The sequence below is a fragment of the Oncorhynchus mykiss genome, unplaced genomic scaffold (assembly GCF_013265735.2).
Source record: "Oncorhynchus mykiss isolate Arlee unplaced genomic scaffold, USDA_OmykA_1.1 un_scaffold_274, whole genome shotgun sequence".
In the NCBI taxonomy this organism is placed as follows: domain Eukaryota; kingdom Metazoa; phylum Chordata; class Actinopteri; order Salmoniformes; family Salmonidae; genus Oncorhynchus; species Oncorhynchus mykiss.
The window spans coordinates 68,756-212,934 of NW_023493728.1; the positions used below are offsets into that span (position 1 = coordinate 68,756).

The following is a 144,179-nucleotide window of genomic DNA, read 5'->3' on the forward strand; positions in this document are numbered from 1 at the left end:
TATGACCTAGCTGATGATAATCTACTGGATGGTAACCTAGCTGATGATAACCTAGCTGATTATAACCTAGCTGATGATAACCTAGCTGCCTCCTCTAACTCTACTAACCCAGTTGTTAGATGATAACCTAGCTGATGATAACCTAGCTGATGATAACCTAGCTGCCTCCTCTAATTCTACTAACCCAGTTGTTAGATGATAACCTAGCTGATGATAACCTAGCTGCCTCCTCTAATTCTACTAATCCAGTTGTTAGATGATAACCTAGCTGTCTCCTCTAACTCTACTGAACCAGTTGTTAGATGATAACCTAGCTGATGATATCCTAGCTGCCTCTAACTCTACTAACCCAGTTGTTAGATGATAAAATAGCTGATGACAACCTAGCTGATGATAACCTAGCTGCCTTTAACTCTACTAACCCAGTTGTCAGATGATAACCTAGCTGGTGATAACCTAGCTGCCTCTAAATCTACTAACCCAGTTGTCAGATGATAACCTAGCTGGTGATAACCTAGCTTCCTCCTCTAACTCTACTATCCCAGTTGTTAGATGATATCCTAGCTGCCTCTAAGTCTACTAACCCAGTTGTTAGATGATAACCTAGCTGATGATAACCTATCTGCCTCCTCTTACTCTACTAACCCAGTTGTTAGATGATAACCTAGCTGCCTCTAACTTCACCAACCCAGTAGTTAGATGATAACCTAGCTGATGATATCCTAGCTGCCTTTAACTATACTAACCCAGTTGTCAGATGATAACCTAGCTGGTGATAACCTAGCTGCCTCTAAGTCTACTAACCCAGTTGTTAGATGATAACCTAGCTGATGATAACCTAGCTGCCTCCCCTAACTCTACTATCCCAGTTGTTAGATGATATCCTAGCTGCCTCTTACTCTACTAACCCAGTTGTTAGATGATAACCTAGCTGTCTCCTCTAACTCTACTAACCCAGTTGTTAGATGATAACCTAGCTGATGATAACCTAGCTGCCTCTAACTCTACTAACCCAGTTGTCAGATGATAACCTAGCTTATGATAACCTAGCTGCCTCCTCTAACTCAACTAACCCAGTTGTTAGATGATAATCTAGCTGCCTCTAACTCCACTAACCCAGTTGTTAGATGATAACCTAGCTGATGATAACCTAGCTGCCTCCTCTAACTCTACTAACCCAGTTGTTAGATGATAACCTAGCTAATAATAACCTAGCTACCTCCTCTAACTCTACTAACCCAGTTGTTAGATGATAACCTAGCTAATAATAACCTAGCTACCTCCTATAACTCTACTAATCCAGTTGTTAGATGATAACCTAGCTGATGATAACCTAGCTGCCTCCTCTAACTCTACTAACCCAGTTGTTAGATGATAACCTAGCTGATGATAACCTAGCTGCCTCCTCTAACTCTACTAACCCAGTTATTAGATGATAACCTAGCTGATGATAACCTAGCTGCCTCCTCTAACTCTACTAACCCAGTTGTTAGATGATAACCTAGCTGATGATAACCTAGCTGCCTCTAACTCTACTAACCCAGTTGTTAGATGATAACTGAGTTGCCTCCCTAACTCTACTAACCCAGTTGTTAGATGATAACCTAGCTGATGATAACCTAGCTGCCTCTAACTCTACTAACCCAGTTGTCAGATGATAACCTAGCTTATGATAACCTAGCTGCCTCCTCTAACTCAACTAACCCAGTTGTTAGATGATAACCTAGCTGATGATAACCTAGCTGCCTCTAACTCTACTAACCCAGTTGTCAGATGATAACCTAGCTTATGATAACCTAGCTGCCTCCTCTAACTCAACTAACCCAGTTGTTAGATGATAATCTAGCTGCCTCTAACTCCACTAACCCAGTTGTTAGATGATAACCTAGCTGATGATAACCTAGCTGCCCCTGACTCTACTAACCCAGTTGTTAGATGATAACCTAGCTAATAATAACCTAGCTACCTCCTCTAACTCTACAAACCCAGTTTTCAGATGATAACCTAGCTGATGATAACCTAGCTGTCTCCTCTAACTCTACTAACCCAGTTGTTAGATTATAACCTAGGTGATGATAACCTAGCTACCTCCTCTAACTCTACTAACCCAGTTGTTAGATGATAACCTAGCTGATGATAACCTAGATAACCTAACCTCTAACTCTACTATCCCAGTTGTTAGATGATATCCTAGCTGCCTCTAACTCTACTATCCCAGTTGTTAGATGATAACCTAGCTACCTCCTCTAACTCTACTAACCCAGTTGTTAGATGATAACCTAGGTGATGATAACCTAGCTACCTCCTCTAACTCTACTAACCCAGTTGTTAGATGATAACCTAGCTGATGATAACCTAGCTACCTCCTCTAACTCTACTAATCCAGTTGTTAGATGATAACCTAGCTGATGATAACCTAGCTGTCTCCTCTAACTCTACTAACCCAGTTGTTAGATGATAACCTAGCTGATGATAACCTAGCTGCCTCCTCTAACTCTACTAACCCAGTTGTTAGATGATAACCTAGCTGATGATAACCTAGCTGCCTCCTCTAACTCTACTAACCCAGTTGTTAGATGATAACCTAGCTGATGATAACCTAGCTGCCTCTAACTCTACTAACCCAGTTGTTAGATGATAACTGAGTTGCCTCCCTAACTCTACTAACCCAGTTGTTAGATGATAACCTAGCTGATGATATCCTAGCTGCCTCTAACTCTACTAACCCAGTTGTTAGATGATAACCTAGCTGATGATAACCTAGCTGCCTCCTCTAACTCTACTATCCCAGTTGTTAGATGATATCCTAGCTGCCTCTAACTCTACTATCCCAGTTGTTAGATGATAACCTAGCTGATGATAACCTATCTGCCTCCTCTTACTCTACTAACCCAGTTGTTAGATGATAACCTAGCTGTCTCCTCTAACTCTACTAACCCAGTTGTTAGATGATAACCTAGCTGATGATAACCTAGCTGCCTCTAACTCTACTAACCCAGTTGTCAGATGATAACCTAGCTTATGATAACCTAGCTGCCTCCTCTAACTCAACTAACCCAGTTGTTAGATGATAATCTAGCTGCCTCTAACTCCACTAACCCAGTTGTTAGATGATAACCTAGCTGATGATAACCTAGCTGCCCCTGACTCTACTAACCCAGTTGTTAGATGATAACCTAGCTAATAATAACCTAGCTACCTCCTCTAACTCTACAAACCCAGTTTTCAGATGATAACCTAGCTGATGATAACCTAGCTGTCTCCTCTAACTCTACTAACCCAGTTGTTAGATGATAACCTAGCTGATGATAACCTAGCTGCCTCCTCTAACTCTACTAACCCAGTTGTTAGATGATAACCTAGGTGATGATAACCTAGCTACCTCCTCTAACTCTACTAACCCAGTTGTTAGATGATAACCTAGCTGATGATAACCTAGCTACCTCCTCTAACTCTACTAATCCAGTTGTTAGATGATAACCTAGCTGATGATAACCTAGCTGTCTCCTCTAACTCTACTAACCCAGTTGTTAGATGATAACCTAGCTGATGATAACCTAGCTGCCTCCTCTAACTCTACTAACCCAGTTGTTAGATGATAACCTAGCTGATGATAACCTAGCTGCCTCCTCTAACTCTACTAACCCAGTTGTTAGATGATAACCTAGCTGATGATATCCTAGCTGCCTCTAACTCTACTAACCCAGTTGTTAGATGATAACCTAGCTGATGATAACCTAGCTGCCTCCTCTAACTCTACTATCCCAGTTGTTAGATGATATCCTAGCTGCCTCTAACTCTACTATCCCAGTTGTTAGATGATAACCTAGCTGATGATAACCTATCTGCCTCCTCTTACTCTACTAACCCAGTTGTTAGATGATAACCTAGCTACCTCCTCTAACTCTACTAACCCAGTTGTTAGATGATAACCTAGCTGATGATAACCTAGCTGCCTCTAACTCTACTAACCCAGTTGTCAGATGATAACCTAGCTGATGATAACCTAGCTGCCTCCTCTAACTCTACTAACCCAGTTGTTAGATGATAACCTAGGTGATGATAACCTAGCTACCTCCTCTAACTCTACTAACCCAGTTGTTAGATGATAACCTAGCTGATGATAACCTAGCTACCTCCTCTAACTCTACTAATCCAGTTGTTAGATGATAACCTAGCTGATGATAACCTAGCTGTCTCCTCTAACTCTACTAACCCAGTTGTTAGATGATAACCTAGCTGATGATAACCTAGCTGCCTCCTCTAACTCTACTAACCCAGTTGTTAGATGATAACCTAGCTGATGATATCCTAGCTGCCTCTAACTCTACTAACCCAGTTGTTAGATGATAACCTAGCTGATGATAACCTAGCTGCCTCCTCTAACTCTACTAACCCAGTTGTTAGATGATAACCTAGTTGCCTCCCCTAACACACACACTTTACATATATGTTTCTATTGTGTTATTGACTGAATGTTTGTTTATTCCATGTAACTCTGTGTTTTTCTTTTTGTCCCACTGCTTTACTTTATCTTGGCCAGGTCGCAGTTGTAAATGAGAACTTGTTCTCAACTGGCCTACCTGGTTAAATAAAGGCGAAATTAAAATAAATAAATACATTCCATTTGTACTGACTGGATGAGCTAGCCTGGGAATCAGTCTCCTTAGCTAATCCACTCCCTGTACTCCCTGGGTGTTTCTCAATAGGACCCACTGGAGCCCATTCCATTTGTACTGACTGGATGAGCTAGCCTGGGAATCAGTATCCTTAGCTAATCCACTCCCTGTACTCCCTGGGTGTTTCTCAATAGGACCCACTGGAGCCCATTCCATTTGTACTGACTGGATGAGCTAGCCTGGGAATCAGTCTCCTTAGCTAATCCACTCCCTGTACTCCCTGGGTGTTTCTCAATGTGCATACTACCTGCTCCACACTCTCATCCTCCCTACTGTATTACCTCACGCTCCATCGCCCCATTCACTGAACCTTATTCCAGCCAGGACAATGGGAACAAGAGAGATGAAACAAGATATACATAAAGCAAACGTTTTACTTCAGAATTATCAGCTACATCTGTGAATCGTAATCTATCTAGGCAGCTAGATATGTGAATCGTAATCTATCTAGGCAGCTAGATATGTGAATCGTAATCTATCTAGGCAGCTAGATGTGTGAATCGTAATCTATCTAGGCAGCTAGATGTGTGAATCGTAATCTATCTAGGCAGCTAGATGTGTGAATCGTAATCTATCTAGGCAGCTAGATATGTGAATCGTAATCTATCTAGGCAGCTAGATATGTGAATCGTAATCTATCTAGGCAGCTAGATGTGTGAATCGTAATCTATCTAGGCAGCTAGATGTGTGAATCGTAATCTATCTAGGCAGCTAGATGTGTGAATCGTAATCTATCTAGGCAGCTAGATATGTGAATCGTAATCTATCTAGGCAGCTAGATGTGTGAATCGTAATCTATCTAGGCAGCTAGATGTGTGAATCGTAATCTATCTAGGCAGCTAGATGTGTGAATCGTAATCTATCTAGGCAGCTAGATATGTGAATCGTAATCTATCTAGGCAGCTAGATATGTGAATCGTAATCTATCTAGGCAGCTAGATGTGTGAATCGTAATCTATCTAGGCAGCTAGATGTGTGAATCGTAATCTATCTAGGCAGCTAGATATGTGAATCGTAATCTATCTAGGCAGCTAGATATGTGAATCGTAATCTATCTAAGCAGCTAGATATGTGAATCGTAATCTATCTAGGCAGCTAGATATGTGAATCGTAATCTATCTAGGCAGCTAGATATGTGAATCGTAATCTATCTAGGCAGCTAGCTAGTGTTTTTACTTTTATTTTACCGTTATTTTACCAGTTGACTGAGAACACATTCTCATTTACAGCAACGACCTGGGGAATAGTTACAGGGGAGAGGAGGGGGATGAATGAGCCAAATGTAAACTGGGGATGATTAGGTTAAACAGCTAGTTACAAATTACCTAAAACTAATGTTTTGCAAGGTAGAAGTCAATTATTCGTGGCTAGCTAGCTAGCCAGTTAACCCTACTGACTTACTATGGACTTACTGTACCCATTCACTCAACCTTCCTTCCCCTAGCCAGGACAATGGCCATAGAGATGAAACAAGATGTACACAAAGCAAATATTTTACTACATAACTATCAGTTAGCAATATGTAAATCATAATAATGTAGCTAACCAGATAGTATAACAGGCAAAAATGATCTATAACCAATGTTATCCAAGGTAGATGTCAATTATATGTGGGTAGTTAGCCACAAAGAATTGTTAGCTATCTGGCTAGCTAACAGTAGTAGCTAGCCAGTTAGCTCTATTGACTTACTATGGGCTTATGACCTACGTACACTACAGTGGGTATTGTAGGCAGGTAACCGTGCCAAAATTAACACATCATGTATTAATTAACGTAGCAAGATAAAATATTGTAGTTAGGCAACATTTGATTCTGAAGTCGGAGTGTATTTTCGCTCGCTTCAGCTCAAATAATGGCCGCAGTTGATTTCAAGAGAATGTGCATAATATTTACATTACGTCATATTTCTTTGCATACTTTCCGTTGAAGCTTGCATGCATGCTTCAAAATACACTCCACAAATTTCTTGTTAACAAACTATAGTTTTGGCAAGTTGGTAAGGACATCTACTTTGTGCAGGACACAAGTCATTTCTCCAAAAATTGTTGACAGACGGATAATTTCACTTATAATTCACTGTATCACAATTCCAGTGGGTCAGCAGTTTACATACATTAAGATGACTATACCTTTAAACAGCTTGGAAAATTCCAGAAAATTATGTCATGGCTTTAGAAGCTTCTGATAGGCTAATTGACATAATTTGAGTCAATTGGAGGTGTACCTGTGGATGTATTTCAAGGTCTACCTTCAAACAGTGCCTCTTTGCTTGACATTATGGGAAAATCAAAATAAATCTGCCAAGACCTCAGAAAAAAAGTCTGGTTCATCCTTGGGAGCAATATCCAAATGCCTGAAGGTACCATGTTCATCTATACAAACAATAGTACGCAAGTATAAACACCATGGGACCACGCAGCCGTCATACCGCTCAGGAAGGAGACGCATTCTGTCTCCTAGAGATGAACGTACTTTGGTGCGAAAAGTGCAAATCAATCCCAGAACAACAGCTAAGGACCTTGTGAAAATGCTGTTCGAAACAGGTACAAAAGTATCTATATCCACAGTAAAACGAGTCCTATATCGACATAACCTGGAAGGCCACTCAGCAAGGAAGAAGCCACTGCTCCAAAACCTCCATAAAAAAGCCAGACTACGGTTTGCAACTGCACATGGGGACAAAGATCGTACTTTTCAGATAAATGTTCTCTGGTCTGATGAAACAAAAATATGACTGTTATACCTTAAGTCATGCCTTATTGGAATGGATTTATTGATCATATCTGTGGGGAAAAGTTTGGATGTTGCCACACACATACCTACTTGTTAACAAAATTAAGGAAGTTTCCTTTAAAATTATTCATATATATTATTATTATTAACAATATGTGAAGAATTTTAAGGATTTTAAGGATAACAACTCCTTTTGTAATTACAGTGTTGCATCTTTTTGGGCATTGTATTCATGTAAGAAAACTGTGGCAAGACATCAGTAGGATTTCTAATTGAACACATTTATGAAGATTTTACACTATTGTGGAGAGATGTATTGTTTGGATTCTTTACGTAAGATAAGATGAATAAGATGAATAAGATGAAACATTTTTATGTAATTAATTTCATTCTTATTCTTCTGGCCAAAATTCATATACACAAATGTAAATTTACAAACAAAAAAACACATTTTGTTACCCTACAAAAAGAAATTGAACTGTATTTTAAGACAGTTAAATACTCTACTAACAAAAAAGCTGTTAGAACTGTAAGTGTATGTATGTCCCTTAAGGTCCTTGCGTAATTGTAATGTGATATTGTACCCCCTAGCCCCAACCCCAGTCCGCCCCAACCCCGCCCCTAGATCGATTGTCCATTGTATATAATCTATATGTACTTTTGATCCCTCATGTACTTTCTGTATTGATTTGTTGTTAATAAAAAAAAGAATAATAAGAATTTAAAAAACAACAACTCCACCGGACTTCCTGGAACCGCGCAAGGCTTTGTGGGGCTTGTAGACCAACTCCGTCCGGGTCAACTCGGGAGCTGCTAAACCCGGTATGAGATGTGATGCTTTGGAGGAAAATAAACGCGTTTTTGTGAGAGAAAAAAACAACAACAACATGGAAATTCACTTCCTGCCAAGTTTGCTGGTGTTGTCTTTCATAGCCACCGCTTTCGGCGACGGTAAGTCATTAGAAACGACAACATTTCCCCGAGCATTGCTCTGGTAGCTGACGTTAGCTTAGCCAGCTGTGTTGTTGGGACGTCGGAGTGGATCAAATCAAAGTTTATTTGTCATGTGAGCCAAATACAACCGGTGTAGTAGACCTCACAGTGAAATGATGAATACAACAGGTGTAGTAGACCTGACAGTTAAATGCTGAATACAACAGGTGTAGTAGACCTTACAGTGAAATGCTGAATACAACAGGTGTAGTAGACCTCACAGTGAAATGCTGAATACAACAGGTGTAGTAGACCTCAGTGAAATGCTGAATACAACAGGTGTAGTAGACCTCAGTGAAATGATGAATACAACAGGTGTAGTAGACCTCACAGTGAAATGCTGAATACAACAGGTGTAGTAGACCTCACAGTGAAATGATGAATACAACAGGTGTAGTAGACCTCACAGTGAAATGCTGAATACAACAGGTGTAGTAGACCTCACAGTGAAATGCTGAATACAACAGGTGTAGTAGACCTCACAGTGAACTGCTGACTTACAGGCTCTAACCAACAGTGTAATGTTTAAGTACAAATAGGCATTATGTGAACAATAGGTAAGTAAGAAAATAAAGAACAACAGTGAATAATAACAGGAGAGGCTGTATACAGTAGAGAGGCTATATACAGTAGAGAGGCTATATACAGTAGAGAGGCTATATACAGTAGAGAGGCTATATACAGTAGAGAGGCTATATACAGTAGAGGGGCTATATACAGTAGAGGGGCTATATACAGTAGAGGGGCTATATACAGTAGAGGGGCTATATACAGTAGAGGGGCTGTATACAGTAGAGGGGCTGTATACAGTAGAGGGGCTGTATACAGTAGAGAGGTTCTATACAGTAGAGAGGCTGTATACAGTAGAGGCTGTATACAGTAGAGGTTGTATACAGTAGAGAGGTTCTATACAGTAGAGAGGCTCTATACAGTAGAGGCTATATACAGTAGAGAGGCTATATACAGTAGAGAGGCTGTATACAGTAGAGAGGCTATAGACAGTAGAGAGGCTATAGACAGTAGAGGCTATAGAGAGTAGAGAGGCTACATACAGTAGAGAGGCTATATACAGTAGAGAGGCTATAACAGTAGGGAGGATATATACAGGCTATATACAGTAGAGAGGCTCTATACAGTAGAGGCTATATACAGTAGAGAGGCTATATACAGTAGAGAGGCTCTATACAGTAGAGAGGCTACATACAGTAGAGAGGCTATAGAGAGGCTCTATACAGTAGAGAGGCTATAACAGTAGAGAGGCTCTATACAGTAGAGAGGCTACATACAGTAGAGAGGCTACATACAGGCACCGGTTAGGCGGGCTAATGAGGTAGTATGTACATGAATGTATAGTTAAAGTGACTATGCATGTATGATAAACCGAGAGTAGCTGCAGTGTAAAGAGTGTGGGGGGGGAACACAATGCAAATAGTCTGGGTAGCCATTTGGTTACATGTTCAGGAGGCTTATGGCTTGGGGGTAAAAGCTGTTGAGAAGCCTCTTGGACCTCGACTTGGCGCTCCGGTACCTCTTGCCATGCGGTAGTAGAGAGAACAGTCAATGACTGGGGTGGCTGGGGTCTTTGACAATTTTTTTTGTGTGTGTGTGTGTGTACGACCCTCCTATGGACGGTGGTCTCAGAGCCGTGTAACTATCACGCCGGACTGTCTCCTCTCGGTGTCTGTGGACTTAAGCTTTAATATGTGTGTCCCTCTAGGTGGTGAGCTGACGTTAGTTCAGGAGTTGTCCTCCAAGCCGGCCCAGAAGCTGTCAAGATACGGTTGGTATGGCAACATCAGGCTGACCATGTTCCATATCCCGGACGACACTGTCGTCGCCCGCTGGCTGTTCACTGTAACCAGGGGCAGCGGTTTCAACTGTGGAACACACAACGTCACCATGTAAGTCTATGACAGTACTGGTTCAACTGTGGAACACACAATGTCACCATGTCAGTCTATGACTGCTTCCTTTCTATTGTTTCTAATGTTGACTGTCAGGGACTCTAAAGCTCAGCGCTGCTCATTGCTCAACATGGGAACTCTGTGAACTTGGTCTCTAGATGTGTCTCTCTCTCTCTCTCTCTCTCTCTCTCTGGGGGCAACACATGACAGCCCTCTCTCTCTGGGGGCAACACATGACAGCCTGTCTCTACCGGCAATAACATGTTTCTACTAGGTGTTCTCTATCTAACCCTACACTTCTCCCTCCATCTCTCCCTCCCCTCTCGCTCCACCCCTCCCTCCCTCCCTCCTCCCTCCCTCACCCTCCCTCCTCCTCTCTCCACCCCTCCCTCCTCCTCCCTCCCTCACCCTCCCTCCTCCTCTCTCCACCCCTCCCTCCTCCTCCCTCCCCCCCCCCTCCTCTTCCTCAGGTACATGCGTTGGGGAGCTCCTCCAGTCATTGACCCAGTAGGACGGCTGTTTCCTAACAACACTGTGACATCACCAGTCCTCTCGCTCAACCTGCCCATGACATCATCACAAAGCAACACAACCTTTAACCTCTCTAACCCCGCCCCCGGAGACTGGTACCTGGCAGCTCACCTGCCCCGAGACGATGGACGCATCGAACACAAGGTGAGGAGTTTTTATAGTGTGTTCTGTGTGTGTGTGTATTGTGTGTGTGTATTGTGTGTGTTTATAATGTGTGTGTTCTGTGTGTATTGTGTGTGTGTATTGTGTGTGTGTTTATAATGTGTGTGTTCTGTGTGTATTGTGTGTGTGTATTGTGTGTGTGTTTATAATGTGTGTTTGTGTGTGTAATCTGTGTATTGTGTGTGTGTGTATTGTGCGTGTTTGTGTATTGTGTGTGTGTAGGGATTCCCGTCCTGCTCTTACCTCTTCCAGCCCCAGCTGTCAGTCAGGAGAGCAGTGGACACACCCATCCTCCAGGCCACGCCCCTAACCCAGAGCGCCTCCCCTGACAGACCTGCACGACTCAGGTAAGGACCGTTACGCTAACCCTAACCTCTGACCTTAACCCCTGACCCTGTCACAACTGAAAGCCCGTTGGGCTAATGTCTCTTCTGCCAACCTTGATCCCAGTTCCCGCAGGACTGACAGCTGTGTTGACATGACAACTGGGTCAGAATTCAGAACCTGTTCATTGGATCATGCGACAAAAGTATTCGTTTCGATGCAACCGAGATGCAGATGAGTTGCAGGGGGATGTTTCTCAAGAAGCAACTCGGCTGCTTGGACCTGAAGTTGTGTGAAAGTTGCTTGATGTAACTCCAGCTTTAGAGAGCAATGAGGAAGAGATTTGAGATTTGATTTGAACAGTCAGCATCATGATAAAAACCAGTCACACCTGAAAGTCTGTCTACTATAACAATACCCTATGTCTCTCTCTCTCTGACTGTCTACTTCGGTCTAACAACCCAACTAGCACATTCGCTCCCTTGGAAGTTGTGGGAACGTGTGTTTTTGGTTCGCATTGGTTGTGGGAACAAAGCCATACGTTTCCTGACTGGTAAAACTGTTTTTTAAACGTTCTGAGAACAGAAGTTAACCTACCTGAACCTGTACCTGAACGTACATTTTTAGGTTGCACAGAGGTTCTTTGAACATTTGACTCTGTTTCCCTGAAAGTTTTCCTGGGAATATTTTAGAAATATTTGAATATTATTACACTAAATAACTCAATAATAAGCATAACATTCACAACATTTTGAATGTTTTCTTAACGTTAAGAATGAAATGTAAAAAGGTTATTTGGAGGTTTTTGAATAATTTCCTTAACTTTCAAGTGAATGCTTCACTGAGACATTTAGTAACACTGCTTATTTTGGGTTAACTGTTTTGAGCTCCAAGCACAGAAAAAGTCCTACATTGATTTGCTTTGGCATTAATCAACAAAACAGTTTGGTTTATTTTTTAATTGTGACACGGAGTCAGCGAGATTCAAACCTATGAGCTTGTGTTCTCTATCCCTGGAATTAGTCCACTGGGCCACCAGGATGTTTATGCATACAAAGCTGTTCATTTTAGTCTATTCAAACAGACAACATTTCAAAGGAAACGAGCACTATGAACATCAGGTGTGGCCAGTTAGTGGGCTTGGCAACACACCTGAACACACTTAACTAGAGGATAGAGAGAGTTTTGTCAAGGCTGAGAACAGAATGTAGATGTCTTGAAATAACTTTCTTAGAACATGACTAAATAGAACTATGAGAAAACCTGCAGAAAACATGCTGAAGGACTGAAATTCCCACAGTAGGACGTTGTTTTTTAGTGTTCTCTGAACTATTCCCCATGTCAAATCAGTTGGAGAACATTCCTAATACACATTAGATGCTATCTGGGCTCTCCCGAGAATAATAATGACGGGTCCTGTGGACCAATAGTTTTCTTGTGTTTTTTATGGAAAGTTTCCTTCACGTTCTGAGAATTGAATGTAGAGCTAACTGATGTTAACAGCCCAAAAACATAGCTGATAAGTCTGACTTGCTTAAACAAATGTGGTTTCTACTGATAATTGAGATGTACAAACTATGGCATAAGGGAAGGACGAGCGGATAAGAGGCCATCCATCATAAAGATGAAGACATTACTGAGCGAGGTAAGACGGACTGAGAATCGTAGGATAAATAAAGGGGGCAGACAATGTATATATGTATTATTATTATTATATATATATATAGACGTATATAAAATGTATTATTATTATAATATATAGACGTATATAATATGTATTATTATTATTATAATATGTATTATTATTATAATATATATAGACGTATATAATATGTATTATTATTATAATATATATATATATAGACGTATATAATATGTATTATTATTATTATAATATGAACATTATTATAATATATATAGACGTATATAATATGTATTATTATTATTATAATATGTACATTATTATAATATATATAGACGTATATAATATGTATTATAATATATATAGACGTATATAATATGTATTATAATATATATAGACGTATATAAAATGTATTATTATTATAATATATAGACGTATATAATATGTATTATTATTATAATATGTATTATTATTATAATATATATAGACGTATATAATATGTATTATTATTATAATATATATATATATAGACGTATATAATATGTATTATTATTATACTATATATAGACGTATATAATATGTATTATTATTATTATAATATGTATTATTATTATAATATATATAGACGTATATAATATGTATTATTATTATAATATGTATAGACGTATATAATATGTATTATTATAATAATGTGTATTATTATAATATGTATTATTATTATAATATATATAGACGTATATAATATGTATTATTATTATAATATGTATAGACGTATATAATATGTATTATTATTATTATAATATGTATTATTATTATAATATGTATAGACGTATATAATATGTATTATTATAATAATGTGTATTATTATAATATGTATTATTATTATAATATATATAGACGTATATAATATGTATTATTATTATAATATATATAGACGTATATAATATGTATTATTATTATTATAATATGTACATTATTATAATATATATATAGACGTATATAATATGTATTATAATATATATAGACGTATATATGTATTATTATTATTATATATATATATAGACGTATATAAAATGTATTATTATTATAATATATAGACGTATATAATATGTATTATTATTATAATATGTATTATTATTATAATATATATAGACGTATATAATATGTATTATTATTATAATATATATATATAGACGTATATAATATGTATTATTATTATACTATATATAGACGTATATAATATGTATTATTATTATTATAATATGTATTATTATTATAATATATATAGACGTATATAATATGTATTATTATTATAATATGTATAGACGTATATAATATGTATTATTATAATAATGTGTATTATTATAATATGTATTATTATTATAATATATATAGACGTATATAATATGTATTATTATTATAATATGTATAGACGTATATAATATGTATTATTATTATAATATGTATTATTATTATAATATATAGACGTATATAATATGTATTATAATATATATAGACGTATATAATATGTATTATTATTATAATATGTATAGACGTATATAATATGTATTATTATAATATGTATTATATATATATATATATATTTATATATATATATATATATATATATATATATATATATAGACGTATATAATATGTATTATTATTATAATTATATATATATATAGATGTATATAATATGTGTTATTATTATAATATATATAGACGTATATAATATGTATTATTATAATATGTATTATTATTAGAATATGTATAGACGTATATAATATGTATTATTATAATATGTATTATTATTATATATATATATATATATATAGAGACGTATATAATATGTATTATTATTATAATTATATATATATATATAGATGTATATAATATGTATTATTATTATAATATATATAGACGTATATAATATGTATTATTATAATATGTATTATTATTATAATATGTATAGACGTATATAATATGTATTATTATAATATGTATTATTATTATAATATGTATAGACGTATATAATATGTATTATTACAGTAAGTTATGAGGGGGACAGGGACCAGATGATTAGTGTGAGGTACATGGGCTACGACACAACATACACGTAGTGTTGCTTTATTAGGGCTGTAGCGCCCCCCATTTTTGTCATCCGGTGATAACAAATAACTGTTTGCTTGACAATCACGGTAATTAACCGTTAACCGTTAAATGACCGTTAATTAACATAAACATAAATGTTTTACTATTTTCTACATTGTAAATAATAGTGACGACATCAAAACTATGAAATGACACATATACGTGTCAAAAAAAATATCTCTGCCAGAATAACATTTCTGTACAATAATAGAAAGTGTCAACTCAAACACGGTATAGAAATAAAAACAAAATTCAAACATATGTACATCATGTAGTAACCAAAAAAGTGTTAAACAAATCAAAATATATTTTAGATTCTTCAAAGTAGCCACCCTTTGCCTTAATGACAGCTTTGCACAACCTTGGCATTCTCTCAACCAGCTTCATAAGGAATAATTTTCCAACAGTCTTGAAGGAGTTCCCACATATGCTGAGCACTTGTTGGCTGCTTTTCCTTCACTCTGCGATCCAACTCATCCCAAACCATCTCAATTGGGATGAGGTTGGGTGATTTTGGATGCCAGCTCATCTGATGCAGCACTCCATCCACTCTCCTTCATGGTCAAATAGCCCCAACACAACCTGGAGGTGTGTTGGGTCATTGTCCTGTTGAAAAACAAATGATAGCCCCACTAATAGTCCCTCAAACCAGATGAGATGGCGTATCGCTGCAGAATGCTCTAGTAGCCATGCTGGTTAAGTGTGCCTTGAAATGTAAATATATCACTGACCGTGTCACCAGCAAAGCACCATCACACCTCCTCCTACTCAGTGCTTCACGGTGGGAACCACACATGTGGAGATCATCCGTTCACCTACTCTGCGTCTCACAAAGACACAGCGGTTGGGACCAAAAATCAAAAAATTGGACTCGGAGCAATGTCAAACCTCCTGGCGTTGACAACTTAGAAGGCTACTGAGGATGGTGGCTGAGTCCTGTCTGTCATCTTTATATACATTCAATGCTTTAGGACCATGTAAATATAATACATTGGAAGGTTGTGTGGGACTATGGTAGAAGAAGGCATCCATTTATCTTTTCAGACTGTTAGAGTAGTTGGTTAGTTAATAGATATCTCTCTCTCTCTGTCAGGGTGTTTGTTCCAGAGTTCGTGTCGTCTCTCTCGGTGTCTGTGAGTGGCTGTACCTGGGGGGAGGGACTTATGAACGGAGACTGTTCATTGTCTCTCACGCTGGGCTCCTCCTCCCCCCAGGGGGGGCTTGTGAGGGTGAACTGTTCTCTGATTGGCTGCTCGGCCGTTCTCCTCGCTCCCCCATGGAATACCTGGATACGAGTCACCGTGGATAGTTACCATAGCAACCGAACCACAGCCTTCAGCATCTCAGTCAACTACACAGGTACGCACTACACACACACACACACACACACACACACCATATGTGAGGTGATGCGGTAACAGTGGTTGTACCATGTGTGTGTGTCAGTGGGTTGTAAGCCTCAGAGCGTGGGTATGTCTGGAGACGATTACATTAACAGGCTCCATGGCAACAGCAGCACGACAACATCACCAGGCAACGGTTCTGTGGTTGCCGAAGCAGGTCGTCATAACAACGTGTCGTCGGAGTGTGTGTGGAGTGTCCCGGTGCTCCGTGAGGAACTAGACGTTCTGTCTGTCCGGTTCTCTCCCATTAATGGACCTAATGTAACGGTCACACACACACACCCCACGCTCCTCACCTACCCACTTAACACACAGTCTACTGGAGGGACCTTGAACCTGGAGATTACACTCAACACTGTGAGTAACACACACACACGACGAAATACAATTTTTTTCTGTAAACTGATGTAACGGGTGTGTGTGTGTGTGTGTGTATTGTAGACTAATGCAACGTTAGGAAACAGCAGTGTGATGGCCTGTCTCTCTTCCTGGGCTCCTGTCCTCGCACTCAACTACTCCCATCCCTGTCACACAGGTAGGACACACACATACCAGACATAGGCACGCCCAATTTTTCAGTTTTTGATTTGTTAAAAAAGTTTGAAATATCCAATAAATGTCGTTCCACTTCATGATTGTGTCCCACTTGTTGTTGATTCTTCACAAAAAAATACAGTTTTATATCTTTATGTTTGAAGCCTGAAATGTGGCAAAAGGTCGCAAAGTTCAAGGGGGCCGAATACTTTCGCAAGGCACTGTATATATATGTTTTGTGTGTAGGGTTGTTCTCAGCCGTTGGGTTAGATAGTTTCCCTGGTACTATATATATGTTTTGTGTGTAGGGTTGTTCTCAGCCGTTGGGTTAGATAGTTTCCCTGGTACTATATATATGTTTTGTGTGTAGGGTTGTTCTCAGCCGTTGGGTTAGATAGTTTGCCTGGTACTATATATATGTTTTGTGTGTAGGGTTGTTCTCAGCCGTTGGGTTAGATAGTTTGCCTGGTACTATATATATGTTTTGTGTGTAGGGTTGTTCTCAGCCGTTGGGTTAGATAGTTTCCCTGGTACTATATATATGTTTTGTGTGTAGGGTTGTTCTCAGCCGTTGGGTTAGATAGTTTGACTGGTACTACATATATGTTTTGTGTGTAGGGTTGTTCTCAGCCGTTGGGTTAGATAGTTTGACTGGTACTATATATATGTTTTGTGTGTAGGGTTCTCAGCCGTTGGGTTAGATAGTTTGACTGGTACTATATATATGTTTTGTGTGTAGGGTTGTTCTCAGCCGTTGGGTTAGATAGTTTGCCTGGTACTATATATATGTTTTGTGTGTAGGGTTGTTCTCAGCCGTTGGGTTAGATAGTTTGACTGGTACTATATATATGTTTTGTGTGTAGGGTTGTTCTCAGCCGTTGGGTTAGATAGTTTGACTGGTACTATATATATGTTTTGTGTGTAGGGTTGTTCTCAGCCGTTGGGTTAGATAGTTTGCCTGGTACTATATATATGTTTTGTGTGTAGGGTTGTTCTCAGCCGTTGGGTTGAGTGTGAACGTCAGTGTTCCTGGGACCGTCATCAGACTTCCCTTCCCTCAGGCTGCTACCTGGTACCTCACCTTACAACTCTTCTGCAACAGGTACCGTCCTCACCACAGCTGTCTGGATGTAATGTCTCTACAGTAGTGACTGGTAATATAACACCACAGCTGTCTGGATCTAATGTCTCTACAGTAGTGACTGGTAATATAACACCACAGCTGTCTGGCTCTTATGTCTCTACAGTAGTGACTGGTAATATAACACCACAGCTGTCTGGATCTTATGTCTCTACAGTAGTGACTGGTAATATAACACCACAGATGTCTCTATCTAATGTCTCTACAGTAGTGACTGTGGTAACGTGACAGTAACACCACAGCTCCATGTATCAGCCTGTATCGAGGACTGTGGGACCTATGGAGAGTGTCGACTGTTGAGGTCCTTCAGCTATCTCTACGCTGCCTGTGTCTGCAAAGCCGGTAGGTCTCTCTCTCTCTCTCTCTGTCTGTCTCTGTCAATTCAATTCAATTCAAGGGCTTTATTGGCATGGGAAACGTGTTAACATTGCCAAAGCAAGTGAGGTAGACAACATACAAAGTGAATATATAACGTCTCTGTCTCTCTCTGTCTGTCTCTGTCTCTCTCTCTGTCTCTCTCTCTCTCTCTGTCTCTCTCTCTCTCTGTCTCTCTCTCTCTGTCTCTCTCTCACACACACACACACTTCTCATAGTGTATATCTATCATTCAAAAGTGTGGACACCTAATTATTTCAGGGTTTTTATTTTTTTTACTATTTTCTAGATTGTAAAGTAATATTGAAGACATCAAAACTATGAAATGACACATATGGAATCATGTAGTAACCAAAAAAGTGTTAAACAAATCAAAATATATTTTATATTTGAGATTCATCAAAGTAGCCACCCTTTGCCTTGATGACAGCTTTGCACACTCTTGGCATTCTCTCAACCAGCTTCATGAGGTAGTCACCTGGAATGCATTTAAATTAACAGTTGTGCCTTGTTAAACGTTCATTTGTGGAATTTCTTTCCCTCTTAATTATTTAACTTCTTGCTCCTACTTGAGACGCAGACGTCTCAAGTAGGCACCTGGAAATACAAATGCGCTACGCTAAATGCTAAATGTACTCGTTAAAACTCAAACGTTCATTAAAATACACATGCAGGGTATTGAATTAAAGCTACACTCGTTGTGAATCTAGCCAACAAGTCAGATTTTTAAAATGCTTTTCGGCGAAAGCATGAGAAGCTATTATCTGATAGCATGCAACACCCCAAAATGCCTGAAGGCGACGTAAACAAAAGAATTAGCGTAGCCGGCGCTACACAAAAACGCAGAAATAAAATATAAAACATTCATTACCTTTGATGATATTCTTTGTTGGCACTCCTATATGTCCCATAAACATCACAAATTGGTATTTTTCCCGATTAAATCCGTCCATGAATGCCCAAAATATCCATTTGTATAGATAGCCTGTCTGCATCACGAAAAAAGCTCTCTTTTTTCAGATTTCAGTGACCAGTTTTTCTTGCGCTTTTCAATGAAACACACGCTCTGTTATAGTCACAGCCGTGATTTAACCAGTTTTAGAAACTTCAGAGTGTTTTCTATCCACACATACTAATTATATGCATATACTATATTCCTGGCATGAGTAGCAGGACGCTGAAATGTTGCGCGATTTTTAACAGAATGTTCGAAAAAGGAGGGGGTAGGATAAAGAGGTTAAGGTAGGGGTGGTACACAGAAGATAGCCCTATTTGGTAAAATACCAAGTCCATATTATGGCAAGAACAGCTCAAATAAGCAAAGAGAAATGACAGTCCATCATTACTTTAAGACTTTAAGACATGAAGGTCAGTCAATCCGGAACATTTCAAGAACTTTGAAAGATCCTTGCTTGGTCCAAGAAACACGAGCAATGGACATTAGACCAGTGGAAATCTGTCCTTTGGTCTGATGAGTCCAAATTTGAGATTTTTGGTTCTAACCGCCATGTCTTTGTGAAACACAAAGTAGGTGAACGGATGATCGCCACATGTGTGGTTCCCACCGTGAAGCATGGAAGAGGTGGTGTGATGGTGCTTTGCTGGTGACACTATCAGTGATTTATTTAGAATTCAAGGGACACTTAACCAGCATGGCTACTAGAGCATTCTGCAGCGATACGCCATCTCATCTGGTTTGAGGGACTATTAGTGGGGCTATCATTTGTTTTTCAACAGGACAATGACCCAACACACCTCCAGGTTGTGTTGGGGCTATTTGACCAAGAAGGAGAGTGGATGGAGTGCTGCATCAGATGACCTGACCTCCACAATCACCCGACCTCAACCCAATTGAGATGGTTTGGGATGAGTTGGATCGCAGAGTGAAGGAAAAGCAGACAACAAGTGCTCAGCATATGTGGGAACTCCTTCAAGACTGTTGGAAAAACATTCAAGGTGAAGCTGGTTGAGAGAATGCCAAGAGTGTGCAATGCTGTCATTAAGGCAATTTGTTTAACACTTTTTTGGTTACTACATTATTCCATATGTGTTATTTCATAGTTTTGATGTCTTCACTATTATTCTACATTGTAGAAAATAGTAAAAATAAAGAAAAACCCTTGAATGAGTAGGTGTGTCCAATTTTTTGACTGGTGCTGTATGTGTATATACACTCAGTGACCAGTTTATTAGGCACACCCATATAGTACAGTGTCGGACCCCCCTTTGCCTCCAGAACAGTCTGACTTTGTTGTGGCATGGAAATGTTGTTAGCGGCCCTCCTGTAGTGCGGTGGTGTACCTAATAAACTGGCCTCTGACTGTATATACAGTGGGGCAAAAAAGTATTTAGTCAGCCACCAATTGTGCAAGTTCTCCCACTTAAAAAGGTGAGAGAGGCCTGTAATTTTCATCATAGGTACACTTCAACTATGACAGACAAAATGAGAGAAAAAAATCCAGAAAATCACATTGTAGGATTTTTTATGAATTTATTTGCAAATTATGGTGGAAAATAAGTATTTGGTCACCTACAAACAAACAAGATTTCTGGCTCTCACAGACCTGTAACTTCTTCTTTAAGAGGCTCCTCTGTCCTCCACTCGTTACCTGTATTATTGCCACCTGTTTGAACTTGTTATCAGTATAAAAGACACCTGTCCACAACTTCAAACAGTCACACTCCAAACTCCACTATGGCCAAGACCAAAGAGCTGTCAAAGGACACCAGAAACAAAATTGTAGACCTGCACCAGGCTGGGAAGACTGAATCTGCAATAGGTAAGCAGCTTGGTTTGAAGAAATCAACTGTGGGAGCAATTATTAGGAAATGGAAGACATACAAGACCACTGATAATCTCCCTCGATCTGGGGCTCCACGCAAGGTCTCACCCCGTGAGGTCAAAATGATCAGTGAGCAAAAATCCCAGAACCACACAGGGGGACCTAGTGAATGACCTACAGAGAGCTGGGACCAAGGTAACAAAGCCTACCATCAGTAACACACTACACCGCCAGGGACTCAAATCCTGCAGTGCCAGACGTGTCCCCCTGCTTAAGCCAGTACATGTCCAGGCCCGTCTGAAGTTTGCTAGAGAGCATTTGGATGATCCAGAAGAAGATTGGGAGAATGTCATATGGTCAGATGAAACCAAAATATAACGTTTTGGTAAAAACTCAACTCGTCGTGTTTGGAGGACACAGAATGCTGAGTTGCATCCAAAGAACACCATACCTACTGTGAAGCATGGGGGTGGAAACATCATGCTTTGGGGCTGTTTTTCTGCAAAGGGGCCAGGACGACTGATCCGTGTAAAGGAAAGAATGAATGAGGCCATGTATCGTGAGATTTTGAGTGAAAACCTCCTTCCATCAGCAAGGGCATTGAAGATGAAACGTGGCTGGGTCTTTCAGAATGACAATGATCCCAAACACACTGCCCAGGCAACGAAGGAGTGGCTTCGTAAGAAGCATTTCAAGGTCCTGGAGTGGCCTAGCCATTCTCCAGATCTCAACCCCATGGACTTTCAACTCCCTCCAAAGATTTTCTGTGTTGCCCAGCAACAGCCCCAAAACATCACTGCTCTACAGAAGATCTGCATGGAGGAATGGAGGAAGACTTACAGAAAACGTTTGACATCTGTCATTGCCAACAATGTTTGTTGGAAATATTGTCCTATTGTCTCTTCTACATATTGTTATTTATGTTATTTATTTATTTATTTATATATATATATATATATATATATATATATATATATACTAACCCCAACCTATTGTCCTGTTCTTCTCTACTGTGAGTATTGAGATAAACTTTTGTTATTGACCAAATACTTATTTTCCACCATCATTTGCAAATAAATTCATTAAAAATCCTACAATGTGATTTTCTGGATTTTTTTTCTCTCATTTTGTCTGTCATAGTTGAAGTGTACCTATGATGAAAATTACAGGTCTCTCTCGTCTTTTTAAGTGGGAGAACTTGCACAATTGGTGGCTGACTAAATACTTTTTTGCCCCACTGTGTGCGTATATGAGAGAGACCTGTAGTTTCCATCATAGGTACACATCAACTATGACACACAAAAAAAAAATCCAGAAAATCACATTGTAGGATTTTTAATGAATTTATTTGCAAATGATGGTGGAAAATAAGTATTTGGTCAATAACAAAAGTTTATCTCAATACTCACAGTAGAGAAGAACAGGACAATAGGTTGGGGTTAGTGTATATAGTATATATAGTGTATATATAGTACATGTAGTGTGGTGGTGTACCTAATAAACTGGCCTCCGACTGTATGTATATATATAGTATATGTAGTGTGGTGGTGTACCTAATTAACTGGCCCATGACTGTATATATTGTGTGTGTTCAGGTTGGAGTGGGTGGGGCTGTACTGATGACATCACAGCCCAGTCGTACGGTCGTCAGCTGACAGCAGTTCTACTGCTCACGCTCAGTAACCTCCTCTTCATCCCGCCCATCGTCATCGCTGTCCGACGCTGTTACATCACTGAGGCCTCTGTCTACCTCTTTACCATGTTCTTCTCTACTGTGAGTTATATATACACACTAACCCCAACCTATTGTCCTGTTCTTCTCTACTGTGAGTTATATATACACACTAACCCCAACCTATTGTCCTGTTCTTCTCTACTGTGAGTTATATATACACACTAACCCCAACCTATTGTCCTGTTCTTCTCTACTGTGAGTTTTATATATATATATACACACTAACCCCAACCTATTGTCCACTGTCCTCCTTTTATATTGTCTTTATGCTCTCTCACATTTCAGTATCAATTTAAAGGGCTTTATTGTCACGGGAAACACACTGATGATATTTTTGCAGAATTCTGCATGCAGAGTCTCAATTTGGTGTTTGTCCCATTTTGTGAATTCTTGGTTGGTGAGCGGACCCCAGACCTCACAACCATAAAGGGCAAAGGTTCAACTGATTCAAGTATTTTTAGCCAAATCCTAATCTCCATCTCTTTGTATCTCGCTCCCTCTCTCTCATCCACTGTCTCCTCTCCTCTCCTCTCCTCTCCTCTCCTCTCCTCTCCTCTCCTCTCCTCTCCTCTCTCTAGTTCTACCATGCATGTGACCAGCCTGGTTTAACAGTGATGTGTATCATGGATTACGACACTCTCCAGTACTGTGACTTCCTGGGTTCAGTCTGTTCTATCTGGGTCACTGTTCTCTGCATGGCCCGAGTCAGAGACACATTCAAACACGTACGTTAACACACACACTCACAGACCGACTACACACACACACACACACACACACACACACGCACACACACACACTCACAGACCAACTACAAACACACACTCACAGACCTACTACAAACACACACTCACAGACCTACTACAAACACACACACTCACAGACCTACTACAAACACACACACTCACAGACCTACTACAAACACACACACTCACAGACCTACTACAAACACACACACTCACAGACCTACTACAAACACACACACTCACAGACCTACTACAAACACACACACTCACAGACCTACTACACACACACACACTCACAGACCTACTACACACACACACACTCACAGACCTACTACAAACACACACACTCATAGACCTACTACACACAGTGTCACAGACCTACTATACACACACACACTCACAGACCGACTACACACACACACACTCACAGACCGACTACACACACACACACTCATAGACCTACTACACACACACACACTCACAGACCTACTACAAACACACACACTCACAGACCTACTACACACACACACTCACAGACCTACTACAAACACACACACAGACCTACTACAAACACACACACTCACAGACCTACTACAAACACACACACTCACAGACCTACTACATAAACACACACACTCACAGACCTACTACAAACACACTCAGACTTGATATGTGATGCTAACGCTTGTTGTGTGTGTAGATGTTGTTCATGCTCGGTACTCTGCTGATAGCGATGTCCATGCAGCTGGACCGGAGAGGACTGTGGAACATGCTGGGACCCATCCTCTGTGCTGTACTGGCCATGGTGACCTCCTGGGTAACTATATATCCATGTATCCATGTTGACCTCCTGGATAACTATATATCCATGTATCCATGGTGACCTCCTGGGTAACTATATATCCATGTATCCATGGTGACCTCCTGGGTAACTATATATCCATGGTGACCTCCTGGGTGTCTATATATCCATGGTGACCTACTGGGTAACTATATATCCATGTATCCATGGTGACCTCCTGGGTAACAACACATCCATGGTGACCTCCTGGGTAAACTATACATCCATGTATCCATGGTGACCTCCTGGGTAACAACACATCCATACATTCAGTACCAGTCAAAAGTTTGGACACACCTACTCATTCCAGGGTTTTTCTTTATGTGTACTATTTTCTACCATGTAGAAATATGGATTCATGGAGTAACCAAAAAAGTGTTAAACAAATTAAAATATATTTGAGATTCTTCAAAGTAGCCAACCTTTGCCTTGATGACAGCTTTGCATACTCTTGCCATTCTGTCAACCAGCTTCATGAGGTAGTCACCTGGAATGCATTTCAATTAACAGGTGTCTTGTTAGTTTGTGGAATTTCTTTCCTTAATGCGTTTCATCCAATCAGTTGTGTTGTTAGGGGTGCAGAAGATAGCCGTATTTGGTAAAAGACCAAGTCCATATTTTGGCTCAAACAACAACAAAGAGAAACGACATCAATACTTTAGGACATGAAGTTCAGTCAATCCGGAAAATGTCTTGAACTTTGAAAGTTTCTTCAAGTTCAGTGGCCAAAACCATCAAGCACTATGATGAAACTGTCTCTCATGAGGACCGCCACAGGAAAGGAAGACCCAGAGTTACCTCTGCTGCAGAGGATGAGTTCATTAGAGTTACCAGCCTCAGAAATTGCAGCACAAATAAATGCTTCACAGAGTTCAAGTAACAGACACATCTCAACATCAACTGTTCAGATGAGACTGCGTGAATCAGGCCTTCATGGTCGAATTGCTGCAAAGAAACCACTACTAAAGGACACCAATAAGAAGAAGAGACTTGCTTGGGCCAAGAAACACGAGCAATAGACATTAGACCGGTGGTAATTGACCGGTGAAAAACCGTGAAGCATGGAGGAGGAGGTGTGATGGTGCTTTGCTAGTGACACTGTCAGTTATTTATTTAGAATTCAAGTCACACTTAACCAGCATGTGGCTACCCCAGCATTCTGCAGCAATACGCCATCCCATCTGGTTTGAGCTTAGCGGGACCATCATTTGTTTTTCAACAGGACAATGACCCAAAACACACCTCCAGGCTGTGAAAGGGCTATTTGACCAAGAAGGAGAGTGATGGAGTGCTGCATCAGATGACCTGGCTTCCACAATCACCCAACCCAAATGAGTTGATTTGGGATGAGTTGGACCACAGAGTGAAGGAAAAGCAGCCAACAAGTGCTCAGCATATGTGGGACCTCCTTCAAGACTGTTTGAAAAGCATTCCTGAAGCTGTTTGAAAGAATGCCAAGAGTGTGCAAAGCTGTCATCAATGCAAAGGGTGGCTACTTTGAAGAATCTCAAATATAGTATATATTTTGATTTGTTTAACACTTTTTTGGTTACTACATGATTCCATATGTGTTATTTCATAGTTTTGATGTCTTCACTATTATTCTACAATGAAGAAGATAGTAAAAATAAAGAAAAACCCTGGAATGAGTAGGTGTGTCCAAACTGTTGACTGTTACTGTATCTCGAGAGCTGAAGAGGAGACAGTGTTTAGCCTCCTGCCAGGGTTAAGGTTGTGTGTAACTGTATAATGTGTGTGTTTCCAGGTGTATCGAGGGCTGAAGAGGAGACAGTGTTTTAGCCTCCTGCCAGGGTTAAGGTTGTGTGTAACTGTATAATGTGTGTGTTTCCAGGTGTATCGAGGGCTGAAGAGGAAACAGTGCTACCCCCCTTCTTGGCGGCGTTGGGTACTGTTTCTCCTCCCAGGCCTGGCCTCAGCGCTGGTCGGTGTGTGTGTGTACGTGTTTGCTGAGACGGAGGACAACTACCTGTACACACACTCTCTATGGCACGTCCTGGTTGCCTCTAGTGTGGTGTTCCTTCTGCCTCCCAGAGAGACAGACTCCATGAACACCTGGAGCCCTGGAGTCTGTGGTTACACACTCTGTCACAGCACCAAGGAGGAACTATATACTGTCACCTGACCTCTGACCCTGGACCTGTGGAGACCAACACTGTCACATAGGTTTAAGGCTGTGACCATACCAGTATTGACAGATTTTTTTTCCATGACAAAAATGAATATCTGAAACAGACAACTCTTTTGTCCTTTAATAACCTGCTGGATGTAAAATCTAGTGTTTTATAGCCTGGAAAAACATGAATGAAAACATACTGATGTTTAACCTGCTGGATGTAAAATCTAGTGTTTTATAGCCTGGAAAAACATGAATGAAAACATACTGATGTTTAACCTGCTGGATGTAAAATCTAGTGTTTTATAGCCTGGAAAAACATGAATGAAAACATACTGATGTTTAACCTGCTGGATGTAAAATCTAGTGTTTTATAGCCTGGAAAAACATGAATGAAAACATACTGATGTTTAACCTGCTGGATGTAAAATCTAGTGTTTTATAGCCTGGAAAAACATGAATGAAAACATACTGATGTTTCCAATATTAGGGCTGTTTTCCTAAAGAAGTTACATCCTCTTGGTGTTTCCTTGATACTATGAAGTAATACTGGTGTGGTCCCAGCTCTGCTAGCTGTATGTTGGTGTGTGTGTATATAATCCTGGTGTGGTCCCAGTATGTATATATATATATGACATATATTTCTGGTCAAGGATATGAATGTTTTCATAATAATATATTTATATGACATCACTGCCTGCTAATCCATCATGTCTTGCCCCTCCCTCTTCCTCCTTTCCTCCTCGTCCTCCTCTAGTTTAGATTCACTACTAGATAGAGGAAGACTGCTAGTAAAAGCAGGGGTGAGTGTAATTAACTTACAGAAACAGAAGTGTTTCGGGCCTCCAGAACCAGAACTGAACAGCCCTGAGTAAAGAATAGTGCCAGATTCTAGCAATTAAGATGTTTTTTTCTCATTGATACAATTTATTTCTCTGTGTGTAGTTTGGAGGAAGTTAAAAGTCGTTTCAATGCTAACTAGCATTAGCAGAATGAGTGGAAGTCTACCAGCACAGCTAGCACCTGTAGACTCACGTTATCTGTCTCGATTCAAACACTATAATGGTATATTTACTCATAGGAACCCTTTCCCTTGAGCAAGGCAGTTTACCCCCAACAACAACTGCTCCCCGGGTGCCGATGTTGTGGACGTTGATTAAGGCAGCCACCCCCCCGCACCTCTGATTCAAATGGGTTAAATGCATTCAGCCCCCCCCCCCCCGCACCTCTGATTCAAATGGGTTAAATGCATTCAGCCCCCCCCGCACCTCTGATTCAAATGGGTTAAATGCATTCAGCCTCCCCCCCGCACCTCTGATTCAAATGGGTTAAATGCATTCAGCCCCCCCCCCCCGCACCTCTGATTCAAATGGGTTAAATGCATTCACCCCCCCCCCCGCACCTCTGATTCAAATGGGTTAAATGCATTCAGCCCCCCCCCCCCCTCGCACCTCTGATTCAAATGGGTTAAATGCATTCAGCCTCCCCCCCGCACCTCTGATTCAAATGGGTTAAATGCATTCAGCCCCCCCCCCCCGCACCTCTGATTCAAATGGGTTAAATGCATTCAGCCCCCCCCCCCGCACCTCTGATTCAAATGGGTTAAATGCATTCAGCCCCCCCCCCCCCCCGCACCTCTGATTCAAATGGGTTAAATGCATTCAGCCTCCCCCCCGCACCTCTGATTCAAATGGGTTAAATGCATTCAGCCCCCCCCCCCCCGCACCTCTGATTCAAATGGGTTAAATGCATTCAGCCCCCCCCCTCGCACCTCTGATTCAAATGGGTTAAATGCATTCAGCGCCCCCCCCCTCGCACCTCTGATTCAAATGGGTTAAATGCATTCAGCTGATCAACTGACTAGGGTTCCCTTTCCCACACCTCAATGGGCCCTGTTCCAATTCTATATCCTCCCTCCGTTCCTTACTCCCTTCATTCTCCTTAAAGCACTTTAATGACTAAGTGTAATAATGTAATTTTAATGACAAATGTAATTTGTGTAGAGGTCTTTCTCTGAATGTGTATTTTGAAACAAATCAGATTGTGTATCCAGTGCCTCTCCACTCTCTGTGTGTTCTGCAAGACCAGTTCCACCATTCCTCTTATTCTCTGGTCATACTGCTTTTATTTCACAATGATATTAAGTTAGAATGAAGCATTTTAATGTTCTGGTGTTGGGTTAATAATAATGTTTTTATGTTCTGAAAGAGTTTTTGATCCCTCATGATCACCTGTTATGTTAATGAGATGTTAATGTAATGTTTCTGATATGGTAAATATATGGTAATTTTCATGGGATGCTGATGGACTTTTCCTCTGATACTTTACATGTTTTATGTGCGGCTTGACATTCTAGACATTCTACCATCCATCTAGACATTCTACCGTGCATCTAGACATTCTACCGTGCGTCTAGACATTCTACCGTGCATCAAGACATTCTACCGTGCATCTAGACATTCTAGCGTGCATCTAGACATTCTAGCGTGCATCTAGACATTCTAGCGTGCATCTAGACATTCTACCGTGCGTCTAGACATTCTAGCGTGCATCTAGACATTCTACCGTGCGTCTAGACATTCTACCGTGCGTCTAGACATTCTACTGTGCGGCTAGATATTCTACCGTGCGGCTAGACATTCTACCTTGCAGCTAGACATTCTAGACATTCTACCGTTCATCTAGACATTCTAGACATTCTACCATCCATCTAGACATTCTACTGTGCAGCTAGACATTCTACCGTTCATCTAGACATTCTACCGTTCATCTAGACATTCTACCGTGCAGCTAGACATTCTAGACATTCTACCGTGCATCTAGACATTCTAGACATTGTACCGTGCGGCTAGACATTCTAGACATTCTACCGTGCATCTAGACATTCTACCGTGTGGCTAGACATTCTACCGTGCGGCTAGACATTCTACCATCCATCTAGACATTCTACCATCCATCTAGACATTCTACCGTGCATCTAGACATTCTACCGTGCATCTAGATATTCTACCGTGCGGCTAGATATTCTACCGTGCGGCTAGACATTCTACCGTGCAGCTAGACATTCTAGACATTCTACCATCCATCTAGACATTCTACCGTTCATCTAGACATTCTAGACATTCTACCATCCATCTAGACATTCTACTGTTCATCTAGACATTCTACCATCCATCTAGACATTCTACCGTGCGGCTAGACATTCTACCGTGCGTCTAGACATTCTACCGTGCATCTAGACATTCTAGACATTCTACCGTGCGGCTAGACGTTCTACCATCCATCTAGACATTCTACCGTGCATCTAGACATTCTACCGTGCGGCTAGACATTCTACCGTGCGTCTAGACATTCTACCGTGCATCTAGACATTCTAGACATTCTACCGTGCGGCTAGACATTCTAGACATTCTACCGTGCATCTAGACATTCTACCGTGCATCTAGATATTCTACCGTGCGGCTAGATATTCTACCGTGCATCTAGACATTCTAGCGTGCATCTAGACATTCTAGCGTGCATCTAGACATTCTACCGTGCATCTAGACATTCTACCATCCATCTAGACATTCTACCATTCATCTAGACATTCTAGACATTCTACCATCCATCTAGACATTCTACCGTTCATCTAGACATTCTAGACATTCTACCATCCATCTAGACATTCTACCGTGCATCTAGACATTCTAGACATTCTACCGTGCATCTAGACATTCTACCGTGCAGCTAGACATTCTACCGTTCATCTAGACATTCTAGACATTCTACCATCCATCTAGACATTCTACCGTGCGTCTAGACATTCTAGACATTCTACCGTGCATCTAGACATTCTACCGTGCAGCTAGACATTCTACCGTGCGTCTAGACATTCTAGACATTCTACCGTGCATCTAGACATTCTACCATCCATCTAGACATTCTACCATGCATCTAGACATTTTAGACATTCTACCGTGCATCTAGACATTCTACCGTGCAGCTAGACATTCTACCGTTCATCTAGACATTCTACCATCCATCTAGACATTCTACCGTGCATCTAGACATTCTACCGTGCGTCTAGACATTCTACCGTGCGTCTAGACATTCTACTGTGCGGCTAGATATTCTACCGTGCGGCTAGACATTCTACCTTGCAGCTAGACATTCTAGACATTCTACCGTTCATCTAGACATTCTAGACATTCTACCATCCATCTAGACATTCTACCGTGCAGCTAGACATTCTACCGTTCATCTAGACATTCTACCGTGTGGCTAGACATTCTACCGTGCAGCTAGACATTCTACCATCCATCTAGACATTCTACCATCCATCTAGACATTCTACCGTGCATCTAGACATTCTACCGTGCATCTAGATATTCTACCGTGCGGCTAGATATTCTACCGTGCGGCTAGACGTTCTACCATCCATCTAGACATTCTACCGTGCATCTAGACATTCTACCGTGCATCTAGACATTCTGCCGTGCGGCTAGACATTCTACGGTGCGGCTAGACATTCTAGACATTCTACCGTGCATCTAGACATTCTACCGTGTGGCAAGACATTCTACCGTGCGGCTAGACGTTCTACCATCCATCTAGACATTCTACCGTGCATCTAGACATTCTACCGTGCATCTAGACATTCTACCGTACATCTAGACATTCATAGCGCCCTTCCATCCTAGTCTCCATGGCAACATGATCTAGTACAGTAGGACTGTTTCCATAGCGCCCTTCCATCCTAGTCTCCATGGCAACATGCCTTGGTATGGTAGGACTGTTTACATAGTGTTTCTATGGGATGTCTCGGTTGTGTGAAGCTGTTCAGCATTGATTGGTGTATGTTTGTGTGTGATTCACCAGAGGAAGTAAGATTGGAGGATTACCCATAATCCCTGCTACAGTGTGCTCATCTAGACAGTGTGTGTGCTTGGTATCCAGCTGTGTGTGTTAATCTGTTTACAACCATTAGGGAATCTGATGGATTCTCTGGACCTGCAGGGCTGTTAAATAATGAATAGAACCTCTTCCTCACATTAACACAGTAACATGAATAGAACCTCGTGTTAACACACACAGTAACATGAATAGAACCTCTTCCTCACGTTAACACACAGTAACATGAATAGAACCTTGTGTTAACACACAGTAACATGAATAGAACCTCATGTTAACACACAGTAACATGAATAGAACCTCTTCCTCATGTTAACACACAGTAACATGAATATAACCTCATGTTAACACACAGTAACATGAATAGAACCTCTTCCTCACGTTAACACACAGTAACATGAATAGAACCTCATGTTAACACACAGTAACATGAATAGAACCTCTTCCTCATGTTAACACACAGTAACATGAATAGAACCTCACGTTAACACACAGTAACATAAATAGAACCTCTTCCTCATGTTTTCACACAGTACCATGAATAGAACCTCATGTTAACACACAGTAACACAAATAGAACCTCTTCCTCATGTTAACACACAGTAACATGAATAGAACCTCTTCCTCATGTTAACACACACAGTAACATGAATAGAACCTCATGTTAACACACATTAACATGAATAGAACCTCTTCCTCACGTTAACACACAGTAACATGAATAGAACCTCACGTTAACACACAGTAACATGAATAGAACCTTGTGTTAGCACACAGTAACATGAATAGAACCTCATGTCAACACACAGTAACATGAATAGAACCTCATGTTAATACACAGTAACATGAATAGAACCTCATGTTAACACACAGTAACATGAATAGAACCTCATGTTAACACACAGTAACATGAATAGAACCTCTTCCTCATGTTAACACACAGTAACATGAATAGAACCTTGTGTTAACACACAGTAACATGAATAGAACCTCTTCCTCACGTTAACACACAGTAACACGAATATAACCTCATGTTAACACACAGTAACATGAATAGAACCTTGTGTTAACACACAGTATCATGAATAGAACCTCTTCCTCACGTTAACACACAGTATCATGAATAGAACCTCTTCCTCATGTTTTCACACAGTAACATGAATAGAACCTCATGTTAACACACAGTAACACGAATAGAACCTCTTCCTCATGTTAACACACAGTAACACGAATAGAACCTCTTCCTCATGTTAACACACAGTAACATGAATAGAACCTCATGTTAACACACAGTAAAATTAATAGAACCTCTTCCTCATGTTAACACACACAGTAACATGAATATAACCTCATGTTAACACACAGTAACATGAATAGAACCTCATGTTAACACACAGTGACATGAATAGAACCTCTTCCTCATGTTAACACACAGTAACATGAATCGAACCTCTTCCTCATGTTAACACACAGTAACATGAATCGAACCTCTTCCTCATGTTTTCACACAGTAAAATGAATAGAACCTCATGTTAACACACAGTAACATGAATAGAACCTCATGTTAACACACACAGTAACATGAATAGAACCTCATGTTAACACACAGTAACATGAATAGAACCTGTTCCTCATGTTAACACACACAGTAACATGAATAGAATCTCATGTTAACACACACAGTAACATGAATAGAACCTCAAGTTAACACACAGTAACATGAATAGAACCTCATGTTAACACACAATAACATGAATAGAACCTCTTCCTCACGTTAACACACAGTAACATGAATAGAACCTCATGTTAATACAGACAGTAACATGATTACAACCTCTTCCTCACGTTAACACACAGTAACATGAATACAAACTCTTCCTCACGTTAACACACAGTAACATGAATAGAACCTCATGTTAACACACAGTAACATGAATAGAACCTCTTCCTCACGTTAACACACAGTAACATGAATAGAACCTCATGTTAACACACAGTAACATGAATAGAACCTCATGTTAACACACAGTCCCATGAATATAATCTCATGTTAACACACAGTAACATGAATAGAACCTCTTCCTCATGTTAACACACACAGTTACACGAATAGAACCTCTTCCTCATGTTAACACACAGTAACATGAATAGAGCCTCTTCTTCACGTTAACACACAGTAACATGAATATAACCTCATGTTAACACAGTAACATGAATAGAATCTCATGTTAACACACAGTAACATGAATAGAACCTCTTCCTCATGTTAACACACAGTAACATGAATAGAATCTCATGTTAACACACAGTAACATGAATAGAACCTCTTCCTCATGTTAACACACAGTAACATGAATAGAACCTCATGTCAACACACAGTAACATGAATAGAACCTCATGTTAACACACAATAACATGACTAGAATCTCATGTTAACACACAGTAACATGAATAGAACCTCTTCCTCACGTTAACACACAGTAACACGAATAGAATCTCATGTTAACACACAGTAACATGAATAGAACCTCTTCCTCATGTTAACCTACAGACAGTAACATGATTTAGGCCGAGAATACGATGTGTGCCCACAGACATGGCACCCTTTATTGATTCGCGAGGCCGACCAATCAGCCTGGTACAAGTGCTTATCAAACTTTTGGGGAAAAAAAATAAAGTTTGTTCAAATACAAAGTTATTTTACAGAAAACAAATTAACAACAGACTTCCAGCATGTTTATAGGGAAGGGCACTCAACATATTGACACAAATGACTGATGATTGGCTGGATGAAATTGATAGTAAGACGATTGTGGGATCTGTTCTGTTAGACTTCAGTGCAGCTTTTGATGTCATTGATCATAACCTGTTGCTGAGAAAACAGGTGATATCATCCTCTGCCTTATTATGGATGAAGAGTTATCTATCTAATACAACACAGTTATCTATCTAATACAACACAGAGTTACCTATCTAGTACAACACAATTTAGACAAATTGTAAACCCTGTTCATTATCCGTCATTTTAGACTTAAGCAGAATCATCCAGCGATCATCCAGAGGGCAGCGCTACCGACGTAAAGGCTCATCTAACATCTACAGAAAAGACAGAAATGCCAACGGGGGCGATGTTACGGTCTATTTTCAGAACCACGTTCCTGTTAAGCTTAGAGAGGATCTCATGTTAAATAGTGTTGAAGTAATATGGCTACAGGTTCATCTGCCTAACCTAAAGCACATTCTGGTGGGAAGCTGCTATAGACCAACAAGTGCTAACAGTCAGTATATGGACAATGTGTGAAATGCTTGATAACATACAGAGCCTCCGGAAAGTACAGCCTTATTCTGAAATTGATTAAATAAATTAAAACGCAGCAATCTATACACAATACCCCATAATGACATCACAATACCCCATAATGACATCACAATACTCCATAATGACATCACAATACCCCATAATAACCCCACAATACCCCATAATATGGTCTGATGAAACCATGATTGAACTATTTGGCCTGAGTGCCAAGTGTCACGTCTGGATGAAACCTGGCACCATCCCTACGGTGAAGCATGGTGGTGGAAGCATTATGCTGTGGGGATGTTTTTCAGCATCAGGGACTGGGAGACTAGTCATGATCGAGGCAAAGATGAACGGAGTAAAGTACAGAGAGATCCTTGATGAAAACCTGCTCCAGAGCGCTCAGGACCTCAGACTGGGGCGAAGGTTCACCTTCCGACAGGACAACGACCCTAAGCACACTGCCAAGACAACGCAGGAGTGGCTTCGGGACAAGTCTGAATGTCCTTGAGTGGCCCAGCCAGAGCCTGATCGAACATCTCTGGAGAAACTTAAAAATAGCTGTGCAGCGATGCTCCCCATCCAATCTGACAGAGCTTGAGAGGATCTGCAGAGAAGAACAGAGAAACTCCCCAAATGCAGGTGTGCCAAGCTTGTAGCCTCATACTGTTTCCATGATGGCGTAGCAATGCAGACATGGTTTGTTGTCCTCTCGTTTACTTTTTGTATTTTTCATATTTTTTTGTATATATTCCAATTTATTTTTCAATCACTTTTCCATTTTTAAATGAAATATACCTTCCGGTAAACTGCTTCACTCAATGTGACACAGATCCGCAATTTTTTTTTAGACCTTATAGCCAGAACCTCCATCAGAAGCTAGGCATCAGAAACTAACCAGCTAATTAGCTACTAGCTATTTAGTCATTGTTAGCCACTGCTAGCGGCCTTTACCTTCTGCAGAGGCACCAGTTGTTTTTTTAGCCTGGATAATACCAACCAGCCTCGGACTGTTTTTCTCCACTACAACACCGGATTCCTGCCGCAAATCCTGGACCATTACTCCTGATCATCACAGCTAGCTAGCTGCCACCGAGTGGCCCAGCCCCGAAGCTATCTCTGAGCCAGGCCCACCTCACCCGGCTACTCAGATCAAATAAAATCAAGTCAAAGTTTATTTGTCACATGCACTGAATACAACAGATCTTACATTGAAATGCTTACTTACATTTTTTGCACTATTGGTTAGAGCCTGTATTAGGTGAACAATAGGTAGGTAAAGAAATTAAACAATAGTAAGAAGACAGGCTGTCACGATTCTTCAAAGTCGAACCCAGAAGCAGACCAGGACAAGGAGAGTAGGAAAAAGGTGAATATTTATTTACAAGTGAATGGGTAGATATATCCAGGTGGTGTAGCGGGTAGCGGTGATGAGTTGATGGGAGTAAATAGGTGGATCCAATGGGGAAGCGGAATCTTCTGACGACCAGGCGGGAATGGGGTAAATGATCCGGGTGAGTAACTGAAGACAGAACAAACAGAGGTAAGTTCAAGGCAAGCAATACGTAACAAACAACAAAACAACTTCTATCCAACTTGAGGCTGATACTCTGGCACAACATACTGTTCATGGCTAACGATCCGGCAGGGAATGGATGTCAGGTCCGGGCTTATGAAGAGGAGAGATGATGATCAGGACCAGGTGTGCAGATAGCTGATGGGATACAGGTGCGGATAATCAGAAACCCCAACTGGCTACATTGCCCGGCAACCAGACAGGGTGCGTTCCAGGACGCCGGAAAAACTCTCCAGGACAGAACATAGGCAAAAAACAGACTCAGGAAACGGGATTCGTGACAGTACCCCCCCTCCGACGAACGCCACCGGGCGGACTACCCGGAGCGCCAGGGTGGAGGCGGTAAAAGTCACGAAGCAGGTCATCGTCAAGGATCTGACGCCGAGGAATCCAACTCCTCTCCTCAGGACCATATCCTTCCCAATCCACTAAATACTGGAACCCTCGACCCCGCCGTCTGGAGTCCATGATGCGGCGCACCGTGTAGACAGGACCACCTCCGATCATCCGAGGAGGAGGAGGACGAGGAGGAGGGGGCAACAGAGGACTGAGGTGAACCGGCTTGAGGCAGGAGACATGAAAGGTGGGGTGTACTCGAAGCGTTGCCGGCAATTTTAGTCGGACCACAGCAGGGTTAATGATTCTCTCCACCACGAACGGACCAATGAACTTTGGTGACAGTTTCCTCGATTCAGTCCGTAGAGGAAGATCCCGTGTAGCCAACCACACCTTATCTCCGATGGTATAAGCGGGAGCAGGAATACGGCGACGATTCGCCTGGATCTGATACCGGTCAGAAACTCTAAGGAGAACCTTCCTGGCCCGATGCCAGGTCCGGTGGCAACGACGAATGTGGGCCTGGACAGAAGGGACCGAAAGATCCCTCTCCTGAGAAGGAAACAAGGGAGGTTGGTATCCGTACAGGCATTGGAAGGGGGACATCCCAGTGGCAGATGAAGGAAGGGTATTATGGGCGTACTCGACCCAGGGTAATTGAGATGACCAAGAGGTGGGATCAGAGGAGACAAGACAACGCAGCGTGGACTCCATCTTCTGGTTGGCTCTCTCCGCCTGACCATTAGATTGGGGGTGAAATCCAGATGTGAGACTGACTGTAGCTCCAATGGCCAAACAGAAGGATTTCCAGACAGCAGAGGTAAACTGAGGACCACGGTCAGAAACAATGTCACAGGGCAACCCGTGGACCCTGAACACCTCCCTAACCAGTATCTTGGACGTCTCAGTGGCAGAAGGCAGCTTGGAGAGGGGAACAAAGTGGGCAAACTTGCTGAATCTATCCACAATGGTCAGAATAACCGTGTTACCAACAGAAGAGGGCAACCCCGTGACAAAATCCAGGGCCAGATGCGACCAAGGTCGCCGGGGAATAGGTAGGGGGTGAAGAAGCCCAGAGCTGGCCCGATTGGTACTCTTATTCTGCGCACAAACAGGACAAGCGGCAACAAACCTCCGGGTATCTTCTCCCATGGCAGGCCACCAAAATCGTCTGCGCAGTAGCGCCATAGTCCGAGCAACACCAGGGTGACAAGCTATCTTGCTGGCGTGGGACCACTGAAGGACAGCAGAACGAACCGACTCAGGCACGAACAACCGACCGGGTGGACCGTTACCGGGCCCGGGCTGTGTCCGAAGAGCCGCCATCACCTCCTCCTCCATCCTCCATGTAACGGCTCCCACGACAACGTTCTGGGGAAGAATCGTCTCAGTCTTGGCCTCACTCTCCTCCGTCTTGGAGAACATCCGGGACAGGGCATCCGCCTTCCCGTTCTTCGACCCAGGTCGGAACGTCAGGGAAAAATTGAAGCGTCCAAAAAACAAAGCCCACCGGGCCTGACGAGAGTTGAGACGTTTAGCCAATTGCACGTAAGCCAGATTCTTGTGGTCAGTCCAGACCACAAACGGTTGCTCCGCTCCCTCCAACCAGTGACGTCACTCCTCCAAGGCAAGCTTCACAGCGAGAAGCTCCCGGTTACCCACATCGTAGTTTCTTTCAGCTGGAGAAAGACGACAAGAGTAGAAGGCGCAGGGATGGAGTTTACCGTCAGTGGAGCTACGCTGGGACAGGATGGCGCCCACCCCCACATCAGACGCATCCACCTCCACAACGAACTGACGGGAAGTGTCAGGTTGAGAGAGAAATCGGCTCTTCAAATCTAGAAATGCTCGGTCTGCCTCAGGAGACCAACAGAATTTTCTGGTGCAAGACGTCAGTACAGTTAAAGGGGCGGTCACCCGGCTGTAATCACGGATAAACCTCCGATAAAAATTTGCAAACCCCAGGAATCTCTGGAGCTGCAATCTCGAACCGGGCTGGACCCAATCCCGAACCGCCCGAACCTTCTCTTGGTCCATCTTGAGCTCTCCCCTGGAGATGATGTAACCGAGGAAGGACGTCGTGTGGGCGTGAAAATCACACTTCTCAGCCTTCACGAACAGACGGTTCTCCAATAACCGCTGCAGGACCTGCTTGACATGCTGAACGTGGCTAGAAAGCTCCTTCGAGAAGATGAGGATATCATCCAGGTAAACAAACACAAAAATACCAATCATATCTCTCAGAACGTCATTCACCATACTTTGGAACACAGCAGGAGCGTTGGTCAGTCCAAACGGCATCACCTGGTACTCGAAATGTCCCATCGGAGTATTGAACCCAGTCAACCACTCGTCTCCCTCCTTGATCCGAACCAAATGATAAGCATTACGTAAATCAAGCTTCGTAAAAACCGTAGCACCCTGTAAAGAATCGAAAGCCGAGCTCATCAAGGGCAGGGGATACTTGTTCTTGACCGTAATATCATTCAAACCCCGATAATCAATACACGGTCGAAGAGAGCCATCCTTCTTGCTCACAAAAAAAAATCCTGCTCCCAGAGGTGATGACGAGGGCCGAATGAGACCTGCAGCTAGAGACTCCTTGATGTAGGTCTCCAAGGCCTCACGTTCAGGTCGAGAGATACTGTATAACCGTCCCTTGGGTAAGGATGCTCCAGGAAACAGATTAATCGCACAGTCATAAGGTCGGTGGGGAGGAAGGGACTGAGCCTTCTGTTTACTGAATACTTCACCCAACTCGTGATATGTTTCTGGAACCAGGGACAAATCAGGAGGAACAGAGTCACTGACCTGACTGGAAATGGCAGGAGAACAGGCAGTCCTAAGACAGTTAGCATGACAATCAATGCTCCAACTAGTTACCTTACCCGTCACCCAATCAAACGAGGGATTGTGTTCCTTCAGCCAGGGGTAACCAATAACCAGAGGAACATGGGGTGAGGACAGAATGAAGAAGGAGATAAACTCTGAATGATTCCCCGACAACAACATCTTAACCGGTTCAGTCCTCATAGTGATCCGTGCCAGACTACTGCCGTTCAGAGTGGTTGCTTCAATGGCTTCCGGCAATTGCGCCTTAGAAAGCCCCAGCTGTTCCACCAAGTCGGCATCAATAAAGCTGCCATCGGCACCTGAATCGATAAAAGCGTTAATCTCTAAGCTCTGATCCTTATTCATAAGGGTTGCAGGAAAACGGGGTCTGACAGGATTCTGGAGAGGTTGAATCTGGCTCGCTAAAATTCCTCCCAAAACTAGCGAGCCGGGCAGTTTAACGAGCGCTGTGGACAAGTGGAGATGTAATGTCCTGAGCTACCACAGTAGAAACAGCTGTTGGTCTCACGTCTACGTTGGCGCTCCTCCTTAGTTAGCCCGTGTCGCCCCACTTGCATTGGTTCAGGATCTGGTGGCAAGACCCCTCCACTAATCCCGTGTGGGGAATAACGATCAATACGTTCTGGTTTACTTCCTGAACCGAATGGTAACCGAGTTGCTGATTGATTGGATGGGCCCCACTGCTTCTCCCTCCTTCTCTCTCGGACTCTATTATCTACCCGAATAGATAAAGTGACCAAGCTGTCTAGATCACTAGGCTCTGGATAGGATATCAGCTCGTCCTTGAGTTGCTCCGACAACCCCTGGTAAAAAGCCGCTTGTAGTGACTCCTCATTCCAACCACTCTCTACAGACAATGTCCTGAACTCGATCATAAAGTCTGCCACACTGCGAGCTCCTTGGCGAAGAGTGAACAAACGTTTAGCTGCGTCCTTACCTCGGACTGGATGATCAAAAAGCCTTCTCAGCTCTCCCGTGAATTCCTGGTATGAAGACATGCAGGTCCCCTGTCGTTCCCAAACAGCTGAAGCCCATTCCAGAGCTCTTCCACGCAGCAGTTCAATAACAAAGGCTATCCTAGCCTTGTCAGTGGCGTAAGAATAGGGCTGCAGATCAAACACTAACCCACACTGCATAAGAAACGAACGGCATCTTCCCAAATCCCCTTCATATTTATCAGGCCTTGGGTTCACGGAAGGAAAACGCATCAGGCACGGCAGGTAAGATGGGTGAAATAGGTGGTGAATGAATCGCCAGCAAACTGAGCTGATCCTGGATCTGTGTCAAGCTAGCAGATAATTTCTGGATTGCAACCGCTATCTCCTGTAGCTTCGTCTTGTGTTGTCCCAATGTCCTCCCCTGCTGGGTAATGGCATGGCAAACGGAATCCAGGTCCGCTGGGTTCATTCTTGGCCGGATCGTTCTGTCACGATTCTTCAAAGTCGAACCCAGAAGCAGACCAGGACAAGGAGAGTAGGAAAAAGGTGAGTATTTATTTACAAGTGAATGGGTAGATATATCCAGGTGGTGTAGCGGGTAGCGGTGATGAGTTGATGGGAGTAAATAGGTGGATCCAATGGGGAAGCGGAATCTTCTGACGACCAGGCGGGAATGGGGTAAATGATCCGGGTGAGTAACTGAAGACAGAACAAACAGAGGTAAGTTCAAGGCAAGCAATACGTAACAAACAACAAAACAACTTCTATCCAACTTGAGGCTGATACTCTGGCACAACATACTGTTCATGGCTAACGATCCGGCAGGGAATGGATGTCAGGTCCGGGCTTATGAAGAGGAGAGATGATGATCAGGACCAGGTGTGCAGATAGCTGATGGGATACAGGTGCGGATAATCAGAAACCCCAACTGGCTACATTGCCCGGCAACCAGACAGGGTGCGTTCCAGGACGCCGGAAAAACTCTCCAGGACAGAACATAGGCAAAAAAAAAACAGACTCAGGAAACGGGATTCGTGACACAGGCTTTATACAGTAGCGAGGCAAAAGAAGTAGCGAGGCTACATACAGACACCAGTTAGTCAGGCTGATTGAGGTAGTATGTACATGTAGGTATGGTTAAAGTGACTATGCATATATGATGAACAGAGAGTAGCAGTAGCGTAAAAGAGGGGTTAACGGGTGGTGGGTGGGACACAATGCAGATAGCCCGGTTAGCCAATGTGCGGAAACACTGGTTGGTTGGCCCAATTGAGGTAGTATGTACATGAATGTATAGTTAAAGTGACTATGCATATATGATAAACAGAGAGTAGCAGCAGCATAAAAAGAGGTGTTGGGGGGGCACACAATGCAAATAGTCAGGGTAGCCATTTGATTACCTGTTCAGCCGATGCCTCCCGGACTCTACACCCAACACGGCTAGAATCCACTACTCCACCGGATCCTTGCCATAATCTCTGGACCTTTGCATCAGATCATCGCTGCTACCGAGTGGCTATAGTGGCTAACGCCCCTGTCCTGAAGCTAGTACCAGTTAGCTGCGAGCCAGGCGCATCTCCTGGTTAGCATACGGAATTACTACAACTACAATACCTCTTTCGCCAACTGGCCTGGTCCCTTTTGTCGACACGATGCCCCGCCGTACCACCACGACTGGTCCGCCAACGTAACTCCATCCGCCCTCAACCGGTCTTTGCCGGATGTCCGACGCTTCTACTTGCCTGCTAACTTTAAAACTGTGTCTCCTGTGTGCTAGCGTAGTAACGACTACCAAGCTGCTTCCCTGTTCCATATATTGTTGGACCCTATAACCACTTGGATACATAGCTGATGCCTGCTGGACTGTTCATTAATCACGGAACTTCACTTTGTTTACCTTGGTTCATCTGTCGGCCCTAGCCGCGTACTCAGGCCCTGTGTGTAGTTAATCGATCATCTCTGCCCATTCAACGCCATTTTACCTGTTGTTGTTGTCTTTAAGACTCGGTTAAAATGTCAATATGCCTTGTAAACTGTTGTTTGGGATAGTTATCATTGTTTTAGTTCACTTCGGAGCCCCAAGTCCGACTCAACATGCCTCATATACCTCTTTTGTCCCACCTCCCACACATGCGGTGACCTCACCCAGCATAACTAGCGTGTCCAAAGATGCAACCTCTCTTATCATCACTCAATGCCTAGGTTTACCTCCACTGTACCCGCAGCCCACCATACCCCTGTCTGCACATTATGCCCTGAATCTATTGTACCAGGCCCAGAAATCTGCTCCTTTTATTCTCTGTCCCCAACGCACTAGACGACCAGTTTTGATAGCCTTTAGCCGTACCCTCATCCTACTCCTCCTCTGTTCCTCAGGTGATGTGGAGGTTAACCAAGGCCCTGCATGTCCCCAGTCACTCTCATTTGTTGACTTCTGTAATTGAAAACGCCTTGGTTTCATGCATGTTAACATCAGAAGCCTCCTCCCTAAGTTTGTTTTACTCGCTGCTTTAGCACACTCCGCCATAGCTTGCAAAGTTCTGTCATACTTTCCAGGTCTATGCCCAAACAGTTCGAGCTTCTAATTTTAAAAATGAATCTCTCCAGAAATAAGTCTCTCACTGTTGCTACCTGTTATAGACCCCCCTCAGCTCCCAGCTGTGCTCTGGACACCATATGTGAATTGAGTGCCCCCATCTATCTTCAGAGTTATTTCTGTTAGGTGACCTAAACTGGGATATGCTTAACACCCTGGCAGTTCTACAATCTAAACTAGATGCCCTCAATCTCACTCAAATCATCAAGGAACCTACCAGTTACAACCCTAAATGCGTAGCCATGGACACCCTCTGAGAAATCATCCTGACCAACCTGTCTTCTAAATACACCTCTGCTGTCTTCAACAAGGATCTCAGCGATCACTGCCTCATTGCCTGAGTCCGTAATGGGTCCACAGTCAAACGACCACAAACGACCTCATCACAGTCAAACGCTCCCTTAAACACTTCAGCGAGCAGGCCTTTCTAATCGACCTGGCCCAGGTATCCTGGAAGGATATTGACCTCCTCCCGTCAGTCGAGGATGCCTGGTACTTCTTTAAAAGTAATTTCCTCACCATCTTAAATAAGCATGCCCCTTTCAAAAAATGTAGAACTAAGAACAGATATCCAGATATCACTCCAGACCTGACTTCCCTCGACCAGCACAAAAACATCCTGTGGCAGACTTCAATAGCATCGAATAGTCCCAGCGATATGCAACTGTTCAGGGAAGTCAGGAACCAATACACGCAGTCAGTCAGGAAAGCAAAGGCTAGCTTTTTCAAACAGAAATTTGCATCCTGTAGCACTAACTCCCAAAGGTTTTGGGACACTGTAAAGTCCATGGAGAATAAGAGCACCTCCTCCCAGCTGCCCACTGCACTGATTCTAGGTAACACGGTCAACATCGATCAATCCATAATAATCGAAAATTTCAACATACATTTCTTTACGGCTGGCCATGCTTTCCTCCTGGCTACCCCAATACCGGCAAACAGCTCTGCACCTCCCACAGCTACTTGCCCGAGCCTCCCCAGCTTCTCCTTCACCCAAATCCAGATAGCAGATGTTCTGAAAGAGCTGCAAAACCCGGACCCGTACAAATCAGCTGGGCTAGACAATCTGGACCCTCTTTCTAAAATGATCCGCCGCCATTGTTGCAACCCCAGTTACCAGTCTGTTCAACCTCTCTTTCGTATCGTCCGAGATCCCTAAGATTGGAAAGCTGCCGTGGTCATCCCCCACTTCAAGGGGGTGACACTCTAGGCCCAAACTATTTTAGACCTATATCCATCCTGCCCTGCCTTTCTAAAGTCTTCGAAAGCCAAGTTAATACACAGATCACTGGCCATTTCGAATCCCACCGTACCTTCTCCGCTGTGCAATCCGGTTTCCGAGCTAGTCACGGGTGCACCTCAGCCATGCTCAAGGTACTAAATGATATCATAACCCCCATCGATAAAGACAGTACTGTGCAGCCGTCTTCATCGACCTGCCCAAGACTTTCTACTCTGTCAATTACCGTATCCTTTTCGGCAGACTCAATAGCCTTGGTTTCTCAATTGACTGCCTCGCCTGGTTCACCAACTACTTCGCAGACACAGTTCAGTGTGTAAAATCAGAGGGCCTGTTGTCCGGACCTCTGGCAGTCTATGGGGGTACCACAGGGTTCAATTATTGGGCTGACTCTTTTCTCTGTATATATCAATGATGTTGCTCTTGCTGCAGGTGATTCCCTCATCCACCTCTACGCAGACGACACTGTTCTGTATACATCTGGAAATTCTTTGGACACTATGGTAACTAACTTCAAAACAAGCTTCAATGCCGTACAATACCCCTTGCGTGGCCTCCAACTGCTCTTACACGCTAATAAAACCAAATGCATGCTATTCAACCGTTCGCTGCCTGCACCTGCCCGCCCGACTAGCATCACTACTCTGGACGGTTCTGACCTAGAATATGTGGACAATTATAAGTACCTAGGTGTCTGGCAAGACTTTAAACTCTCCTTCCAGACTCATATTAAACATCTCCAATCCAAAATAAAATCAAGAATCGGCTTTCTATTTTGCAACAAAGCCTCCTTCACCCCTGCCGCCAATCTTACCCTAGTAAAACTGACTATCCTACTGTCGTGTCTTTGGCATCATTAAACTGAAGACTTATTAGTAGTTTATCAAATCAATTCTCTGTAATTATTATTACGTCATTAACTAATCAGGTAGATGTAACTAACAAGGAAGTCGGGGAACCAAGGAAAATATTCAGATTACTAAGTTATAATTTTCCTAATATAACTTTCAGATATTTTAATATCTAATCAATTAGCCTTCTCATTAATGAATTATTCTTTACCTCACGTTAGTTAATAATTAAAGTTGATCACAAATAGTTTCATCTTTACTCATTCATCCCATACAACAATAAGATGCAAGCCGCACAACCGAGACTGTTGTATAAACAGGGTTATGGTAATGTGGCTGTACTGTCTCTCATGAGTTTCACAAAATTGTACCAAATAGACCAGTTTGTAGCTGGCTACTTTACCAACCTTTTATACATTCTCCGGAACATGAATATTGTTCAGTTCTCAAGTTCTGTGAGGTGGAAGAAATTCCTTTGTTCTCTCTATGAAAACTTACTCTCTCTCTATACTCTCTGGCCATGAGGAAGAATCTTCTCCAAAAATGTATGACCTCTGACCACAGCAGCCTGAGTGTAGGAGAGAGAGAGGGTGATGGTGCAGAGGTAGGGGGATGGTGCAGAGGTAGGGGGATGGTGCTCGCTGTACCCAAAGAAGGCAACGTCATGACTACCGATCCTCGACTTCGGCAATGTCATCTACAAAATAGCTACCAATACTCTACTCATTAAACTGGATGCAGTCTATCACAGTGCCCTCCGTTATGTTACCAAAGCCCCTTATACAGTTATTATGATGAGGTATGACAGTTATTATGATGAGGTATGACAGTTATTATGATGAGGTATGGCAGTTATTATGATGAGGTATGGCAGTTATTATGATGAGATATGACAGTTATTATGATGAGGTATGACAGTTATTATGATGAGGTATGACAGTTATTATGATGAGGTATGACAGTTATTATGATGAGGTATGGCAGTTATTATGATGAGGTATGGCAGTTATTATGACGAGGCATGACAGTTATTATGATGAGGTATGGAAGTTATTATAATGAGGTATGACAGTTATTGTGATGAGGTATGACAGTTATTATGATAAGGTATGACAGTTATTTTGATGAGGTATGACAGTTATTATGATGAGGTATGCCAGTTATTATGATGAGGTATGGCAGTTATTATGATGAGGTATGACAGTTATTATGAGGTATGCCAGTTATTATGATGAGGTATGACAGTTATTATGATGAGGCATGACAGTTATTATGATGAGGTATGGCAGTTATTATGATGAGGTATGACAGTTATTGTGATGAGGTATGACAGTTATTATGATGAGGTATGACAGTTATTTTGATGAGGTATGACAGTTATTATGATGGGGTATGACAGTTATTTTGATGAGGTATGTCAGTTATTATGATGAGGTATGCCAGTTATTATGATGAGGTATGCCAGTTATTATGATAGATATGACAGTTGACTGATCACCTGTAACTGTTATTGGTGTTCATCAGTCATGTTGTTCTAAATTAAGGGGTAGTCTAAAGGCTGGTTTACACTCTGTCTGTGGACATATCGACAGTTGTCATCTGACTTCAAACTTCGTTTTCATTATGAAAAAGTATAAGCACAAAACGACAGCCTTTGCATGACATCTGCATCCCGGTGCTCCAAATAGTAGACTTTCTCTAGCACCAATAAACCCGTTTAAAAATGAATTCAGTTAAATGTGAACCTAGCAAGCCAGGCAACTAAAAGCTATTTTCAAAACAATGTTTTGGTTAGTTGCTAGCTAGTTAGCCAGTTCAAATAATGACCAGAGTATAGCTGACAACGTCTTACTACTTTTTATTCATTATTACAGAAACACAAACCCACAACATCGTTATTTAAAAGATAATTGTGAGCCGACAGAAAATAGCTGACTGCCACAGAGTGACGGAATAAAACTAGGTCATTCTATTTGAGAATTATAGAACTACAGCATCATCGTGTCACAGTCCGGTAACCACGACAACGGACGTTGCGACAGTCGCAGAGACGGGAACTTTTTTCATGTCTCTGCAACAAGGAAACTAACAGTCGCAACGACAGTCTACAGACATTCCACAGGAGTATAAATTAAAAGTTGTTTTGACCAGCGACTCTTGTCACATTATAATTGTCCATAGACATGTTATTAGACCAAGTATAAACTGGCCTTAAATCTACATTAAATTAATAGTGTAAATCTTTCAGATTGTCTTTGTAAACTATACCTATAGTTCTATATTCATAAATATAACTACTAGACCATATTATAACTTCTAGAAGTAGATGCAGGGTCTTGAATGGTTGCTATAGTGATACAATGGTGACCAGATCTGGGTGTCATGAACATGGTGGTTGTGGTATTCCCATGGCGATCAGATCTGAGAGTTGGTTGTGGAGCTTGTTCCTGTTGGTCCCGCCCCTTTAGCCTTTCCATCATCTTCTGTCGCTTGGGTAACCATGGCAGGAGAGGGGCTAGAGTGACGCTGTCGCCTCATGAAGGGAAATACACTGAAAGGAGGAAGGGAGAGAGGATGGAGAGAGGGAGGGAGAGAAAGGAAGGAAGGAGAGAGGAAATGATATAGGGAAGGAGATGGGAGAGGCAGGGAGAAAGGGAAAGAAGCAGAGAGGAAGGAGGGAGAGGGAGAGAGGATGGAGAGAAAGGAAGGCAGGGAGAGAAGAAAGGAGATAGGGAGAAGCAGGGAGAGGGAGAGAGAGCGTAAAGAGAGCGGGAAGTACGAGCAAGAGCATCGTTGGATATAGTAAATACAGTATATACAGTATATCACAAAAGTGAGTACACCCCTCACATTTTTGTAAATATTTGAGTATATATTTTCATGTGACAACACTGAAGAAATGACACTTTGCTACAATGTAAAGTAGTGAGTGTACAGCTTGTATAACAGTATAAATTTGCTGTCCCCTCAAAATAACTCAACACACAGCCATTAATGTCTAAACCGCTGGCATCAAAAGTGAGTACACCCCTAAGTGAAAATGTTCAAATTGGGCCCAATTAGCCATTTTCCCTCCCCGGTGTCATGTGACTCCCTCATACTGACTGGTCACTGGAAGTCTGAAAAAAATGATTGTTGCTCTACATAAAGATGGCCTGGACTATAAGAAGATTGCAAAGACCCTGAAACTGAGCTGCAGCACGGTGGCCAAGACCATACTGCGGTTTAACTGGACAGGTTCCACTCAGAACAGGCCTTGCCATGGTCGACCAAAGAAGTTGAGTGCATGTGCTCAGCGTCATATCCAGAGGTTGTCTTTGGGAAATAGACGTATGAGTGCTGCCAGCATTGCTGCAGAGGCTGAAGGGGTGGGGGGTCAGCCTGTCAGTGCTCAGACCATACGCCGTACACTGCATCAAATTGGTCTGCATGGCTGTCGTCTCAGAAGGAAGCCTCTTCTAAAGATGATGCACAAGAAAGCCCGCAAACAGTTTTCAGAAGACAAGCAGACTAAGGACATGTCCTAACCATGTCCTGTGGTCTGATGAGACCAAGATAAACTTATTTGGTTCAGATGGTGTCAAGCGTGTGTGGTGGCAACCAGGTGAGGAGTACAAAGCCAAGTGTGTCTTGCCTACAGTCAAGCATGGTGGTGGGAGTGTCATGGTATGGGGCTGCATGCGTGCTGCCGGCACTGGGGAGCTACAGTTCATTGAGGGAACCATGAATGCCAACATGTACTGTGACATACTGAAGCAGAGCATGATCCCCTCCCTTCGGAGACTGGGCCGCAGGGCAGTATTCCAACATGATAACGACCCCAAACACACCTCCAAGACGACTACTGCCTTGCTAAAGAAGCTGAGGGTAAAGGTGATGGACTGGCCAAGCATGTCTCCTAAACCCTATTGAGCATCTGTGGGGCATCCTCAAACGGAAGGTGGAGGAGTGCAAGGTCTCTAACATCCACCAGCTCCGTGATGTCGTCATGGAGGAGTGGAAGAGGACTCCAGTGGCAACCTGTGAAGCTCTGGTGAACTCCATGCCCAAGAGGGTTAAGGCAGTGCTGGAAAATTATGGTGGCCACACAAAATATTAACACTTTGGGCCCAATTTGGACATTTTCACTTAGGGGTGTACTCACTTTTGTTGCCAGCGGTTTAGACATTAATGGCTGTGTGTTGAGTTATTTTGAGGGGACAGCAAATGTACACTGTTATACAAGCTGTACACTCAATACTTTACATTATAGCAAAGTGTCATTTATTCAGTGTTGTCACATGAAAAGATATACTCAAATGTTTACAAAAATGTGAGGGGAGTACTCACTTTTGTGATATACTGTAAATGAATATAGTGAGTATATTGTAGTATATAAGGGGTATATACAGTAGTGAGTATATATTGTTAACATAATGAGAATATTATAGTATATGAGGAGTATATATTCTAAATATAGTGAGTATGTTGTATAAAAATAGTATATATTTTTAATATAGTGAGTATGTTGTTGTGTATAAGGAGTATATATTGAAGAGTATATATATTGTTAATATAGTGAGTATATTGTAGTATTTAAGGAGTATATATTGAGGAGTATATATTGTTAATATGGTGAGTATATTGTAGTATTTAAGGAGTATATATTGAGGAGTATATATTGTTAATATAGTGAGTATATTGTAGTATTTAAGGAGTATATATTGAGGAGTATATATTGTTAATATGGTGAGTATATTGTAGTATTTAAGGAGTATATATTGAGGAGTATATATTGTTAATATGGTGAGTATATTGTAGTATTTAAGGAGTATATATTGAGGAGTATATATTGTTAATATAGTGAGTATATTGTAGTATTTAAGGAGTATATATTGAGGAGTATATATTGTTAATATAGTGAGTATATTGTAGTATTTAAGGAGTATATATTGATGAGTATATATTGTTAATATAGTGAGTATATTGTAGTATTTAAGGAGTATACATTGAGGAGTATATATTGTTAATATATTGAGTATATTGTAGTATTTAAGGAGTATATATTGAAGAGTATATATTGTTAATATAGTGAGTACATTATAGTATTTAAGGAGTATATATTGAGGAGTATATATTGTTAATATAGTGAGTATATTGTAGTATTTAAGGAGTATATATTGAGGAGTATATATTGTAATGTAGTATATTTTGAGGAGTATATAGTGAGGGGCTGAAATAATTGAGACCCTTGATAAAGATGAGCAAAAATTATTGTATAAAATAATTCAAGGTTGTCAATCACTTCGGACCCCACAGTATCCGGCCAACTTGACACAACTGTGGGAAGCATTGGAGTCAACATGGACCAGCATCCCTGTGGAATACTTTAGATACCTTATAGAGTCCATTTCTTGATGAATTGAGACGTTTCTGAGGGCAAAAGGGAGTACAACTCAAAATATATCATGTTTTGTCCACTCAGTGTATGTTGAGTATGTATTGTAGAATATATTGAGGACAGTCGAGGCTCCTCAGAGGAGGAAGTGAATTTCATAAAAATAAAAATAGTGAAACATAAAAAAAAGTTATCCTTTTTAGATAAAACTTTACTAAATATATTCACGTCACCAAATAATTTATTTAAACACACTGTTTTGCTATGAAGGTCGACAGTAGCCTCAACAGCACTCTGTAGGGTAGCACCATGGTGTAGCCGGAGGACATTTAGTGCCCATCCTCCTCTGGGGGACTTCAATACAAAACCTAGGAGGCTCATGGTTCTCACCCCCTTCCATAGACTTACACAGTAATGATGACAACTTCCGGAGGACGTCCTCCAACCTATCAAAGCTCTTGCAGAAAGAACTGACATGTTGTCCACCCAATCAAAGGATCAGAGAATGAATCTAGTATACGCTACAGCTAGCTAGCACTGCAGTGCATAAAATGTGGACAGTTTTGGACAAATATGTTTCTGTCACTTTCATTTACTTAACTATAAAATGTAACTATAAAATGTAGCTAGCTAGTTTATCCTACTCAAACACCCGGCTCAAACAGAGAGGGATGCTATGTTAGCTAGCTGGCTATGGCTATCAAACAGAGAGGGATGCTATGTTAGCTAGATGGCTATGGCTATCCAACAGAGAGGGATGCTATGTTACCTAGCTGGCTATGGCTATCCAACAGAGAGGGATGCTATGTTAGCTAGCTGGCTATGGCTATCTAACAGAGAGAGATGCTATGTTAGCTAGCTGGCTATGGCTATCAAACAGAGAGGGATGCTATGTTAGCTAGCTGGCTATGGCTATCCAACAGAGAGGGATGCTATGTTACCTAGCTGGCTATGGCTATCCAACAGAGAGGGATGCTATGTTAGCTAGCTGTCTATGGCTATCCAACAGAGAGAGATGCTATGTTAGCTAGCTGGCTATGGCTATCCAACACTGGAACTCTTCCAAGTCAAGGTAAGCTTTGTATTAATTTATAGCCACCAGAGCTTGCCGGTGGCACTGCTAAACTGCTTGCTAACTATGCACTGTACTGTTTGATTGTAGCAGGTTCACTAAAGCGTTAGTTCTTGTAGCTGTGTTTTTGACTTGACGTTAGCTAATATGGTGACAACAACACAGGCTGTGTGCAGCGGTTAGCGGTTATGATATAAGGGTTTGGCTCGGAAAGGTTTTTCACCTGGTCACAGACAGCTGATCTGTTGTCCACTGAAGTCCACAAGCCAAGTGAAAAGGTGAGAGGAGGAGAACACGTAGACGCAAGAAGGAATTATACAACGATCTGGCTGCTACAAAAGTGAACTGCTTTTGTGTGTGATCAGGGGTGTATTCATTCAAATTTTCTTAAACGGAAGTAAACGGAACGAAACAAGGATAAACATACCTGAATAGAAAAACTTGTTTACAACTGTTGGACTAATGATTACACCCTAGATCAGCTGGATGCAGGCAAGATTGTGCAAGACGGTACTGAATGTGTCAATGTCTGTCACCTTGATTACTCAAATTTCTCTTGACCAGTACACCTACGCTGTAAACTTTCATTCATAGGCTAGGTTGTAGCAAACTCATGATCCAGCATGACTTTTGCAGAGTTCAAAACAAACAAGCTCCGACTGGGAAAATACGTTTTGAACGGTCATCCAGCTCGGAATTCCAAGTGAGCGCCGCGCCACCTTCCTGTTTAAGTGAGCACAGCACAACGAGGTGAGTCCAAACATGTCTTGTATGCTGCTACATAAATTATGTAATATGCCAGGGAGATATTTATACTGTAGCTGAGAAAGTAATACTAAGTGTATGTTGTGTAGCAAGCTGTTAGTAGCCCATGTACCTCACCCTAATAATTTGGTCCCTTTCGCCCTCATAACTTAGCCTACTGTTCTGACTTGATGGTGCGCATGCAGCCTATAGCCTGTTTTAGAGAAATGTAATCATCATTGTAAGAGCTTTCCTTGTCTGCTTATATACCCCCTCTATTTATCATATGGTTCTGACTTGGTGTACAGGGAGAATACTGTAAGAACAGCCAATGTTCTGATTCTGTCGCTGTACATTTCAAAAGTGCTGAACAAATCGTTATATTGACTAGTCCATCGCTAGGATGCTCATTAATGTCTTAAGCAAAATGATGGATTGCCACTCGTCATCCCCTTATGCCATAGTTTGTGCATCTCCATTGTCAGTAGAAACCACATTTGTTTAAGCAAGTAAGCCATATCAGCTAAGTTTTATTTAAAGGCATTACATTATGCTTAATGAACTGTTTTGCTGCCAGACAAGGTTCTGCTGATAGCCAGGTGTAGTGGTGGTAAGGATTCACTCCACAGTGCTGAAAAGAAAGCTCTGCTGTTGGGGCAGCTTTATGTCGGCCCTACCAGCTTTATGTCGGACCTACCAGCTTCATGTAGGCCCTGACAGCTTTATGTAGGCCCTAATAGCTTTATGTAGGCCTTAACAGCTTTATGTCGGCCCTAACAGCTTTATGTAGGCTCTAACAGCTTCATGTAGGCCCTACCAGCTTTACGTAGGCCCTGACAGCTTTACGTAGGCCCTAGCAGCTTTATGTAGGCCCTGACAGCTTTATGTAGGCCCTAGCAGCTTTATGTAGACCCTAACAGCTTTATGTAGGCCCTGACAGCTTTATGTAGGCCCTGACAGCTTTATGTAGGCTCTAACAGCTTTATGTAGGACCTGACAGCTTTATGTAGTCCCTATCAGCTTTATGTAGGCTCTAACAGCTTTATGTAGTCCCTAACAGATTTATGTAGGCCCTGACAGCTTTATGTAGGACCCCTGACAGCTTTATGTAGGACCTAACAGCTTTATGTAGGCCCTGACAGCTTTATGTAGGCCCTGACAGCTTTATGTAGGCCCTGACAGCTTTATATAGGCCCTGACAGGTTTATGTAGGCCCTAACACCTTTGTGTAAGCCCTGACAGCTTTATGTAGGCCCTAACAGCCTTATGTAGGCCCTGACAGCTTTATGTAGGCCCTGACAGCTTTATGTAGGACCTGACAGCTTTATGTAGGCCCTGACAGCTTTATGTAGGCCCTAACAGCCTTATGTAGGCCCTAGCAGCTTTATGTAGACCCTAACAGCTTTATGTAGGCCCTGACAGCTTTATGTAGGCCCTGACAGCTTTATGTAGGCTCTAACAGCTTTATGTAGTCCCTAACATCTTTATGTAGGCCCTAACAGCTTTATGTAGGCCCTGACAGCTTTATGTAGGCCCTGACAGCTTTATGTAGGCCCTGACAGCTTTATGTAGGCCCTGACAGCTTTATGTAGGCCCTGACAGCTTTATGTAGGCCCTAACAGCTTTATGTAGGCCCTGACAGCTTTATGTAGGCCCTGGCAGCTTTATGTAGGCCCTAACAGCTTTATGTAGGCCCTGACAGCTTTATGTAGGCCCTGACAGCTTTATATAGGCCCTGACAGGTTTATGTAGTCCCTAACATCTTTATGTAGGCCCTGACAGCTTTATGTAGGCCCTGACAGCTTTATGTAGACCCTGACAGCTTTATGTAGGCCCTAAAAAGCTTTATGTAGGCCCTGACAGCTTTATGTAGGCCCTGACAGCTTTATATAGGCCCTGACAGGTTTATGTAGTCCCTAACATCTTTATGTAGGCCCTGACAGCTTTATGTAGGCCCTGACAGCTTTATGTAGTCCCTGACAGCTTTATGTAGGCCCTAACAGCTTTATGTAGTCCCTATCAGCTTTATGTAGGCCCTAAAAAGCTTTATGTAGGCCCTGACAGCTTTATGTAGGACCCCTGGCAGCTTTATGTAGGCCCTAACAGCTTTATGTAGGCCCTGACAGCTTTATGTAGGCCCTGACAGCTTTATGTAGGCCCTGACAGCTTTATATAGGCCCTGACAGGTTTATGTAGGCCCTAACAGCTTTGTGTAAGCCCTGACAGCTTTATGTAGGCCCTAACAGCCTTATGTAGGCCCTGACAGCTTTATGTAGGCCCTGACAGCTTTATGTAGGACCTGACAGCTTTATGTAGGCCCTGACAGCTTTATGTAGGCCCTAACAGCCTTATGTAGGCCCTGACAGCTTTATGTAGGCCCTGACAGCTTTATGTAGGACCTGACAGCTTTATGTAGGCCCTGACAGCTTTATGTAGGCCCTAACAGCCTTATGTAGGCCCTAACAGCTTTATGTAGGCCCTGACAGCTTTATGTAGGCCCTGACAGCTTTATGTAGGCCCTAATAGCCTTATGTATGCCCTAACAGCTTTATGTAGGCCCTGACAGCTTTATGTAGGCCCTATCAGCTTTATGTAGGCCCTGACAGCTTTATGTAGGCCCTGACAGCTTTATGTAGGCCCTGACAGCTTTATGTAGGCCCTAACAGCTTTATGTAGGCCCTGACAGCTTTATGTAGGCCCTGACAGCTTTATGTAGGCCCTGACAGCTTTATGTAGGCCCTGACAGCTGTATGTAGGCCCTGACAGCCTTATGTAGGCCCTGACAGCTTTATGTAGTCCCTGACAGCTTTATGTAGGCCCTACCAGCTTTATGTAGGCCCTGACAGCTTTATGTAGGCCCTGACAGCTTTATGTAGGCCCTGACAGCTTTATGTAGGCCCTGACAGCTGTATGTAGGCCCTGACAGCCTTATGTAGGCCCTGACAGCTTTATGTAGTCCCTGACAGCTTTATGTAGGCCCTACCAGCTTTATGTAGGCCCTGACAGCTTTATGTAGGCCCTGACAGCTTTATGTAGGCCCTAGCAGCTTTATGTAGGCTCTTACAGCTTTATGTAGGCCCTGACAACTTTATGTAGGCCCTAGCAGCTTTATGTAGGCTCTTACAGCTTTATGTAGGCCCTGAACAGGTGATTCCTGCTTTCACCTGGATTCACCTGGTCATTCTGTTTCAGCTTTCACCTGGATTCACCTGCTCAGTCTGTGTCAGGGAAAACACAGGTGTTCCTAATGTTTTGAACACACACTGTATATTGTAATTCTATATATATATATATATTTACGAGTGTATATATTGTAATGCAGCATATCTTGAGGAGTATATATTGTATTGTAGTATATTGCAGAGTTTATATTGAGGAGTATATATTTGAAGAGTATATACTTAATATTTATTGAGTATATTTTGAGTTGTATATATTGTAATTGAGTATATATTGAATATATATTCAGGAGTATATATTTGATGAGTATATATTGTGATTGAGTGTATATTAACTATATATCTGTCACGTTCTGACCTTTATTTCCTTTGTTTTGTCATTATTTAGTATGGTCAGGGCGTGAGTTGGGGTGGGCAGTCTATGTTTGTTTTTCTATGATTTTGGGGATTTCTATGTTTCGGCCTAGTATGGTTCTCAATCAGAGGCAGGTGTCATTAGTTCTGGGTTTCACTGTTTGTTCGTGGGTGATTGTCTATGTTAGTTGCTTGTGTCAGCACAGTTCTCATTATAGCTACACGGTCGTTATTTCATTTATTGTTTTGTGTAATTTGTATTCAGTGTTCAGTGCTTTCTTTTATTAAAAAATCATCATGAACACATACCACGCTGCATTTTGGTCCGCTTCATACGACGATCGTGACAATATCCAGGAGTATATATTGTAATTGAGTATATATTGAATATATATTCAGGAGTATATATTGTAATTGAGTATATATTGAATATATATTCAAGAGTATATATTGACTATATATTCTTGAGTATATATTGTAATTGAGTATATATTGAATATATATTCAGGAGTATATATTGCAGTGTAGTATATATTGAATATATATTCAGGAGTTTATGTTGCAGTGTAGTATATATTGACTATATATCCAGGAGTATATATTGTAATTGAGTATATATTGACTATATATCCAGGAGTATATATTGTAATTGAGTATATATTGAATATATATTCAGGAGTATATATTGCAGTGTAGTATATATTGACTATATATTCTTGAGTATATATTGTAATTGAGTATATATTGAATATAAATTCAGGAGTATATTACAGTGTAGTATGTTGAATATATATTCAGGAGTATATATTGCAGTGTAGTATATATTGAATATATATTCAGGAGTATATTGCAGTGTAGTATATATTGAGTATATATCAGGAGTATATATTGCAGTGTAGTGTATATATCAGGAGTATATATTGCAGTGTAGTATATATTGAGTATATATCCAGGAGTATATATTGAGTATATATTGCAGTGTAGTATATATTGAGTATATATTCAGGAGTATATATTGAGTATATATTCAGGAGTATATATTGGGTATATATATATTGCAGTGTAGTATATATTGAGTATATATTCAGGAGTATATATTGCAGTGTAGTATATATTGACTATATATCCAGGAGTATATATTGCAGTGTAGTATATATTGAGTATATATTCAGGAGTATATATTGCAGTGTAGTATATATTGAGTATATATTCAGGAGTATATATTGCAGTGTAGTATATATCGAGTATATATTCAGGAGTATATATATCAGTGTAGTATATATTGAATATATATTCAGGAGTATATATTGAGTATATGAGTATATGTCCAGGAGTATATATTGAGTATATATTGCAGTGTGGTATATATCGAGTATATATTCAGGAGTATATATTGAGTATATATTCAGGAGTATATATTGAGTATATATTGCAGTGTAGTATATATTGAGTATATATTCAGGAGTATATATTGCAGTGTAGTATATATTGAGTATATATTCAGGAGTATATATTGCAGTGTAGTATATATTGAGTACATTCGGAAAGTATTCGGACCCATTGACTTTTTCCACACTTTGTTACATTACAGATTAAATTTAAAAACAATCCTCAGCAACACAATGTTACATTACAGTCTCATTCCAAAATGGATTAATTTTAAAACAATCCTCAGCAACCTACACACAGTACCCACAAAGTGAAAACAGGATTTTAGAATATTTGGTTGTTGTTGAAAAAACAGAAATACCTTATTTACATAAGTATTCATCATAACAACTGTCATATCTCATCATAATAACTGTCATACCTCATCATAATAACTGTCATATCTCATCATAATAACTGTCATACCTCATCATAATAACTGTCATACCTCATCATAATAACTGTCATACCTCATCATAATAACTGGCATACCTCGTCATAATAACTGGCATACCTCGTCATAATAACTGGCATACTTCATCATAATAACTGGCATACCTCGTCATAATAACTGGCATACCTCATCATAATAACTGTCATACCTCGTCATAATAACTGGCATATCTCATCATAATAACTGGCATACCTCATCACAATAACTGTCATACCTCATCATAATAACTGTTATACCTCATCATAATAACTGTCATACCTCATCATAATAACTGTTATACCTCATCATAATAACTGTCATACCTCATTATAATAACTGTCATATTTACATAAGCATTCAGATCCTTTGCTGTGAGACTCTCAGGTGCATCCTGTTTCCATTGATCATTCTTGAGATGTTTCTACAACTTGATTACAGTCCACCTGTGGTAAAGTCAATTTACCTGTCTATATACAGTGGGGCAAAAAAGTATTTAGTCAGCCACCAATTGTGCAACACTTCCCACTTAAAAAGATGAGAGGCCTGTAATTTTCATCATAGGTACACTTCAACTATGACAGACAAAATGAGGAAAAAAAATCCAGAAAATCACATTGTAGGATTTTTTATGAACTTATTTGCAAATTATGGTAGAAAATAAGTATAGCCTGCGTCTGTAATGGGTCTGCAGTCAAACGACCACCCCTCATCACTGTCAAGCGCTCCCTAAAACACTTCAGCGAGCAGGGCCTTCTAATCGGCCAGGGTATCCTGGAAGGATAATGACCTCATTCCAACAGTAGCATTGAATAGGCCCCGCGATATGCAACTGTTCAGGGAAGTTAGCAACCAATATACCCAGGCAAAGGGTAGGCAAAGGCTAGCTTTTTCAAACAGAAATTTGCATCCTGTAGCACAAACTCGAAAAAGTTCTGGGACACTGTAAAGTCCATGGAGAATAAGAGGACCTCCTCCCAGCTGCCCACTGCACTGAGGATAGGAAACACTGTCACCACCGATAAATCCATGATAATTTAGAATATCAATAAGCATTTTTTCTAAGGCTGGCCATGCTTTTCACCGCTACCATGGTCAACAGTTCCTCCCCCCACAGCATCTTGCCCAAGCCTCCCCATTTCTCCTTCACCCAAATCCAGATTGCTGATGTTCTGAAAGAGCTGCAAAATCTGGACCCCTACAAATCAGCTGGGCTACACAATCTGGACCCTCTCTTTCGAAAATTATCCGCCACAATTGTTGCAACCCCTATTACTAGCCTGTTCAACCTCTCTTTTATATAGTCTGAGATCCCCAATGATTGGAAAGCTGCCGCAGTCATCCCCCTCTTCAAAGGGGGAGACACTCTAGACCCAAACTGTTACAGATCCATATCCATCCTACCCTGCCTTTCTAAGGTCTCCGAAAGCAAAGTTAACATACAGATCACAGACCATTTCGAATCCCACCATACCTTCTCCGCTATGCAATCTGGTTTCAGAGCTGGTCATGGGTGCACCTCATTCACACTCAAGGTCCTAAACGATATCATAACCGCCATTGATAAAATACAATACTGTGCAGCCGTCTTCATCAACCTGGCCAAGGCTTTCGACTCTGTCAATCACCGCATTCTTATCGGCAGACTCAACAGCCTTGGTTTCTCAAATGACTGCCTCACCTGGTTCACTAACTACTTCTCAGATAGAGTTCAGTATGTCAAATCGGAGGGCCTGTTGTCCAGACCTCTGTCAGTCTCTAGGGGTGCCACAGGGTTCAATTCTCGGACAGACTATTCTCTGTATACATCAATGATGTTGCTCTTGCTGCTGGTGATTCTCTGATCCACTGCAAATACCTAGGTGTCTGGTTAGGCTGTAAACTCTCTTTCCAGACTCATATTAAGCATCTCCAATCCAAAATTAAATCTAGAATCGGCTTCCTATTTCGCAACAAAGCATCCTTCACTCATGCTGTTAACATACCCTCGTAAAATTGACTATCCTGCCGATCCTTGACTTCGGTGATGTCATTTACAAAACAGTCTCTAACACTCTACTCAGCAAATTGGATGCAGTCTATCACAGTGCTATCCGTTTTGTCATCAATGCCCCATATACTACCCACCATTGCGACCTGCATGCTCTCATTGGCTGGCCCTCGCTTCATTTTCGTCGCCAATCCCACTGACTCCAGGTCATCTATACGTTTTTGCTAGGTAAAGCCCCGCCTTATCTCAGCTCACTGGTCACCATAGCAACACCCACCCATTGCACGCGCTCCAGCAGGAATATTTCACTGGTCACCCCCAAAGCCAATTCCTCATTTGGCCGCCTTTCCTTCCAGTTCTCTGCTGCCAATGACTGGAATGAATTGCAAAAATCTTTAAAAAACAAAAATCTCCACTAAAGCTGGAGACCCATATCTCCCTCACTAACTTTAAGCATCAGCTGCCAGAGCAGCTTATAGATCATTGAACCTGTACATAGCCCATCTGTAAATAGCCCACCCAACTACCTCATCCCCATATTGTTATTTTCTTTTTTGCTCCTTTGTACCCCAGTATCTCTACTTGCACAATCATCTTCTGCACATCTATCACTCCAGTGTTTAATTGCTAAATTGTAATTATTTTGCCACTTTGGCCTATTTATTGCCTTACCTCCCTAATCTTACCTAATTTGCACACACTGTATTTACACTTTTCTATTGTGTTATTGACTGTACTTTTGTTTATTCCATGTGTAACTCTGTGTTGTTGTTTGTGTCGCACTGCTTTGCTTTATCTTGGCCAGGTCGCAGTTGTAAATGAGAACTTGTTCTCAACTGGCCTACCTGGTTAAATAAAGGTGAAATAAATTAAATAAAAGATTGAACTCTTTGGCCTGAATGTCAAGCGTCACGTCTGGAGAAAGCCTGGAACCATCTCTACGGGGAAGCATGGTGGTGGCAGCATCATGCTGTGGGGATATTTTTCAGTGGCAGGGACTAGTCAGAATCCCGGGGAAAGATGAACGGAGCAAAGTACAGGGAGCTCCTTGATGAAAATCTGCTCCAGAGCGCTCAGGACCTTCGCCCCCAGTCTAATGTTTACCTTCCAACAGGACAACGACCCTAAGCATACAAGCCAAGACAACGCAGGAGTGGCTTTGGGACAAGTCTCTGAATGTCCTTGATGGCCCAGCCAGAGCCTGGACCCGATTGAACATCTCTGGAGAGACCTGAAATTATCTTTGCAGCGACGCTCCCCATCCAAATTGACAGAGCTTGAGAAGAATGTGAGAAACTCCCCAAATACAGGTGTCCCAAGCTTGTAGCGTCATACCCAAGAAGACTCAAGGCTGTAATTGCTGCCAAAGGTGCTTCAACAAAGTACTGAGTAAAGGCTCTGAATACTAAAATAAATGTGATATTTCCTATTTTTTTCTTATAAATTAGCAAAAATGCTTAAAAACTTGTTTCTGCCTTTTTATTATGGCGTACTGTTTGTAGATTGATGAGGAAAAAAACAGTTGAATCAATTTTAGAATAAGGCTCTAACCTAACAAAATGTGGAAAAAGGCAAGGGGTCTGACTACTTTCCAAAGGCACTGTACATTGTAATGTAGTATATTGGGGAGTATATATTTAAGCAATAAGGCCCAAGGAGGTGTGGTATATGGCCAACATACCACAGCTAAGGGATGTTCTCATGAGAAACACGGAGTGCCTGGACACAGCCCTTAGCCGTGTTATATTGGCCATATTTGACATGTATAATGAGGTGTATATATTGTAATATAGTTTATTCGGGAGGTTGTATTGGAGAGTATATATTGTAATGTAGTATATTGAGGAGTATATATTGTAATGTAGTATATTGAGAAGTATATACTGTAATGTAGTATTTTGAGGAGTCTATATTGTAATGTAGTATATTGAGAAGTACATATTTTAATGTAGTATATTGAGGAGTATAGATTGTAGTATATTGAGTATATATTTTAATAAAGTATATTGAGGAGTATATATTGTAATGTAGTATATTGAGAAGTATATATTTTAATGTATTATATTGAGAAGTATATATATTGTAATGTAGTATATTGAGGAGTATGTATTGTAATGTAGTATATTAAGAAGTATATATTTTAATGTAGTATATATTTTAAAGTAGTATATTGAGAAATATATATTGTAATGTAGTATATTGAAGGGTATATATAGTAATGTAGTATATTGAGGAGTATATATTGTAATGTAATATATTGAGGAATATCTATTGTAATGTAGTATATTGAGAAGTATATATTGTAATGTAGTATTTTGAGGAGTATATATTGTGTTGTAGTATATTGAGGATTATACATTGTAATGTAGTATATATTGTAATGTAAAATTTCCTGAGTACCTCTTCTTGGTCTCCTGGGGAACGATGGCTTTGGCCAGCATGTTCTTATACAGCTCAGACTTCAGATACCTGGGGTAGGAGTCCTAGAAATCAGAGGTTTGAGGTTAGATACCTAGGGTAGGAGTCCTAGAGGTTAGAGGTTAGATTCCTGGGGTAGGAGTACTAGAGGTTAGAGGTTAGATACATGGGGTAGGAGTCCTAGAGGTTAGAGGTTAGATTCCTGGGGTAGGAGTACTAGAGGTTAGAGGTCAGATACCTGGGGTAGGAGTACTAGAGAGGTTACGGTTTACAGTTCAGGGGTTAGAAGTCAGGGTTCAGGTGTTTGAGGTCATGGGTTACCTTCTTCATGAGGAAGTAGATGTGCATCTGGGCGTCGTCCATAATGAAGCGATGAGGTCGTTTGATTCCCTCCAGTGTTCTCTCCATGGTCTTACTATCAATGTTCACCCAGCGAGCTGCCCCAGGGGCCAGAAAGTTCCTACACACACACACACACAGATCATAATACCAAATACTCAGATCACAGTACCACATCACTCAGTCATAATACCACATCACTCAGTCATAATACCACATCACTAAGTACCACATCACTCAGTCATAATACCACATCACTCAGTCATAATACCACATCACTCAGTACCACATCACTCAGTACCACATCACCCAGTCATAATACCACATCACTCAGTCATAATACCACATCACTCAGTACCACATCACTCAGTCATAATACCACATCACTCAGTACCACATCACTCAGTACCACATCACTCAGTACCACATCACTCAGTCATGGTACCACATCACTCAGTCATAATACCACATCACTCAGCACCGTATCACTCAGTACCACATCACTCAGTCATAGTACCACATCACTCAGTACCACATCACTTAGTAATAATACCACATCACTCAGTACCACCTCACTCAGTACCACATCACTCAGTCATAATACCACATCACTCAGTCATAATACCACATCACTCAGTACCACATCACTCAGTCATAGTACCACATCACTCAGTACCACATCACCCAGTCATAGTACCACATCACTCAGTACCACATCACTCAGTCATAGTACCACATCACTCAGTACCACATCACCCAGGCATAGTACCACATCACTCAGTACCACATCACTCAGTCATAGTACCACATCACTCAGTACCACATCACCCAGTCATAGTACCACATCACTCAGTACCACATCACTCAGTCATAATACCACATCACTCAGTCATAATACCACATCACTCAGTCATAATAACACATCACTCAGTACCACATCACTCAGTACCACATCACTCAGTACCATATCACTCAGTACCACATCACTCAGTCATAGTATCACATCACTCAGTACCACATCACTCAGTAATAATACCACATCACCCAGTACCACATCACTCAGTCATAGTTCCACATCACTCAGTACCACATCACTCAGTACCACATCACTCAGTAATAATACCACATCACCCAGTACCACATCACTCAGTCATAGTACCACATCACTCAGTACCACATCACTCAGTACCACATCACTCAGTAATAATACCACATCACTCAGTACCACATCTCTCAGTATCACATCACTCAGTAATAATACCACATCACCCAGTACCACATCACTCAGTCATAGTACCACATCACTCAGTACCACATCACTCAGTACCACATCACTCAGTAATAATACCACATAACACAGTATCACATCACTCAGTACCACATCACTCAGTACGTCGATCTTTCCTCAATAAAGCAGCTATCAGTCAAATCACTGCAAGTTAGAAAATGGTGTTGGTTTTACTCCATGGGTAGACCTGTTTGTGCTTGTCTGTGTGTCTGTGTGTGTGTGTGCGTGTGTGTGTGCGTGTGTGTGTGTGTGTGTGCGTGTGTGTGTGTGCGTGTGTGTGTGTGTGTGTGTGCGTGTGTGCGTGTTTGTGCGTCTGTGTGTGTGTGTGTGTGTGTGTAAACCTACTTGTAAACCTCCTCTACTTTCAGGATGATCTTGGAGCTCTCTCCATGTCTCAGGTCCTCACAGGCCACCCAAAAACACAGGTTCTCCGCTGAAACACACACACACACACACACACACACACACACACACACACACACACACGCACACACACGTGACTAGAGAACTAACCTAGAGATCACTTTGGATGAAGATATCTTCCTGACATCAGAACAGAGATCACTAACCTCCGTTTGGATGAAGATATCTTCCTGACATCAGAACAGAGATCACTAACCTCCGTTTGGATGAAGATATCTTCCTGACATCAGAACAAAGATCACTAACCTCCGTTTGGATGAAGATATCTTCCTGACATCAGAACAGAGATCACTAACCTCCGTTTGGATGAAGATATCTTCCTGACATCAGAACAGAGATGACTAACCTCCGTTTGGATGAAGATATCTTCCTGACATCAGAACAGAGTTCACTAACCTCCGTTTGGATGAAGAGATGAAGAACTGGAATATCAATATTGACTGGAATCTGGCTGAACAGAGATAATATACATCCGGCTGGTTTCTATCAGCAGGACAGAACGGCAGAGCTCAATGGGGGAGGTGTGTGTGTGTGTTTGTGGTGTGTGTGTGTGTGTTGTGTGTGTGTGTGTGTGGTGTTTCACCACTGAATTCTTTCTCCAGGTAGATCATAAACTCTCGTCTTCCCATCGAGTCGTTCAGAAGTTCCATGAAGCTGAAACTCCAGCGCTCCACTCTCAACCTGGTTGGAGTGCCCACCCTGCGCACACACACACACACACACACACACACACACACACACACACACACACACACACACACACACACACACACACACACACACACACACACACACACACACACACAGACCACACACACACACACAGACCACACACACAGACCACACACACACACACACACACACAGACCACACACACACACACACACACACACACACACAGATCACACACACACACACACACACAGACCACACACACAGACCACACACACACACACACACACACACAGACCACACACACACACACACACACACACACACACACACAGACCACACACACACACACACACAGACCACACACACACACACACACACACACACACACACACACACACAGACCACACACACACACACACACAGACCACACACACATACCACACACACACACACACACCACACACACACACAACACATGCACGAATAAACACACATGTTTTAAGTGTTAGTTGTGTCTGTTTATGTGTCTGTGTTGGTGTGTGTGTGTGTGTCTGTTGGTGTGTGTGTGTGTTTGCTGGCGTGTGTGTGTCTGTGTTGGCGTGTGTGTTGTGTGTCTGTGTTGGCGTGTGTGTGTCTGTGTTGGCGTGTGTGTGTGTTTGTGTCTGTGTTGGCGTTTGTGGTGTGTGTGTGTGTTGGCATGTGTGTGTCTGTGTTGGCGTGTGTGTGTGTGTGTCTGTGTTGGCGTGTGTGGTGTGTGTGTGTGTTGGCATGTGTGTGTCTGTGTTGGCGTGTGCGGTGTGTGTGTGTGTGTGTTGGCGTGTGTGTGTGTGTTTGTGTGTTGGTGAGTGTGTGTGTGTGTGTGTGTGTGTGTGTGTGTGTGTGTGTGTGTGTGTGTGTGTGTGTGTGTGTGTGTGTGTGTGTGTGTGTGTGTGTGTGTTGGCGTGTGTTTGTGTGTTGGTGAGTGTGTGTGTGTGTGTGTTGGTGGGTGTGTGTGTGTGTGTTGGCGTGTGTGTGTGTGGTGTGGTGTATGTGTGTGTGTTTACATGTCAGTGTTGATGGTCCAGTGTGCGGTGTCGTCAGAGATCCAGGGGTTGCTAGGGAGACAGCCTGACATGATGGGGTCATGGTGGAGGTACTGCTCACTGTACTTCATGAAGCTACACACACACACACACACAGACAGACACACACACAGACAGACACGCACACACACACACACACACAGACACACACACACACAGACACACACACACACACACCCTGTTAGCATCAATCTGCCTGAGGAGACATCCATTAGAGGCTCATAGAGACATAGAGAGAGAGTGTGTGTGTGTGAGAGAGAGAGAGAGAGAGAGAGAGAGAGTGTGTGTGTGTGTGTCTGTGTGTGTATTTGTGAGTGTATATGTGTGTGTGAGAATGTGTGTATGAGTGTGTGTTTACATGTGTGTGTGAGAAGGTGTGTCTGTGTGTATATGTGTGTGTGAGAATGTGTGTATGAGTGTGTGTTTATATGTGTGTTTGAGTATGTGTGTATGAGTGTGTATTTGTGAGTGTGAGAATGTGTGTCTGTGTGTGTGTTTATATGTGTGTGTGACTGTGTATATGTGTGTGCGAGTGTGTGTGTATGAGTGTGTGTTTATATGTGTGTGTATGAGTGTGTGTTTATATGTGTGTGTGTGTATGAGTGTGTTTATATGTGTGTGTGGGTGTGTTTATATTATTGTGTTTATGTGTGTGTGAGTGCTACCAGCATTAGACAGTCTAATTTTCTCAAACATCAAATTTCAACGTGTTTAGTGTTAAGTTCAGGCATGAAATCTGAATGGTTACGGTTAGGTATTAACTGAATGGTTAAGGTTAGTTATTAACTGAATGGTTAAGGTTAGGTATTAACTGAATGGTAAAGTTAGGTATTAAGGTTAGGTATTAGCGGAATGGTTAAGGTTAGATATCAAGGTTAGGTATTAACTGACTGGTTAAGGTTAGGTATTAACTGTATGGTTAAGGTTAGGTATTAAAGTTAGGTATTAACTGAATGGTTAAGGTTAGGCATTAACTGAATGGTTGAGGTTAGGTATTAAGGTTAGGAATTAACTGAATGGTTAAGGTTAGGTATTAAGTTTAGGCATTAACTGAATGGTTAAGGTTAGGTATTAAGGATAGGTGTTAACTGAATGGTTAAGGTTAGATATTAAGGATAGGTATTAACTGAATGGTTAAGGTTAGGTATTAAGTTTAGGTATTAACTGAATAGTTAAGGTTAGGTATTAAGATTAGGTATGAACTGAATGGTTAAGGCTAGTTATTAACTGAATGGTTAAAGTTAGGTATTAACTGAATGGTTAAGGTTAGGTATTAAGTTTAGTTATTAACTGAATGGTTAAGGTTAGGTATTAAGGTTAGGTATTAACTGAATGGTTAAGGTTAGGTATTAAGGTTAGGTATTAACTGAACGGTTAAGGTTAGGTATTAAGGTTAGGTATGAACTGACTGGTTAAGGTTAGGTATTAACTGAATGGTTAAGGTTAGGTATTAAATGAATGGTTAAGGTTAGGTATTAACTGAATGGTTAAGGTTAGGTATTAACTGAATGGCTAAGGTTAGGTGTTCACTGCATGGTTAAGGTTAGGTATTAAGGTTAAGTATGAACTGAATGGTTAAGGTTGGGTATTAACTGAATGGTTAAGGCTAGTTATTGACTGAATGGTTAAAGTTAGGTATTTACTGAATGGTTAAGGTTAGGTATTACGGTTAGGTATTAACTGAACGGTTAAGGTTAGGTATTAACTGACTGGTTAAGGTTAGGTATTAACTGAATGGTTAAGGTTAGGTATTAAGGTCAGGTATTAACTGAATGGTTAAGGTTAGGTATTAAGGTTAGGTATTAACTGATTGGTTAAGGTTAGGTATTATCTGAATGGTTAAGTTAGGTATTAAGGTTAGATATTATCTTAATGGTTAAGGTTAGATATCACGGTTAGGTATTAACTGCATGGTTAAGGTTAGATATTAACTGCATGGTTAAGGTTAGGTATTAAGGTTAGGTATTAACTGAATGGTTAAGGTTAGGTTTTAACTGAATGGTTAAGGTTAGGTATGAACTGAATGGTTAAGGTTAGATATTAAGGTTAGGTATTAACTGAATGGTTAAGGTTAGGTATTAAGGTTAGGTATTAACTGAAAAGTTAAGGTTAGATATTAAGTTAGGTATTATCTGAATGGTTAAGGTTAGGTATTAACTGCATGGTTAAGGTTAGGTATTAACTGAATGGTTAAGGTTAGATATTGAGGTTAGTTATTAACTGAATGGTTAAGGTTAGGTATTAACTGAATGGTAAAGTTAGGTATTAAGGTTAGGTATTAGTGGAATGGTTAAGGTTAGATATCAAGGTTAGGTATTAACTGCATGGTTAAGGTTAGATATTAACTGCATGGTTAAAGTTAGGTATTAAGGTTAGGTATTAACTGCATGGTTAAGGTTAGGTATTAACTGAATAGTTAAGATTAGGTTTTACCTGAATAGTTAAGGTTAGGTATGAACTGAATGGTTAAGGTTAGACATTAAGGTTAGGTATTAACTGAATGGTTAAGGTTAGGTATTACGGTTAGGTATTAACTGAATGGTTAAGGTTAGATATTAAGGTTAGGTATTAACTGAATGGTTAAGGTTAGGTATTAACTGCATGGTTAAGGTTAGGCATTAACTGAATGGTTAAGGTTAGGTATGAACTGAATGGTTAAGGTTAGATATTGAGGTTAGTTATTAACTGAATGGTTAAGGTTAGGTATTAACTGAATGGTTTAGGTTAGATATTAAGATTAGGTATTAACTGAATGGTTAAGGTTAGGTATTAACTGAATGGTTAAGGTTAGGTATTAACTGAATGATTAAGGTTAGGTATTAACTGACTGGTTAAGTTTAGGTATTAACTGAATGGTTAAGGTTAGGTATTAACTGAATGGTGAAGGTTAGGTATTAAGGTTAGGTATTAACTGAATGGTTAAGTTTAGGTATTAACTGCATGGTTAAGGTTAGGTATTAAGGTTAGGTATTAACTGACTGGTTAAGTTTAGGTATTAACTGAATGGTTAAGGTTAGGTATTAACTGAATGGTTAAGGTTAGGTATTAAGGTTAGGTATGAACTGAATGGTTAAGATTAGATATTAAGGTTAGGTATTAACTGAATGGTTATGTCATGTATTCTCATGTTGTGTCTTGTTTCTGTCCTTTCCCTTCACCCTGTCTCCCTCTGCTGGTCGTTATTAGGTTACCTTTTCTCCCCCTCTTTCCCCCAGCTGTTCCTTGTCTCCTCCTAACTACCTCGTCACCCCTTTTCCCACCTGTTCCCTTTTTCCCTCTGATTAGTCCTCTATATCTCTCTCTGTTTTTGTTCCTGTCTTTGTCGGATTCTTGTTTGTTGTGTTTCATGCCTGAGCCAGACTATCGTCATGTTTGCTGTAACCTTGTCCTGTCCTGTCGGAATCTGCCGGTCTATCTGAGCCTACCTATGTTTGGTTATTAAAGAAGCTCTGTTTAAGTTAGTTCGCTTTTGGGTCCTCATTCACTCACCGTAACAGAAGAATCCGACCAAGAATGGACCCAGCGACTTCGGATCCTCTCCACTCAGCCGTCGAGATCCAGGGAGCGATGCTAGGCAGACACGAGCAGGAATTGTCTGCTGCTCGACATGCCGTTGAGACCCTGGCCACCCAAGTCTCCAACCTCACAGAACAGGTTCACCATCTCCGCCTCGATCCACCGGCCACTTCCAGGGCTCTCGAATCTCCGGAGCCCAGAATCAATAACCCGCCGTGTTACTCTGGGGAGCCCACTGAATGCCGCTCGTTCCTCACCCAGTGTGATATTGTGTTTTCTCTCCAGCCCAACACTTACTCCAGGAGCACTGCTCGTGTCGCCTACGTCATATCTCTCCTTATTGGACGGGCTCGTGAGTGGGGCACGGCAATCTGGGAGGCAAGGGCTGAGTGTACTAACCAGTATCAGGACTTTAAGGAGGAGATGATACGGGTTTTTGATCGATCTGTTTTTGGCTTCCAGGGCCCTGTCTTCCCTATGTCAAGGTAATCGATCCATAACAGACTACTCTATTGAGTTTCGCACTCTTGCTGCCTCCAGTGGCTGGAACGAGCCGGCTTTGCTCGCTCGTTTTCTGGAGGGTCTCCGCGCAGAGGTAAAGGATGAGATTCTCTCCCGGGAGGTTCCTTCCAGCGTGGATTCCTTGATTGAACTCGCTATTCGCATTGAGCGACGGGTTGATCTTCATCACCGAGCTCGTGGAAAGGAGCTCGCGTTCTCCGTTGCCCCCCTCTCCGCATCACTACCATCTTCCTCTGCCGGCTCGGGTGCTGAGCCCATGCAGCTGGGAGGTATCCGCATCTCGACTAAGGAGAGGGAACGGAGAATCACCAACCGCCTCTGTCTCTATTGCGGTTCCGCTGGTCATTTTGTCATTTCATGTCCAGTAAAAGGCCAGAGCTCATCAGTAAGCGGAGGGCTACTGGTGAGCGCTACTACTCCTGTCTCTCCTTCAAGATCCTGCACTACCTTGTCGGTCCATCTACGCTGGACCGGTTCGTCAGCTTCCTGCAGTGCCTTAATAGACTCTGGGGCGGAGGGCTGTTTTATGGACGAGACCTGGGCTCGGGAACATGACATTCCTCTCAGACAGTTAAAGGAGCCCACGGCCTTGTTCGCCCTGGATGGTAGTCCTCTCCCCAGGATTCAGCGTGAGACGCTACCTTTAACCCTCACTGTTTCTGGTAATCATAGTGAAACCATTTCTTTTTTAATTTTTCGTTCACCTTTTACACCTGTTGTTTTGGGCCATCCCTGGCTAGTTTGTCATAATCCTTCCATTAATTGGTCTAGTAATTCTATCCTCTCCTGGAACGTCTCTTGTCATGTGAAATGTTTAATGTCTGCTATCCCTCCTGTTTCCTCTGTCTCTTCTTCACAGGAGGAGCCTGGTGATTTGACAGGGGTGCCGGAGGAATATCACGATCTGCGCACGGTGTTCAGTCGGTCCAGGGCCACCTCTCTTCCTCCACACCGGTCGTATGATTGTAGTATTGATCTCCTTCCGGGAACCACCCCCCCCCCCGGGGTAGACTATACTCTCTGTCGGCTCCCGAACGTAAGGCTCTCGAAGATTATTTGTCTGTAGCTCTTGACGCGGGTACCATAGTCCCCTCCTCCTCTCCCGCCGGAGCGGGGTTTTTTTTTGTCAAGAAGAAGGACGGGTCTCTGCGCCCCTGCATAGATTATCGAGGGCTGAATGACATAACAGTGAAGAATCGTTATCCGCTTCCTCTTATGTCTTCAGCCTTCGAGATCCTGCAGGGAGCCAGGTTTTTCACTAAGTTGGACCTTCGTAACGCTTACCATCTCGTGCGCATCAGGGAGGGGGACGAGTGGAAGACGGCGTTTAACACTCCGTTAGGGCACTTTGAATACCGGGTTCTTCCTTTCGGCCTCGCTAACGCTCCAGCTGTCTTTCAGGCATTAGTCAATGATGTCCTGAGAGACATGCTGAACATCTTTGTTTTCGTTTACCTTGACGATATCCTGATTTTTTCACCGTCACTCCAGATTCATGTTCAGCACGTTCGACGTGTCCTCCAGCGCCTTTTAGAGAATTGTCTTTTTGTGAAGGCTGAGAAGTGCACTTTTCATGCCTCCTCCGTCACATTTCTCGGTTCTGTTATTTCCGCTGAAGGCATTAAGATGGATCCCGCTAAGGTCCAAGCTGTCATTGATTGGCCCGTCCCTAAGTCACGCGTCGAGCTGCAGCGCTTTCTCGGCTTCGCGAACTTCTATCGTCGTTTCATCCGTAATTTCGGTCAGGTGGCAGCTCCTCTCACAGCCCTTACTTCTGTCAAGACGTGCTTTAAGTGGTCCGTTTCCGCCCAGGGAGCTTTTGATCTCCTCAAGAATCGTTTTACATCCGCTCCTATCCTTGTTACACCTGACGTCTCTAGACAGTTCGTTGTCGAGGTTGACGCGTCAGAGGTGGGCGTGGGAGCCATTCTTTCTCAGCGCTCCCTCTCTGACGACAAGGTCCACCCATGCGCGTATTTTTCTCATCGCCTGTCGCCGTCGGAACGTAACTATGATGTGGGTAACCGCGAACTGCTCGCCATCCGGTTAGCCCTAGGCAAATGGCGACAGTGGTTGGAGGGGGCGACCGTTCCTTTTGTCGTTTGGACTGACCATAGGAACCTTGAGTACATCCGTTCTGCCAAACGACTTAATGCGCGTCAGGCGCGTTGGGCGCTGTTTTTCGCTCGTTTCGAGTTCGTGATTTCTTATCGTCCGGGCTCTAAGAACACCAAGCCTGATGCTTTGTCTCGTCTCTTCAGTTCTTCAGTAGCCTCCACTGACCCCGAGGGGATTCTCCCTGAGGGGCGTGTTGTCGGGTTGACTGTCTGGGGAATTGAGAGGCAGGTAAAGCAAGCGCTCACTCACACTCCGTCGCCGCGCGCTTGTCCTAGGAACCTTCTTTTCGTTCCCGTTCCTACTCGTCTGGCCGTTCTTCAGTGGGCTCACTCTGCCAAGTTAGCCGGCCACCCTGGCGTTCGGGGTACGCTTGCTTCCATTCGCCAGCGTTTTTGGTGGCCCACCCGGGAGCATGACACGCGTCGTTTCGTGGCTGCTTGTTCGGTCTGCGCGCAGACTAAGTCCGGTAACTCTCCTCCTGCCGGCCGTCTCAGGCCGCTTCCTATTCCCTCTCGACCGTGGTCTCAAATCGCCTTAGATTTTGTCACCGGACTGCCTTCGTCAGCGGGGAAGACTGTTATTCTTACGGTTGTCGATAGGTTCTCTAAGGCGGCTCATTTCATTCCCCTTGCTAAGCTTCCTTCTGCTAAAGAGACGGCACAAATCATCATCGAGAATGTTTTCAGAATTCATGGCCTTCCGTCAGACGTCGTTTCGGACAGAGGTCCGCAATTCACGTCTCAATTTTGGAGGGAGTTTTGCCGTTTGATTGGGGCTTCCGTCAGTCTCTCTTCCGGCTTTCACCCCCAGTCTAACGGTCAAGCAGAACGGGCCAATCAGACTATTGGTCGCATCTTACGCAGTCTTTCTTTTCGCAACCCTGCGTCTTGGTCAGAACAGCTCCCCTGGGCAGAATACGCCCACAACTCGCTTCCTTCGTCTGCGACCGGGCTATCTCCTTTTCAGAGTAGCCTCGGGTACCAGCCTCCGCTCAGGCGTCCCCTCCGCTCAGGCTTTTGTCCAACGTTGCGAGCGCACCTGGAAGAGGGTCAGGTCTGCACTTTGCCGTTATAGGACGCAGACTGTGAGGGCTGCTAATAAGCGTAGAACTAAGAGTCCTAGATATTGTCGCGGTCAGAGAGTTTGGCTCTCCACTCAGAACCTTCCCCTTAAGACGGCTTCTCGCAAGTTGACCCCGCGGTTCATTGGTCCGTTCCGTATTTCTCGGGTCATTAATCCTGTCGCAGTTCGACTTCTTCTTCCGCGATACCTTCGTCGCGTCCACCCGGTCTTCCATGTCTCCTGCATCAAGCCCGTCCTTCGCGCCCCCGCTCGTCTTCCCCCCCCCCCCCCCATCCTTGTCGAGGGCGCACCCATCTACAGGGTCCGTAGAATTTTGGACATGCGTCCTCGGGGCCGTGGTCACCAGTACCTCGTAGATTGGGAGGGGTACGGTCCTGAGGAGAGGAGTTGGGTTCCCTCTCGGGACGTGCTGGACCGTGCGCTGATCGAGGATTTCCTCCGTTGCCGCCAGGTTTCCTCCTCGAGTGCGCCAGGAGGCGCTCGGTGAGTGGGGGGGTACTGTCATGTATTCTCATGTTGTGTCTTGTTTCTGTCCTTTCCCTTCACCCTGTCTCCCTCTGCTGGTCGTTATTAGGTTACCTTTTCTCCCCCTCTTTCCCCCAGCTGTTCCTTGTCTCCTCCTAACTACCTCGTCACCCCTTTTCCCACCTGTTCCCTTTTTCCCTCTGATTAGTCCTCTATATCTCTCTCTGTTTTTGTTCCTGTCTTTGTCGGATTCTTGTTTGTTGTGTTTCATGCCTGAGCCAGACTATCGTCATGTTTGCTGTAACCTTGTCCTGTCCTGTCGGAATCTGCCGGTCTATCTGAGCCTACCTATGTTTGGTTATTAAAGAAGCTCTGTTTAAGTTAGTTCGCTTTTGGGTCCTCATTCACTCACCGTAACAGGTTAAGGTTAGATATTAAGGTTAGGTATTAACCGACTGGTTAAGGTTAGGTATTAAGGTTAGGTATGAACTGAATGGTTAAGATTAGATATTAAGGTTAGGTATTAAATGAATGGTTAAGGTTAGATATTAAGGTTAGGTATTAACTGAATGGTTAAGGTTAGGTATTAACTGACTGGTTAAGGTTAGTTATTAAGGTTAGGTATTACGGTTAGGTATTAACTGAACGGTTAAGGTTAGGTATTAACTGACTGGTTAAGGTTAGGTATTAACTGAATGGTTAAGGTTAGGTATTAAGGTCAGGTATTAACTGAATGGTTAAGGTTAGGTATTAAGGTTAGGTATTAACTGACTGGTTAAGGTTAGGTATTATCTGAATGGTTAAGTTTGGTATTAAGGTTAGATATTATCTTAATGGTTAAGGTTAGATATCAAGGTTAGGTATTAACTGCATGGTTAAGGTTAGATATTAACTGCATGGTTAAGGTTAGGTATTAAGGTTAGGTATTAACTGAATGGTTAAGGTTAGGTTTTAACTGAATGGTTAAGGTTAGGTATGAACTGAATGGTTAAGGTTAGATATTAAGGTTAGGTATTAACTGAATGGTTAAGGTTAGGTATTAAGGTTAGGTATTAACTGAAAAGTTAAGGTTAGATATTAAGGTTAGGTATTATCTGAATGGTTAAGGTTAGGTATTAACTGCATGGTTAAGGTTAGGTATTAACTGAATGGTTAAGGTTAGATATTGAGGTTAGTTATTAACTGAATGGTTAAGGTTAGGTATTAACTGAATGGTAAAGTTAGGTATTAAGGTTAGGTATTAGTGGAATGGTTAAGGTTAGATATCAAGGTTAGGTATTAACTGCATGGTTAAGGTTAGATATTAACTGCATGGTTAAGGTTAGGTATTAAGGTTAGGTATTAACTGCATGGTTAAGGTTAGGTATTAACTGAATGGTTAAGATTAGGTTTTAACTGAATAGTTAAGGTTAGGTATGAACTGAATGGTTAAGGTTAGATATTAAGGTTAGGTATTAACTGAATGGTTAAGGTTAGGTATTACGGTTAGGTATTAACTGAATGGTTAAGGTTAGATATTAAGGTTAGGTATTAACTGAATGGTTAAGGTTAGGTATTAACTGCATGGTTAAGGTTAGGCATTAACTGAATGGTTAAGGTTAGGTATGAATTGAATGGTTAAGGTTAGATATTGAGGTTAGTTATTAACTGAATGGTTAAGGTTAGGTATTAACTGAATGGTTAAGGTTAGATATTAAGATTAGGTATTAACTGAATGGTTAAGGTTAGGTATTAACTGAATGGTTAAGGTTAGGTATTAACTGAATGATTAAGGTTAGGTATTAACTGACTGGTTAAGTTTAGGTATTAACTGAATGGTTAAGGTTAGGTATTAAGGTTAGGTATTAACTGAATGGTTAAGGTTAGATATTAAGGTTAGGTATTAACTGAATGGTTAAGGTTAGGTATTAACTGACTGGTTAAGTTTAGGTATTAACTGAATGGTGAAGGTTAGGTATTAAGGTTAGGTATTAACTGAATGGTTAAGTTTAGGTATTAACTGCATGGTTAAGGTTAGGTATTAAGGTTAGGTATTAACTGACTGGTTAAGTTTAGGTATTAACTGAATGGTTAAGGTTAGGTATTAACTGAATGGTTAAGGTTAGGTATTAAGGTTAGGTATGAACTGAATGGTTAAGATGAGATATTAAGGTTAGGTATTAACTGAATGGTTAAGGTTAGATATTAAGGTTAGGTATTAACCGACTGGTTAAGGTTAGGTATTAAGGTTAGGTATGAACTGAATGGTTAAGATTAGATATTAAGGTTAGGTATTAACTGAATGGTTAATGTTAGATATTAAGGTTAGGTATTAACTGAATGGTTAAGGTTAGGTATTAACTGACTGGTTAAGGTTAGTTATTAAGGTTAGGTATTAACTGAATGGTTAAGGTTAGGTATTAACTGAATGGTTAAGGTTAGGTATTAAGGTTAGGTGTTAACTGAATGGTTAAGGTTAGGTATTAAGGTTAGGTATTAACTGAATGGTTAAGTTTAGGTATTAACTGCATGGTTAAGGTTAGGTATTAACTGACTGGTTAAGTTTAGGTATTAACTGAATGGTTAAGGTTAGGGATTAAGGTTAGGTATTAACTGAATGGTTATGGTTAGATATTAAGGTTAGGTATTAACTGAATGGTTAAGGTTAGATATTAAGGTTAGGTATTAACTGACTGGTTAAGGTTAGGTATTAAGGTTAGGTATGAACTGAATGGTTAAGGTTAGATATTAAGGTTAGGTATGAACTGAATGGTTAAGGTTAGATATTAAGGTTAGGTATTAACTGAATGGTTAAGGTTAGGTATTAACTGACTGGTTAAGGTTAGTTATTAAGGTTAGGTATTAACTGAAAGGTTAAGGTTAGGTATTAACTGAATGGTTAAGGTTAGGTATTAAGGTTTGGTATTAACTGAATGGTTAAGGTTAGGTATTCACTGAATGGTTAAGGTTAGGTATTAACTGACTGGTTAAGTTTAGGTATTAACTGAATGGTTAAGGTTAGGTATTAACTGACTGGTTAAGGTTAGGTTTTAACTGAATGGTTAAGGTTAGGTATTAACTGAATGGTTAAGGTTAGGTATTAAGGCTAGGTATTAACTGACTGGTTAAGGTTGGGTATTAACTGAATGGTTAAGGTTAGGTATTAACTGAATGGTTAAGGTTAGGTATTAACTGAATGTTTAAGGTTAGGTATTAAGGTTAGGTATTAACTGAATGGTTAAGGTTAGGTGTTAAGGTCAGGTATTAACGGACTGGTCAAGGTTAGGGTTAGATATTAAGGTTTGGGATTTCACATCACTCTGTCTTTAAACTAAAATATCAAAAACAACTTTCTATTGCTGGATTTAAGCTTGCAATCTTTGGAATCAGAGGCAAATGCTTATGTCTACCATCCCCATCCCAACACCCAAACCTACTTGAAGGTAACATAATGGTTAAGGTTAGGAATTAACAAGCACACTATCCACCATCCCCGTCCCAACACCCTAGAAACACCCAAACCTACTTGAAGGTAACAGCCCCCCTAGTGGCCGGTTTCACGTCATTCCCCAACATCCTCTGACATGGATGGACATCAAATACTAACTTGTATCACGGGTGACCAAGCTGTGTTTTTGTAACATACCTCTCAAGACAGATGGAGGACTTGACACGGTTTCTCCCCAGAGCTCTTCTACTGTGTTCAATCTGTAACCATCAAACACACAAACACACACAAACACACACACACATACACAAACACGGTCAGAAGAATGTTTGTTTGTTATACCGGTATTAGAAACAGTATTTGTTATGTTGAGATGTTTACCTCTCTCTTGTAGTGGTCAGCGTTCTGGTCTGGGTTGAGGAGGAGGAGGAGTAAGTGGTAGGAGGAGGAGGAGACAGTGAGAGGAGGAGGAGACAGTGAGAGGAGGAGGATGAGACAGTGAGAGGAGGAGGAGGAGACAGTGAGAGGAGGAGGAGGAAACAGGGGGAGGAGGAAGAGACAGTGAGAGGACGAGGAGGAGACAGTGAGAGGAGGAAGAGGAGACAGTGAGGAGGGGGAGGAGGGAGAGGAGGAGGAGGGGGAGAGAGTCTAGTGAGTAGTCATAATAAACACATTGGGGTTGTCATTTGTAAATGCAGTCAGTGTTAGTCATTATTGTAACTATAGTTAGTGTTACTATGATGACGACAGACAGTGTAAGTTAGTATGGTGACTAGGTGTTTGTTCTCTGTTAGGAACACTTACTATGGACCTCGCGTGCAGCACCAGAGAGATAGAGAGAGAAGGGGCGAGAGGAGAGATGAGATAGAGACATGAAGAGATAGAGAGAGAGGGGAAAAGAGGAGATAGAGATGAGGAGATAGAGAGAGGGGGTAAGAGGAGAGAGAAAAGGGGAGAGGAGAGAGGAGATAGAGACATGGAGAGATAGAGGGGGGGAAAGTGGAGAGAGGAGATAGAGACATGGAGAGAGGAGATAGAGACATGGAGAGACAGAGAGCGGGAAATAGGAGAGAGGAGATGGAGAGAGAGAGAGATAGAGAGGTAGAGACATGGAGAGGTAGAGAGGGGGAAAGAGGAGAGAGGTGAGTGATATGGAAAGAGGAGTGAGAAAAGAGGAGAGAGGAGATGGAGAGATAGAGAGAGGGAAAGAGGAGAGAAGAGATAGAGACATGGAGAGATGGAGAGGGGAAAAGAGGAGAGAGAAGATAGAGACATGGAGAGATAGAGAGGGGGAAAGAAAGATGGAGAGAGAGAGGAGATAGAGAGACATGGAGAGATAGAGATGGAGAAAGAAAGATGGAGAGAGGGAGAGATAGAGAGATACATGGAGAGAGGAGAAAGAGAAATAGAGAGAGAAAACAAAAGAGAAAGTGAGAGAGAAGGACAGAGAGAAGGAGATAAGTTAGTTTTATTACTGAGCAACATGTTTCAGGTCTGAGTGGTTATTGAGGTCTGTGGTAAGAGTTACAGGTTACTGACCAGTGCGACTCGGGAGCTGAGGACGTTGCATCTCTCAGGTCCCAGATCCAACACGTCAAATGCCCCCGGCTGCAACACACACACACACACACACACACACACACACACACACACACACACACACACACACACACACACACACACACACACACTTTATTTTATTTATTTTTATTTCAACTTTATTTAACCAGGTAGGCAAGTTGAGAAGAAGTTCTCATTCATAACTGCGACCTGGCCAAAATAAAGCAAAGCAGTGCGAGAGAGGGTCCAGATTGTCCAGCTGATTTGTAGGGGTCCAGATTGTCCAGCTGATTTGTAGGGTCCAGATTGTCCAGCTGATTTGTAGGGGTCCAGATTGTCCAGCTGATTTGTAGGGGTCCAGATAGTCCAGCCCAGCTGATTTATAGGGCCCAGATTGTCCAGCTGATTTGTAGGGTCCAGATTGTCCAGCTGATTTGTAAGGTCCAGATTGTCCAGCTGATTTGTAGGGGTCCAGATTGTCCAGCTGATTTGTAGGGGTCCAGATTGTCCAGCTGATTTGTAGGGGTTCAGATTGCCCAGCTGATATGTATGGCTCCAGATTGTCCAGCTGATTTGTAGGGGTCCAGATTGTCCAGCTGATTTGAACCTCCTATGTTGAACATAATAAATGGCTCTCTATCCCCCGGATGTGTACCAAACTCACTAAAAGTGGCAGTAATAAAGCCTCTCTTGAAAAAGCCAAACCTTGACCCAGAAAATATAAAAAACTATCGGCCTATATCGAATCTTCCATTCCTCTCAAACATTTTTGAAAAGGCTGTTGCGCAACAACTCACTGCCTTCCTGAAGACAAACAATGTATACGAAATGCTTCAGTCTGGTTTTAGACCCCATCATAACACTGAGACGGCACTTGTGAAGGTGGTAAATTACATTTTAATGGCATCGGACCGAGGCTCTGCATCTGTCCTCGTGCTCCTAGACCTTAGTGCTGCTTTTGATACCATCGATCACCACATTCTTTTGGAGAGATTGGAAACCCAAATTGGTCAACACGGACAAGTTCTGGCCTGGTTTAGATCTTATCTGTCGGAAAGATATCAGTTTGTCTCTGTGAATGGTTTGTCCTCTGACAAATCAACTGTAAATTTCGGTGTTCCTCAAGGTTCCGTTTTTAGGACCACTATTGTTTTCACTATATATTTTACCTCTTGGGGATGTTATTCGAAAACATAATGTTAACTTTCACTGCTATGCGGATGACACACAGCTGTACATTTCAATGAAACATGGTGAAGCCCCAAAATTGCCCTTGCTAGAAGCATGTGTTTCAGACATAAGGAAGTGGATGGCTGCAAACATTCTACTTTTAAACTCGGACAAAACAGAGATGCTTGTTCTAGGTCCCAAGAAACAAAGAGATCTTCTGTTGAATCTGACAATTAATCTTAATTGTTGTACAGTCGTCTCAAATAAAACTGTGAAGGACCTCGGCGTTACTCTGGACCCTGATCTCTCTTTTGAAGAACATATCAAGACCATTTCAAGGACAGCTTTTTTCCATCTACGTAACATTGCAAATATCAGAAACTTTCTGTCCAAAAATGATGCAGAAAAATTAATCCATGCTTTTGTCACTTCTAGGTTAGACTACTGCAATGCTCTACTTTCCGGCTACCCGGATAAAGCACTAAATAACTTCAGTTAGTGCTAAATACGGCTGCTAGAATCCTGACTAGAACCCAAAAATTGTATCATATTACTCCAGTGCTAGCCTCTCTACACTGGCTTCCTGTCAAAGCAAGGGCTGATTTCAAGGTTTTACTGCTAACCTACAAAGCATTACATGGGCTTGCTCCTACCTATCTCTCTGATTTGGTCCTGCCGTACATACCTACACGTACGCTACGGTCACAAGACGCAGGCCTCCTAATTGTCCCTAGAATTTCTAAGCAAACAGCTGGAGGCAGGGCTTTCTCCTATAGAGCTCCATTTTTATGGAACGGTCTGCCTACCCATGTCAGAGACGCAAACTCGGTCTCAACCTTTAAGTCTCTACTGAAGACTCATCTCTTCAGTGGGTCATATGATTGAGTGTAGTCTGGCCCAGGAGTGGGAAGGTGAGCCTTTTGGCCGGTTCCCCTCTTTCCACTGGGATTCTCTGCCTCTAACCCTATTACAGGGGCTTAGTCACTGGCTTACTGGGGCTCTCTCATGCCATCCCTGGAGGGGGTGCGTCACCTGAGTGGGTTGATTCACTGATGTGGTCATCCTGTCTGGGTTGGCGCCCCCCCCCCCCCCCCCCTTGGGTTGTGCCGTGGCGGAGGTCTTTGTGGGCTATACTCAGCCTTGTCTCAGGATGGTAAGTTGGTGGTTGAAGATATCCCTCTAGTGGTGTGGAGGCTGTGCTTTGGTAAAGTGGGTGTGGTTATATCCTTCCTGTTTGGCCCTGTCCGGGGGTGTCCTCAGATGGGGCCACAGTGTCTCCTGACCCCTCCTGTCTCAGCCTCCAGTATTTATGCTGCAGTAGTTTATGTGTCGGGGGGCTAGGGTCAGTTTGTTATATCTGGAGTACTTCTCCTGTCCTATTCGGTGTCCTGTGTGAATCTAAGTGTGCGTTCTCTAATTCTCTCCTTCTCTCTTTCTTTCTCTCTCTCGGAGGACCTGAGCCCTAGGACTATGCCCCAGGAATACCTGACATGATGACTCCTTGCTGTCCCCAGTCCACCTGACCGTGCTGCTGCTCCAGTTTAAACTGTTCTGCCTTATTATTATTCGACCATGTTGGCCATGTTCTGTTATAATCGCCACCCGGCACAGCCAGAAGAGGACTGGCCACCCCACATAGTATGGTTCCTCTCTAGGTTTCTTCCTAGGTTTTGGCCTTTCTAGGGAGTTTTTCCTAGCCACCGTGCTTCTACACCTGCATTGCTTGCTGTTTGGGGTTTTAGGCTGGGTTTCTGTACAGCACTTTGAGATATCAGCTGATGTACGAAGGGCTATATAAATAAATTTGATTTGATTTGATTTGTAGGGGTCCAGATTGTCCAGCTGATATTTAGGGGTCCAGGTTGTCCAGCTGATTTGTAGGGGTCCAGATTGTTCAGCCCAGCTGATTTGTAGGGTCCAGATTGTCCAGCTGATTTGTAGGGGTCCAGATTGCCCAGCTGATTTGTAGGGTCCAGATTGTCCAGCTGATTTGTAGGGTCAGATTGTCCAGCCCAGCTGATTTGTAGGGGTCCACATTTTTTAGCCCAGCTGATTTGTAGGGTTCAGATTGTCCAGCTGATTTGTAGGGGTCCAGATTGCCCAGCTGATTTGTAGGGTCCAGATTGTCCAGCTAATTTATAGGGGTCCCGATTGTCTAGCCCAGCTGATTTGTAGGGTCCAGATTCTCCAGCTGATTTGAAGGGTTCCAGATTGTCCAGCTGATTTTTAGGGGTCCAGATTGCCCAGCTGATTTGTAGGGTCCAGATTGTCCAGTCGAAATGTAGGGGTCCAGATTGTCCAACTGATTTGTAGGGGTCCAGATTGTCCAGCTGATATGTAGGGGTCCAGATTGTCCAGCTGATATGTAGGGTTCCAGTTTGTCCAGCCCAGCTGATTTGTAGGGTCCAGATGGTCCAGCTGATATGTAGGGGTCCAGATTATCCAGCTGATTTGTAGGGTTCCAGATTGTCCAGCTGATTTGTAAGGGTCCAGATTGTCCAGCTGATTTTTAGGGGTCCAGATTGTCCAGTCGAAATGTAGGGGTCCAGATTGTCCAACTGATTTGTAGGGGTCCAGATTGTCCAGCTGATTTGTAGGGGTCCATATTGTCCAGCTGAAATGTAAGGGTCCAGATTGTCCAAAAATCAAATCAAATCAAATCAAATCAAATTTATTTATATAGCCCTTCGTACATCAGCTGATATCTCAAAGTGCTGTACAGAAACCCAGCCTAAAACCCCAAACAGCAAGCAATGCAGGTGTAGAAGCACGGTGGCTAGGAAAAACTCCCTAGAAAGGCCAAAACCTAGGAAGAAACCTAGAGAGGAACCAGGCTATGTGGGGTGGCCAGTCCTCTTCTGGCTGTGCCGGGTGGAGATTATAACAAAACATGGTCAAGATGTTCAAATGTTCATAAATGACCAACATGGTCGAATAATAATAAGGCAGAATAGTTGAAACTGGAGCAGCAGCACAGTCAGGTGGACTGGGGACAGCAAGGAGTCATCATGTCAGGTATTCCTGGGGCATGGTCCTAGGGCTCAGGTCCTCCGAGAGAGAGAAAGAAAGAGAGAATTAGAGAGAGCATATGTGGGATGGCCAGTCCTCTTCTGGCTGTGCCGGGTGGAGATTATAACAGAACATGGCCAAGATGTTCAAATGTTCATAAATGACCAGCATGGTCGAATAATAATAAGGCAGAACAGTTGAAACTGGAGCAGCAGCACAGCCAGGTGGACTGGGGACAGCAAGGAGTCATCATGTCAGGTAGTCCTGGGGCATGGTCCTAGGACTACCTGGCATCCTCCAGCTGATATGTAGGGGTCCAGATTGTCCAGCTGATATGTAGAGTTCCAGTTTGTCCAGCCCAGCTGATTTGTAGGGTCCAGATGGTCCAGCTGATATGTAGGGGTCCAGATTGTCCAGCTGATATGTAGGGGTCCAGATTGTCCAGCTGATTTGTAGGGGTCCAGATTGCCCAGCTAATTTGAAGGGTGCAGATTGTCCAGCCCAGCTGATTTGTAGGGGTCCAGAATGTTTAGCCCAGCTGATTAGTAAGGTCCAGATTGTCCAGCTGATTTGTAAGGGTCCAGATTGCCCAGCTGATTTGTAGGGGTCCAGATTGTGGCGTCAGGGTAGCCTAGTGGTTAGAGCGTTGGACTAGTAACCGGAAGGTTGTGAGTTCAAACCCCCGAGCTGACAAGGTACAAATCTGTCGTTCTGCCCCTGAACAGGCAGTTAACCCACTGTTCCCAGGCCGTCATTGAAAATAAGAATTTGTTCTTAACTGACTTGCCTGGTTAAATAAAGGTAAAATAAAAAAATAAAATAAAAATTGTCCAGCTGATTTGTAGGGGTCCAGATTGTCCAGCTGATTTGTAGGGTCCGGATTGTCCAGTTTATTTGTAGGGGTCCAGATTGTTTAGCCCAGCTGATTTGTAGGGGTCCAGATTGTCCAGCTTATTTGTAGGGGTCCAGATTGTTTAGCCCAGCTGATTTGTAGGGATCCAGATTGCCCAGTTTATTTGTAGGGGTCCAGATTGTTTAGCCCAGCTGATTTGTAGGGGTCCAGATTGTCCAGCTTATTTGTAGGGGTCCAGATGGTCGAGCTGATTTGTAGGGGTCCAGATTGTCCAGCTGATATGTAGGGGTCCAAATTGTCCAACTGATTTGTGGGGGTCCAGATTGTTTAGCCCAGCTGATTTGTAGGGATCCAGATTGCCCAGTTTATTTGTAGGGGTCCAGATTGTGTAGCCCAGCTGATTTGTAGGGGTCCAGATTGTCCAGCTGATATGTAGGGGTCCATATTGTCCAGCTGATATGTAGGGGTCCAAATTGTCCAGCTGATTTGTGGGGGTCCAGATTGTCCAGCTGAAATGTAAGGGTCCAGATTGTCCAGCTGATATGTAGGGGCCCAGATTGTCCAGCTGATATGTAGGGTTCCAGTTTGTCCAGCCCAGCTGATTTGTAGGGTCCAGATGGTCCAGCTGATATGTAGGGGTCCAGATTGTCCAGCTGATTTGTAGGGTTCCAGATTGTCCAGCTGATTTGTAGGGGTCCATATTGTCCAGCTGAAATGTAAGGGTCCAGATTGTCCAGCTGATATGTAGGGGTCCAGATTGTCCAGGTGATATGTAGGGGTCCAGATTGTCCAGCTGATTAGTAGGGGTCCAGATTGCCCAGCTAATTTGAAGGGTGCAGATTGTCCAGCCCAGCTGATTTGTAGGGGTCCAGAATGTTTAGCCCAGCTGATTAGTAGGGTCCAGATTGTCCAGCTGATTTGTAAGGGTCCAGATTGCCCAGCTGATTTGTAGGGGTCCAGATTGTCCAGCTGATTTGTAGGGGTCCAGATTGTCCAGCTGATTTGTAGGGTCCGGATTGTCCAGCTGATATGTAGGGGTCCAGATTGTTTAGCCCAGCTGATTTGTAGGGTCCAGATTGTCCAGCTGATTTGTAGGGGTCCAGATTGTTTAGCCCAGCTGATTTGTAGGGATCCAGATTGCCCAGTTTATTTGTAGGGGTCCAGATTGTTTAGCCCAGCTGATTTGTAGGGGTCCAGATTGTCCAGCTTATTTGTAGGGGTCCAGATGGTCGAGCTGATTTGTAGGGGTCCAGATTGTCCAGCTGATATGTAGGGGTCCAAATTGTCCAACTGATTTGTGGGGGTCCAGATTGTTTAGCCCAGCTGATTTGTAGGGATCCAGATTGCCCAGTTTATTTCTAGGGGTCCAGATTGTGTAGCCCAGCTGATTTGTAGGGGTCCAGATTGTCCAGCTTATTTGTAGGGGTCCAGATGGTCGAGCTGATTTGTAGGGGTCCAGATTGTCCAGCTGATATGTAGGGGTCCATATTGTCCAGCTGATATGTAGGGGTCCAAATTGTCCAGCTGATTTGTGGGGGTCCAGATTGTCCAGCTGAAATGTAAGGGTCCAGATTGTCCAGCTGATATGTAGGGGCCCAGATTGTCCAGCTGATATGTAGGGTTCCAGTTTGTCCAGCCCAGCTGATTTGTAGGGTCCAGATGGTCCAGCTGATATGTAGGGGTCCAGATTGTCCAGCTGATTTGTAGGGTTCCAGATTGTCCAGCTGATTTGTAGGGGTCCATATTGTCCAGCTGAAATGTAAGGGTCCAGATTGTCCAGCTGATATGTAGGGGTCCAGATTGTCCAGCTGATATGTAGGGGTCCAGATTGTCCAGCTGATTTGTAGGGGTCCAGATTGTCCAGCTGATATGTAGGGGTCCAGATTGTCCATCTGATTTGTAGGGGTCCAGATTGCCCAGCTAATTTAAAGGGTGCAGATTGTCCAGCCCAGCTGATTAGTAGGGGTCCAGAATGTTTAGCCCAGCTGATTTGTAGGGTCCAGATTGTTTAGCCCAGCTGATTTGTAGGGGTCCAGATTGTCCAGCTTATTTGTAGGGGTCCAGATGGTCGAGCTGATTTGTAGGGGTCCAGATTGTCCAGCTGATATGTAGGGGTCCATATTGTCCAGCTGATATGTAGGGGTACAAATTGTCCAGCTGATTTGTGGGGGTCCAGATTGTCCAGCTGAAATGTAAGGGTCCAGATTGTCCAGCTGATATGTAGGGGCCCAGATTGTCCAGCTGATATGTAGGGTTCCAGTTTGTCCAGCCCAGCTGATTTGTAGGGTCCAGATGGTCCAGCTGATATGTAGGGGTCCAGATTGTCCAGCTGATTTGTAGGGTTCCAGATTGTCCAGCTGATTTCTAGCGGTCCATATTGTCCAGCTGATTTGTACGATTCCAGATTGTCCAGCTGATTTGTAGAGTCCAGATTGTCCAGCTGATTTGTACGGGTCCATATTGTCCAGCTGATTTGTACGGGTCCAGATTGTCCAGCTGATTTGTAGGGTCCAGATTTCCCAGCTGACTTGTAGGGGTCCAGATTGTCCAGCTGTTTTGTAGGGGTCCAGAATGCCCAGCTGATATGTAGGGGTCCAGATTGCCCAGCTGATTTGTAGGGGTCCAGATTGTCCAGCTGATTTGTAGGGGTCCAGATTGTCCAGCTATTTGTAGGGTCCGGATTGTCCAGCTGATATGTAGGGGTCCAGATTGTTTAGCCCAGCTGATTTGTAGGGATCCAGATTGCCCAGCTGATTTGTAAGGGTCCAGATTATCCAGCTGATTTGTAGGGTCTGGATTGTCCAGCTGATATATAGGGGTCCAGATTGTCCAGCTGATAAGTAGGGGTCCTGATTGTCCAGCTGATATGTAGGGGTACAGACTGTCCAGCTGATATGTAGGGTTCCAGTTTGTCCAGCCCAGCTGATTTGTAGGGTCCAGATGGTCCAGCTGATATGTAGGGGTCCAGATTGTCCAGCTGATTTGTAGGGTTCCAGATTGTCCAGCTGATTTGTAGGGGTCCATATTGTCCAGCTGAAATGTAAGGGTCCAGATTGTCCAGCTGATATGTAGGGGTCCAGATTGTCCAGGTGATATGTAGGGGTCCAGATTGTCCAGCTGATTAGTAGGGGTCCAGATTGCCCAGCTAATTTGAAGGGTGCAGATTGTCCAGCCCAGCTGATTTGTAGGGGTCCAGAATGTTTAGCCCAGCTGATTAGTAGGGTCCAGATTGTCCAGCTGATTTCTAAGGGTCCAGATTGCCCAGCTGATTTGTAGGGGTCCAGATTGTCCAGCTGATTTGTAGGGGTCCAGATTGTCCAGCTGATTTGTAGGGTCCGGATTGTCCAGCTGATATGTAGGGGTCCAGATTGTTTAGCCCAGCTGATTTGTAGGGTCCAGATTGTCCAGCTGATTTGTAGGGGTCCAGATTGTTTAGCCCAGCTGATTTGTAGGGATCCAGATTGCCCAGTTTATTTGTAGGGGTCCAGATTGTTTAGCCCAGCTGATTTGTAGGGGTCCAGATTGTCCAGCTTATTTGTAGGGGTCCAGATGGTCGAGCTGATTTGTAGGGGTCCAGATTGTCCAGCTGATATGTAGGGGTCCAAATTGTCCAACTGATTTGTGGGGGTCCAGATTGTTTAGCCCAGCTGATTTGTAGGGATCCAGATTGCCCAGTTTATTTGTAGGGGTCCAGATTGTGTAGCCCAGCTGATTTGTAGGGGTCCAGATTGTCCAGCTTATTTGTAGGGGTCCAGATGGTCGAGCTGATTTGTAGGGGTCCAGATTGTCCAGCTGATATGTAGGGGTCCATATTGTCCAGCTGATATGTAGGGGTCCAAATTGTCCAGCTGATTTGTGGGGGTCCAGATTGTCCAGCTGAAATGTAAGGGTCCAGATTGTCCAGCTGATATGTAGGGGCCCAGATTGTCCAGCTGATATGTAGGGTTCCAGTTTGTCCAGCCCAGCTGATTTGTAGGGTCCAGATGGTCCAGCTGATATGTAGGGGTCCAGATTGTCCAGCTGATTTGTAGGGTTCCAGATTGTCCAGCTGATTTGTAGGGGTCCATATTGTCCAGCTGAAATGTAAGGGTCCAGATTGTCCAGCTGATATGTAGGGGTCCAGATTGTCCAGCTGATATGTAGGGGTCCAGATTGTCCAGCTGATTTGTAGGGGTCCAGATTGTCCAGCTGATATGTATGGGTCCAGATTGTCCATCTGATTTGTAGGGGTCCAGATTGCCCAGCTAATTTAAAGGGTGCAGATTGTCCAGCCCAGCTGATTAGTAGGGGTCCAGAATGTTTAGCCCAGCTGATTTGTAGGGTCCAGATTGTTTAGCCCAGCTGATTTGTAGGGGTCCAGATTGTCCAGCTTATTTGTAGGGGTCCAGATTGTCCAGCTGATTTGTACGATTCCAGATTGTCCAGCTGATTTGTAGGGGTCCAGATTGTCCAGCTGATTTGTAGGGTTCCAGATTGTCTAGCCCAGCTGATTTGTAGGTGTCCAGATTGCCCGGCTGATTTGTAGGGTCCAGATTGTCCAGCTGATTTGTACGATTCCAGATTGTCCAGCTGATTTGTAGGGGTCCAGATTGTCTAGCTGATTTGTAGGGTTCCAGATTGTCTAGCCCAGCTGATTTGTAGGGGTCCAGATTGCCCAGCTGATTTGTAGGGGTCCAGAATGTCCAGCCCAGCTGAATAGTAGGGGTCCAGATTGTCCAGCTGATTTGTAGGGTCCAGATTGTCCAGCTGATTTGTACGGGTCCATATTGTCCAGCTGATTTGTACGGTCCAGATTGTCCAGCTGATTCGTAGGGTCCAGATTTCCCAACTGACTTGTAGGGGTCCAGATTGTCCAGCTGTTTTGTAGGGGTCCAGAATGCCCAGCTGATTTGTAGGGGTCCAGATTGTCCAGCTGATTTGTAGGGGTCCAGATTGTCTAGCTGATTTGTAGGGTTCCAGATTGTCTAGCCCAGCTGATTTTTAGGTGTCCAGATTGCCCAGCTGATTTGTAGGGTCCAGATTGTCCAGCTGATTTGTACGATTCCAGATTGTCCAGCTGATTTGTAGGGGTCCAGATTGTCCAGCTGATTTGTAGGGTTCCAGATTGTCTAGCCCAGCTGATTTGTAGGTGTCCAGATTGCCCGGCTGATTTGTAGGGTCCAGATTGTCCAGCTGATTTGTACGATTCCAGATTGTCCAGCTGATTTGTAGGGGTCCAGATTGTCTAGCTGATTTGTAGGGTTCCAGATTGTCTAGCCCAGCTGATTTGTAGGGGTCCAGATTGCCCAGCTGATTTGTAGGGGTCCAGAATGTCCAGCCCAGCTGAATAGTAGGGGTCCAGATTGTCCAGCTGATTTGTAGGGGTCCAGATTGTCCAGCTGTTTTGTAGGGGTCCATATTTCCAAGCTGACTTGTAGGGGTCCAGATTGTCCAGCCCAGCTGATTTTTAGGGGTCCAGATTGTCCAGCCCAGCTAATTTGTAGGGGTCCAGATTGTCCAGCTGATTTGTAGGGGTCCAGATTGTCCACCTGTTTTGTAGGGGTCCAGATTGTCTAGCAAAGCTGATTTGTAGGGGTCCAGATTGTTTAGCCCAGCTGATTTGTAGGGTCCAGATTGTCCAGCTGATTTGTAGGGTCCCGATTGTTTAGCCCAGCTGATTTGTAGGGGTCCAGGTGGTCTAGCCGAGCTGATTTGCAGGGGTCCAGATTGTCCGGCTGATTTGTAGGGTCCAGATTGCCCAGCTGATTTGTAGGGGTCCAGATTGTCTAGCCCAGCTGATTTGTAGGGGTCCAGATTGTCCAGCCCAGCTGATTTGTAGGGATCCAGATTTTCCAGCCCAGCTAATTTGTAGGGGTCCATATTGTCTAGCCCAGCTTATTTGTAGGGGTCCAGATTGTCCAGCTGATTTGTAGGGTCCAGATTGTCCAGCTGATTTGTAGGGGTCCAGATTGTCTAGCCCAGCTGATTTGTAGGGTTCCAGATTGATTAGCCCTGCTGATTTGTAGGGTCCAGATTGTCCATCTGATTTGTAGGCTCCAGATTGTTTAGCCCAGCTGATTTGTAGGGGTCCAGATGGTCTAGCCCAGCTGATTTGTAGGGGTCCAGATTGTTTAGCTCGGCTGATTTGTAGGGATCCAGATTCTGAATCTCTTTCAGAACATCAGCTGTCTGGATTTGGGTGAAGGAGAGGAAGGGGGGGCTTGGGCTAGTTGCTGCAGGGGATGCGAAGCCGTTGGCCGGGGTTGGGGTAGCCAGGTGGAAGCATGGTTATTGAAGCAATGCTTTACTGAAATGATCGATTATCGTAGATTTATCGGTGGTGACATTGTTTCCAAGCCTCAGTGCAGTGGGCAGCTGGGAGGAGGTGCTCTTATTCTCAATGGACTTTGCAGTGACCCAGAGCTTTTTGGAATTAGTGCTACAGGATGCACATTTCTGTTTGAAATAGCTAGCCTTAGCTTTCCTAACTGCCTGTGTATATTTGTTCCTGACTTCCCTGAAAAGTTGCATATTGCGGGGGCTATTTGATGCTAATGCAGAACGCCACAGGATGTTTTTGTGCTGGTCAAGGGCAGTCAAGTCTGGAGTGAATCAAGGGCTATATCTGTTCTTAGTTCTACATTTTTTGAATCGGGCATGCAACCAGGCATCGTCTGTTGACGGGATGAGGTCAATATCCTTCCAGGATACCCGGGCCAGGTCGATTAGAAAGGCCTGTTCGCTGAAGTGTTTTAGGGAGCGTTTTGACAGTGATGAGGGGTGGTCGTATGACTACGGACCCATTACACACGAAGGCAATGAGGCAGTGATTGCTGAGATCCTGGTTGAAGACAGCAGAGGTGTATGTAGAGGGCAGGTTGGTCAGGATGATAATCTAAGAGGGTGTCCATGGTAGGTTCCTTGATGATTTGTGTGAGATTGAGGGCATCTAGTTTAGATTGTAGGATGTTTGGGTTGTTAAGCATGTCCCAGTTTAGGTCACCTAACAGTATGAGCTCTGAAGATAGATGGGGGGCAATCAATTCACATATGGTGTCCAAGGCACAGCTGGGGGCAGCTGGGGGCAGCGGGGGTCTATAGCAAGCCGCAATGGTGAGAAACTTGTTTCTGGAAAGGTGGATTTTTTAAAGTAGAAGCTCTAATTGTTTGGGCATAGTCCTGGATAGCATTACAGAATTTTTCAGGTTGTCTCTGCAGTAGATTGCAACTCCACCCCCTTTGGCGGTTCTATGTTGTCGGAAAATGTTATAGTTAGGAATGGAAATGTCAAAATTTTTGGTGGCCTTCTTAAGCCAGGATTCAGACACGGCTAGGCCATCCGGGTTGGCAGAGTGTGCTAAGGCAGTGAATAAAACAAACTTTGGGAGGAGGCTTCTAATGTTAACGTGCATGAAACCAGGCTTTTACGGTTACAGAAGTCAACAAATGAGAGCTCCTCGGGAATAGGAGCGGTGCAGGGGGCTGCAGGGCCTGGGTTAACCTCTACATCACCAGAGGAACAGAGGAGGAGTAGGATAAGGGTACGGCTAAAGGCTATAAGAAATGGTAGTCTAGTGCGTTCGGAACAGAGAGTTAAAGGAGCAGGTTTCTGGGCACGGAAGAATAGATTCAAGGCATAATGTACAGACAAGGGTATGGTAGGATGTGAGTACAGTCGAGGTAAACCTAGGCATTGAGTAGCGATGAGAGAGGATTTGTCTCTAGAGGCACCAGTTAATGTGGTCACCGCATGTGTGGGGAGAGGAACAAAAGGCCTAGCTAAGGCATATTGAGCATGGTTTGAGGCTCTACAGTGAAATAAGACAATAATCACTAACCAAAACAGCAATAGACAAGGCATATTGACATTAGGGAGAGGCATGTGTAGCAGAGTGAATATCGGGTCAGGTGAGTAGCAATAGATGACTCAGGGAGCCAATTTATTAGTGCTACTACGCTAGGCTAGCTGGAGACACAGCGATTCAGTAGTGCTACTACGCTAGGTGATCTGGAGACACAGCGATTCAGTAGTGCTACTACTCTAGGCGAGCTAGAGACACAGTGATTCAGTAGTGCTACTACTCTAGGCGAGCTGGAGACACAGCGATTCAGTAGTGCTACTATGCTAGGTGAGCTGAAGACACAGCGATTCAGACAGCTAGCGGGCCGGGGATACCAGATGGGCCTCTGGGGACGTCGCGACGGAAGACCCTGTTGAAACCACCTCAGACGGTTATGTCGACAGACCAGTCGTGATGGATCGTCGGGGCTCCGTGCCGACCTTAAAGGGTCCAGGCCAATTGGCAAACGAGGTATTGTAGCCCAAGAATTGGCTAACGAACCTCTTCGGCTAGCCAGGAGATGGGCCTAGCTTGAGGCTAGCCCCAGGCTAACTGGTGCTTGCTTCAGGACAGAGACGTTAGCCAGGAATAGCCACTCGGATAGCAGCTAGCCAGCTGCGATGATCTGGTGTAAAGGTTCAGAACTTGCAGTAGGAATCCGGAGATGTGGTAGACAAAAAGTAGTCCGATATGCTCTGGGTATATCGCGCTGTGCAGACTGGCAGGAATTGACCGGGCTGAGGCTGGCTGATGTCCATGTTAACGGTGATGATCGCTAGCAGTGGCTAACTGGCTAGTAGCTAGTTAGCTGGCTAGCTTCTGGTGGGGGGTTCCGGTTCTAAAGTATAAAAAAAGCAGATCCGTACCACATAGGGTGAGGCGGGTTGCAGAAGAGCATGTTCAGTCCGTAGATGGAAATTGAGATTAGAAACATATACAAAATATATATGAAGAAAACAAAGAACATTATATTTTCAGTCATGGCCAAAAGTTTTGAGAATGACACAAATATGAATTTTCACAAAGTCTGCTGCTTCAGTGTCTTTAGATATTTTTGTCAGATGTTACTATGGAATTGTTATGGGATTTTTATGAATAATGCTTAATTGTGTATACATTTAGCTTAGAACTATAACTAAACAGAATACTACTCTTACTGTATGAATGTATGAATCTTATTATAATCATAACACTGAATATAATGTGTGTAGTTTTAGTCAAGAATTAGAACAAGGACTTTCTGTTCCTACCCAGGGAGGGGAGAGACCTTGGGCTTGTAGTAGATTGTCTAACAGGTGGCAGACAATGTGAGAAGGCTTGTGAACTATATTGTCGTTGTATCTGAGAGGAGGAGGGACATTTATGATGAAATGTGAGGTATATAAACCAATGTACATGATATTATGACCAGAGCTCTCGCGAATAAACGCCTTAGGCTAATTTTGGTTGACTGGTCTCTGTCTATTTTATGCAAATAAGAACCTTACAAATTCTTAGAAACTGACAGAGTGTTTTAATTGAATTGGTTAATGAACACATAAGAACTATGTGAATTCATCTAACGGGAATACTGAAGTATAATTACAAGCATTTCATAAGTGTCAAAGGCCTTTATTGACAATTACATGAAGTTGATGCAAAGAGTACATTTTTGCAGTGTTGACACTTCTTTTTCAAGACCCCTGCAGTCCATGCTGTCAATTAACTTCTGGGCCACATTCTGACTGATGGCAGCCCATTCTTGCATAATCAACGCTTGGAGTTTGTCAGAATTTGTAGGTTTTTGTTTGTCCACCCGCCTCTTGAGGATTGACCACAAGTTTTCAGTGGGATTAATGTCTGGGGAGTTTCCTGGTCATGGACCCAAAATATCGATGTTTTGTTCCCCAAGCCACTTAGTTATCACTTTTGCCTTATGGCAAGGTGCTCCATCGTGTTGGAAAAGGCATTGTTCGTCACCAAACTGTTCCTGGATGGTTGGGAAAAGTTGCTCTTGGAGGATGTGTTGGTACCATTCTTTATTCATTGTTGTGTTCTTAGGAAAAAGTGTGAGTGAGCCCACTCCCTTGGCTGAGAAGCAACCCCACACATGAATGGTCTCAGGATGCTTTACTGTTGGCATAACACAGGACTGATGGTAGCGCTCACCTTGTCTTCTCCAGACAAGCTTTTTTCCGGATGCCCCAAACAATCGGAAAGGGGATTCATCAGTGAAAATGACTTTACCTCAGTCCTCAGCAGTCCAATCCCTGTACCTTTTGCAGAAAATCAGTCTGTCCCTGATGTTTTTCCTGGAGAGAAGTGGCTTCTTTGCTGCCCTTCTTGACACCAGGCCGTTCTCCAAACGTCTTTGCCTCACTGTGCGTGCAGATGCACTCACACCTGCCTGTTGCCATTCCTGAGCAAGCTCTGTACTGGTGGTGCTCCGATCACGCAGCTGAATCAACTTTAGGAGACAGTCCTACCGCTTGTTGGACTTTCTTGCGCGCCCTAAAGCCTTCTTTACAACAATTGAACCACTCTCTTTAAAGTTCTTGATGATCCGATAAATGGTTGATTTAGGTGCAATTTTACTGGCAGCAATATCCTTGCCTGTGAAGCCCTTTTTGTGCAAAGCAATGACGACAGCACGTGTTTCCTTGCAGGTAACCATGGTTGACAGAGGAATAACAATGATTCTAAGCACCACCCTCCTTTTGAAGCTTCCAGTCTGTTATTCGAACTCAATCAGCATGACAGAGTGATCTCCAGCCTTGTCCTCGTCAACACTCACACCTGTGTTAACGAGATAATCACTGACATGAGGTCAGCTGGTCCTTTTGTGGCAGGGCTGAAATGCAGTGGAAATGTTTTTTTGCGATTCAGTTAATTTGCATGGCAAAGAGGGACTTTGCAACTAATTGCAATTCATCTGATCACTCTTCATAACGTTCTGGAGTATATGCAAATTGCCATCATACAAACTGAGGCAGCAGACTTTGTGAAAATGAATATTTGTCATTCTCAAAACTTTTGGCCACGACTGTACACGGGACAAGACAAAAACAGAAGTTCAACTGCTACGCCATCTTGGTCAGCTGACACACACACACACACACACACACGCACACACGCACACACACACACACACACACACACACACACACACACACACACACACACACACACACACACACACACACACACACACACACACACAGTCAGCTCTGAGAGAGAGTGTGAGCACTTAGCCCTGCTCATGTTTTCCACTCTATTTCCTCCATCTTTATTCCCTCCATTCTCTCTCTCCACTCCTCTTCACTCTTTTCCTCCGCTCCTCCTCTTTAATTCATGAGAATTAAGGAACAGAAGAGAAAGTGCGCCCTCCCCTCCACTCTCTCCTGCTCTCCCTCTATACCCTCTCTCCTCCTCTCCCTCAACTCCACTCTCTCCTCCCCTCACTGCTCCTCCTTGTCTCTATACCCCCTCCCTCCCTCTCCCCCCTCCCTCCCTCTCTCCCTACCTCTCTCTCCCTCACTCCCCTTATATATTTTTTCTAGCTGAAGGTTTTAACAGATGAAATCTTCATATTTTGTGTCTGAGACAGTTAAACTGGTCTGGGTTAGATGGATCTGGTCTGGGTCTGGGTTAGACTGATCTGGTCTGGGTTAGACTGGTCTGGGTCTGGGTTAGACTGGTCTGGGTCTGGGTTAGACTGATTTGGTCTAGGTCTGGGTTAGACTGATCTGGTCTGTAGTGGTACTACTAGTATAGTAGTAGTAGTAGTAGTAGCAGTATAGCAGTAGTATCAGTGTAGTAGTAGTAATAGTAATAATAGTAGTCCAGTAGTAGTAAAGTAGTAGCGCAGTAGTAGTAATATTAGCAGTATAGCTATACTAGTATAGTAGTAGTAACATAAATAGTATAGCAGCCGTATAGTAGTAATATTAGTAGTATAGTAGTAGTAATATTAGCAGTATAGCGATAGTAGTATAGTAGTAGTAACATAAATAGTATAGCAGTCGTATAGTATTAATATTAGTTGTATAGTTGTATAGTAGTAATATTAGTAGTATAGTAGTAGTAGTATGAGTAGTATGGTAGTAGTAATAGTGGTTGTATAGTGATAGTGGTATAGTAGTATAGTAGTAGCAGTGCAGTAGCAGTAGTGTTAGTAGTATGTCGATGGTAGTATAGTAGTAATATTAGCAGTATAGTTATAGTAGTATAGTATTAGTAGTAGTAATAGTAGTATAGTAGTAGTAGTAGTCTAGTAATGGTAATATTAGTAGTATAGTAGTAGCAGTACAGTAGTAGTAATATTAGTAAAATTAGTAGTAGTAGAAATAGTAATAGTCATAGTGTAGTAGTAGTAGTCATAATATAGTCGTAGTATAGTAGTAGTAGTAGAAATAGTAATAGTCATAGTGTAGTAGTACTAGTAGTAGTCATAGTATAGTCGTAGTATAGTAGTAGTAGAAGTAGAAATAGTAATAGTCATAGTGTAGTAGTACTAGTAGTAGTCATAATATAGTCGTAGTATAGTAGTAGTAGTAGTAGAAATAGTAATAGCCGTAGTGTAGTAGTAGTAGTAGTAGAAATAGTAATAGCCGTAGTGTAGTAGTAGTAGTAGTAGAAATAGTAATAGTCATAGTGTAGTAGTAGTCATAGTGTAGTCATAGTGTAGTAGTAGTAGCAGTAGTAGTCATAGTTGTAGTATATAATTATAGTTGTAGTATAGTAGTAGTAGTAGTTGTCTAGTAGTAGTAGAAGCATAGTAGTAGAAATAGTAATAGTTGTAGTATAGTAGTAGTCAAGTAGTAGTATAGCAGTAGTAATATTAGTAGCCATAGTAGTAGTAACAGTAGTAGCAGTATAGTAATAGTAATATTTGTAAAATTAGTAGTAGTAGTAGTAGCAGTAGTAGTAGTAATAATTATAGTAGTAGTGGTAGAATAGTAGTAGAAGTAGTAGCAGTACTTGTAGTAGTAGTAGTATTAGTAGCAGCAGTAGTATAGTAGTAATAGTGGTAGTAGTAGTCATAGTTGTATTATAGTAGTCTGGTAATATTATAGTAGTAGTATAGCAGTAATATATTAGTATTATAGTAGTAGTATAGTAGTATTATAGTAGTAATATAGTAGTAGTATAATAGTATTATGGTAGTAGCCATAGTTGTATTATAGTAGTATAGTAGTAGTATAGTGGCGGTATTCATAGGTGTATTATAGCAGTATACTGGTAGTATAGTAGTAGTATATTAGTATTACAGTAGTAGTATACAGTGCCTTGCGAAAGTATTCGGCCCCCTTGAACTTTGCGACCTTTTTCCACATTTCAGGCATCAAACATAAAGATATAAAACTGTATTTTTTTGTGAAGAATCAACAACAAGTGGGACACAATCATGAAGTGGAACGACATTTATTGGATATTTCAAACTTTTTTAACAAATCAAAAACTGAAAAATTGGGCGTGCAAAATTATTCAGCCCCTTTACTTTCAGTGCAGCAAACTCTCTCCAGAAGTTCAGTGAGGATCTCTGAATGATGCAATGTTGACCTAAATGACTAATGATGATAAATACAATCCACGTGTGTGTAATCAAGTCTTCATAGAAATGCACCTGCACTGTGATAGTCTCAGAGGTCCATTAAAAGCGCAGAGAGCATCATGAAGAACAAGGAACACACCAGGCAGGTCCGAGATACTGTTGTGAAGAAGTTTAAAGCCGGATTTGGATACAAAAATATTTCCCAAGCTTTAAACATCCCAAGGAGCACTGTGCAAGCGATAATATTGAAATGGAAGGAGTATCAGACCACTGCAAATCTACCAAGACCTGGCCGTCCCTCTAAACTTTCAGCTCATACAAGGAGAAGACTGATCAGAGATGCAGCCAAGAGGCCCATGATCACTCTGGATGAACTGCAGAGATCTACAGCAGAGGTGGGAGACTCTGTCCATAGAACAACAATCAGTCGTATATTGCACAAATCTGGCCTTTATGGAAGAGTGGCAAGAAGAAAGCCATTTCTTAAAGATATCCATAAAAAGTGTTGTTTAAAGTTTGCCACAAGCCACCTGGGAGACACACCAAACATGTGGAAGAAGGTGCTCTGGTCAGATGAAACCAAAATTGAACTTTTTGGCAACAATGCAAAACGTTATGTTTGGCGTAAAAGCAACACAGCTGAACACACCATCCCCACTGTCAAACATGGTGGTGGCAGCATCATGGATTGGGCCTGCTTTTCTTCAGCAGGGACAGGGAAGATGGTTAAAATTGATGGGAAGATGGATGGAGCCAAATACAGGACCATTCTGGAAGAAAACTTGATGGAGTCTGCAAAAGACCTGAGACTGGGACGGAGATTTGTCTTCCAACAAGACAATGATCCAAAACATAAAGCAAAATCTACAATGGAATGGTTCAAAAATAAACATATCCAGGTGTTAGAATGGCCAAGTCAAAGTCCAGACCTGAATCCAATCGAGAATCTGTGGAAAGAACTGAAAACTGCTGTTCACAAATGCTCTCCATCCAACCTCACTGAGCTCGAGCTGTTTTGCAAGGAGGAATGGGAAAATATTTCAGTCTCTCGATGTGCAAAACTGATAGAGACATACCCGAAGCGACTTACAGCTGTAATCGCAGCAAAAGGTGGCGCTACAAAGTATTAATTTAAGGGGGCTGAATAATTTTGCACGCCCAATTTTTCAGTTTTTGATTTGTTAAAAAAGTTTGAAATATCCAATAAATGTCGTTCCACTTCATGATTGTGTCCCACTTGTTGTTGATTCTTCACAAAAAAATACAGTTTTATATCTTTATGTTTGAAGCCTGAAATGTGGCAAAAGGTCGCAAAGTTCAAGGGGGCCGAATACTTTCGCAAGGCACTGTAGTAGTAGTAGCCATAGTTGTAGTGTAGTAGTATAGTGGTAATATAATAGTAGTATAGTAGTATTACAGTAGTAGTATAGTAGTAGTAGTCATAGTTGTATTATAGTAGTAGTATAGTAGTAGTATAGTAGCAGTATAGTAGAAGTAGTCATAGTCCAAGTACAGTAGCAGCATAGTAGTATATTGGTAGTATAATAGTAGTATAGTAGTAGTATAGTAGTAGTAGTCATAGTTGTATTATAGTAGTAGTATAGTAGTAGTATAGTAGCAGTACAGTAGAAGTAGTCATAGTTCAAGTATAGCAGCAGCATAGTTAGTATAGTGGTAGTATAGTAGTAGTATAGCGGCAGAAGTCATACTTGTACTATAGTAGTATAGTAGTAGTATAGTAGTAGTATAGCAGTAGTATGGTAGTAGTGTAGTAGTAGTAGTCATAATTGTATATAATAGTATAGTAGTAGTGTAGTAGTATAGTAGTAGTAGTCATAGCTGTATTATAGTAGTAGTATAGTAGTAGTATAGTAGCAGTATAGTAGCAGTACAGTAGAAGTAGTCATAGTTCAAGTATAGCAGCAGCATAGTTAGTATAGTGGTAGTATAGTGGTAGTATAGTAGTAGTATAGCGGCAGAAGTCATACTTGTACTATAGTAGTATAGTGGTAGTATGGTAGTAGTATAGCAGTAGTATGGTAGTATTATGGTAGTAGTTTAGTAGTATAGTAGTAGTAGGCATAGCTGTATTATAGTAGTATAGTAGTAGTATCTTAGTTGTATAGTAGTAGTATAGTGGTAGTATAGTGGCATATTTACACATGGTTTGTTGATCAGCCAGTAGGCTTGCTCCTGACACTCCAGAACGATACGGTCAGCCTTCCTTCTCTGCTTAGAGGCCCTACACACACACACAGAGAGAGACACACAGGGTTAAGAGAGGTGAGTGTGTGTTTGTGTGTCTGAGTGTGTCTGAGTGTGTGTGTGTGTAGTTACCTGAGCTGTTCTCTAGCCTGCATCACCACAAAGTCCCAGGTGTGGTTAATCCTCTTGTGCAGGATGCTGTAGTTCTCCTGAAGAGGAGAGGGGATGAGAAGGACAGGAGGACGGTTAGTGATCCTACTGATGGACAGACAGATAGTGGAGATAGGAAAGGTGTACTAAAGGTTTGGGAAAGGTTTACTAAAGGTTTACTAAAGGTTTAGGAAAGGTTTACTAAAGGTTTAGGAAAGGTTTACTAAAGGTTTACTAAAGGTTTAGGAAAGGTTTACTAAAGGTTTAGGAAACGTTTACTGAAGGTTTACTAAAGGTTTAGGAAAGGTTTACTAAATGTTTACTAAAAGTTTACTAAAGGTTTAGGAAAGGTTTACTAAACGTTTAGGAAAGGTTAGTAAATGTTTAGTAAATGTTTAGTAGGGTTAATACAGGTTTAGTAAAGGGTTAATACAGGTTTAGTAAAGGGTTAATACAGGTTTAGTAAATGTTTAGTAGGGTTAATACAGGTTTAGTAAATGTTTAGTAAATGTTTAGTAAAGGGTTAATACAGGTTTAGTAAAGGGTTAATACAGGTTTAGTAAAGGTTTAGTAAAGGTTTAGTAAAGGGTTAATACAGGTTTAGTAAAGGTTTAGTAAAGGTTTAGTAAAGGGTTAATACAGGTTTAGTAAAGGTTTAGTAAATGTTTAGTAAATGTTTAGTAAATGTTTAGTAAAGGTTTAGTAAAGGGTTAATACAGGTTTAGTAAAGGGTTAATACAGGTTTAGTAAAGGTTTAGTAAAGGTTTGGTAAATTATAGGTTAGAATAATCACCTTCTCATAGTCCACCAGCTCCCCCTGTTTCCTGATGTTCTTCTTAGCCAGATAGATTGCTGGACAGAGATAAGATGACCAGTTTAGACCATACAAACTGTAGTCAAATAAATGACAGAAGTCACAACATACCCTCAATGCCTAACCTTTAACCCTTAACCCTCAACTCTTAACCATCAACCCTCAACTCTTAACCCTCGACCCTCAATCGTCAACTCTTAACTCTTAACCTTTAACCCTCAACTCTTAATCCTCAACTCCTAACCCTCAGCCCTTAACCCTTAACCCTCAACTCTTAGCCCTTAACCCTTAACCCTCAACCCTCAACTCTTAACCATTAACCTCTCTTAACCCTTATCCCTCAACCCTCAACTCTTAACCCTTAACATTTAACCTTTAACCCTCAACTCTTAACCCTCAATCCTCAACTCTTAACCCTTAACCTCTCTTAACCCTTATCCCTCAACCCTCAACCCTTAACCCTTAACCTTTAACCTTTAACCCTCAACTCCTAACCCTCAACCCTCAACTGTTAACCCTTAAGGAGCGACTGTCACTACTTATCCTTTTGAAAACGGCCTATAAGGCATTGATATGAGTCAGAAACATTTTTGTGTCAACATTTATTACAAAGTGTAAATAGGATAAATATGGGCACAGTCAGTCTTGTCTAAAGTGTAGTTTGGAACCTGAGTGGGTCACAACGAGTAAATTAAGGTACGTTTTGGATTAGAATTATGTAAACAATTCATGCCCCCTTTTCCCAAGCTCAACGCTCAAATCACTCCTCCTTTATTGAATGGCTCTGTTGTTTTATTGCCCCCAATGAGTTCAAAGGATCACGGACATTTGAGACAGAAAAGCCATATACGGATTGACCACAGCCAACTATGGTTAGGGTTAGAACCCAAAGGATCACGGCCGTTTGAGACTGAAAAGCCCTATACAGATTGACCACAGCCAACTATGGTTAGGGTTAGGGTTAGGGTTAGGGTTAACCCTAACCCAAAGGATCACGGCCATTTGAGACTGAAAAGCCCTATACAGATTGACCACAGCCAACTATGGTTTGCATGCCCTTCCGAAGTACCCTAATATCCTACCATTCGGAATACGTGGTTGGGGTTCATTGGTCCCCAGTGGTGGTGAGAATACCGTTAGCTAGACCATAGATTGCTGATTATGTATATTTTGATAATCATTATCCCTATCATCGCTAGTATAGCTGACATTGGCTTGTTAGCTACCTAACTAGCTAGCTAGCTAAAGTTAGCCTACCTCAAAACAACTCAGATTTGGCTTGGAAACACAATTTGCCAAAAGGCACCTAAAGGAAAGATGAACAGAGCAAAGTACAGAGAGATCTTTAAACGCTCCAGAGCGCTCAGGACCTTCCAGCTCGGGGTGGCAGGGTAGCCTAGTAGTTAGAGCATTGGACTACAACCGAAGGTTGCAAGTTCAAACCCCCGAGCTGACAAGGTACAAATCTGTCGTTCTGCCCCTGAACAGGCAGTTAACCCGCTGTTCTTAGGCCGTCATTGAAAATAAGAATTTGTTCTTAACTGACTTGCCTAGTTAAAAAAAGGTAAAATAAAAACAGGACAACGACCCAAGAACAAACAGCCAAGACAACGGAGCTCATTCTCTCCCTCATCGATTTTGAGGGACCAGCCGAGACATCTGCCACGGGCCAACTGAAGGGACAGTTCGAGAGGATGCAAACTTGAAAGCCGCCGCGGCCCAAGTGATAGTGGTGGATGGCCAGCTACTTCAGGGGTGAGTGACTGGCTATACCGTCATTTCCAAATCAAGCCTTTTGTATCAGGTGTCGCACCAACAGGGGGAACTTCGAGAGGTGCTGTTTGCTGCTCCAACGAAAAGTGGGAACTGTTCTCGAGCTGGCCCGCACCCATCTGTTGGGGGTGTACCTGGGAATGGAGAAGACCCGGGAACAGGTTGGCGCCCAGTTCCACCGGAAGACTTTTGCCACAGCTGCCCGGAGTGTCAAATCACCGCCCCAAATGCACACTTCCCAAACCCGCTGGTCCCGCTACTGATCATCAGGTTGCCATTTGAACGGATCGCAATGGACATAGTGGGGCCACTGGTAAAAATGGCACCAGGACACTGGTACATCCTGGTAATAGTAGATTATGCCACCCGATATCCCTACGGGCGGCGGTCTCCAGGGGAATCGCCCGGGAGCTATTCCACCTCTTTAACCAGGTGGGCATCCTGAACGAGATCCTAACCGGCCAAGGTATGAAAGCAGATCTTGACCTCCGTCTTTCACCCGCAGAGAGATGGGATCGTCAATTGTTTGGGGGGTATTAGACAGAGTTTTCGACACCAGACAGCTTATATCAGTACCGGGTCCTCCCATTCAATCTCAACGGAGCCCTACCCATGTTCCAGCACCTGATGGATCAAGTCCTCTGACCCCACCAACAGTGGGCAGCGGCCTATATGGATATATGGTAAGCCGGGTTGACAGCAAACCCCAAGAAATGCAAGCTGGGGTTTGAGGAGGTGGAGTACCTGGGGTATTTGATCAGACGGGGGAAAGTCAAGCCCCAGGAGAGGAAGCTCCAAGCGGTACGTGACTGGCCCGTTCCACGCACCAAGACACAGGTCAAGTCCTTCCCGGGGCTGGATGGGATACTACAGCCAGTTTATCCCCAACTTTGCAGCTAGCGCCTCCCCCTTGCCAATCTAACCAGGGCCCACCTCCTGAAAACAGTGAACTGGTCAGACGAGACCGAAGCCGCATTCAGGCACCTGAAGGAAGCGCTTTGCTCCCATCCAGATCTAGTAACGCCCGATGTTGGTCCAGACGGACACCAGCGACACAGGACTAGGGGCCGTCCTGTCCCAGGTACAGGGGACTAGGGGCCGTCCTGTCCCAGGTACAGGGGACCAGGGGCCTTTCTGTCCCAGGTACAGTATCTGTCTCGGCTGGGAATGACAGTATCTGTATCTGGGAATGACAGTATCTGTATCAGCTGGGAATGACAGTTCTCTGTATCTGGGAATGACAGTATCTGTATCTGGGAATGACAGTATCTGTATCAGCTGGGAATGACAGTATCTGTATCAGCTGGGAATGACAGTATCTGTATCTGGGAATGACAGTATCTGTATCAGCTGGGAATGACAGTATCTGTATCAGCTGGGAATGACAGTATCTGTATCGGCTGGGAATGACAGTATCTGTATCGGCTGGGAATGACAGTATCTGTATCTGCTGGGAATGACCGTATCTGTATCAGCTGGGAATGACAGTATCTGTATCTGCTGGGAATGACAGTATCTGTATCTGGGAATGATAGTATCTGTATCGGCTGGGAATGACATTATCTGTATCTGGGAATGACAGTATCTGTATCTGGGAATGACATTATCTGTATCTGGGAATGACAGTATCTGTATCGGCTGGGAACGACAGTATCTGTATCTGGGAATGACAGTATCTGTATCTACTGGGAATGACAGTATCTGTATCTGGGAATGACAGTATCTGTATCGGCTGGGAATGACATTATCTGTATCTGGGAATGACAGGATCTGTATCGGCTGGGAATGACAGTATCTGTATCTGGGAATGACAGTATCTGTATCGGCTGGGAATGACATTATCTGTATCTGGGAATGACAGGATCTGTATCGGCTGGGAATGACATTAAAAGGTGCACATTGTTATATCAGCAGAACACTGCTTCTATGGTTTTATGTAAAGGGATGTTTATTCTACATGAACCTGTCACTACATGTGAAAGTTATCAAAGCACTTATTTTAGAATATCTACATAAATTCCCCAATTGCATTCTTCTCATATTACTCTGTAGGCTACTGACCTATTCAAAGCTTCCTCCGGTATCTCACCATATAGTTATCTCACCTGTAGTTATTGAGCTCAACCTGCTTGTTCTTTGTTGTGATTGAGTGGGAGAAACAGCTGAGGTCAAGGTTCTGACAGATGGGTATGTCTTGGTGATGGCAAGGAGACACACAAGAAACACCCCCATCAAACCACACCCCCATCAAACCACACCCCCATCAAACCACCCCCCCAATCCAACTAATGTATGACTTCTGTCATGGCCGCCAGTATTTCTTGAGGAGGAAGCCAGAAAACAAGGTAGAATCAGCGGATGCAGTTCCCACTTAACCCTTAACCTCACCATAGTCCAGCTCTGAGGCAGGCCAGCGGCTACTGGTCCAGAAATATGGAGTCTGAGAGAGAGTGAGAGAGAGAGATGTTCAGAAAGAGGGAGATGTCTGCGTGAGGCCAAACCACACGACCAACAACATTGGACACTTTATGAAACCTATAGCCTTCACTATCTCATCCTGGAATATCCAAGGCCTGAGGTCATCTGCCTTTGGCCTAAAGAGCAGGAACCTGGAATTCATCAAAGAAATCAGAAATACAGACATTGTCATCCTACAAGAAACCTGGTATAGAGGAGACGGACCCACTGGTTACCCTCTAGGTTACAGAGAGCTGGTAGTCCCATCCACCACACTACCAGGTGGGTGGTATAGAGGACACGGACCCACTGGTTACCCTCTAGGTTACAGAGAGCTGGTTGTCCAATCCACCAAACCACCAGGATGAAACAGGGAAGGGACTCCGGGGATATGCTCATTTGGTATAGACCAGACCTAAGACCTAACTCACTCTATTAAATTAATCAAAACAGGAACATTTTACATCTAGCTAGAAATTCAAAAGGAAATTATCTTAATAGAGAAAAATGTCCTCCTGTGTGCTACCTATATCACCCCACTAGAATCCTCATACTTTAATGAAGACAACTTCTCCATCCTGGCTGGGGAAATCAATCATTTCCAGGCCCAGGGACGTGTACTAGTCTGTAGCAACCTAAATGCTAGAACCGGACAAGAACCTGACACCCTCAGCACACAGGGGGACAAACACCTGGCTGCAGGTGACAGCATTCCCTCCCCCATATGCCCCTGTACCACACAACTATGACAACATAACCAATAAAAACAGTCCACAACTCCTGCAGCTCTGTTACACGCTGGGTATGTACATAGTCAATGGTAGGCTTTGAGGGGCCTCCTATGGTAGGTAACCACCCCTATCAGATCACAGTCAGCCCACTGACACCCCTATCAGACCACAGTCAGCCCACTGACACCCCTATCAGATCTCAGCAGTCTACTTGAACAGAGGAATACTCAATGATGAGGCATCAAAACCAAAGGAACTGAGTAATTTTAAGAAATGCTATAGATGGAAGGAATGTAGTGTGGAAACCTACCAAAAAACAATTAGGAAACATCAAATTCAATCCCTTTTAGACAACTTCCTGGACAAAACGTTCCACTGTAATAATGGTGGTGTAAACATGGCAGTAGAAAATCTTAACAGTGTATTTGACCTCTCAGCTTCCCTATCAAATCTAAAAATGTCAAACAGAAAACCGAAGAAACTAATCAACAATGACAAATGATTTGATGAGGAATGCAAAAACATAAGAAAGAAATTGAGAAACTTCTGCAACCAAAAACATAAGAGACACAGAAAACCTGAGTCTACGCCTTCACTATGGTGAATCACTAAAACAATACAGAAATACACTACGGAAAACAAACAACAACACAAATAATTATCTATCCAAAATGGAGATGTGTGGGTTAACCACTTCTCCAATCTTTTGTCTCTATAACAAAGAACAAACAGCAAAAACATATATACATGATCAAATGCAGATCTTAGAATCAACAATTAAAGACGACCAGAACCCACTGGATTCCAGAACACACTGGATTCCAGAACCCACTGGATTCCAGAACCCACTGGGTTCTCCAATTCCCTTGAATGAACTACAGGACAAAATAAAAACCCTCCAACCCAAAAATGCTGTGGTGTTGATGGTATCCTTAATGAAATGATCAAATATACAGACCACAGATTCCAATTGGCTATACTAAAACTCTCATCATCCTTAGCTCTGGCATCGTCCCCAATATTTGGAACTAAGTACTGATCACCCCAATCCACAAAAGTGAAGACAAATATGACCCCATATATGCGTCAACAGCAACCTTGGGAAATTCCTCGGCATTATCATTAACAGCAGACTCGTATATTTCCTCAGTGAAAACAATGTACTTAGAAAATGTCAAATTGGCTTTTTACCAAATTATGTTATGACAGAACATGTATTTACCCTGCACACCCTAATTGACAAACAAACCAAAACAAAGGCAAAGTCTTCTCATGCTTTGTTGATTTCAAAAACGGATTCGACCAAGAATTCACAAAATAGGACAAAGACCAAATTGAGACTCTGCATGCAGAATTCTGCAATAATATCATCAGTGTACAACGTAAAAACCAAATAATGCATGCAGAGCAGAATTAGGCCGATACCCGCTAATTATCAAAATCCAGAGAAGAGATGTTAAATTCTACAACCACCTAAAAGGAAGAGATTCCCAAACCTTCCATAACAAAGACATCACCGACAGAGAGATGAACCTGGAGAAGAGTTCCCTAAGCAAGCTGGTCCTGGGGCTCTGTTCACAAACAGACCCCACAGAGCCCCAGGACAGCAACACAATTAGACCCAACCAAATCATGAGAAAACAAAAATTGGAAAGAATTAACAAAAAATCTGAGCAAACTAGACTGCTATTTGGCCCTAAACAGAGAGTACACAGTGGCAGAATACCTGACCACTGTGACTGAACCAAACTTAAGGAAAGCTTTGACTATGTACAGACTCAGTGAGCAAAGCCTGAGAGGGGGTAGAGAGGAGAGAGGAGAGAGAGGAGTAGAGTATAGAGAGAGAGCGGGGGTAGAGTGAAGAGAGAGGGGGGGTAGAGAGGAGAGAGAGACATGTCTGCATGTGTAGAGAGAGAGAGGGGAGTAAAGAGGAGAGAGAGGAGTAGAGTGGAGAGAGAGGGGGGGAGTAGAGGAGAGGAGAGAGAGACATGTCTGCATGTGTAGAGAGAGAGGGGAGTAAGAGGAGAGAGAAGAGTAGAGTGGAGAGAGAGAGGGGGGAGTAGAGAGGAGAGAGGAGAGAGAGGAGTAGAGTGGAGAGAGAGAGTGAGATGTCTGTGTGTGTCTGTGTGTGTTACCTGGAAGCGGTAAGGAGAGTCATCAGATCTCAGCATTAGAGAGGATAGAGAGTTAGGGAGATGTCTGTGTGTGTTACCTGGAAGCGGTAAGGAGAGTCATCAGATCTCAGCAGTAGAGAGGATAGAGAGTTAGGGAGATGTCTGTGTGTGTTACCTGGAAGCGGTAAGGAGAGTCATCAGATCTCAGCAGTAGAGAGGATAGAGAGTTAGGGAGATGTATGTGTGTGTTACCTGGAAGCGGTAAGGAGAGTCATCAGATCTCAGCAGTAGAGAGCGCGGATCCCTCAGAGGATAGATGTACCCATACTGCACCAGGAGTCCTCCCAGGTGGCGAGCCTCTACACACACATTCCCAAGAAGTGACACATTGCAGCTTTGAGACAAAGATATGGTATAAAACTAGACATAGTGACAGGAGGAATACATCCACAGTGAATAAGGAACAACAAGACTTACCTTCCTCTGTTATGTTGTATTTCTGAATCAGCCATTCAATGACATCATTACCTAAAGAGAAAGAGACGTTTGCCCCGTTTATACCTGGTTCTAACATGCATCCTTTGTCCTGATCTGGTCAGCATGCTGATTGTGCCCACGTTGCCAGATAGGTGTAGACGATTAAAACAGGCATTGTGATGTGACTGTGATCAGATCTTCCTGACCCCCTCCGGAGGTATTCAGGGACCCGTTGTGTCTGGATAAATGCCAAGTGTAGATGGATCTGGATAAATGCCAAGTGTAGAGGGGTCTGGATAAATGCCAAGTGTAGAGGGATCTGGATAAATGCCAAGTGTAGAGGGATCTGGATAAATGCCAAGTGTAGAGGGGTCTGGATAAATGCCAAGTGTAGAGGGATCTGGATAAATGCCAAGTGTAGAGGGATCTGGATAAATGCCAAGTGTAGAGGGATCTGGATAAATGCCAAGTGTAGAGGGATCTGGACAGATCACAAACCTTTTGATCATCACTATCCTTTTAAAATCATTACAGGTGGCGTTAATATTCACGACCGTTCAAACCTTTGGGGTCACTGACAGGTGGCATTAATATACACAACCTTTCAAACCTTTGGGGTCACTGACAGGTGGCATTAATATACACGACCTTTCAAACCTTTGGGATCACTGACAGGTGGCGTTAATATTCACGACCGTTCAAACCTTTGGGGTCACTGACAGGTGGCGTTAATATACACGACCTTTCAAACCTTTGGGGTCACTGACAGGTGGCGTTAATATTCACGACCGTTCAAACCTTTGGGGTCACTGACAGGTGGCGTTAATATACACGACCTTTCAAACCTTTGGGGTCACTGACAGGTGGCATTAATATACACAACCTTTCAAACCTTTGGGATCACTGACAGGTGGCGTTAATATACACGACCTTTCAAACCTTTGGGGTCACTGACAGGTGGCGTTAATATTCACGACCGTTCAAACCTTTGGGGTCACTGACAGGTGGCGTTAATATACACAACCTTTCAAACCTTTGGGATCACTTAGAAGTGTCTTTGTTTTTTGAAAGAAAAGCACATTTTTCATTCATTAAAATTGATCAGAAGTACAGTGCAGACATTGTTAATGTTGTAGCTGTAGTAACTAACTTAGTCTCTCATATCTATTGTAGCTGTAGTAACTAACTAACTCTCTCATTTCTATTGTAGCTGTAGTAACTAACTAACTCTCTCATTTCTATTGTAGCTGTAGTAACTAACTAACTCTCATTTCTATTGTAGCTGTAGTAACTAACTAACTCTCTCATTACTATTGTAGCTGTAGTAACTAACTAACTCTCTCATTACTATTGTAGCTGTAGTAACTAACTAACTCTCTCATTTCTATTGTAGCTGTAGTAACTAACTAACTAACTAACTAGTGTTGTAAATGACTTGTAGCTGTAGTAACTAACTAACTCTCTCATATCTATTGTAGCTGTAGTAACTAACTAACTCTCTCATTTCTATTGTAGCTGTAGTAACTAACTAACTCTCTCATTTCTATTGTAGCTGGAAACGGCATTTTATTAAATAGAATATCTACATAGGCGTACAGAGGCCCGTTATCAGCAACCATCACTCCTGTGTTCCAATGGCACGTTGTTTTAGCTAATCCAAGTTTATCATTTTAAAAAGGAAACCCTGTTGTTAGCACAGCTAAAAACTATTGTTCTAATTAAAGAAGCAATAAAACTGTCCTTCTTTAGACTAGTTGAGTATCTGGAGCATCAAACAGACCCCACAAGCCCCAGGACCAATATTACCTCTAAGCTGCATGCCTGAGCAGGCTCGCAGCTCCCCAGGACTGCCGTGCAAAATAAATATCAGCACAGAGAAGCACGAGATTGAAATTCACTCAACTTTCTACTTTCCCCCTTAGTTAAAACTATCAATGTTTCCCTTTACTGTGGGAATTGTGATAGGTTCAACAATGCAACAATGTAATAGGTTTCAATGCAACATACTGAAACAAAACAAACTATGCATGAGATTTTGTTGCAGGCAGAACGCATCGGAGTAGGATTCTATTGCACTGACATGCACTACTCAGCATGAGCGGTCGTGAGTAGATGCACTGGACTGTGTTTACAGCATGAGCGGTCGTGAGTAGATGCACTGAACTGTGTTTACAGCATGAGCGGTCGTGAGTAGATGCACTGGACTGTGTTTACAGCATGAGCAGTCGTGAGTAAATGCACTGGACTGTGTTTACAGCATGAGTGGTCGTGAGTAGATGCACTGGACTGTGTTTACAGCATGAGTGGTCGTGAGTAGATGCACTGGACTGTGTTTACAGCATGAGTGGTCGTGAGTAGATGAACTGGACTGTGTTTACAGCATTAGCGGTCGTGAGTAGATGCACAGGACTGTGTTTACAGCATGAGTGGTCGTGAGTAGATGCACTTGTTTTGAGATCAAAGCGAGAGCTGCATGTAGCCACGTGTGTACATTGTTCATATCCTGAACTAGTTAGTGAGTTATTATCCTAGTTATAGATCATTTGTAGTCAGCAATGGGTGACTTGATTGCTTCCTACAAGAGCACAAAACATTTACATTTCTAGACCTCTAGTGAGTGTTGTATTTTGTGACAGGCTTGAATAAGCTAAGTAGCCAATAGGCAGAGGGTAGTATAACTTGTCTGATTCTCCGTAATAATGGTATGAGAATAATAATGAATTTTATTTTGTAAAGTGGTTTCTTGCTTCTAACAACATTTTCAGTCCCCTCCTTGTCTGAAGGACAAGTGGATAAACAGGTATAACAGTGATGAGGACCTAGAGGTCATGGTGGGGTGGTATAACAGTGATGAGGACCTAGAGGTCATGGTGGGGTGGTATAACAGTGATGAGGACCTAGAGGTCATGGTGGGGTGGAATAACAGTGATGAGGACCTAGAGGTCATGGTGGGGTGGAATAACAGTGATGAGGACCTAGAGGTCATGGTGGGGTGGTATAACAGTGATGAGGATCTAGAGGTCATGGTGGGGTGGAATAACAGTAATGAGGACCTAGAGGTCATGGTGGGGTGGTATAACAGTGATGAGGTCCTAGAGGTCATGGTGGGTTGGAATAACAGTGATGAGGACCTAGAGGTCATGGTGGGATGGAATAACAGTGATGAGGACCTAGAGGTCATGGTGGGGTGGTATAACAGTGATGAGGACCTAGAGGTCATGGTGGGGTGGTATAACAGTGATGAGGACCTAGAGGTCATGGTGGGGTGGAATAACAGTGATGAGGAACTAGAGGTCATGGTGGGGTGGAATAACAGTGATGAGGACCTAGAGGTCATGGTGGGGTGGAATAAAAGTGATGAGGACCTAGAGGTCATGGTGGGGTGGAATAACAGTGATGAGGACCTAGAGGTCATGGTGGGGTGGAATAACAGTGATGAGGACCTAGAGGTCATGGTGGGGTGGTATAACAGTGATGAGGACTAGAGGTCATGGTGGGGTGGAATAACAGTGATGAGGACCTAGAGGTCATGGTGGGGTGGAATAACAGTGATGAGGACCTAGAGGTCATGGTGGGGTGGTATAACAGTGATGAGGACTAGAGGTCATGGTGGGGTGCTATAACAGTGATGAGGACTAGAGGTCATGGTGGGGTGGTATAACAGTGATGAGGACCTAGAGGTCATGGCGTGTTTTATGAAGGTGATGAGGACCTAGAGGTCATGGTGTGGTAACCTAGGTAATATACCAGTCATGGCGTGTATTATAACGGTGATGAGGACCTAGAGGTCATGGTGTGGTGGTATAAAAGTGATGAGGACCTAGAGGTCATGGTAGGGTGGTATAACAGTGATGAGGACCTAGAGGTCATGGTGGGGTGGAATAACAGTGATGAGGACCTAGAGGTCATGGTGGGTGGTATAACAGTGATGAGGACCTAGAGGTAATGGTGGGTGGTATAAGTGATGAGGACCTAGAGGTCATGGTGGGTGGTATAACAGTGATGAGGACCTAGAGGTCATGGTGGGTGGTATAACAGTGATGAGGACCTAGAGGTCATGGTGGGTGGTATGACGGTGATGAGGACCTAGAGGTCATGGTGGGGTGGTATACAGTGATGACGACCTAGAGGTCATGGTGGGGTGGTGTAACAGTGATGAGGACCTAGAGGTCATGGTGGGGTGGTATAACAGTGATGAGGACCTAGAGGTCATGGTGGGTGGTATAACAGTGATGAGGACCTAGAGGTCATGGTGGTTGGTATGACGGTGATGAGGACCTAGAGGTCATGGTGGGGTGGTATAACAGTGATGAGGACCTAGAGGTCATGGTGGGGTGGTATAACAGTGATGAGGACCTAGAGGTCATGGTGGGGTGGTATAACAGTGATGAGGACCTAGAGGTCATGGTGGGGTGGTATAACAGTGATGAGGACCAAGAGGTCATGGTGTGGTAACCTAGGTAATATACCAGTAATGGAATGTATTATAACAGTGATGAGGACCTAGAGGTTATGGTGGGGTGGTATAAAAGTGATGAGGACCTAGAGGTCATGGTGGATGGTATAACAGTGATGAGGACCTAGAGGTCATGGTGGGGTGGTATAACGGTGATGAGGACATAGAGGTCATGTTATTGCAACCTTGGTATCCTACCGGTCATGGCGGGGTGGTATAACGGTGATGAGGTCCTAGAGGTCATGGTGGGGTGGTATAACGGTGATGAGGACATAGAGGTCATGTTATTGCAACCTTGGTATCCTACCGGTCATGGTGGGGTGGTATAACGGTGATGAGGTCCTAGAGGTCATGGTATTGCAACCTTGGTAACCTACCGGTCATGGCATGTGGTATAAGGATGATGAGGTCCTAGAGGTCATGGTATTGCAACCTTGGTAACCCACCGGTCATGGTGGGGTGGTATAACAGTGATGAGGACCTAGAGGTCATGGTGGGGTGGTATAACAGTGATGAGGACCTAGAGGTCATGGTGGGTGGTATAACAGTGATGAGGACCTAGAGGTCATGGTGGGGTGGTATAACGGTGATGAGGTCCTAGAGGTCATGGTATTGCAACCGTGGTAACCTACCGGTCATGGCATGTGGTATAATGGTGATGAGGTCCTAGAGGTCATGGTATTGCAACCTTGGTAACCTACCGGTCATGGCATATGGTATAACGGTGATGAGGTCCTAGAGGTCATGGTATTGCAACCTTGGTAACCTACCGGTCATGGTGGGGTGGTATAACAGTGATGAGGTCCTAGAGGTCATGGTATTGCAACCTTGGTAACCTACCGGTCATGGCATGTGGTATAACGGTGATGAGGTCCTAGAGGTCATGGTATTGCAACCTTGGTAACCTTTTATTTATTTATTTTTATTTTACCTTTATTTAGACCTACCGGTCATGGTGGGGTGGTGTAACAGTGATGAGGACCTAGAGGTCATGGTGGGGTGGTATAACGGTGATGAGGTCCTAGAGGTCATGGTATTGCAACCTTGGTAACCTACCGGTCATGGCATGTGGTATAACGGTGATGAGGTCCTAGAGGTCATGGTATTGCAACCTTGGTAACCTACCGGTCATGGCATGTGGTATAACGGTGATGAGGTCCTAGAGGTCATGTTATTGCAACCTTGGTAACCTACCGGTCATGGCGTGTGGTATAATGCTGATGAGGTCCTAGAGGTCATGGTGGGGTGGTATAACAGTGATGAGGACCTAGAGGTCATGGTGGGGTGGTATAACGGTGATGAGGTCCTAGAGGTCATGGTATTGCAACCTTGGTAACCTACCGGTCATGGCGTGTGGTATAACGGTGATGAGGAGTCTCTGGTTTCTCATCTTCACCCCCATGTCAGGATCTTGCATTGCTACGATCACTCTCTCCATCTACACACACACACACACACACACACACACACACACACACACACACACACACACACACACACACACACACACACACACACACAAACACATAGGGGTTAGGGAGACACACACTCAGAAACTTTGAGCTCTAGGGAGTAGGGAGTAGGGGATAGGGAGTAGGGGTTAGGGAGTAGGGGTTAGGGGATAGGGGTTAGGGGATAGGGGTTAAGGGTTAGGGAGTAGGGGATAGGGGTTAGAGAGTAGGGAGTAGGGTTTAGGGTTAGGGAGAAGGGGTTAGGGTTTAGGGGTTAGGGTTACAGAGTAGGGAGTAGGGGTTAGGAAGTAGGGGTTAGGGAGTAGGGTTTATTGTTTAGGGGATAGTGAGTAGGGGTTAGGGTTACAGAGTAGGGAGTAGGGGTTAGGGGGTTAGGGTTTAGGGGTTAGGGTTTAGGGGATAGTGAGTAGGGGTTAGGGTTACAGAGTAGGGAGTAGGGGTTAGGGTTACAGAGTAGGGAGTAGGGGTTAGGGAGTAGGGGTTAGGGATTAGGGAGTAGGGGTTAGGGTTACATAGTAGGGAGTAGGGGTTAGGGAGTAGGGGTTAGGAATAGGGTTTAGGGATAGGGATTAGGGGTTAGGGAGTAGGGGTTAGGGAGTAGGGTTACATAGTAGGGAGTAGGGGTTAGGGAGTAGGGGTTAGGAATAGGGTTTAGGGATAGGGATTAGGGGTTAGGGTTTAGGGGTTAGGGAGTAGGGGTTATGGAGTAGGGGTTAGGGTTTAGGAATTGGATTTATGGGATAGGGTTAGGGAGTAGGGGTTAGGGTTATTGAGTAGGGGTTAGGGAGTAGGGGTTAGGGTTATGGAGTAGGGGTTAGGGTGTAGGGAGTAGGGTTAGTAGGAGTTAGGGTTTACGCCCCTGTCCCGAAGCTAGCACCACTTAGCCGCGAGCCAGGCGCATCTCCTGGTTAGCAAACAAAATTACTACAACTACAATACCTCTTCCGCCAACTGGCCTGGTCCCTTTGTCGACACGATGCCCCGCCGTACCACCACGACTGGTCCGCCAACGTAACTCCATCCGCTGTGCCCTCAACCGGCCGTCGGAGCAGACGCTTCTACTAGCCCCGGCCTGCTAACTTTAAACGGCGTGTCTCCCGCTTGCTAGCGTAGTAACGACTACCCCGGCTTCCCTGTTTCATCTATTGCTGTTCACTGGACCCAATGTTCACTTGGCTACATAGCTGATGCCTGATGGACTGTTCATTCATCCCGGTACTCCATTTAGTTTATTTAGTTTATTTTCTTTGTTTATCTGTCGGCCACTTTGTTTACCTTTGTTTATCTGTCGGCCACTTTGTTTACCTGTCTATCTGTCGGCCACTTTGTTTACCTTTGTTTATCTGTCGGCCACTTTGTTTACCTTTGTTTATCTGTCGGCCTCAGCCACGAACTCAGGCCCTGTGTGTAGTTAACCGACACTCTCTGCCCATTCATCGCCATTTTACCTGTTGTTGTTGTCTTAGATGATTAGCTGTTGTTGTCTTACCTGTTGTTGTCTTAGCTATCTCTCCCAATCTACACATGTGAAGCATCGCTTTATGTCTCTCTCAAATGTCAATATGCCATAGCTACTGTTGTTTAGGATAGTTGTCATTGTTTTAGTTCACTGCGTAGCCCCAAGTCCCACTCAACATGCCTCATATACCTCTTTTGTCCCACCTCCCACACATGCGGTGACCTCACCCAGCATAACTAGCGTGTCCAAAGATGCAACCTCTCTTATCATCACTCAATGCCTAGGTTTACCTCCACTGTACCCGCACCCTATCATACCCCTGTCTGTACATTACGCCCTGAATCTATTCTACCACGCCCAGAAATCTGCTCCTTTTATTCTCTGTCCCCAACGCACTAGACGACCAGTTTTGATAGCCTTTAGCCGTAACCTCATCCTACTCCTCCTCTGTTCCTCGGGTGATGTGAGGGTTAACCCCGGCCCTGTGTGTCCCCAGGCACTCTCATGTGTTGACTTCTGTAACCCAAAAAGCCTTGGTTTCTTGCATGTTAACATCAGAAGCCTCCTCCCTAAGTTTGTTTTACTCACTGCTTTAGCACACTCCGCCAACCCTGATGTTCTTGCAGTGCCCGAATCCTGGCTTAGGAAGGCCACCAAAGAGTTCTGAGATTTCCATCCCCAACTACAACATTTTCCGTCAAGATATAACTGCCAAAAGAGGAGGAGTTGCAATCTACTGCAGAGATAGCCTACAAAGTTCTGTCATACTTCCCAGGTCTATGCCCAGACAGTTCTAGCTTCTAATTTAAAAAATGAATCTCTCCAGAAATAAGTCTGTCACTGTTGACACCTGTTTTTTATTTTTATTTTATTTATTTTATTTCACCTTTATTTAACCAGGTAGGCTAGTTGAGAACAAGTTCTCATTTGCAACTGCGACCTGGCCAAGATAAAGCATAGCAGTGTGAACAGACAACACAGAGTTACACATGGAGTAAACAATTAACAAGTCCATAACACAGTAGAAAAAAAGGAGAGTCTATATACATTGTGTGCAAAAGGCATGAGGAGGTAAGCGAATAATTACAATTTTGCAGATTAACACTGGAGTGATAAATGATCAGATGGTCATGTACAGGTAGAGATATTGGTGTGCAAAAGAGCAGAAAATAAAATAAATAAAAACAGTATGGGGATGAGGTAGGTAAAAATGGGTGGGCTATTTACCGATAGACTATGTACAGCTGCAGCGATCGGTTAGCTGCTCAGATAGCAGATGTTTGAAGTTGGTGAGGGAGATAAAAGTCTCCAACTTTAGCGATTTTTGCAATTCGTTCCAGTCACAGGTAGCAGAGAACTGAAACGAAAGGCGGCCAAATGAGGTGTTGGCTTTAGGGATGATCAGTGAGATACACCTGCTGGAGCGCGTGCTACGGGTTGGTGTTGCCATCGTGACCAGTGAACTGAGATAAGGCAGAGCTTTACCTAGCATGGACTTGTAGATGACCTGGAGCCAGTGGGTCTGGCGACGAATATGTAGCGAGGGCCAGCCGACTAGAGCATACAGGTCGCAGTGGTGGGTGGTATAAGGTGCTTTAGTGACAAAACGGATGGCACTGTGATAAACTGCATCCAGTTTGCTGAGTAGAGTGTTGGAGTTCGCCGAAGTCGAGGATCGGTAGGATAGTCAGTTTTACTAGGGTAAGTTTGGCGGTGTGAGTGAGGGAGGCTTTGTTGAGGAATAGAAAGCCGACTCTAGATTTGATTTTCGATTGGAGATGTTTGATATGAGTCTGGAAGGAGAGTTTACAGTCTAGCCAGACACCTAGGTACTTATAGATGTCCACATATTCAAGGTCGGAACCATCCAGGGTGGTGATGCTAGTCAGGCGTGTGGGTGCAGGCAGCGAACGGTTGAAAAGCATGCATTTGGTTTTACTAGCGTTTAAGAGCAGTTGGAGGCCACGGAAGGAGTGTTGTATGGCATTGAAGCTCGTTTGGAGGTTAGATAGCACAGTGTCCAAGGACGGGCCGGAAATATATAGAATGGTGTCGTCTGCGTAGAGGTGGATCAGGGAATCGTCCGCAGCAAGAGCAACATCATTGATATATACAGAGAAAAGAGTCGGCCCGAGAATTGAACCCTGTGGCACCCCCATAGAGGCTGCCAGAGGACCGGACAGCATGCCCTCCGATTTGACACACTGAACTCTGTCTGCAAAGTAGTTGGTGAACCAGGCAAGGCAGTCATCAGAAAAACCGTAATAGACCCCCCTCAGCTCCCAGCTGTGTCCTGGACACCATATGTGAATTGATTGCACCCCATCTATCTTCAGAGTTCGTTCTGTGAGGTGATTTAAACTGGGATATGCTTAACGCCCCGGCAGTCCTAAAATCTAAGATTATCACAAATTATCAACGAACCCACCAGGTACAACCCTAAATCCTTAAACATGGGCACCCACATAGATGTTATCCTGACCAACTAGCCCTCCAAATACACATCTGCTGTTTTCAATCAGGATCTCAGATAAATATGCATGCCCCATTCAAAATAAGCATGCCCCATTCAAAAAATGTAGAACTAAGAACAGATATAGCCAGACCTGACTGCCCTTGACCAACACAAAACATCCTGTGGCGGACTGCAATAGCATTGAATAGTCCCTGAGATGTGTAACTTTTCAGGGAAGTCAGGAACCAATACACACAGTCAATAATGAACGCAAAGGCAAGACATTTCTGACACAAATTTGCATCCTGTAGCTCTAATTTCAAAAAATGTTGGGACACTGTAAAGTCCATGGAGAATAAGACCACCTCCCAGCTGCCCACTGCACTAAGGCTAGGTAACACTGTCACCACCGATAAATCCACCATAATCGAGCATTTCAATAAACATTTCTCTACGGCTGCCCATGCTTTCCTCCTGGCTACCCAAACCCCGGCCAACAGCTCCGCACCCCCCGCAGCTACTTGCCCAAGCCTCCCCAGCTTCTCCTTCACTCAAATGCAACCACTATTACTAGTCTGTTCAACCTCTCTTTTGTATCATCTGAGATCTCCAAAGATTGGAAAGCTGCCACGGTTATCCTCCTCTTAAAAGGGGGTGACACTCTAGACCCAAACTATTATAGACCTATATCCATCATGCCCTGCCTTTCTAAAGTCTTCAAAAGCAAAGTTAATAAACAGATCACTGACCATTTCGAATCCCACCGTACGTTCTCCTCTGTGCAATCCGGTTTTCCGAGCTGGTCACGGGTGAACCTCAGCCACGCTCAAGGTACTAAACGATATCATAATAGCCATCAATAAACGACAGTACTGTGCAGCTGTCTTCATCGACCTGGCCAAGGCTTTCGAATGTGTCAATCAACGTATTCTTATCGGCAGACTCAACAGCCTTGGTTTCTCAAATGACTGCCTCGCCTGTTTCACCAACTACTTCTCAGACAGAGTTAGTCTATGCTAGCTAAAGCTCCGCCTTATCTCAGCTCACTGGTCACGATAAAAACACCCACCCGTAGCACGCACTCCAGCAGGCATATCTCACTGGTCATCCCCAAAGCCAACACCTCCTTTAGCCGCCTTTCCTTCCAGTTCTCTGCTGCCAACGACTGGAACAAATTGCAAAAATCGCTGAAGCTGGAGACTTCTATTTCCCTCACTAACTTTAAACATCATATATATGAGCAGCTAACCGATCGCTGCAGCTGTACATAGCGCATCTGTAAATAGCCCATCCAATCTACTTACCTCATCCCCCTATTGTTTTTATTTAATTTTCTGCTCATTTGCACACCAGTATTTCTACTTGCACATCACCATCTGCTTATCTATCACTCCAGTGTTAATCTGCTAAATTGTAATTACTTCGCTACTATGGCCGATTTACTGCCTTACCACCTCACGCCATTTGCGTACGGTATATAGACTTTCTTCTTTTTCTATTGTGTTATTGACTGTACTCTTGTTTATTCCATGTATAACTCTGTGTTGTTGTTTGTGTCGCACTGCTTCGCAGTTGTAAATGAGAACTTGTTCTCAACTAGCTTACCTGGTTAAATAAAAAAATAGAGAGTAGGGGTTAGGGAGTAGGGGTTAAGGACAGGGTTTAGGGGTAAGGGAGTGGGGGTTAGGGAGCAGGGGTTAGGGGTAAGGGAGTGGGGGTTAGGGAGCAGGGGTTAGGGACAAGGTTTAGGGGTTAGGGAGTGGGGGTTAGGGTTTAGGGAGCAGGGGTTAGGGACAGGGTTTAGGGGTTAGGGTTAGCGAGTAGGGTTTAGGGAGTAGGGGTTAGGGACAGTGTTTAGGGGTAAGGGAGTGGGGGTTAGGGTTTAGGAAGCAGGGGTTAGGGACATGGTTTAGGGGTTAGGATTAGCGAGTAGGGTTTAGGGAGTAGGGGTTAGGGGCAGGGTTTAGGGGATGGGGTTAGGGTTTAGGGGATGGGGTTAGGGTTTAGGGTGTAGGGGTTAGGGGCAGTGTTCAGGGTTAGTAGTAAGGTTTAGGGGTTATGGTGTAGGAGTAGTGAGTAGGGTTTAGTGTAGTTACGGTACCTTTCTGAGGCAATACATCTGCTCCCTCTGAGCTCCTCCTTTTGTCAGCGTGTTGATGGTCATCTTCTCTCTCTCCGTCTCTCTCCCTCTCTCTCTATCTCTCTATCCCCTCTCTATATATCTCTCTTTCTCTCTTTAGCTCTCTCTCTCTTTATATATATCTGTCTCTCTCCGTCTCTCTCTCTCCGTCTCTCTATATATCTCTCTCTCTCCGTCTCTCTCTCTCTATCCCTCACTCTCTATATCTATTTTTCTCTCTTTAGCTCTCTCCTTCTCTATCTCTCTTTCAGTAGAAGTGCTGTCTAGATGTCTCTGTCTCTTTTCAGTAATCGGAGGTAGCAGGCAGCAGCAGGACAGTAAAGTGCAGAAATGAACCGAGCTGCACGAGAGCATCCAGCACCCTCCCTCCCTCTCTTTCTCCATCCACCTTTTATCTCTCTCACTCCATCCCCTCCCCCTTCTATCTCTCTCTTTCCATCCAACCTCTCACTCTCTCATCCCCTCCCCCTTCTATCTCTCAGACTGGTGATGCTGCCATTCTGCGGATTAATGAGGATTATATTATACTGCATATTTATTAATTCATTTATGTTCACCGTGGAAACATTTATGATATGGGAATGTTAAAAGACATCATCATAAGTAGTAATACTTTATTAATATATGAATATATTTAGTAGATACATTTATGTTAGTAATACTTTATTAATATATTTAGTAGGTATATTTGTGTTAGTAATATTTTATTAATATATTTAGTAGGTATATTTATGTTAGTAATACTTTATTAATACATTTAGTAGGTATTGTTATGTTAGTAATACTTTATTAATATATTTAGTAGGTATATTTATGTTAGTAATACTTTATTAATATATTTAGTAGGTGTATTTATTTTAGGAATACTTTATTAATATATTTAGTAGATACATTTATGTTAGGAATACTTTATTAATATATTTAGAAGATATATTTATGTTAGGAATACTTTATTAATATATTTAGTAGATACATTTATGTTAGAAATACTTTATTAATACATTTAGTATGTATATTTATGTTAGTAATACTTTATTAATATATGAATATATTTAGTATGTATATTTATGTTAGTAATAATTTATTAATACATTTAGTAGGTATATTTATGTTAGTAATACTTTATTAATATATTTAGTAGGTATATTCATGTTAGGAATACTTTATTAATATATTTATTAGGTATATTCATGTTAGGAATACTTTATTAATATATGAATATATTTAGTAGATACATTTATGTTAGTAATACTTTATTAATACATTTTGTGGGGGTGTATTTATGTTAGGAATACTTTATTAATACATTTAGTAGGTATATTTATGTTAGTAATACTTTATTAATATATTTAGTAGATATATTTATGTTAGGAATACTTTATTAATACATTTAGTGGGTATGTATTTATGTTAGTAATACTTTAATAATATATTTAGTAGATACATTTATGTTAGTAATACTTTATTAATATATTTAGTAGGTATATTTATGTTAGAAATACTTGGAATATGTTTAGTAGATATATTTATGTTAGGAATACTTTATTAATACATTTAGTATTTTCTAAGGCTCATCATCCAGGCAGCAGTGTTAGGGTAACCTAGGCAGCAGCCTTACCACACCACAGAGTAGTTGCAAACAAGAAAGTAGTCCCAGGGCGCTAGGAGAGAGAGAGTAATCCCCGAGCAGCCGCCTCGCCCCCATGTCTTCTTTCACTGATACTTCTAACCCTGTTCCTAGGATACAAGTTCCACTGCTGTCAGACCTAAGAAACTAGTTTCATACACATCAGGTGCATCTATATGGGCTCCCTAGTGGCACAGTGGTCTAAGGCACTGCATCTCAGTGCAAGAGGTGTCACTACAGTCCCTGGTTCAAATCCATTTTGATTGGGAGTCCCATAGGGCGGTGCACAATTGGCCCAGCGTTGCTGGGGTAGGCCGTCATTGTAAATAAGAATTTTTCTTACCTGACTTGCCTAGTTAAAAAATATATTTTAAACCTTTTTAAAGACATGCTTGGGAACAACTACTATGTATTATATAATCCTCTTTAGTCATACATGCTGAATCTATTAGCAGAATTACTGTCTTGGGTTAGCTATGAAATCACTATCTTGAAAGCGACTGTTTTTCTGGAAGCTGTGCTGTGCCATTTCCCCCTACATTTTCCCCCACGTGGGCCAGCACCCCTAGCAATTTGAGTTCTAGCCAATGAGCTTCAGCCCCTCGCCTTTTGCGAGGGGCTGCGCACATGAGGCGGAGCGAGACCAATGAAGTCGTGCACATATCTGCACATATGTGATGTTGTACTCAATTTTCAGCAAACCACTTTGGGCTCGTGGGCACTACTTTAAGAACTACTGGTAAGTATAGAAAAGTACCGGAGAATCTCTTTAACATTAAAGGGTCTTCTTCTTGTCTTATTTCCTTATTCCTCTCCTTGTTACATTTACATTTTAGTAATTTAGCAGACACTCTTATCCAGAGTGACTTACAGTTAATGCATTCATCTTAAGACCTTTTTATTTAACCCTTATTTTACCAGGTAAGTTGAGTGAGAACACATTCTCATTTACAGCAATGACCTGGGGAATAGTTACAGGGGAGAAGAGGGGGGATGAATGAGCCAATTGGAAGCCTGATGGTAGCTAGGTGGGACAACCACATATAAGTCATAGTAAGTCCATTTTTCTTCAATAAATAACTATCAGCAAAGTCAGAGCTGGTAAGGAGGAAGAAAGTCAAGTGCAAGTGTTAGTTCACGAAATACATATGATCTTTTATTGTTATTATATATTTTGGGGGTGTTAGTTCACGAAATACATATGATCTTTTATTGTTATTATATATTTTGGGGGTGTTAGTTCACGAAATACATATTATCTTTTATTGTTATTATATATTTTGGGGGTGTTAGTTCACAAAAGGCATATTATTTTTATTGTTATTATTAATTTGTTTAAACATTGGGGGGGTCTGGATGAGGAGGAGGTGCAAGGGGGATGCTGTGAGATTATTTAAGATATTCTTTGAAGCGGTTTCACATGTTTCCGGAAGATGGGCAAGGACTCTGCTGTCCTAGCTTCAGGGAAAGGGGTGGGAGGGCCTAGAGACCAGAGGTGGGCATAGCCTGAAGGTAGGGAGGGGGACTCTGCTGTCCTAGCTTCAGGGAAAGGGGTGGGAGGGCCTAGAGACCATAGGTGGGCATAGCCTGAAGGCAGGGAGGGGAGTTCCTCTTGCTGCTCTGTAGGCAGTACCATGGTTTTGTAGCGAGCTTCAACAGGAAGCCAGTGGAGGCACGGAGAAGTGGTGTGACATGCGAGAACTTGGGAAGGTTGAACATGGGAGAACTTGCCTCCATTCCTTGTTCATTTGCTTGTCTCCTCTCCTCATTCCTATCCTTGTCTTCTCTGTATCACTCTCCTTGTCTAATATTAAAGAAGGTATTGTTCGCCTGAGGAAGAATACCTTATGGTAAGCTGTAGAACACACTATCTACCAAGAAAGTTCTCATCTGTGTTATTCGTAGCCGTCAATTTACCACCACAGACCAATGCTGGCACAAAGACAGCACTCAAACAACTCTATAAGGCCATAAGCAAACAAGAAATTGCTCACCCAGAAGCGGTGCTCCTAGTGGCTGGGGACTTTAATGCAGGCAAACGTAAATCAGTTTAACCAAATTTTTACCAGCATGTCACATGTGCAACCAGAGGAAAAAAAACTCTAGACCACCTTTACATCACACACAGAGATGCATACAAAGCTTTCCCCCGCCCTCCATTTGGCAAAACATACCATAATTATATCCTCCTGATTCCTGCTTACAAGCAAAAACTAAAGAAGGAAGTACCAGTGACTGGTTCAATACGGAAGTAGTTAGATAACGCAGATGCTAAACTACAGGACTGTTTTGCAGCACAGACTGGAATATATTCCTGGATTCATCCAATGGCACTGAGGAGTATCCCACATCAGTCACCAGCTTAATCAATAAGTGCATCGATGACGTCGTCCCCACAGTGACCGTACGTACATTTCCCAACCAGAAGCTATGGATTACAGGTAACATCCACACGAGCTAAAGGCTAGAGCTGCCGCTTTCAAGGAGCGGGATACTAATCTGGATGCCTAAGAAAGAAATCCCGCTATGCCCTCAGACGAACCATCAAACAAGCAAAGCATCAATACGGACGACAAAGGGAAATCCAGACACGAGCTGTCCAGTGATGGGAGCCTACCAGATGAGCGAAATGCCTTTTATGCTCGCTTCGAGGCTAAAAACACTGAAGCATGCACAAGAGCACCAGCTGTTCTGGTTGACTATGTGATAACGCTCTCTGTAGCCGATGTGAGCAAGACCTTTAAACAGGTCAACATTTACAAGGCCGCAGGGCCAGATGGATTACCAGGACTGGTACTCAAAGCGTGCGCTGACCAACTGGCAAGTGTCTTCCCTGACATTTTCATCCTCTCCCTGACTGAGTCTCTAATACCTACATGTTTCAAGCAGACCACCATAGTCCCTGTGCCCAAGGAAGCGAAGGTAACCTGCCTAAATGATTACCGTCCCGTGGCACTTACGTCGGTAGCCACGAAGTGCTTTGAAAGGCTGGTCATGGCTCACATCAACAGTATCCTCCGGATACCCTAGACCCACCCCAATTCGCATACAGCCACAACAGATCCACAGATGACGCAATCTCAATCGCACTCCACACTGCCCCTCAGGGGTGTGTACTTAGTCCCCTTCTGTACTCCATGTTCACACACGACTGAGTGGCCGAACACGACTCCAACACCATCATTAAGTTTGCTGACGACACAACAGTGGTAGGCCTGATCACCGACAACGATGAGACAGCCTTTAGGGAGGAGGTCAGAGAACTGGCAATGTGGTGCCAGGACAACAACCTCTCCCTCAATGTGATCAAGACAAAGAAGCTGATCGTGGACTACAGGAAAAGGAGGGCCGAACAGGCCCCCATTAACATCGATGGAGATGTAGCGGAGCGGGTCGAGAGTTTCAAGTTCCTTGGTGTCCACATCACTAACAAACTATCGTGGTCCAAACACACCAAGAAAGTCGTGAAGGGGCACTACAAAACGTTTTCCCCCTCAGGAAACTGAAAAGATTTGGCATGGGTCCCCAAATCCTCAAAAACTTCAACAGCTGCACCATCGAGAGCAGCCGCCGCCTGGAATGGCAACTGCTCGGCATCTGACTGTAAGGCACTACAGAGGGTAGAGCGCACGGCCCAGTACATCACAGGGACCAAGTTTCCTGCAATCCAGGACCTATATAATAGGCGGTGTAAGAGGAAAATCCATAAAATTGTCAGAGACTCAAGTCATCAATGTCATAGACTGTTTTCTCTGCTACCGCACGACAAGAGGTACCGGAGCGCCAATTCTAGGACCAAAAGGCTCCTTAACAGCTTCTATCCCCAAGCCATAAGACTGCTGAACAATTAATCAAATGGCCACCGGACTATTGACATTGACCCCCCTCCATTTGTTTTGTACACCGCTGCTACTCTCTGTTTATTACTATTACTATATAACTATATTATTATTATGACTCTGTACCAGTACCCCCTGTATATAGCCTCCACATTGACTCTGTACCGGTACCCCCTGTATATAGCCTCCACACTGACTCTGTACCGTAATACCCTGTATATAGCCTCCACATTGACTCTGTACCGTAACACCCTGTATATAGCCTCCACATTGACTCTGTACTGGTACACCCTGTATATAGCCTCCACATTGACTCTGTACTGGTACCCCCTGTATATAGCCTCCACATTGACTCTGTACCGGTACCCCCTGTATATAGCCTCCACACTGACTCTGTACCGGTACCCCCTGTATATAGCCTCCACATTGACTCTGTACTGGTACCCCCTGTATATAGCCTCCACATTGACTCTGTACTGGTACCCCCTGTATATAGCCTCCACATTGACTCTGTACTGGTACCCCCTGTATATAGCCTCCACATTGACTCTGTACCGGTACCCCCTGTATATAGCCTCCACACTGACTCTGTACCGGTACCCCCTGTATATAGCCTCCACATTGACTCTGTACCGGTACCCCCTGTATATAGCCTCCACATTGACTCGATACCGGTACACCCTGTATATAGCCTCCACACTGACTCGGTACCAGTACTCCCTGTATATAGCCTCCACACTGACTCGATACAGGTACCCCCTGTATATAGCCTCCACACTGACTCGATACCGGTACCCCCTGTATATAGCCTCCACACTGACTCGATACCGGTACTCCCTGTATATAGCCTCCACACTGACTCAGTACCGGTACCCCCTGTATATAGCCTCCACACTGACTCGATACCGGTACCCCCTGTATATAGCCTCCACACTGACTCGATACCGGTACCCCCTGTATATAGCCTCCATACTGACTCGGTACCAGTACCCCCTGTATATAGCCTCCACACTGACTCGATACCAGTACCCCCTGTATATAGCCTCCACACTGACTCGATACCGGTACCCCCTGTATATATCCTCGTTATTGTTAGTTTATTGTGTTACTTTTTATTCTTTTTTACTTTAGTTTATTTGGTAGATATTTTCTTAACTCTTCTTGAACTGCACTGTTGGTTAAGGGCTTGTAAGTAAGCATTTCACGGTAAAGTCTACACTTGCTGTATTCGGCGCATGTGACAAATAAAGTTGAATTTGATTTATCTCCTTATTCCCCTCGTCTCCTCTCCTTATTCCTCTCAACTGAGAGATAATTCCAAGCAAACAATACTCTCACCTAGGAGAGGAGATGAACAGAGAGGTGGAGAGAAATGTTCTCAAACTATTTGTGTGTATTGTTGTGAATTTGTTAGATATTACACAACATCTGCTAAATATGTGTATGGACCAATACAATTTGAATTGATTTTAGATAAACCCATATATCCATTTGGTTAAGCAGCCAGCAGCCCATTAGTTTCCACTCGAGGTAAAGTCAGTTAAATGTAGAACTATCTGTCATCATACTCAGTGTGTTTTCTGGTTCAGTACCAACTAACATAATCAAACGTTGAATGCTGATGAACCCCATCAGAACAGAACTAAACGTTGGATGCTGATAAACCCCATCAGAACAGAACCAAACGCGTTGTGACGGACGGGGCAGTTGTCCTCTGTTTGTACTTCATGGGTTTCCGTAGTTGAAAGTGTAAACAGTGGCGCATGCACCCTGTCGCTTTAAAATATCTTCTCTTTCAAGGTAAGAAAACGTTTATATATTAACTGCGTAACTCGTGTAGTTACACAAACTCGTTGTAATAGAGCAAACAACAGCAATCATAGCTAGTTAGTTTCTAGGATACAAACAAACCGACTATAACTCGCCTCCGTGGTTTGCTTGTTAAGCAGAGAGTATTGTAGTTTTGGGACACAACATGGGGAGTCTGTATATTGGTTGGGATGCCTTTTTGGCCGTTTTGGGATGGCAGTAATGACTAGTTGTTTAGCGTACCTCCGTTATTTGGTGGTATGAGCCTTACCAAACATCTTCACATTATTCAGCTTGAATAGCTGGTCCAAGTTGAATGGCGGCTTCCTGGGCATTAAGAAGGATCTGCATGTTCAACTTCTCCTGTACGGACAGATTCTGGTTCACTATACTGGATAGCTCCCCTGAGTGATGACTGGCAGATACACTAGCTAGTTCCCCTGAGTGATGGCTGGCAGATACACTAGCTGGCTAGATAGCTCCCCTGAGTGATGGCTGGCAGATAGCTCCCCTGAGTGATGGCTGGCAGATACACTAGCTAGCTAGATAGCTCCCCTGAGTGATGGCTGGCAGATAGCTCCCCTTAGTGATGGCTGGCAGATACACTAGCTAGCTAGATAGCTCCCCTGAGTGATGGCTGGCAGATAGCTCCCCTGAGTGATGGCTGGCAGATACGCTAGCTAGCTCCCCTGAGTGATGGCTGGCAGATACACTAGCTAGCTAGATAGCTCCCCTGAGTGATGGCTGGCAGATAGCTCCCCTGAGTGATGGCTGGCAGATAGCCCCCCTGAGTGATGGCTGGCAGATAGCTCCCCTGAGTGATGGCTGGCAGATAGCTCCCCTGAGTGATGGCTGGCAGATACACTAGCTAGCTAGCTAGCTAGCTAGCTCCCCTGAGTGATGGCTGGCAGATACGCTAGCTAGCTAAGTGCAGCAAGTGAAGTTTTAAAACACTGTTCCATCTAGTTTATCAATGCTTTGCTATGTAAGATCACTCTATCTTGTTTAATGGAGCTGCTGTTGAGTGTGTTACTGTGTGTTCTGATGTTTCAGGGACCTGATGATGAGTGTGTTACTGTGTGTTCTGATGTTTCAGGGACCTGATGATGAGTGTGTTACTGTGTGTTCTGATGTTTCAGGGACCTGATGATGAGTGATATGCGTCAGTCGTTGCTACGTCGAGATGCGCTGAGCGCCGCTAAAGAGGTTCTGACCATGTCTGGATATTATCAGTCTGCTAATGTGTTGTAATGATTCTGGGTTAGTTGGAGGAAGCCCAGTTAGTGGTTATTAATGTGTTGTAATGATTGTAGGTTAGCTGCAGGAAGCCCCGTTAGTGGTTGTTAATGTGTTTCAGGTGCTGTACCATCTGGATATCTACCTGTCTGGCCAGGTTCAGAATAACCCCTCCCCCTCGGTGGACACGCCCACTCTGGAGCTAGTGGAAGAGTTTATCCTGCACAGGGTACCACACACCACACACACACACACACACACACACACACACACACACACACACACACACACACACACACACACACACACACACCACACACTGAAACTGGTGGAGGAGTTTATACTGCACAGGGTACCACACACACACACACACACACACACACGCACACACACTGAAACTGGTGGAGGAGTTTATACTACACAGGGTACCACATGCACACACACTCTCTCTCAATGTTGCCTCTTTAGGTTGCCTTTATGTCCTGTCTCCATGGTTTCACAAGTGTGTGTGTGTGTGTATGTGTGTGTGTGTGTGTGTAGAGGATGAGTGCCTTACAGGAGCTGCAGCTGTTGGAGATCATGTGCAGCTGTTTCCAGGAACAGAGTCGAGACGCTGTGAGACAACTCATCTTCTCTGCCCTGTTCACTCTACAAGGTGATCTTTAACCCTGACCCTAACTCATCTTCTCTGTTCACTCTACAAGGTGATCTTTAACCCTGACCCTAACTCATCTTCTCTGTTCACTCTACAAGGTGATCTTTAACCCTGACCCTAACTCATCTTCTCTGTTCACTCTACAAGGTGATCTTTAACCCTGACCCTAACTCATCTTCTCTGTTCACTCTACAAGGTGATCTTTAACCCTGACCCTAACTCATCTTCTCTGTTCACTCTACAAGGTGATCTTTAACCCTGACCCTAACTCATCTTCTCTGTTCACTCTACAAGGTGATCTTTAACCCTGACCCTAACTCATCTTCTCTGTTCACTCTACAAGGTGATCTTTAACCCTGACCCTAACTCATCTTCTCTGTTCACTCTACAAGGTGATCTTTAACCCTGACCCTAACTCATCTTCTCTGTTCACTCTACAAGGTGATCTTTAACCCTGACCCTAACTCATCTTCTCTGTTCACTCTACAAGGTGATCTTTAACCCTGACCCTAACTCATCTTCTCTGTTCACTCTACAAGGTGATCTTTAACCCTGACCCTAACTCATCTTCTCTGTTCACTCTACAAGGTGATCTTTAACCCTGACCCTAACTCATCTTCTCTGTTCACTCTACAAGGTGATCTTTAACCCTGACCCTAACTCATCTTCTCTGTTCACTCTACAAGGTGATCTTTAACCCTGACCCTAACTCATCTTCTCTGTTCACTCTACAAGGTGATCTTTAACCCTGACCCTAACTCATCTTCTCTGTTCACTCTACAAGGTGATCTTTAACCCTGACCCTAACTCATCTTCTCTGTTCACTCTACAAGGTGATCTTTAACCCTGACCCTAACTCATCTTCTCTGTTCACTCTACAAGGTGATCTTTAACCCTGACCCTAACTCATCTTCTCTGTTCACTCTACAAGGTGATCTTTAACCCTGACCCTAACTCATCTTCACTCATCTGTGTGTAATTTGTCCCATTTAAAATTGTATTTCCTTTTACATATTTTTTTATACAGAATGTTTTCAGATCTTCAACCAAAACTTCATATTAGATCAAAGGAACTTGAGTGAACATATAACACAACAATTACATACTTATTTCATTTATTATATAAACAACTTTATGCAACACCCAGTGCCCCTGTGTGAAAAGTAGGTTGTGCAATCTTTGGCTGCAATGACTCCAACCAAACACTTCCTGTAGTTGTTGATCAGGCCACCTTTAGCTGCAATGACTCCAACCAAACACTTCCTGTAGTTGTTGATCAGGCCACCTTTAGCTGCAATGACTCCAACCAAACACTTCCTGTAGTTGTTGATCAGTCCCCCTTTAGCTGCAATGACTCCAACCAAACACTTCCTGTAGTTGTTGATCAGGCCACCTTTAGCTGCAATGACTCCAACCAAACACTTCCTGTAGTTGTTGATCAGGCCACCTTTAGCTGCAATGACTCCAACCAAACACTTCCTGTAGTTGTTGAGACCATCTCGTCCAGTTAACCCCAGCTTGTCAAAAAGCACCTGGATGATCATCAAGAGTTAAGGGCTGGTCAGTCAGCATTTCACTGTGAGGTCTACACCTGTTGGTTAAGGGCTGGTCAGTCAGCATTTCACTGTGAGGTCCACACCTGTTGGTTAAGGGCTGGTCAGTCAGCATTTCACTGTGAGGTCCACACCTGTTGGTTAAGGGCTGGTCAGTCAGCATTTCACTGTGTGTGTGTCTTCAGTGTGTTTGTGTTCAAGTTGTATTGAATCTGTGTTTTACTTTTCCTTCTGTCGCCAAGGTAACCAGGCTGACGAGAGTCGCATGGCGTTGCTAGGCAAGCTAGTCTCCATGGCGATCGCTGTGGGCAGGGTCCCCATCCTGGAGTGTGCTGCTACCTGGTTACAGGTTAGAACACAATAACACACACCTTCACTTACCGTGGACAGGACAGGTCTATGGAGTGATTTAGGTATAGGTTATCAATAACACACACCTTCACTTACCGTGGACAGGACAGGTCTATGGAGTGATTTAGGTATAGGTTATCAATAACACACACCTTCACTTATCGTGGACAGGACAGGTCTATGGAGTGATTTAGATATAGGTTATCAATAACACACACCTTCACTTATCGTGGACAGGACAGGTCTATGGAGTGATTTAGGTATAGGTTATCAATAACACACACCTTCACTTACCGTGGACAGGACAGGTCTATGGAGTGATTTAGGTATAGGTTATCAATAACACACACCTTCACTTACCGTGGACAGGACAGGTCTATGGAGTGATTTAGGTATAGGTTATCAATAACACACACCTTCACTTATCGTGGACAGGACAGGTCTATGGAGTGATTTAGGTATAGGTTATCAATAACACACACCTTCACTTACCGTGGACAGGACAGGTCTATGGAGTGATTTAGGTATAGGTTATCAATAACACACACCTTCACTTATCGTGGACAGGACAGGTCTATGGAGTGATTTAGGTATAGGTTATCAATAACACACACCTTCACTTACCGTGGACAGGACAGGTCTATGGAGTGATTTAGGTATAGGTTATCAATAACACACACCTTCACTTACCGTGGACAGGACAGGTCTATGGAGTGATTTAGGTATAGGTTATCAATAACACACACCTTCACTTACCGTGGACAGGACAGGTCTATGGAGTGATTTAGGTATAGGTTATCAATAACACACACCTTCACTTACCGTGGACAGGACAGGTCTATGGAGTGATTTAGGTATAGGTTATCAATAACACACACCTTCACTTATCGTGGACAGGACAGGTCTATGGAGTGATTTAGGTATAGGTTATCAATAACACACACCTTCACTTACCGTGGACAGGACAGGTCTATGGAGTGATTTAGGTATAGGTTATCAATAACACACACCTTCACTTATCGTGGACAGGACAGGTCTATGGAGTGATTTAGGTATAGGTTATCAATAACACACACCTTCACTTACCGTGGACAGGACAGGTCTATGGAGTGATTTAGGTATAGGTTATCAATAACACACACCTTCACTTACCGTGGACAGGACAGGTCTATGGAGTGATTTAGGTATAGGTTATCAATAACACACACCTTCACTTACCGTGGACAGGACAGGTCTATGGAGTGATTTAGGTATAGGTTATCAATAACACACACCTTCACTTACCGTGGACAGGACAGGTCTATGGAGTGATTTAGGTATAGGTTATCAATAACACACACCTTCACTTACCGTGGACAGGACAGGTCTATGGAGTGATTTAGGTATAGGTTATCAATAACACACACCTTCACTTACCGTGGACAGGACAGGTCTATGGAGTGATTTAGGTATAGGTTATCAATAACACACACCTTCACTTACCGTGGACAGGACAGGTCTATGGAGTGATTTAGGTATAGGTTATCAATAACACACACCTTCACTTATCGTGGACAGGACAGGTCTATGGAGTGATTTAGGTATAGGTTATCAATAACACACACCTTCACTTATCGTGGACAGGACAGGTCTATGGAGTGATTTAGGTATAGGTTATCAATAACACACACCTTCACTTACCGTGGACAGGACAGGTCTATGGAGTGATTTAGGTATAGGTTATCAATAACACACACCTTCACTTACCGTGGACAGGACAGGTCTATGGAGTGATTTAGGTATAGGTTATCAATAACACACACCTTCACTTACCGTGGACAGGACAGGTCTATGGAGTGATTTAGGTATAGGTTATCAATAACACACACCTTCACTTATCGTGGACAGGACAGGTCTATGGAGTGATTTAGGTATAGGTTATCAATAACAGAGTTTTGGCCTGCCTGGTGATAAATTAGATAATAGACCAATAAGAAAGAGCTTTCCCAACCTTTCTGCCAATAACGACTAGTTTTATGTTTTCACATCCCCACTCAGACCACTCCCAGACAGTCTGTTTTCCCCTCCCCCTCAGACCACTCCCAGACAGTCTGGTTTCCCCTCCCACTCAGACCACTCCCAGACAGTCTGTTTTCCCCTCCCACTCAGACCACTCCCAGACAGTCAGTTTTCCCCTCCCACTCAGACCACTCCCAGACAGTCTGTTTTCCCCTCCCACTCAGACCACTCCCAGACAGTCTGTTTTCCCCTCCCACTCAGACCACTCCCAGACAGTCTGTTTTCCCCTCCCACTCAGACCACTCCCAGACAGTCTGTTTTCCCCTCCCACTCAGACCACTCCCAGACAGTCTGTTTTCCCCTCCCACTCAGACCACTCCCAGACAGTCTGTTTTCCCCTCCCACTCAGACCACTCCCAGACAGTCTGTTTTCCCCTCCCACTCAGACCACTCCCAGACAGTCAGTTTTCCCCTCCCACTCAGACCACTCCCAGACAGTCTGTTTTCCCCTCCCACTCAGACCACTCCCAGACAGTCTGTTTTCCCCTCCCACTCAGACCACTCCCAGACAGTCTGTTTTCCCCTCCCACTCAGACCACTCCCAGACAGTCTGTTTCCCCCTCCCACTCAGACCACTCCCAGACAGTCTGTTTTCCCCTCCCACTCAGACCACTCCCAGACAGTCTGTTTTCCCCTCCCACTCAGACCACTCCCAGACATTCGTAGCTAAATTCTTTCTTGAGAAGTTGCTCTTTGCTAAGAAGCTATTTTTATTTCTTTTTGACCATTTTAATGTAAAACAATCACAGTGAGGTACTGAGGTACTGAATTGTTAACCAGAAATTAATTGATATTGTGTGTGTGTTCGTGTGTTCCAGCGGTCCCATCCTGTCTACTGTAGAAATGTTAAAGGAATTTGTTTCCTATATGTTTATTAACCAATTCAATTAGAACACTCTGCCCATTCCTAAGAATTTGTAAGATACTTATTTGCATAAAATGGACAGAGGCCAGTCTCAAAATCAATCAATAGCATTTATTCTCGAGAGTACTGATCATGGTACAATTTACAACCAGTTATAAACTAAATATGACGTCATAGGTTTTAAACTGTCCTTCCTCCACTCCGATACAATGGCTGTATAGTTCACAAGCCTTCCCACATTGTCCACCACCTGTTAAATAATCTACTGCTAGCCCAAGGTCTCTCCTCTCCCTGTGTAGAGACAGGATGTCCTGTAAGGAACACAGCATTCCAGCCAGTCTGACGATAGCTCCGTTAGTTTCTAACAAGGAACAGACAGTCCTTCCAATTCTGGACGAAAACTACACACATTACATTCAGTATTATGATTATAATAAGATTCATACATCCATACAGTAACATAGTAGTATTCTGTTTAGTCATAGTTCTGATTGAAATGCATACATAATTTGGTCATTATTCATAAAAATCCCTTAGCCAGAGTGTGTGTGTGTTCCAGCGGTCCCATCCTGTCTACTGTAGAAGACTAGCCAGAGTGTGTGTGTGTGTTCCAGTGGTCCCATCCTGTCTACTGTAGAAGACTAGCCAGAGTGTGTGTGTGTTCGTGTGTTCCAGTGGTCCCATCCTGTCTACTGTAGAAGACTAGCCAGAGTGTGTGTGTGTTCCAGTGGTTCCATCCTGTCTACTATAGAAGACTAGTCAGAGTGTGTGTGTGTGTGTGTGTGTTCCAGTGGTCCCATCCTGTCTACTGTAGAAGACTAGCCAGAGTGTGTGTGTGTTCCAGTGGTCCCATCCTGTCTACTGTAGAAGACTAGCCAGAGTGTGTGTGTGTTCCAGTGGTCCCATCCTGTCTACTGTAGAAGACTAGCCAGAGTGTGTGTGTGTGTGTGTGTGTGTTCCAGCGGTCCCATCCTGTCTACTGTAGAAGACTAGCCAGAGTGTGTGTGTGTGTGTGTGTGTGTTCCAGCGGTCCCATCCTGTCTACTGTAGAAGACTAGCCAGAGTGTGTGTGTGTTCGTGTGTTCCAGTGGTCCCATCCTGTCTACTGTAGAAGACTAGCCAGAGTGTGTTTGTGTGTTTCAGTGGTCCCATCCTGTCTACTATAGAAGACTAGCCAGAGTGTGTGTGTGTGTGTGTGTGTTCCAGTGGTCCCATCCTGTCTACTGTAGAAGACTAGCCAGAGTGTGTGTGTGTGTTCCAGTGGTCCCATCCTGTCTACTGTAGAAGACTAGCCAGAGTGTGTGTGTGTTCGTGTGTTCCAGTGGTCCCATCCTGTCTACTGTAGAAGACTAGCCAGAGTGTGTGTGTGTGTGTGTTCCAGTGGTCCCATCCTGTCTACTGTAGAAGACTAGCCAGAGTGTGTGTGTGTTCGTGTGTTCCAGCGGTCCCATCCTGTCTACTGTAGAAGACTAGCCAGAGTGTTGGTGGATGACTATTGTTCCCTACTTCCTGGTTCCATGGTTCCAACCCTCAACAACCTCAGCTGTTCCTGTCCTCCATTCTGCTGCCAGTTCATCACTGCTGTTACCACCCTGTATGACCTCTCTACAGGTACACACACTGTTGTTACCACCCTGTATGACCTCTCTACGCACCGTTAGGAAAATGTGGTGCCAGACATTTTACAGTTTTAATTGAACAGACTCATATGCATTGGGTGCGTAACCTGATTAGTAACGCTGTGCGTCCTGACTGGAATCCCACTTTAAAGATGTTAGAAGAACTGGCCACACGTACTGTTCCTCAGCCAACAAGATGAGTAACAAACAGCTAAATCACTACCCTGTCAATCTACTATCAGCCAACAAGATGAGTAACGAACAGCTAAATCACTAGCCAACAAGATGAGTAACGAACAGCTAAATCACTACCCTGTCAATAAACTATCAGCCAACAAGATGAGTAACAAACAGCTAAATCACTAGCCAACAAGATGAGTAACAAACAGCTAAATCACTACCCTGTCAATAAACTATCAGCCAACAAGATGAGTAACAAACAGCTAAATCACTAGCCTGTCAATCTACTATCAGCCAACAAGATGAGTAACAAACAGCTAAATCACTAGCCAACAAGATGAGTAACTAACAGCTAAATCACTACCCTGTCAATCTACTATCAGCCAACAAGATGAGTAACAAACAGCTAAATCACTACCCTGTCAATAAACTATCAGCCAACAAGATGAGTAACAAACAGCTAAATCACTAGCCAACAAGATGAGTAACAAACAGCTAAATCACTACCCTGTCAATAAACTATCAGCCAACAAGATGAGTAACAAACAGCTAAATCACTAGCCTGTCAATCTACTATCAGCCAACAAGATGAGTAACAAACAGCTAAATCACTAGCCAACAAGATGAGTAACTAACAGCTAAATCACTACCCTGTCAATCTACTATCAGCCAACAAGATGAGTAACAAACAGCTAAATCACTACCCTGTCAATCTACTATCAGCCAACAAGATGAGTAACAAACAGCAATATCACTAGCCAACAAGATGAGTATCGAACAGCTAAATCACTACCCTGTCAATCTACTATCAGCCAACAAGATGAGTAACGAACAGCTAAATCACTACCCTGTCAATCTACAATCAGCCAACAAGATGAGTAACGAACAGCTAAATCACTAGCCAACAAGATGAGTAACGAACAGCTACAGTGCCTTGTGAAAGTATTCGGCCCCCTTGAACTTTGCGACCTATTGCCACATTTCAGGCTTCAAACATAAAGATATAAAACTGTATTTTTTTGTGAAGAATCAACAACAAGTGGGACACAATCATGAAGTGGAACGACATTTATTGGATATTTCAAACTTTTTTAACAAATCAAAAACTGAAAAATTGGGCGTGCAAAATTATTCAGCCCCCTTAAGTTAATACTTTGTAGCGCCACATTTTGCTGCGATTACAGCTGTAAGTCGCTTGGGGTATGTCTCTATCAGTTTTGCACATCGAGAGACTGACATTTTTTCCCATTCCTCCTTGCAAAACAGCTCGAGCTCAGTGAGGTTGGATGGAGAGCATTTGTGAACAGCAGTTTTCAGTTCTTTCCACAGATTCTCGATTGGATTCAGGTCTGGACTTTGACTTGGCCATTCTAACACCTGGATATGTTTATTTTTGAACCATTCCATTGTAGATTTTGCTTTATGTTTTGGATCATTGTCTTGTTGGAAGACAAATCTCCGTGCCAGTCTCAGGTCTTTTGCAGACTCCATCAGGTTTTCTTCCAGAATGGTCCTGTATTTGGCTCCATCCATCTTCCCATCAATTTTAACCATCTTCCCTGTCCCTGCTGAAGAAAAGCAGGCCCAAACCATGATGCTGCCACCACCATGTTTGACAGTGGGGATGGTGTGTTCAGCTGTGTTGCTTTTACGCCAAACATAACGTTTTGCATTGTTGCCAAAAAGTTCAATTTTGGTTTCATCTGACTAGAGCACCTTCTTCCACATGTTTGGTGTGTCTCCCAGGTGGCTTGTGGCAAACTTTAAACAACACTTTTTATGGATATCTTTAAGAAATGGCTTTCTTCTTGCCACACTTCCATAAAGGCCAGATTTGTGCAATATACGACTGATTGTTGTCCTATGGACAGAGTCTCCCACCTCAGCTGTAGATCTCTGCAGTTCATCCAGAGTGATTATGGGCCTCTTGGCTGCTCCCTGATCAGTCTTCTCCTTGTATGAGCTGAAAGTTTAGAGGGACGGCCAGGTCTTGGTAGATTTGCAGTGGTCTGATACTCCTTCCATTTCAATATTATCGCTTGCACAGTGCTCCTTGGGATGTTTAAAGCTTGGGAAATCTTTTTGTATCCAAATCCGGCTTTAAACTTCTTCACAACAGTATCTCGGACCTGCCTGGTGTGTTCCTTGTTCTTCATGATGCTCTCTGCGCTTTTAACGGACCTCTGAGACTATCACAGTGCAGGTGCATTTATACGGAGACTTGATTACACACAGGTGGATTGTATTTATCATCATTAGTCATTTAGGTCAACATTGGATCATTCAGAGATCCTGAACTTCTGGAGAGAGTTTGCTGCACTGAAAGTAAAGGGGCTGAATAATTTTGCACGCCCAATTTTTCAGTTTTTGATTTGTTAAAAAAGTTTGAAATATCCAATAAATGTCGTTCCACTTCATGATTGTGTCCCACTTGTTGTTGATTCTTCACAAAAAAATACAGTTTTATATCTTTATGTTTGAAGCCTGAAATGTGGCAAAAGGTCGCAAAGTTCAAGGGGGCCGAATACTTTCGCAAGGCACTGTAAATCACTACCCTGTCAATAAACTATCAGCCAACAAGATGAGTAACAAACAGCTAAATCACTAGCCTGTCAATCTACTATCAGCCAACAAGATGAGTAACAAACAGCTAAATCACTAGCCAACAAGATGAGTAACTAACAGCTAAATCACTACCCTGTCAATCTACTATCAGCCAACAAGATGAGTAACAAACAGCTAAATCACTACCCTGTCAATCTACTATCAGCCAACAAGATGAGTAACAAACAGCAATATCACTAGCCAACAAGATGAGTAACGAACAGCTAAATCACTAGCCTGTCAATCTACTATCAGCCAACAAGATGAGTAACGAACAGCTAAATCACTACCCTGTCAATCTACTATCAGCCAACAAGATGAGTAACGAACAGCTAAATCACTACCCTGTCAATCTACTATCAGCCAACAAGATGAGTAACGAACAGCTAAATCACTAGCCAACAAGATGAGTAACGAACAGCTAAATCACTACCCTGTCAATCTACTATCAGCCAACAAGATGAGTAACGAACAGCTAAATCACTACCCTGTCAATCTACTATCAGCCAACAAGATGAGTAACGAACAGCTAAATCACTACCCTGTCAATCTACTATCAGCCAACAAGATGAGTAACGAACAGCTAAATCACTACCCTGTCAATCTACTATCAGCCAAAAAGATGAGTAATGAACAGCTAAATCACTAGCCAACAAGATGAGTAACGAACAGCTAAATCACTACCCTGTCAATCTACTATCAGCCAACAAGGTTAGTAACGAAAAGCTACATCACTAGCCTGTCAATATACTATCAGCCAACAAGATGAGTAACGAACAGCTAAATCACTACCCTGTCAATCTACTATCAGCCAACAAGATGAGTAACGAAAAGCTACATCACTAGCCAACAAGATGAGTAACGAAAACCCTGTACAGCTGTTACTAGGCTGTGTCATGTCAACATCTCTAAATATCTATCTCTTGGTGTGTGTTCGGTGTGTATAGAGGAGTTGACTCCCCCTGTACAGCTGTTACTAGGCTATGTCATGTCAACATCTCTAAATACCTCTTGGTGTGTATAGAGGAGTTGACTCCCCCTGTACAGCTGTTACTAGGCTGTGTCATGTCAACATCTCTAAATACCTCTTGGTGTGTATAGAGGAGTTGACTCCCCCTGTACAGCTGTTACTAGGCTATGTCATGTCAACATCTCTAAATACCTCTTGGTGTGTTTTCGGTGTGTATAGAGGAGTTGACTCCCCCTGTACAGCTGCTACAGATGGTGGTGTCCTGGATCCAAGACCAGCCTCGATTGGTCCTCATCACTCTGCTGAACACACCCCCCTCCTCCAGCCAGCCAATCGGCTCCCTGGACCTCACACCGCTGGCTGGGCTGGTGCGCTGGTGTGTCAAAGCCCCATTGGCTTACAGAAGAGACGGGAAGCAGGACTTGGCCAATGGGACGACAGAGACTGAGCTGGAGGCAGGGCCTCTCTTCTCTGAGCTACATCTCAGTGTCCTGCAGGTTTGTCCAGTATCAATGTCCAGTATCAATGTCCAGTATCAATGTACAGTATCAATGTCCATTATCAATGTCCATTATCAATGTCCAGTCTCAATGTCCAGTCTCAATGTCCAGTATCAATGTCCAGTCTCAATGTCCAGTATCAATGTACAGTCTCAAACCTGACTTTTGGGACATTTGTGTAACTGAGGTCGTCAGGACGTACATGAGGGTCGGGTTTGGATTACAAACCTTCATACAGTGAGACAGACCATCATAGCAGAAGAACCTCCAGACAGACCATCAGAGCAGCAGAACCTCCAGACAGTGAGACAGACCTGTCCATTACTCAGCACCTCGGACTTGTTTACATGCGACAACACTTTGCCAATATTATGAGAGAACACTTGGCCCTAATGGAGTGGCTACTTTCTGTATTTGATAGAGATCACTCCAGTCTGCCACTAACCAGGTTTCCATCCAATCTTACTGTATTTGATAGAGATCACTACAGTCTGCCACTAACCAGGTTTCCATCCAATCTTACTGTATTTGATAGAGATCACTACAGTCTGCCACTAACCAGGTTTCCATCCAATCTTACTGTATTTGATAGAGATCACTACAGTCTGCCACTAACCAGGTTTCCATCCAATCTTACTGTATTTGATAGAGATCACTACAGTCTGCCACTAACCAGGTTTCCATCCAATCTTACTGTATTTGATAGAGATCACTACAGTCTGCCACTAACCAGGTTTCCATCCAATCTTACTGTATTTGACAGAGATCACTACAGTCTGCCACTAACCAGGTTTCCATCCAATCTTACTGTATTTGATAGAGATCACTCCAGTCTGTGTCAATTTGAAGGAATCACATCTCTGTTTTTATGTGGATTTTAGAATATTGGCACGAAAATCTGTCTCCAACTGGATGGAAGCTTAGCTACTGTTTTGGGCCAAATCTGTCTCCAACTAGATGGAAGCTTAGCTACTGTTTTGGGCCAATGAGAATTAAGATGATGTGCACTTGCATCCCACTTGTCAAGATTCCAGAATTCTAAACCCATTGGCGAGTGTGTCCCGCTGCCAGCTGTTTATTTTCTTTTAAACAATTTAAATGTAACCTTTATTTCACTAGGCAATGTTATTTACAATGACAGCCCACACCGGCCAAACCTGGACCACTTGTATGCCGCCCTATGGGACTCCCAATCACGGTCGGTTGTGATACAGCCTGGATTCAAACCAAGGTGTCTGTAGTTACGCCTCTAGCACTGGGATGCAGTGCCTTAGACCCCTGCGCCACTCAAGAGCCCAGTAATATGATTCCCTATGAAACACTGCCAGACAGATGCACACTGGTAATCGATTGAGAGAAAGATGTAAAAACCAAACGTCACCACTTGCCAGTGACTTGATAAGCTGATTTAGCTAACGTGACCTGCTCATGGTGCCTGCTATTTACTAGCTTCATTGACAAGCAGAGATGGAACTTAGCGAACTGGTGATTTGGGGTTCTGATATATGGCTTGTAGCAGCTTTATTTAGGATCGTTTGACAGCTGGCTGATGAAGAACTTGTAGACATGTTCTCAGAAATCAGTCCTGAGCGCAGCCAGCAGCAACGGACTACATACTGTCTACTGATTCTTTCATGCACATGTTTTTATTTAACAAATACTGTATTAAACACCTTAGCTGCTTGACGTAAGCACTGGCAGAAACGTCAACATGAGTTACAGGTTAACAACAACAACTGCCAATAAAGCAAACATAAAGCACCCCCGTGGAACCGCACTCCTGTGGTACCGCACCCCTGTGGACCCGCACCCCCCGTGGAACTGCACTGGCAGAAACGTCAACATGAGTTACAGGATAACAACAATAACTGCCAATAAAGCAAACATAAAGCACCCCTGTGGACCCGCACCCCTGTGGAACCGCACCCCTGTGGAACCGCACCCCCGTGGTACCGCACCCCCGTGGTACCGCACCCCCGTGGAACCGCACCCCCGTGGAACCGCACCCCCGTGGTACTGCACCCCCGTGGTACCGCACCCCCGTGTTTAGAGGTCATCGACTCTTCCTCCCGGGAGTCCTGGGTCAGGGCCAGGTCATGTTTAGAGGTCAGAGGTGATGAACTCAACACTTATCTGTTCCAGGTGTTGCTGCTTCTCCCGGGCGTTCTGAGAGAGAAGGGGCTTCTGGGTCGTCTGGCGTTGCTGCAGCCCGACCAGCTGACTTCTCTGATCTCTGACCTCTCTGGTCTTCTGGAGGAGCTGAACCCTCTCCACTCCGATACACAAACACACATCCAGCTCACTCTGGATAGGCTGGCCCAGGCCCTGCAGGTGTCCATGGCAGCAGGGGCGCTGCTCTGCTCTAGAGGTAGGGATGTCATATCCTGTGTCTTTGACAGTTGTGATGTCCTGTGTCTTCTACAGTCTTATCCTGTGTATTCTCTCCACAGAGGACCTGAGAGCTCTCTGTTCCCGCCTCCCACACAACAAGTAAGAACCAGTCACAGTGTACCCCTAGCCCTCCCCACAACCAATCACAATGTACCCCTAGCCCTCCCCACAACCAGTCACAATGCACCCCTAAACCTTCCCCACAACCAGTCACAATGCGCCCCTAAACCTTCCCCACAACCAGTCACAATGTTCCCCTAGCCCTCCGCCACAACCAATCACAATGCAACCCTCCTCCTGTCAATATCTGTTCTTACCCTCCCCATGCTCAGACCTGTTCTGTCCTGTTTCCAGCCTAAGAGGTGTGTGTGTGTGATCTTCCCAAGTAGTGCATGATGTCATAGATCCTCATAGTTCCAGAATGTTATGATAATGGCAGCCATTTTGGCGAAGGAGAAATCCAAACCAGTTTAATACCCTCAATGCACATTCTACATTTGAACGTTCAAAGCCCTCTTCATTCATATCGGGGGAGTCGTTTCCTGTGCGTTGTCAGGCATTGCCAACAGGGAGAATATCTCGTTAAATATGGTTTAAATTAGTTAAAATTAGTAAATTACATTGAGGATTTAGAAGCTACAGCAATGCGCTTGTGAGAAAAATTTAAGAAAATTTGAAAACGAGTGTTTCAACATAGTAAAACTACTACATAGCTGATGCTAGCTAGCCTCTTACATAGACTTGACTGGTTAGCTAGCTAGAATCAGAGCCATCAGGATAATATCATAGACAGACTGGATCTAATGTTGTTTTACAGAGAAATAGGTCTATGTACTTGTCATGTTAGTTGCATCTAACATTAGTTTACAAAAGGATTGTTTGCTAAGGTGTAATCTAGGGCTCCCGAGTGGCGCAGCAGTCTAAGGCACTGCATCTCAGTGCACGAGGCGTCACTACAGACACCCTGGTTCGATTCCAGGCTGTACATTTGTTTTATTGGTCACATACACGTGGTTAGCAGATGTTATTGTGAGTGTAGCGAAATTCTTGTGTTTCTAGTAACGACAGTGCAGTAATATCTAACAAGTAATATCTAACAATTCCACAACATCTCCCTAATACACACAAATCTAAGGAAAGGAATAAGAATGTATAAATATATGGATGAGCAATGTCAGAGCGGGATAGGCTAAGATGCAAAAGATAGTAAAGAATAGAGTTGAAGTCGGAAGTTTACATACTTAGGTTAGAGTCATTAAAACTAGTTTTTCTACACATTTTCTACACATTTCTACACATTTCTTGTGAACAAACTATAGTTTTGGCAAGTTGGTTAGGACATCTACTTTGTGCATGGCACAAATAATTTTTCCAACAATTGTTTACAGAGATTATTTCACTTATAATTCACTGTATCACAATTCCAGTGGGTCAGAAGTTTACATACACTAAGTTGACTGTACCTTTAAACAGCTTGGAAAATTCCAGAAAATTATGTCATGGCTTTAGAAGCTTCTGATAGGCTAATTGACATTTGAGTCAATTGGAGGTGTACCTGTGGATCTATTTCAAGGCCTACCTTCAAACTCAGTGCCTCTTTGCTTGACATCATGGAAAAATCAAAAGAAATCAGTCAAGACCTCAGAAAACAATTGTAGACCTCCACAAGTTTGGTTTATCCTTGGGAACAATTTCCAAATGCCTGAAGGTTCCACATTCATCTGTCCAAACAATAGTACGCAAGTATAAACACCATGGGACCACGCAGCCGTCATACCACTCAGGAAGGAGACGCATTTTGTCTCATAGATGAACGTATTTTTGTGCGAACAATGCAAATCAATCCCAGAACAGCAGCAAAGTACCTTCTGAAGATGCTGGAGGAAACGGGTACAAAAGTATCTATATCCACAGTAAAACGAGTCCTATATCAACATAACCTGAA

The 144,179-nt window shown here is 43.1% G+C and overlaps 3 protein-coding genes and 1 long non-coding RNA gene across 5 annotated transcripts in view; 2 read left to right on the plus strand and 2 right to left on the minus strand.

The window, feature by feature from the left end:
* Window positions 1–79: 79 nt before the first annotated feature.
* LOC118948977 lies at window positions 80–2,456 on the minus strand. 2 transcript variants are annotated; one of them, XR_005042229.1, is made up of 4 exons: window positions 2,242–2,456; window positions 1,456–1,524; window positions 158–618; window positions 80–127 (listed from the first exon to the last, which is right to left on the minus strand). It is a non-coding gene; the product is annotated as an uncharacterized LOC118948977 (long non-coding RNA). The 2 variants fall into 2 exon arrangements; XR_005042228.1 differs by lacking the exon at window positions 1,456–1,524 and having other exon boundaries at window positions 158–1,402; window positions 2,303–2,456.
* A 5,707-nt stretch (window positions 2,457–8,163) lies between these two features.
* Window positions 8,164–26,922, plus strand: LOC110510937 (transmembrane protein 8B). The gene is made up of 13 exons (XM_036973600.1): window positions 8,164–8,364; window positions 10,124–10,307; window positions 10,781–10,985; window positions 11,226–11,350; window positions 16,217–16,482; window positions 16,570–16,883; window positions 16,968–17,061; window positions 18,048–18,162; window positions 18,410–18,543; window positions 22,955–23,133; window positions 23,673–23,819; window positions 24,541–24,657; window positions 26,534–26,922. The coding sequence occupies exons 1-13, from the start codon at window positions 8,238–8,240 to the stop codon at window positions 26,822–26,824; spliced, it is 2,298 nt and encodes a 765-aa protein (XP_036829495.1). The 5' UTR covers window positions 8,164–8,237; the 3' UTR covers window positions 26,825–26,922.
* A 20,319-nt stretch (window positions 26,923–47,241) lies between these two features.
* On the minus strand, window positions 47,242–120,120 carry LOC118936643 (regulator of G-protein signaling 11-like). Its single transcript, XM_036973601.1, has 17 exons — window positions 119,939–120,120; window positions 113,793–113,889; window positions 107,996–108,046; window positions 107,771–107,877; window positions 104,605–104,656; window positions 100,423–100,481; window positions 99,612–99,688; window positions 99,435–99,516; window positions 78,869–78,937; window positions 77,711–77,734; window positions 77,528–77,589; window positions 66,160–66,273; window positions 65,025–65,140; window positions 64,364–64,451; window positions 62,713–62,851; window positions 62,374–62,456; window positions 47,242–47,950 (listed from the first exon to the last, which is right to left on the minus strand). The coding sequence occupies exons 1-17, from the start codon at window positions 119,999–120,001 to the stop codon at window positions 47,815–47,817; spliced, it is 1,419 nt and encodes a 472-aa protein (XP_036829496.1). The 5' UTR covers window positions 120,002–120,120; the 3' UTR covers window positions 47,242–47,814.
* Window positions 120,121–127,124: 7,004 nt separating this feature from the next.
* Window positions 127,125–144,179, plus strand: part of LOC118936642 (uncharacterized protein C7orf26-like) — a 20,325-nt gene continuing 3,270 nt past the window's right edge. The window contains exons 1-9 of the mRNA XM_036973599.1: window positions 127,125–127,243; window positions 128,392–128,458; window positions 128,610–128,717; window positions 129,029–129,143; window positions 130,939–131,045; window positions 135,413–135,581; window positions 139,563–139,840; window positions 141,986–142,211; window positions 142,294–142,333. Coding sequence (XP_036829494.1) covers window positions 128,399–128,458; window positions 128,610–128,717; window positions 129,029–129,143; window positions 130,939–131,045; window positions 135,413–135,581; window positions 139,563–139,840; window positions 141,986–142,211; window positions 142,294–142,333 — 1,103 coding nt within the window. The 5' untranslated portion in view covers window positions 127,125–127,243; window positions 128,392–128,398. The remainder of the gene's footprint in view (window positions 127,244–128,391; window positions 128,459–128,609; window positions 128,718–129,028; window positions 129,144–130,938; window positions 131,046–135,412; window positions 135,582–139,562; window positions 139,841–141,985; window positions 142,212–142,293; window positions 142,334–144,179) is intronic.

Coding starts and splice junctions, on each gene's coding strand:
- LOC110510937 (XM_036973600.1), top strand. CDS start 8,238: ATGAGATGTGATGCTTTGGAGGAAAATAAACGCGTTTTTGTGAGAGAA. Junction 8,365..10,123: donor AGCCACCGCTTTCGGCGACG/GTAAGTCATTAG, acceptor GTGTCCCTCTAG/GTGGTGAGCTGACGTTAGTT. Junction 16,483..16,569: donor CATCTCAGTCAACTACACAG/GTACGCACTACA, acceptor TGTGTGTGTCAG/TGGGTTGTAAGCCTCAGAGC.
- LOC118936643 (XM_036973601.1), bottom strand. CDS start 120,001: ATGACCATCAACACGCTGACAAAAGGAGGAGCTCAGAGGGAGCAGATG. Junction 100,482..104,604: donor TGCCTCAGAGCTGGACTATG/GTGAGGTTAAGG, acceptor ATCTCTGTCCAG/CAATCTATCTGGCTAAGAAG. Junction 65,141..66,159: donor TGGACCATCAACACTGACAT/GTAAACACACAC, acceptor GTGTGTGCGCAG/GGTGGGCACTCCAACCAGGT.